Source organism: Copadichromis virginalis, linkage group LG12 (assembly GCF_057382275.1).
Source record: "Copadichromis virginalis isolate Kocher_CV1m ecotype Utaka linkage group LG12, C_Virginalis_male_GT1.1, whole genome shotgun sequence".
Classification (NCBI taxonomy): Eukaryota; Metazoa; Chordata; class Actinopteri; order Cichliformes; family Cichlidae; genus Copadichromis; species Copadichromis virginalis.
The window spans coordinates 39394246-39512155 of NC_140629.1; the positions used below are offsets into that span (position 1 = coordinate 39394246).

The following is a 117910-nucleotide window of genomic DNA, read 5'->3' on the forward strand; positions in this document are numbered from 1 at the left end:
CGCAGGCGGTATGCTGACACGGAAAACATAGATGTGAAAATAAACTGAACATGACAAAACAGAAATCACTGGGTCAACGACCCAGGAACCCTGACACTGATATTCTCTGGTATTATTTTGGCGCCCCAGCTGCCCGAATATTACTGGGGGTTTTTGGATTTTTTTTTTTTACGGTGTTGGCTGAAACTGCTCACATGGATTTGGGCAATCAAAAAACAACAAAAACAAACAAACATGAAACACGTAAAAATTCCACTATCTTGTTGTTTCTTAGGTTCCTTATTTAATGGCAGCAGGTCCACAGCTGAATGACGTAATGGAGACCGCAGCGCCTGGTAAGTAACCAGTATTTACTATGTGCACAAACTTATTCAGGGATGTTGTGTGAAGGAGAAATTAAAAACAAAACGCAATAAGTGGCAAATCTCACGAAGGCTTATTTTTATTTACAATTAAAAATAAAAACCACATCGAGTGTTTAAAGTGAGAGAATTTACTTTTTTAACATAAATATTACCTGGAAAAATATCCAACTACAGTCTTTAAACCTTCCCTTTCACTCTTGCTCACAAATCCCTCGACACTCTCCACCCACTCCACCCTTCTTCACCTGCCCTTCACTACCTGCTGTTTCAGACAGTCATAGATTTCTTCTTCTTCACTGTGATTTAATTGTTTGTTGGCAAGTTACATACAGTGATGCTCTATCAGTAACTAAAACCATGTATGATTATTAGGGATGGGCACCGGATACCGGTAGTCTGACATAAACGGTAGTAACCAGACCGAAAAGCAGCGCACATTTCGGTGATTTATTTCGTTGTTTTTTATTCCTGAGATGTGATACACTTTAGATTCTAGCCAATCATTTTACGTTTCCGAGGATAGTAGGCGGGGCCAGGTACGTACGTTCAGTTAGAGCAGAGCTACAGATTAAAAATGCCCAAGGCGAAGCGGTCAAAGTCTGGCTGTACTTCACAGCAAAAGATGCAAACTCAGCAGCAACAAGTGCTTTAAGCTGATACTGTGATACTGTTAAAGGAGGTAACACCTCGAATCCGATGAAACACCTGGCGACGCATAGCGTTTTTTTTAAAAGCCCAGAAATGCGCCGTATTTGATAGCTTGCTGCGAGACCTCACACCGAGCACATCTACTGTGCGTGGGTTGCCTGTTATCAGACCCGGAGTTAGCAACATCCCCCAAAAACACGAAGAGGAGAGTCTTGGCCCCTAGCCCTGCCAGTGTAGCAGAAATGATGAGGATGATGATGCAGCAGCAGCCGTTCTTCTCTGCGTGAGTAGCTAATTTACGTTGAGTAGGCTAACCACGTTATTACATTAATGCATGTAAGGTGAACTAGCAAACATCATCATAGCTACATGCGGCTGTCTTCTTGTTTGATGGCAGATACTCCCTTCACCCTGGCCAAAAAGGCTAAAATGACCAAAGAAAAAGTGGGAAACAGCTGAACATGAGAGGTTTAGGACAAAGTTTGTGTTTTTTCCATTGTTTAAGCACTGCTTCCAGCCAAGAGTGATACCATATATGCCCCATAGCTGCAGAAAAGGCTAACATTGTTATCTTTTTACAAAAAAACAGCTGAACATGGGAGGTGTGTGTTCTCCATTCTTTAAGCACCGTTTAAGCACCGGCACCGTTTCAAAAGTACCGATTTGGCACCGGTATTGGATAAAACCTAAACGATACCCATCCCTAATGATGTCAGCCAGATTTATGGCTGTAGTTATTCAGCTGATGATGAGTCACTGCATGTTTCTGTTTTTTGATCATTCTCAGAATGAAACTTCAAAAAATGCATTTTGGTTAAAGTTCAAGGCTCATTTCTCCAGATAGGATACAAGTCCCAGCATGAGACTTACATCCCAGAGTTTCAATAACTCTGATATTTACTGTCTGTGCTGGCAGTTTGTCCCATTAGTTGTTTGGAGGTTATTGAAACCCTGCTGTGCTTAACTCTTGTTACGACTCAATGAACAGATACAGCACAGACTGTGGATTAGGAGAGTTTCAGGTAAATGATCTGTGCCACAGAGCAAAGAAGGGAGAATTGGTGCAGGGCAGAAACTCAGTTTCTTTCATCTGTAAATGTACATCACTATATTATTTTGTGATATTTATGTTGTGGTATTTTATTTTGTGTCCTGATTTTTTTTTTGTCAGTGTCTGAACTTAGGGTGGTTCTCCTGTGGAATAACTGGCGTGAGAGGAGAATGGTGGAGAGCTTCATACTGGGAGTAACTGGGTTAAAAGCTGAAAGAGCAGACTGCTGTTTTCGAGTCAGAGAACAGCTGGGAGAGAATGAAATTCTTCTCATCAACAGCCCAGACATGATGTCTTCCAACATCTCTGAACAAAAACTAAGAGAACATGTAGAAACCTGTGTGAGGCTCTCTGATCCTGGACCTCATGTGTTCCTGCTGGTTCTGCAGCCTGAAGACTTCACTGAGAACCACAGAAAGAGACTTTGCAGAGTCCTCCAGCTGTTCAGCGATCAGTCATTTGAGCATTCACTAATTCTGATGTTAACACCCAAAGGAGAAGAGAAATTAGATTACATGGAAAGTTATGAGAACCATCCACCCTTAAAGGACATGATGGAAAAATGTGCAGGCAGGTTTCTGTGGCAGAAGAACCTCGAGCGCTCACAGCTGTTAACACGCATGTTTCAAATAGTCAAAGAGAACAATGGAGAGTATGTGAGCTGTGATCTATATGTGGATGCTTCACCGAATGTTCACTGGAGTCTAAAAAACACTGAAACACGAACTGTTGTGTCAGATCCTGGTAAGTGGGACGTGTGAAATAAATATAAACATTACTGCTGTCAGCGTTAATCTCACTAAAATGACGTTAACGCCATAACTGCATTAATGCGGCAAATCTCCGTTAGCGAGTTAACGCCCTGTGCGAGGGCTGCACAGTGTTAATGCGTTAGCACAGTTAGCTTGTTAACGCGTTAGCCGCGCAAATGTGGTTATGCCATTAACGTCATTTTAACAAGATTAACGCTGACAGCACTAATAAATAAACATCATTATGTTTGATTATTGGATGACATTAATTTATTGCTTGATTGATTTGTGTCTGTGTGTCATCTTAGGACGGAGCTCTAACACTGAAGGTAAAAGGAAACTTTTGCCCAGAGGTACGTGACTACTTCGAGAAACTTCAAGATTTATTTATTGTCATTTTGTTGCTAGATCATAACAAAAATTACAGTGGTGCTGTCAAAAATATATAAAATACAAAAATTATAAATAAATAAATGAAATTTTTATTAGAAAGATATAAAAAATGAAAGCAGAGGGAAGGGCAGGTTGATGGCTTTCACAGCTCTTGGGAGAAAGCTTTCCTCAGCTGGGTGGTGTTTATGTATCTGTACCCGGGAATTTGATGCAATCCACACACTCCACCCACCTCACACAGATCCAGTTGACGGGTGTTGGACCTCTAAAGCTTTTGTTTTTGTCAGCTCAGAGCAACGTTTTGCAGTATTTTGGTAATTTTTAAAATATGTTTGCTGCTATTGTGTTTTTATTAGTGCAGTCACAGTTTAGGAAAATCCCTTTTGACTGATGACAGAAAACTATGAATGTGAGAAGTGAAATGGAAAAAAGCAGAAGTGAAAAACATTTGGTTTCTCTGCTGTTAAATCCGTTATACAAAAGTACATCATAGTTTTATCAGGTTTCTGGGATGAGACTCACTGGATTTGAAATCTTTCTGAAGCCACCTGACAATTCTCCAAAAAATGTTTTCCCAATATCAATAAAACAATATTCACATTTTCTTACAGCCTCTGCTCTCAGGATTGTGCTGTTGGGAGAAAAAGAGGATTTGAAGAGGACACTGAGCAGCTTCATCACAGGAAAAGTTCAGAAACCTCCACGAGCTGATCACTGTGTGGCCATCTCTGGAGTGTGGGAGGGAAACAGTTTAACAGTCATTCAAACTCCAAACATCTTCAGTCTGTCTGAGGAGACGGTGAGAGAGGAGATGAAGACCTGTGTGAGTCTTTGTCCTCCTGGACCACATGTTCTGCTGCTGATAGTGGAGCCTTCAGTCACTGAGGAGAAGAAACGAAGGCTGAACTTCATCCTGGGTTTGTTTGGTGAAGATGCCTTTAAACACGCAATGCTCATCACTGCACAGGAGGGGGTGAAGGCAAACTTCACTGTAAATCAGCTGCTTAAGAAGTGTGAAGGAAAACACTATGGCATGTATAAAAATGACCTCAAACTCTTAATGAATAAGATTGAGGCTATCATGCATGAAAATAGAAGGAATTTCCTCAGATTAACTGAAAAGACCACAGAACCAAAGTCTGAACCGATCAAACCGTCTCTGAACCTGGTTCTGTTTGGGAGGAGAGGAGCAGGGAAGACGTCAGCAGCCAAGGCCATTTTAGGTCAGACTGAGCTTCATTCAGCCTCCAACTCATCAGAGTGTGTTAAACATCAGGGAGAGGTGTGTGGACGTTGGGTTTCCCTGGTGGAGCTGCCTGCCTTGTATGGAAAACCTCAGGAGGCAGTGATGGAGGAATCACTCAGGTGTATCTCCCTCTGTGATCCTGAGGGTGTCCATGCCTTCATCCTGGTCCTACCTGTGGCTCCCCTCACTGATGAAGACAAGGGAGAGTTAGAGACCATCCAGGACACATTCAGCTCTCGAGTCAATGACTTCACCATGATTCTGTTCACTGTGGACTCAGATCCTACAGATCCAGCTGCTGTTAACTTTCTAAAGTATAATGAAGACATCCAGGAGCTCTGTGAGAGCTGTGGAGGAAGATCTGTTGTTCTCAACATGAAGGACAAACAGCAGATCACTCAGATTTTTCATCATGTGGATCAAATGAGACACACCGTGGCCAGATCATACTGCTATACGACAGAGACATTTGCACATGCTCAAATAGAAAAAATCAGAGAGCAAGCGAAATGTATCAACATACAACAAGCTGAACTTCTGACACTGAAAAAAAACAACAACTGTAAGTATAAATGGAGAATCAAAGATTGACACTATACTCATTCATGTCAGCAGTAATAGATTAGAGCATGTAAAACCCATCCATTTTCTTCCGCTTATACGTGTCTGGGTCATGGAGGCAGCAGCCTAAGCAGAGAAACCCTCCCTCTCCCCGGCCACCTCTTCTAGCTTATTCAGGGGAGCACCAAGGCATTCCCAGGCAAGCTGAGAGATACAATCTCTCCAGCATGTCCTGCCCACAGGCCTCCTGCTGCAGGGAGATGCCCAGAACACCTCACCCAGGAGACATCCTTGTCAGATGCCCGAACCACCTCCAGTCAACTTTAGATGTGGAGTAGATGCTCTACTCTGATCCCCTCCTGAATAGCCAAACTCCTCACCTTATCACTAAAGGAGAGGCCAGCGAATCATTGGAGAAAGCTCATTTCCACCACTTCTATCCTCATTCTATTACATAACTAATTACAAAACTATGAATGAACACATAAGGACTTATGTAGTAAACAAAAATGTGTGAAATAACTCAAAACATGCTCGCACTGGAACGGTTCGCAGCCGAGTGTGAAGCAGCGGGAATGAGAATCAGCACCTCCAAATCTGAGGCCATGGTTCTCAGCCGGAAAAGGGTGGAGTGCCCACTCCGGGTCGGGGATGAGTTCCTGCCCCAAGTGGAGGAGTTCAAGTATCTCGGGGTCTTGTTCGCGAGTGATGGGAGAAGGGAGCCGGAGATCGACAGACGGATTGGGGCTGCAGCTGCAGTAATGCGGACACTGCACCGGTCCGTCGTGGTGAAGAGGGAGCTGAGTGTAAAAGCGAAGCTCTCAATTTACCGGTCGATCTACGTCCCTACCCTCACCTATGGCCACGAGCTGTGGGTAGTGACCGAAAGAACGAGATCGCGGATACAAGCGGCAGAAATGAGCTTCCTCCGAAGGGTGGCTGGCCTCTCCCTTAGAGATAGGGTGAGAAGTTCGGCCATCCGGGAGGGGCTCAGAGTAGAGCCGCTGCTGCTCCACATCGAAAGGAGCCAGCTGAGGTGGTTCGGGCATCTGACAAGGATGCCCCCTGGGCGCCTCCTGGGTGAGGTGTTCCAGGCATGTCCCACCGGGAGGAGGCCCCGGGGCAGACCCAGGACACGCTGGAGAGATTATATCTCTCGGCTGGCCTGGGAACGCCTTGGTATTCCCCCGGATAAGCTGGAGGAGGTGGCTGGGGAGAGGGAGGTCTGGGCCTCTTTGCTTAGGCTGCTGCCCCCGCGACCCGGCCTCGGATAAAGCGGATGAGCTGGATGCATGGATGTTTTATATGTTAGATCCTTACAAACACGCTTTGATTACTGCTTTGCACACTCTTGGCGTTCTCTCGATGAGCTTCATGAGGTCGTCACCTGAAATGGTTTCCAACAGTCTTTAAGGAGTTCACAGAGATGCTGAGCACTTGTTGGTCCTTTTGCCTTCACTCTGCGGTCCATCTCATCCCAAACCATCTCCACTGGCTTTAGGTCAGGTGACTGTGGAGGCCATCAGCACTCCATCTCTCTCCTTCTTAGTCAAACAGCCCAGACACAGCCTGGAGGTGTGTTTGGGGTCATTTTCCTGTTGAAAAACACATGATGGGATGGCATGTCGCAGCAGGATGCTGTGGTAGCCATGCTGGTTCAGTGTGCCTTCAGTTTTGAATAAATCCTCAACAGTGTCACCAGCAAAGCCCAAACAAATCTCTTCTGCTTGTTGCTTTTCCTTAGTCGTGGTTTCTTAGCAGCTATTTGACCATAAAGGCCTGATTCACACAGTCTGAACAGTTTATGAAGAGGAGGTCCTCCTTTCCTGGGGTGTCCTCATGTGAACCAGTTTCCTCATAGTGCTTAATGGTTTTTTCGACTGCACTTGGGGGACACATTCAAAGTTTTAGCAGATTTCCAGACTGACTCTCCTTCAGTTCTTAAAATAATGATGCACTATTGTTTCTTTTTACTTTGATCTTTGGGTCTTGCCATAACATGAATTCTAACAGTTGTCAAATAGAACTGTCAGCTGTGCACCAACCTCATTTTTCCACTACACAACTGACGGTCCCAACCACATTTAGGCAAGAAATCCCACAAATGAACCCTGACAGGCACACCTGTGAGGTGAAACCATTTCAGGTGACGACATCATGAAGCTCACTGAGAGAAGGCCGAGGGTTTGCAGTGCTGCCAACAAAGCAAAGAGAAGCTACCAGTGTGTGAATGTGTGTGTGAATGGGTGAATGACTGAATGTAGTGTAAAGCGCTTTGGGGTCCTTAGGCACTGAGTAAAGCGCTATACAAATGCAGGCCATTTACCATTTATTTACGATTTACTTTCAGGAATTTGAAATATAAAACATGTTTAGTGTTATGTATCATTTTTTTCTTTGCTACACAATTCCCAATCTCTTCCTTAATATATTTGATGTCTTTAGTATGTGTCTGTAATGTCCAAAGTAGTAAAAATAAAGATAAACATTAAAGAAGTGGGTGTACAAACTTTTGACTAGTGTAGGTGGAGCATTACAGAGACCACATGACATTCTTTCAAACTCAAATAACCCAATGGGGGCAGTAAATGCAGTCTTCTCCCTTTCGCTTGGGTTCATCTCGATCTACCAGTGGCCACTGGCTAGGTCAGAGAAGACAGAGAAGGGGACAAAACAAGAAAAGAGAGCTATAGAAAAAAGATACTGGTGGGAAATTATCAGATTGCTGATGATGTTGTTTCCAGAATGTCAATAAACCTAACTGGACTCTTCAGTAGGACTCAAAACAGACACATTTAAAGTTCACAAGGTTTATTAAATGAAGCCACACAGTAACTGGAGGTGAACTTAGCCATGTGAAATCCTGGGGCCATGGTCACTGAGAGAGAGGACAGGCGAGCTAGCTTTGAGGAGTCCACAGAAAAGAGATCCACTGAATTGATCCAGAGAGCTGGTTCAGAACTTGAAAGGAAGCCACTGGTCTGTTTTCCCCTGGTGAGTTGTGTCATAGGGTAAACATGAACACTTTCATGTGTGGGGAATTATTCTTAGAATGAAGACACAACTGCTTAAGACTGAATTTTTCATTTTGTGTTGGAACTGAAATCAACCAGTTGTGTGAATCATTTGGAAGTTTGTTGCTTCTGTAGCTGCAGATGACCATTCGATTCCACTGGTAAGGTCGGACTTTAAGGCTCTGAACTTTTTCAGAGCAACAATCAGGAAATAGCCTCAAAACCTTCACAAGGCTCCATCTGCCCATCTCTAACTTAATAACTCAAGTGGGATTAATAAGTAGCACTGGAAATGAAGCCGCTCTTTGGTCAGACAGAGAGTCCTGGAGGAAAACCACAGGAGAAACAAGGAGACGCCAGATTACCAGTCTAGAGAGCCAGATTGGCATAGAGTGATCATTGGAGTTGGTTGTTAAGTACTGGCAGAAGATGAAGACAATCAGGAACAGACGTGGCCGCCTCCTGGCAGATTTTAACCTGCTTAGCTCAGCTTAGACAGTAAGGAGAACCCAAAACAGCAAACAGCATGCTGGACCATGAAAATAAAGTCTTTGGATGTGGCAACCTGTTTGAAGTGGAGATTAAAAGGTGGAAAGATGCATGGCCTTAAAAATTCAGTAAAAGCTTGAAATGAATATAAAGACAGTGTACTAGGTGCTAACTGACTGGGAGACAAAAATGCAAAAACAGTGAAAGCAAGATTTTGAATTAGATGAATTTGAAAGTGTAATTGAAAAATGGGGACTAAATGTAACAGAATTCAATTATAAGATCATAAGATTTTCTTTGACATGGACAGACACAACGTTTATCTGTAGCAGATTTAGGTTGTAAAATAACAGCTTTTGTTTTCTTTTACATTCCTCGTGTCCCCTGAGATCCTCCTACATCTTTCTAGCCATTACTCAATAATGTTGTTTAATGTTTGATTTGTTGTTGTTTGTTCTTTTAATAATTACATTAAGAGCAACCTTAAGTGCGGATTGTGTAAACTGCTTGTGGATTCCTCCTTCTTTGTATTTTCGTGTGTTCCTTCTTTATTTTTCTGGTGCTGCTGGTGGAATTGAATAAAAAATTAGATGAAAGCAGCGTGGAGCTCCCATTAAGCCCTTGCACTGATTTTTAGATTCAACTTTAGACACAAAGACAAAAAGTAATGACATCTAAAATATATTGTGCTTTCAGCAACACATTATCTATTGGACTGTCCTGCCATTTAACTAATGTGTTGTTATTTCACAGGTAATGAAGAGAAGCAGAGCTCAGAGCCTCTCAGAATTGTCTTGCTAGGTAAGACTGGCAGTGGAAAGAGCTCTTCTGGAAACACCATTCTAGGACAAAAAAAGTTCAAAGCTGAGAATGACCCCAGATCTGTCACCAAACATTGTCAGAAAGCATACGGTGAAGTGGACGGTCGTCCTGTTGTTGTGGTCGACACTCCTGGACTGTTTGATAACAGTTTGTCACATGAAGAGATCAATGAGGAGATGCTGAAATGTGTCAGCCTTCTGGCTCCAGGACCACACGTCTTCCTGCTGGTGTTAAAGACTGAGAGAATCACACCAGAACAGAAGGAAGCATTAAAACTTATCAAGGAAGGCTTTGGGAAGAATTCAGAAAAATTCACCATCATTCTTTTCACAAGAGGAGATTCACTGGAACATGAGGGGAAGTCCATTCATGATTACATTGCAAAATCTGATGATTCCTTTAAGAAGCTGATTGATGATTGTGGGCAGAGATACCAGGTGTTTAATAACTTAGATGAACAAAACCAGAAACAAGTCACTGAGCTGATAACAAAGATCGATGACATGGTCAAAAGAAATGGTGGAAGTTGCTTCACCAATAAGATGCTGCAAGAAGCTGAAGCTGCAATCCAGAAAAAAACAGAGATGATTCTGAAAGAGAAGGAGGAAGAAATAAAAAGAGAGATGGAAGACCTTAAAAGACAACATGAGGAGGAAATGCAAGAAATGAAGAACAAAATGGAAGAACAGAAAACAGAAATTGAACAAGAAAGAAAACAAAGAGACAAAGAGCTTAAAAAAGTGAAGAAACAGCTTACCATAAGAAAGAGAGAACAAGAATCAAGAGATGAAGAAGACAGAGAGAAGAAAGAAGAGGAAGAATCACAGCGTAGGGATTGGGAACAAAGGTTTTTAGATTTAGAAGTAAAAATGAAAGAAGAACTGGAATCGAAACAAATCATTGACAGACAACTGGAGCAGAGCAAAGCAGAAATGAAAGAGAAACAGGAGGTATGGGAGAATGAACAAAAAGAGTGGTGGCAGAAAAGAGAGCAGGAAAATGAAGTGAGGCAACAGGAGGAGCAGAAAATGATGAGCAAATTGAAAGAATATGAGCAGGAAAAAGAAGTTCTTGAGATAGAAGTAAAAGAAAAGGATTTGATGTTAACAGAAAAAGGGGAGAAAGAGAAAAGGGAACTGGAGGAAAACTATGAGAAAAAACTGATGGAAATGAAGGAAACATTTGAAGAAAAAGCCAGAAAACAAGCAGAGGAATACAACGAATTCAGGGAGAAATGCATGAAAGAGTTAGAGGGTAAGGACTGGACAGCCGAAGATGAGCAATATGACATCTTAAAAGCACTAAAAGCTGAGAAAGAAGAACAAATGAAAAAACACAAAGAAGAGATATATAACCTAATGAGATGTTTCACCAAAAAGAGGGCAAACACAAAAAAAGTCCGCAAGCTACTGAAAAAGCATGAACAGGAAATGAAGCATGTGGACGATCCAGAGGAAAAGGAGGACCTCGAGGAAAAACACGACAAAGAAATAAATGAACTGATACAAGAACTTATAAACAAAAGCAATGATGATTGTCATATTTTTTAGTCTATTGTAAAAGCAAGGCCAGACTTACCTGTGTCCAACACTTCTGCTCACACTGAAAGTCAACAAACACTGGATAGATTTTCATGAAATTTGGCTGAAACATTTTGGGAATCAATCACACCTCCAGTACAGATTAATTTATAAGTTCATGTAAACATAAAAATACAGAAATTCAGGATGGCGAAATTGTGTATGGGATTTAATGATCGGCTCAGCTCTGCTCGAGCAGATAAAAACACAATGTAATTTCTTAATGTTTCTTAATTTCTCAAAGACGTATTGATGGCTATGTTTTTATGGTGTAACACATTCTCAGGGGTCTCAATAACTGTATTCTTCTTCATTGGTTCATTTGGTTTATATACACTACAGGTCAAAGGATTTAGAACACCCCAATTTTTCTTATTGAAAATTGTGCAGTTTAATATCTCATTGCACTCTGAAATGAAAGCACAGTACAAATAAGCAATTGGAGGTGTTACAGCAATTCCTGTAAATGTAGCACTTGTAGGTTGCTTTGCTTTTACTCTTCTGTCCAGTTCATCCCAAACCTGCTCGATGGGGTTTACGTCTGGAGACTGTGGAGGCCAAGCCGTGTTTACCATCTTATACTTTTTTCCTGAGGTAGTTCTGGCATAGCTTGGACTTATGTTTTTTGGTCATTATCTTGCTGTAGGATGAACCTCTGATCAACTAAGTGCATACCAGAGGGTTTTGCAGATGATCTGATATCCTCGTGTTGGTGTTGTTCCCTCATCAACATAATAAATGTTGTTCCAGGTTCAACATTGCAAGTGACCAATCACCTTCTCCTGACGTCATCCGCGACCTCGAACAAAAACAAACGCCTTAAAAAATCTACTTCACTTGCGAGAAGAGAAACCGCCTCTGCAAGGACAATATGTATAATGTTTACCGTTTATTAAAGAAAAGTATCCTGAAATGCAAAGAATTCAAGTTCCTGGATCGGCGGACAGAGGCGGTTTCTCTTCTTGCAAGTGAAGTAGATTTTTTTAAGGCGGTATTTTTCAAAGGGACAAAAGGAGGACTCACAACAATGTGATTGGTCACTTGCAATGTTGAACCTGGAACAACATTTATTATGATGATGTGGGAACGTTGTATAAAAAAATTCAACGAAATATTCAAGTACATCCCTCCACAGCTTCTGATGAATTCTTAAAAACAAGAAACTGTTTGTCAAAAACTAGTGATGGCTTGAAGCTGACGCTCCGGTGCGTGTGTCAAATAAATCGACACACTGCTTCAGAAGCTCTGTGTCGAAGCTTGATTCGTTTGGCCAGAGTCACGTGATCAGTGACGTCCGAAGCTTCATTTAGAGCCTAACTGCTTCGGTGTTTAATGGTTTATAAGGAAATGAATCATTCGTGGGATTTGTGGAGTGTTTTGATGGTGACAGCGAACCACTGATCATTCCACTGAGAGATTTGGAGCCAGCGAGGAATAGAGGAGGTTCTGTTGTGTGGGAGAATTTTGAGTTGATTTTGCTCAGTCGGGTGGGTTTTCCAGCTTTGTGTTCTTGTTGTTTGCTTTTGTTTTGTGCGTGTTTATTTTATCTTATAATGGGAAAAACTTAAAATGTCAAAAAAAATCTGCTTCCATAATATAAATATCATTAAATAACTTTAGAAAAACTTCCACTTGACTCTTTACATGTAATGTTGTAAAAATATATATTTTATTGTTTAATTAATCTGAAAATGTTAGTCTGCCAAATGTGCAGCAATGTAATCTATTTATTCTCTTTAGCTGATAGTTGGTGGGGCCCAGGTAGACTGTATACCTGCATCTCTACCCGTTTCTCTGCACTCCAGCCTCCTCTGTTCCATGTGAAGGGATTTTCCTTAAGGCAGGAGAAATTATCTCCACGAAAAGGAACAGGTTCGGCCATCGCACAGTGGAACAAATTCTCTTCTTAAATAAAAATGAAAAAGGGTTACTTTAAATGCATCATGTTTTTAATTTGCAAGTTCATAAGCATTTTCCATTTCACAATCAATTCTACCCCCAGGTCAAAAATATGTCTGGGAAAATTTCCCTAATATAATATTATTTATAAATACACCCGTCTAGCGATTAATTGCATAAGTGCATGGAGGCAGGACCTCACAGCAGAAGCATACTCCATAATGTGTTGTACATTATTATATGTATTTATTATATGTAACGTGGTATTTTTCAATTATTGTATTTACTAACATCAAGAAGTCACAAGCAAAGAAAGACCACACCATGGTGCATGTTTAAACAAGGAGAGTTTACTGGTCAAAATTATTTATTAAACAAATAAAACACATTTTTTAACCACCAAAAATACACGTTCAAAGCAACACAACGGCGGCCCAATATCAGACAGGATTCCACTCTGTGGGCAGTCATAATGGAGCAGTTGTTTTTATTTTGTGGATTCAAGCTGCTCTTCATATTTGTGGCCACCAGATGTCACCAGAGAGGACTGTGTTGAAAAGCTTCGAGTAATGAACCGTTTTTCTATACAAGCTTCAGAAAGCTTCATCTGCCCATCACTACCGTATGCTCTTCAACTTCCTCTGGAAAAACAGGACACATTACATCAGAGACAGTGTAATGATGAATGATTATGAACACGGTGGTCTCAATGCTTTTGTCATGATCCTGTGACCCAGCGCTTTGAGTATATTGTTATTATTTTCTTGTTCATTCTGATTTTGTATTAATTCTTTAGGTTGGGTTCTCGTGTCTTGTGATCCCTACCTGTGTCTTCCCTCTGCTCTGTTTGTGTTCCCGAGTTTGTGTTGTAGAACAGTCTGTGAGTTTCCTGTTGTATTTTGTAGGTTTGTGTCCCGTTATGCCTTCTGGCATCATTGATCACGTGACTCTATCCAGCCGAACCAAGCATCGAGACACTTCTGGAGCAGTGTGTTGTTTTTTTGGATACACGCGCCCGAACTGCAGCTTGAAACAGAGCGTGGAACTGAGCAGGTTGCGTTTTTTTTTCTTTAATTAATCGATTTATTTTACTTCTTCTATAAAATTACAGGAAAGACACGCTGACACTGCTCAGGTGAAAACAGCTTTAACCTGGTTAGGGTATGTAGTCGTGCGGAAATAAATAAACTATCCGCAAACTAAAGAAACATGTGAAAAGATAGTTTTACATTTTCAGACAGTTAAAATGGACAAAAATCTCAGTCTGGTTCAAGTCGATACTAAAGTGCTTTCACTTTCGCTTTTATAGTCGAATGCACTAAGAACGTACGATTGTAAAATGTTATTTACGTTTCTCACCGTTATACACACATTCATTAAATAACTTATTTCTTTCCTTTTATTTCCAAACTCCTTTTTTAGCAAAGTTTTTGTTTTGTTTTGTTTGTTAGTTTTTGCTGCAGGAAACAATGCATAAGTTGTAGTTTGACAGATCATTTAAAATGTTTGGGTTTTTTTGACATGTCATATTCTTTTACTGAGATGGCCTACAAAGAATCATGGCTATGATAATATTTTGATGTCTGCAACTCTTTGGGATTATATCTGACTGTTTAATAACTATTTCTAACTATTTCTTTATATTCAGCATAACAGACTCGCCTGTCTCATAACTGTGAGACACACTGAAATATGTTGTGATAATTATAGTTACATTTCCCCCACATATAAGCATGGTAATGTTTTCTCATTTAATCTACACAGACTTTGGTAGTGTTGAGGTTTGTCTGTAACAGTTTTTTTATTTTTATTTTGTAAAAACGTACATGTATATTAAGCATATGTATTTTTGCATAAGCAAAAAAAAAAAACCTATAAAAAACAAAACTAGTCACAGACTTTATTTCTTTGGACTGCTTTTAGCTTTGATGGCATACATTCATCATGGGATCAAATAGATGAGTTAATACAACGTCACAACATTCATTTTCATCCAGAGTTACATTAACTGTTCCTTAATATCTTGTAATAATGAGGGAGAGTATATTCATTTGACCTCATTTTTGGGGGCATAACGTTAATAAACCTAGACTTGATCAACTGATTCTTCTGCAGGTTTTATTAATGTGTTAGACAGTTCTTAGCCTAGTTTTAGTCATTTCAGCTTCTCCTTGCTCGATGCAGGCTAATACTTTGTTTCAGAAAGGTAAAATTAACATCTGTCCCACAGCCAGTTTTAAACTATCTTCTGACAAAGTTCTCTAAGACCCCCCCCCCACCTCCTGAGTTTTTCATTCCCACTGCCACCTACTGCTTGCTCATAGTGAGTCATATGATCACTGGGTTTTTCTCTATATTAATGAAGGCCTTTATGTTACAGTATAGTGCCTTGAGGCCGCTGCTGTGATAAGGCACTGTATAAATAAAACTGAATGGAACATTTTTCATTTAGTTTATTAACTCTAACTCACATCTAAAACGTATATCTGCTGTTCTTCTTCTTGTGCTGTAAAGTTGGTGTAAAGATGACAACGCTTTTTTAGAAATCCTTCAGATCTGAGACCTCGGGAACACCCAGAGAAGTAAGTGTTTACTTGCGGAGCTTTAACACTCATTCATTATATTCAACTATGGCTTTTAAAGCGCTAAATAGTTTTTTTCTTCCCACCAGCTGAACCACTCAATGATGTTTTCAGCAGAGTCCATTTCGGCAACTTATGAAGCTGGTAAGTGCAGTTCTGCATCCATTATAGCACATTTCCTCATGCATGAACACTTCCACTGAATTATGCAGCTGTAACCAATTCTTCAACTTTATACCTAAGTTATAGCTAAGATTAAATGAGATAACATTTCCATGCTTACTCCAGCCAGCTGGTGGTGACAGTGTACATTTAGCTGTTTGGTTATGGCTCAAAGTGCTAGAAGAAAAAAACACATACAGGGTGGAATTCGCAATTCACCTGAGCCTACTGCACCACACTCTAACAAATGCGACTAAGCTGGCAGTAGGAGGAATAATCAGCTGGTATCAAGAACCTGGCAGTATCATTAATCACATGTGTCCATTGCAGTGGATATTGATAGATTTTTGCAAAAATATAAAGGTGCTGGATTTGAGTAAAACTTAATTTCATCCAGCGTTCCTGTAGGTCACATAAAAATATACTGCTGTACAAAAGTCTTAAGCATCTACTAGTTTCTTTATATTTTGCTAAGAAAATTGGAAATAAGTGCAGCAATTTTTCAATTGTGCAATTATAGATTTTTATTTAAGTATGTAAGGCAGAAAGCAAGTTTGTATAAATCTAATGAGCCTGAAACTTCTGAAGCAGCTTTCTGTAATGTCTTTAAGTAATCTTCAGGAATATTTCTCCAGGCTTCCTGACAGACATTCAAAGCTCTTCTTTGGATTTTTCTTTCTTTTGTTCTGTTTTCTGTCAAGATGATCCCACACTGCTTCAGTAACGCTGAAAAATGAAGCCATTAATTGTCAGTTTTCCAGATGATATTGCATGATAGATCAAAATCTGATGGTATATTTATAATTTCAATAAATTCTGACAAGATCCCCAACACCACTGGATGAAATACAGCCTCAAATCATAATAGAGCCTCCACTGTGTTTTACAAATGGCTGAAGACTCCCTGCTGAACTTGTTTCCTGACCTCCTCTGCACATACTGATGATAATTTGATCCAAAATGTTGAATTTTGCAAGCCAGCAGTAGAGTGACAGCGTCTAGGTACCAGATTGAAATTCTCGGCACATCTGCAAGCCTTATAAATATATATCACCTTATAAAAAAGGGTTTGATTACCTTGTGATTTCAGTTTATAACTTAATTTTGGTGTGATTTTATTCTCAGGAAATTGCATGGTGTTAATTGATAAAGATTTTTAACTTTTACATTTTATTCATTCAGAGCTAATATAAATGTTTCGGGGGGGTTTTAAACATTTTACATACATGAATTAACAGAATTCGTACGGGTGCTTAAACTCCTTGAAAATGTTTGGATTTTAATATTGTCTTTTCAAGGTTTGAAAAGTGCTTGAATTTTAGATGTGGTTCTTCAAACTGCTTGAAGCTGTAACTGTATTTCATTCACCACAAATAACTATCTGATTGCAGCACATCAGATAGAAAAATAAAATGAGTCGCAAAGTCTGAAAGCAAAATTTCTCCTCCTGGGCTGCCTTGCACCACTGCATGGCAGCGCTAGTACAGCAGTTAGTTATGGCATGATAATGTGAGTTATTTCCCTCAAGTGAAAGTTATAAACATTAGCCCGATACATAACTAGCCAACTTAAGGTTTTCTGATTAAAGGGTAAAAGTGAAGTTGTCAGTAGTAAGTAAATAGAATACTGTTTATATTTATGTGCATTGCTGCAGCTTTTTCATTAACTTGGTGCTTTTATGACACCTTAGGGAGGAAATGATGGTAACGTAACGGACCGATCCATATGGGCACAAAGAATAGTCCCTTTTTTGTGCTACCAAAGTTCCCTGACTTTCATTCAAAACTGTTTATCGTGAGCACCTGCACATTAAACAACTTAAACATTATAATGGCTTCAAGCTCACATTGAGGCCTGTGGGGCTCTATCAGCCCCTGAGACTCTAATAGACAAATTTCATATATGAATATTTCATACTTTAAGGCTGCCTGTTTATTTAACAGAGATGAACAATAAATTATAATTGTACACAATAATATCACATGATACATTAAATAAATAGATATTAGGTAGATGCTTGTGCATTCTTAAAGTCTGTTCTCCATGTCTGTCTTACTGCACATGATGTTATTAGCACAAACATTTTAAAGGTCATAATTTAGGACTTCAACAATAATATAGACAGCAACAGTGGCAGTCCTAGCCTGTTTGGCGCCCTGATGACTTTGAACTTTTCTTGTCCATCTTCCATTGGTTTTAATTTTGCACTCCAGTATGAACACAAATCCCCCAACGAGGATCACCACAACACGATCTAACAGACCTACACCTTAGTTCACAGATTCACTTTGTCTAAGGTTTATTTCTGGGATTTCGCACAACCCAGGATTCCAATCATGAGTAGATAATGGGCTTGTATTTACAACATTATGAATGAAATGTGCTCCACTTGGAAGCAGCCGGCCCCCTTTCGACAGCTTGTGTGTGAGACTTTAAATCATCACACTGTAAATTATAAATTGTTATTGATCCTTTACCCCGAGTCCTAAAGTGTAGATTTATTTTCTTACTCTTCTTATATTTATTGTTTGTTTACTTGCACTGCTGTAACTCGTCGTCTCGTCTCTATATATACTGGACTGTATGTAGCAGAGATGACAATAAAGTTTACTTTGACTTCAGCAGCGAGCACGCACACTGAGGGCTCTCGCGCTCACTTTTCGCTTATAGAATTTCGAAAAAACATCGGTGCAGATTAAAAGTCTGTATTATAATGTCTGCTGTTTTCGTGTTTGTTGGTTTGTTTTTATTTTGTTTTATTTTGCGAGCTCCAGCCGACCAGAGAATTCCCGCCCTCTCCTCCCTGTGCAACTAGCAGCAGGCGCACCTCGCAAACGGAGGGCGCCCTTACTCCCAGCAAATGGGCGATAGAAAGCCGATCGGTGCCTGTGACATTCCCAATATGCGCTGGCTGATGTCGGGGCAGCATGGGTACGAGCAATTTTTTATTTTTTTTTTTGCTGATGCCCGTGTTGCCGCCCCCCACCCCGGGCAACGCCCCTATCAAAAACCGCTACTGGACAGCAAGTAAACATCTTACAGTTACTTTTATTGAGAATTAACTTTAAAGAAACAAAAATCAGTTTCCTATTTTTTGTGTCAAATAGGAAAGAAGCATCAATATCTGATGAGAAGTGGTGTTGTATTTTTTGTATTTTTTCAAGAGGAGATGAATATCTCTAACAAGTTGATTTTTTTTTCTCATTTGCTCATCTTAATGTTTAAGTGAAATGTGCTTTTTGAGTTTAAACACTATATGCACATAAGGCAACCTTTTCCTTTTGCAGTATTTTTGTGTGGTGTGTTTTTCTATGTTTTAACATTTTCACATTGTCTTACTGAGGTGATGCAAAGTGAAACATGCATATTTTTTTTTGGTATTGTGCTGGAAAAGCTTGAAAATGGACCTTGAAAGTATTTAAAAAGTGCTTGAATTTGACCCTGAAAAAGGTGTATGAACCTTAAGTTGTTTTAAAAATATTCCAGTGCCATACGGGAAAGGAAGTTGACCTCCCAAAGAATGCATAAGAGTGACATTTATGTATACTTACAGGTCAACCTCTGAAGCGCAGCAGCAGCTATGGAGTTCTGCCACCTGATAGTAAGTCAAACTAAACAAGATCAGAGTACTACTGTGCTTAATTAGGTTTGCATGTATAGTGTTCATTTGATTGTTCTTCTTTAGTTGTAAAAATTCATTATAAATGTTTTTTTATTGTCACTGCAGACTGCACAATAGAGTTTCTTTATTAACTCAGATTAATGAAGAAACATAACTTATCAACTTTGCGTACCATCTGCAGGATTTCTGATCAGGGTGTACCTGTTTTAATCTCTTTACAAATTAAATCCCAAATGCACAGAATGACAATAACATGTCCTTTATTTTGTTTGTTTTCTGGATCACCAACAACTACTCAAAGTATTTACAGTGATTCCAGTCATTGTTCAGGTATCAGGGTTTACATTGTCTTGTATGAAGCATTTTTATGCATTGATCATTTTTTATCAGATTTTCTTAAATGAAAAATCAATTAAAAAAACATAAACAAATGTTGCAACAAACTGCGAGATCAGATTTGTATGACACCATAATGGACATATAATGTGGATATAATTTAATGGAGTTTAATACTTTTAATAATAAGGTGACTCTTTACATATCTGAATTTTCTTCTCAGTGTCTGAGCTGAGGGTTGTTTTGCTGGGCAACAGCTGGTCTGAGAGGAGTTCAGTGGGAAATGTTCTCATCGGAGAGACAGTGTTCAATGCTGAGAAAGAATGGAATACCTGTCTGAGAGTCAGTGGACCTGTGGAAGACAAAAGCATAGCTCTCATCAATGCTCCTGATCTGCTGGATCCGAACATGTCTGATGACCAACTGACAGAGATTATAGACAAATGTAAGAGTCTCTCTGAACCGGGACCTCACGTCTTCTTGTTGGTTATACAGCCTGAAACCTTCACTGGGAAAAACCAGAAGAAGCTACAATCAGTCCTGGAAAACTTCAGCGATCTATCATTTGATCACTCATTGATAGTGATATCATCGCCTGGTGGTCAGAGCTCTGGTTCCACTGAAAACTATCTGCAGCATCTACCGGTAACAGATATGATCAAGAAATGTAAAGACAGCTTGTTTCGGCAGAACCTTGAACAACGTGAACTGGTAAAAGCTATGGGAAAAATTGTACAGCAGCGTGATGGAGATCACGTGAGCTGTAATGTTTCCACAGCCACTACATCTGGTTTGCCCAGTTACCGACCAAGCCTGACACAAGGAGAAACGGTCACTGTCAACCAGGATCCTGTAAAAGGTACTTTTTTCATTTAGTAGTATTCTTCATAAATTGCTTTTGTTGTATAACAATCATGCATTACAAATATTTTACCAACTCCCACCATGCATCTGAGAGGCAGCTGATTGGTTGTCATTAGTGGTGGTTAGCATTTTCTTTCTTCACCATTCGAACAGCCAGTATAAATGACTTCAGTAAACCTAAGAATGTCTTCCTTACAGGCTGGCAGTTTTTTGTAACAACAACAAATGGTGTAAGTCATAATAAAATGTGATTTAATAATCACACTATAGCTGCTCAGTGAGGTTCAATATAGAAAAAGCAAAGTTTTATTACAGCCACTCTAAAATGCTGCCCCAGAAAACATCCATTTAGCTGGCAGTCAGTTGTTAGTCACTTTATAGTTCATTTGAACCTTGAGGCCAGTTCCACTGTATTTTACAAAAACATGGAACTGAGCTAAAACGCTGGCATTGTCATATTAATGTTGTTTCCACAAACGATAGTGGTCTAATCAGACCATCTCTCACAAAGAAAAAAATTCACTTAACTAATCAAATGCTTTGCGTTCTGTTTGAGATACATAGCCTTTAGAAAGGACTCTTGATTTATGTCAAACTACCAGCATTGTCATAGTTGGAATTTTAGCAAGTGAAAACCAACTCTGAACTGTGACTTTGTTTTTTCTCTTTTTCATTTCAGCATCTTCCTTCAGGATTGTACTTTTGGGGAGAAATGAGGACAAAAAGGGAAAACTTTTTAATTTAATTCTAAAAACTCAAGATTCTTATTTGAAAAGATTCCAAACAACAAAACAATGTGTGGCCTCCTGTGGGGAGTGGAGAGGAAACTCTGTAACAGTCGTGAAAACTCCAGACATGCTCAGTCAAACTGAAGATGTAGTAAGAACACAGGTGGAGAGGTGCATCAGACTTTGCTCACCTGGACCAAATGTTCTTCTGCTGCTAGTGGATTCTGATTTCAATGAGAAGAAGAGAGAAAGACTGAACTTCATCCTGAGCTTGTTTGGTCATGATGCCTTTAAATACTCGATGGTCATCCTGACAGAAAAGAAGATCAGTAACAGTGTAAATAAGCTTGTTAAGGAATGTGGGGACAGAATGTGTGGAATAAATGACGCTACACGTAAAACGCTAATGGTTGAGATTGAGAAAATCATTCCTGGGCACAACAAGCCTTCTTTAAACCTGGTTCTGTTTGGGAGGAGAGGAGCAGGGAAGACGTCAGCAGCCAAGGCCATTTTAGGTCAGACTGAGCTTCATTCAGCCTCCAACTCATCAGAGTGTGTTAAACATCAGGGAGAGGTGTGTGGACGTTGGGTTTCCCTGGTGGAGCTGCCTGCCTTGTATGGAAAACCTCAGGAGGCAGTGATGGAGGAATCACTCAGGTGTATCTCCCTCTGTGATCCTGAGGGTGTCCATGCCTTCATCCTGGTCCTACCTGTGGCTCCCCTCACTGATGAAGACAAGGGAGAGTTAGAGACCATCCAGAACACATTCAGCTCTCGGGTCAATGGCTTCACCATGATTCTGTTCACTGTGGACTCAGATCCTACAGATCCAGCTGTTCTTAACTTTGTAAAGAAAAACCAGGACATCCAGGAGCTCTGTGAGAGCTGTGGAGGAAGATCTGTTGTTCTCAATGTCAAAGACAAAGGGCAGATATCAAAGCTGCTGGAAACAGTGGAAAAGATGACATCTGGCAACGATGAATCAAGCTATACACTCACCATGTTTACACGTGTCTATGTGGATAAAATCACCACACTCCAGGCAGAACTGAAAAACTTGAATCTACATGACATAGGCCTTTGTAAGTATTTTATATATATTTTCATAGGTTTTATAAAACTTATAAATATGCCAAGGTTGAAGATCCTGTCTACACACATAAAATCCAGACATTAGAACAGACATTATTCTTACTCAACCTCCAGTTCTCATTCATCATATTAATTAGACTTATACTTGGTTGTATTTTTGATTAAGAATAAATATTTTTTGATATTTACAAAAGTACATACAAACTACATTTAGCATTATAATTTTAAACATGAAAGACTGGATGTTAAGGCCTTATACCCTCTCTCAGATGTAATGAGAGGTGAGCCAGGGCATCTCCTGTCCCTTTGAATTGCACTGTTCTCGATACCTGCAGGCCAAATAGTTCAATGTTTGTTTCATCAGGCCAGAGAATTTTGGCCTTATTGCAAACTCCAGGCTGAGGTCTGGACTTTGGCAGGACTATTGCAACACTTTCATTTCATTTTCTTTTTCAGCCATTCTGTGGTAGATGTCTGGCTGTGCTTGGAATCATCGTCCTGTTGATGACTCAGTTTGGTCCAAGTTTTAGCTCTCAGACAGATCTCACATTTTGTATAAGGTGTTTGTGCTGATATGCTTGGTTTGGTTTTCTCCAAAAGGATTTTTGTGCATAATGTCCATACATCTCTGCTTTGGCCACATCTGTCCACACTAGATTGTTCCATAAATTTTTGGTTTGTTTAGATTAGAGATGGACTGATCCGATATTGCGTATCGGTATCGGTCCATCTCTAGTTTAGATGCATCTTTGAAAATCTCATACATACTACTTTGTTCTTGAAAACAGTCTTGAATAAGAGGTAGATCACATTATTCGGAAAGGGCCTAATAACACTTCACAGATTGATGAGCAGCAACAGTCTGAAATCAATGCTGATGTTTTTCCTCTTTGCTACTTGTCCTCTGAATTCTTCGGAAGCATAAAGGTGTATTTATGAGATCTTGGCACTGAAGTTGTTGTAAACATTTTCCTAATCTTGTGGTGGATTTTGGCTTTTATTTTTTGTGGGGGCTAATTCTCATTTGATTTGACGTCTCCCCCTTGAGGCTGATGACAGAAGAAATATATTGTCAAAATTACATAGCGGTTATTGTTTAGAGAGGTTATGACAATAGTGAGAGAGGTCTGTCTTAGACATGCACTGATAGACTGGCCAGGGACCGTCAGCTGATCGGAATCAGCAAAGCTCTATATCACCAGGTCCTTACATTAAAACCCACCATTATAATTGCAATCGGTGTGTTTCCCAATTCCTTACGTATTGATACTTGTGTAGGACAATTTGTTGTCACATTTAATGTAACTGGTAAGCATAGTTTTACATTTTTTATTAATTTTTAGGGCCCGGGCACTGACAGTGCAAAGGCCCTATTGTATCTGCTCCGTTTCTTCTTATTATTATTATTCAGGCAAAACAAGGGCCTTTTTGAGGGCTTTAACATGCTCAAAAACTCATGAAATTTTGCACACATGCCAGGTCTGGTGAAAAATTTTGTATTTTAATGGTTTTACATATGAGCACTAGGAAATGGCTCTAGAGCGCCACCTATGTGTTGTTAAATGCAGCCCTACAAACACATCGTTTGAGCTACATGTATGAAATCTGGCACACATGTGTACCATGCCGAGACAAACAAACAAAAAAAGTCTGTTGGCCCATTGACGCAAACCCAACAGGAAGTCCGCAATTTGGAAGTGAAGGTGACATTTTGGCTCTAATTTTGCCGTTTCCATGCCTCGAACTTTTTCGAACTCCTCCTTGGGATTTGGTCGTATAAGCTTCATCTTTGGTCAGTGTCAACTACACACCTGGACCATGTTAAATTGCGGAGCTTTTGAGTTTTCGTGATACGGTGAGGGGGTGACGCCATGGCGAATTTTGATGACTCGCCATGAAAATCTTGTTGCCTCTCATTCTATCATACATTGTCCGATCTGGACCAAAGAGCACACATATGATAAGGCTCCAGCCCTGAACATATTTCAACTGCCATATTTGTTATCGGGGACAGCGCCACTTAGTGGGAACAGGAAATGTCATGTTTTACACTTTGGGGTACAGTATTGTGATGGGTGACATCTGCAGCCTCAAATTTCTCCAGGAAAGCCTTAAGGAGTTGGTCTTGTGTTACAGTGAAAACTGTGAGTTTTCGCGAAAGGGTGTGACCCCAGCAGCATGGCGAACTTTGATGTCTTGCCATGAAGAAACAAATTAGTATAACTCAATGAAATCCAGTCTGTACCAGTACCAGACTTTACAGGCATGATGTCAGACCCGCCCTGAACAGATTGATGTGCCCATTGTCAGGAATACGCACAGCGCCACCTAGTGGCAACAGGAAATGTCATGGCTTTCACTTTGTTGTACTGATTTTCACAGGTTCATCGTGGCCACCTCAAAAGCGGTGAATATCACCATGAGTCCCTCTTGATGCTTCAGTGAGAAAATTGTGACTTTAAACTGAACGGCGCACCCTGGTGGTAACGCGGTTCACCATGAAAAATGAAGTGGCTTTTGAGGGTCTTGGAAAGTTTAAAAAGTCTTGAAATTTGGCCCACACCTCCAATGTGATGAAGGCTTTGTTGTTATGTGATCACTTTCCTTGAATAGTGCAAAATGGCTCCACAGCGCGTGTTTTATCTATGAGTCTGAAACCTCGTAAGCTTATGGAAGATATCAAGATGTACAAAAAAGTCTCTTGGAGCAATATCCCAAATCCAACAGGAAGTCAGCCATTTTAAAATTAATGTGTAATTTTGGCGACATTTTCCCCTCCTTTCAGGCCTCGTACTTTGACGAACTCCTCCAAGGGATTTCATCAGATTGGACCGATCTGCAGTTTGTGGAATCTAAAGACCTTTGTGATGTTAAATTGCGAAGCTTTTTACGTTCAGGAAAACGGGGTGGTCATGGCGGTACTTGGGGTTTCAATCACTCGCCAAAAAGCAGTAATCTGCTGTCACTCAAAAACACAATGTCCAATCTCTCCCAAAGGTCGCAGGTGTGATGAGACTCGACCTCGGAAATGTTTGTTATGCCATTTGTCAGTAATGGTTAGAGCGCCACCTAGTGGGACTACTATAATCATGGTTGAATGAGATGAAATGTTAGCTGGTGGTTAAATGCATGAATTCCATCAATGTGACATCAGATCGGACGTGCTGGTTTTAGGTGTTGGGCGTGGCTCGACACGCCGGGGTGCTCATAACGCTGCTTGCAGCTTTCATTTTTTTACTGTAATTGTGTGAAGGGATGGATGGTAATCTAAACAACAACCTTTTGAAATTATTTAACATGGTCTTTAATACCAAACATGACCTGTGAGCTAAAAGAATAAGCGATTGAGAAAAACAAAACTTGTTCCAAGGGCATACAGTGTACGCTTGGCTGACTGTTTTGACTTTGTTCTCATTCATCACTAAGTCATGTATCACAGTTTTTGTCTTTTAGTTGGGGTTTTTTGTAACGGATAACAATAATGTTCAGTCAGTGGCAGTATTTGATGTCCTGGTATTAAATGTTTTTGTACATCTAACTCAAAATTAGAAGGTACTGAAAGATTATTTCAGTTAGTTAGGATTACCTTTCAATAACTATGTACTCTTAACTTACAGTGGATGAAGAGAAGCAGAGCTCAGACCGTCTCAGGATTGTGCTGATCGGAAAGACTGGCAGTGGAAAGAGCTCCTCAGGAAACACCATCCTAGGAAGAAAAGAGTTCACAGCTGGCGCAAGCCAGACATCAATCACCAAACAGTGTCAGAAAGCAGAGGGTGATGTGGACGGTCGTCCTGTTGTCGTGCTCGACACTCCTGGACTCTTTGACTCGACTTTGTCACATGAAGAGGTCTGTGAGGAGATGACTAAGTGCATCAGTCTTCTGGCTCCAGGACCACATGTCTTCCTGTTGGTGTTGCAGATTGGCCGACTCACAGCAGAGGAGAAGGAGACTCTGAAACTGATCAAGAAAGTCTTTGGGAAAAATTCAGAGATGTTCACCATCATTCTTTTCACAGGAGGAGATACACTCGAACGTCATGAACAGTCTATTGAAGACTACATTAAAGATGCATGTGATGATTCCTTTAAAAGTCTGATCGCTGACTGTGAATCGAGATACCATGTGTTCACAAACTATGATAAAAAAAATCATACACAAGTCAGTGAGCTGATAAAAAAGATTGACACCATGCTTAACAAAAATGGAGGAAACTGCTTCACCAATGAGATGCTGCAAGAAGCTGAAGCAGCAATAAAGAAACAAATGGAGAAGCTGCTGAAAGAGAAGGAAGAAGAGATGAAGAGACAGAGGGAGGAACTCGAAAGAAAACACCAGGAAGAAATGAAATCAATGAAAAGACAAATGGAAGAGCAAAGAAAAGAAAATGAACAGAGAGATGAGCAACTCAGACAGTTACAGGAAAGCATTGACTTTCAGTCTGAAGAGAGAAAGAAAGAACAAGAAACTAGAAAGAAAGAGAGAGAAACAGAAGAACTTAAAAGACAAGGATGGGAACAAAAAATTCAAGAACTGGAGAAAAAACTACGATCAGAGTCAGAATCAAAGGAAATGATTAACAGGGAGCTTGAACAGTACAAAGAAAATATAAGAGAGCAGGATCAACTGAAAGAAAAACAAAACCAAGATGATGAACAGAAAGAGCAGAAACTCAGGAAGCTCCAAGAAGAATACAACCAAGTAAAAGAAAAATTTAAATGTGAAAAAGAAAAAGAGGATCAAATCAAAATAGAACAAGAAGAGAAACTAAAAGAGTTGGAGGAAAACTATAAGAAAGAAATTGAAAGCATGCAGGAAGACATGGAGAAGTTTAAAGAAGAGGCCAGACAAACAGCTGAAGAGTTCAACGAATTCAGAGAAAAAAATGAAGCTGTGATAGAAAAACTCATGGAGGAGGTGACGGATCTAAAGGAGCAACATCAGAAAGACCTGCTGGGAAAAATGGAGGAATATGAAAGATTAAAGGATCTGTCAGACTACAAAGAAAGTCTGAAGCAGGAAATAGATGTTCTTCAGGGTAAACATAAATCAGAAATGGCTGATTTAGTCCTGATGCTCCTGAGTCAAAAGCAGGAAAACAAGAAAAAAATTACAAGTATGCAGGAATCACACAGAAAAGAGGAAGAGAAGCTTAAAAAGGATCTTTCAAATGAGAAAAAGGAAGAAGAGAAGGAAGAAATTGGTAAACTAAAGAAGAAACAAAAAGAAAAAATGAAAGGATTCAGGAAACAGCTTTTGACCCAAAACAAAGACGACTGGGAGACAGAAAGGAGAAAGCTGTCCATCCAACATGAAAAAGAAATTTGTGATTTGAAGCAAACTCTTTTAACAAAGCAGCAACAAAATAAAAAGGAAAAATTGGGTAAACTAAAAGAAGAACACGAGCAAAAGCTGGAAAATTTCAAACAAAAGCTTCTGAAAGAAAATGAAAAAAATGAGAAAGAACAACTTGATGAGCTGCAGAAGAAACAGGAAAAAGAAATTAATGAACTAAAACAGAAACTCGGGACCCAAGATGACGACAGTACCAGGAAGGAACTGGAAGAAATGCAGAAAAAACACGAAACAGAAATTAATGCGCTGAAAGAAAAACTTCTGACTACAGACGAGAAACAGCCCTGCTTTGTCTCATGAGCAAAACTGCAGACATCAAGAGAGACATTCATGTCCTTTAATGATGCCAAGTATCACTATAACACATTATTGGGGACATTTTGGGAGTCTGTGGGGACTGAAGCACTTCTGGAACCAGCTTCAAGTGGACTAAAACTAAACTAAACTGGACTAACTAAGACAGATATAGCTACCTTAATTCTACCGTAAAACAATAAGACAAGCTACGCCCTCTCCCATGCTCCCAGGATGTGGGGTGAAGCCAGAACACCCTAGAATGTTACAGACCTCCATGAGACATTCTTTCAATATGCCACCAACTATATACTTCTACACACAAGTGATTACATGCAGTATTCTACCATATGCAAACTTATATCATTAAAAGATTATACTGACTACTAAGTACAATTTTCCATTGACAGTATTCTTTTATACTTTTGAGTTGTGGAATAGTTTCTGATTGTCATTTTACAGATGTACTGAACATCAGTTAATAGTCTTCTTGTCATGATCCTGGGTCTTCTGACCCAGCGTTTTAAGTTTATTTTGTTCATTAGGTTATCTAAGTTCATTTGGTTATTAGACTCCTTGTGTTTTCTTCCCCTGTATTTAAGTTTCCCCTCACCCTTTATGTTTCATGCTGCGTGTCTTATGTTATCAAGTTTGTATTATCATGTCTGTCTCATGTTTCCTTTTTTATTTTGAAGGAGTCGTGTGTTCTTTGTTCATTGTATTTAGTTTCACTTCCCTTGTCCTGTCATTAGGCTCATGTCAGTCAGCTGTTCCTCCATGTGTTCCCACTTCCCCTAATCACCTGCTGTGTATTTAAGTCCTCTGTTTTCAGTGTGTGATTGTCAGGTCGTCTGTTGTCTATGCCATGCTTCTAAGTTGCTTGTCTAGGTTTGTCTTATTGTTTGTTTAGATTTCCCAGTTTATGTTTGTGTTCATTTTGCTTCAGTTTGCCTTGCCCTTTGTTTGTACCGTTTCTACCAGCCATATTAAACGGCTCGCCTTTTGTTAACATTTCAAGTTTTGTTCCCTGTTCCTTGGAGTCTGCGTTTTGGGTCCTTTTTTCAATTCATACAGTCTGCCCTCGCCAGACTGTGACACTACTCCCCTGGTTAGGGTGTTTTTCCTTTTCACCAAACTGTAAATTTTTATGTTGTATCATTTTTATTAATGCTTGTTTTATATGAATTCTTTTGATATTTTAGAATTAAAGAGGATTTGAAGTTATGATTCGCATGGAGATTTAACATTAATTACATTTTATTATAAGATAAGATAAGATAACCTTTATTAGTCCCACACGTGGGAAATTTGTTTTGTCACAGCAGGAAGTGGACAGTGCAAAAGTTATGAGGCAAAAATTAGAATACAATAAGAATAAATACAGTACACAGCTGTACAGAATAGAATAAAATAATATACTATATACAGTAGAATAAAATAGAATAAAAATATACAATAAGATAAAAATAGAATACGAATGCTATATACAACTGAGTAAAAATACAACGATGCCAGAAAAGATTATTGCACTTAGTGTTATTGCACATGTGTGGATGTGTGTGCTTGATCAGTTAAAGTCTTTATTATGGAGTCTGACAGCAGTGGGGAGGAAAGACCTGCGAAATCTCTCCGTCCCACACCGTGGGTGCCGCAGTCTCCCACTGAAGGAGCTGCTCAGTGCTGTCACAGTCTGCTGCATGGGGTGGGAGACGTTGTCCAACAGGGATGACAGCTTAGCCGCCGTTCTCCTGTCACTCACCACCTCCACTGGGTCCAGAGGGCATCCTAGAACAGAGCTGGCCCTTCGGATCACCCTGTTCAGTCTCTTCCTGTCCCCAGCAGAGATGCTGCCGCCCCAGCAGACCACGCCATAAAAGATAACAGAAGCCACCACAGAGTCATAGAAGGTCTTCAGGAGTGGGCCCTCCACCCCAAACGACCTGAGTCTCCGCAGCAGGTACAGCCTGCTCTGCCCTTTCCTGTAGAGGGCGTCTGAGTTATGAGTCCAGTCCAGTCTGTTGTTCAGATGAACACCAAGGTACCTGTAGCTGTCCACAGCCTCAATGTCCATACCCTGGATGTTCAGTGGTTGCAGTGGAGAATGCTTGTGCCTGCGGAAGTCTACCACCAGTTCCTTGGTTTTACTGGCGTTGATCTGGAGGTAGTTCAGCTGGCACCAGTCCACAAAGTCTTGGGTCAGTCCTCTGTACTCCTTGTCGTCCCCATCAGTGATGAGGCCGACTTTTGCAGAGTCATCAGAGAACTTCTGCAGGAAGCACTGGGTGGAATTGTGGGAGAAGTCTGCAGTGTAGATGGTGAAGAGGAACGGAGCCAGAACCGTTCCCTGTGGGGCCCCCGTACTGCAGACGACCCTGTCCGACACACAGCCCTGAGTCCTCACATACTGTGGTCGGTCGGTGAGGTAGTCCAGGATCCAGGTAGTGAGGTGATGGTCCACTCCAGAGTTCTCCAGCTTGTCCTTTAGAACCGAGGGAAGAATAGTGTTGAAGGCACTGGAGAAATTAAAGAACATGATTCTCACAGTGCTTCCAGCGGTCTCCAGGTGAGCGAGGGAACGATGTAGGAGGTGAATGACGGCATCATCCGCGCCAATGCCAGGCTGGTAGGCAAACTGAAGTGGGTCCAGTGATGAGCTTATTAGGCGCCGAAGCTGAGCCAGGACCAACCGCTCCAGGGTCTTCATCAGGTGGGATGTCAGAGCCACCGGCCTGTAGCTGTTGAGGTCCTTGGGGCGTGAAGTCTTTGGCACTGGTACAACACAGGAGGTTTTCCAGAGCTGTGGGACTCTTCCCAACCTCAGGCTCAGGTTGAAGAGGTGCTCCATCACCCCACACAGTTGGTCCGCGCAGGACCTGACGACCCTCGAGCTGATGCCATCTGGGCCCGCTGCCTTCTTGCCATTAATCCTCATTATCCTGTTTGTACGGTTTTCACCTGCTCTGTTGAATGATCCAGAAAAATGTAGTTTTGGCTTTTTTCTGCATTGATAAATACTGACTGAATACTGTCTTTCATTTGTGTTTACACAATAAAAACAAAGAAAATGCAAACTGAGGATATGTTTTTCAGAGTGAAAGTAATGAAATGAAAATAAAGGACAGAAAATATTCAAAAACTATTTAGCAGAGAAAATAGATTGTGGATGATCGTGATCAGCTGAAGAAACACTTTGGGAAGCGTCGTGGGCAGATGTTGTTGCTTTCAGGATTTTACTGCTAGCACACACTAATACCATATAGTAAACAACACAACTACACCCAAACAGGTCTAAATAAAACAGCTAACTGAGGCTTAACAGTGTTGGAATATAACTGGAATAAACCCCCAAATGACAATGTTCATTATTAGAATCAGGTCTATGAAACAGAAACAAATGGAGTATAGTTTACACTAGGATGTGCCAGCGGGTCAGAGAATATCCATCAGTGTGCAACCATCAAAGGCCCTTATTACAGAAACCGTAGACTAATGAGTCAGTTATGTTACAGTGTGACCAGCTGATGCTGTTAAAATGATCACGATATGTAGGAATGTGACTCAGACATGAAGCTCACATACTGTATGCTCTCTGACTCTCCCACCATCAGAGCCATAAATCCTTTTTTAGACGTACTTGTTGGGATCTACTTGCAAAGTTACGCTGTGTGTGATCATGAGCTCAGCTCCAACACAGGCAGTGGAAAAGATTAAAACAGCTGCATTTAGTAGTCATATTGTTGACATATTAATCTCAATATTACCGATTGTAGGATTACTACTGATATATCACACCTACAGAAACAGCCAGATTAAAAATGGTGTGTCAGTCTTTTGGCTCGCAGGCTGCAGAAACTTGTTTCTACTGGAAACTTGGTGGTTTTTGTCTGTTTTTCAGACGTGTATGATTTGACTCACTGTAAGAAAACCTTTGCTAAACGTTTCTGTTTACATGAAGATGCCATTCCAGACCTCAGAAGATGAGGCACATAATAATTCATTTATAAGTGTAATACAGGTAAATAAACTGGTATTTGTGTGTTTGTACGAACTAAGCATTAAGAAGACTTTTACACTGCAAATCTGTTGGTTTCTCTGTGAGTGACATTTAAACTTGGAGCCTTGTGGGCACTGTTCATAGACTGTATATAAAGGATGGACACAGCCACCGTGAACAATGGGTTTCTGAACTCAGAGGCGTTTTAGAACGCATGGCTGCTGCCATGTTGGATTTTTGGATGAGTCAGTGAAGTGCCAAGCTATCAGCAACAGCCGGCAAGCTTAGACCTCATTAGAGCAAAAGATAAAAATAAAATCACAAAATTTCACTCGCCAAAATTAAAGCGCAGACTTTTTAATGACATTTTAATGTTGTAATGAATGAAATCCTGAAACCAAACTAAAGAGAATAAAACTTGAAAGGTGACAAGTTATCAACATTTTATTGTTCATATAATTCTGAATATATAATATCTGACTGTTTCACTGACAGAAAGCTTCAGTATGTACCTCGGTACATTTCTGTGTAGAGTCCCATAAAGAACAAGAAGAAGAAGGGAGAGAGAGCCGCTGTGAGGAGAAGAAGCTCAAGCTGAATGATATTCATGATGAATGAACTGTAAACTGGTTTAACCGATGGACTCAACACCCTCACTTCCTGTTTTCTCTTCTTTCACTTTTATCAGACATGTTGTGTTTTGTCTTTAATAAGATGACCTTTGAACACAGAATACTGACAGCAGGAAGAATTATCAACATGATGATATTTAGTCATTTTTCAGCAACTCTGGATTACTGGGTTTGTTGTATAAAAGACCAGAAACACGTCGTAACTTTGGACATCCAATGCACACATAATTACAAACTATTTCAACACACGTTAAACTATTTTACAAATGCATAACCCAACACTAATCCAATTCAGGGTTGCTGGAGGCTATCCCACGTGTTACACCTATGGTCACTTTAGTAAAACACATGAAGAAAGAAGCAGTGATGAATCTTCATGCACAATAAAGTCCAACACACACGGTTAGTGTAATAATTTACATGCAAGGATGTAAATTGTTTGTAGGGTGGATGCTTGTCTGTTTTGAAGAGACTGATCACTGTCCATTAGTCAGGTTTCATGCTTATTGTGTATTTCTTTCATGGACAGCCAGGCCGACCACATAAAGGGAAAAGACCACCTGCAGTCTCTGGGCAGGTATAAAGCAGTGAGATGTGTGGGTCACACTGTGAGAAGTGGAGAACAAGGCAAAATGTAGGTCTTTGAAATTGATGCGATTGGTGTATCTACGAGGAGGCTGAGGGGTACCAAGGCTGCTGCCAGTATTTTTATATTTACACTTTTCAGCCAAGTAAACAGCTGTTGATATGCTGTATCTACGACCTTCTTCTTCTTCTTTCCCTTTAAAGCTCGCCACAGCAGGTCATCCTCCTCTCTCTCCTCCTCTGTCACACCAACACTCTGTTCTTCTTCACTACATCCATGAATCTTCTCTGTGGTCTTCCTCTTTTCCTCCTGGCAGCTCTGCCTTCCCATCCTTTCCCAGTCTATCCTCTATCCCTCCTCTGCACACGTGCAGCTTTGTCTCCAAACTGCTGAACCTGAGCTGTCCCTGTGATGCAGTCCTCTCTAATCCTGTCCATCCTGATCATTCCCAGTAAAAATCCTCCCGTCCTCTGCCATCTCCAGCTCAGCCTCCTGTCTTTTTGCATCACAGCAGCTCTCACAGGAGACCATTCTCAAAATCATCTTGTAAATTTTTCCAATTAAATTTATCAAGAGGTGTAAGACCTTTAGGGTGCTCTGCTTCACACATCTTCACTTGTATTCCTTTCTTCTCCAGTAGCTCCCAACATGTACTCTGAGTGATACAGGTCCTTTTGTGGGCCTCAGCTCCACAGTTATGTCTTCTCTTTGGAGGAAGCTGGGATCCTCAGTTCAGGATTATGCAACCTAAATGATTCTGTTAATGTTACACCTCCTGTGCTGAGAGAGTCCAAAAATCCACTTTGTTCAGTCACGTGTTTGTCGGATCTTCCTGCCAGTTTCGTGTTTCATTGTATAGCGATGTTTGTGTTTCAAGTATGTTTGTGTTCTTGCTTTCAGGTCCTTTCAGTGAACATTTCAAAGCAGTCAATAATACAGACACATCTATGATGGGCACTGACACAAGTCTTCAGTGGTGCTCCTGGAGCTGAGATCTTAAACAAAAAACAATCAGGGATGAAGAAGATTCATTTCAGTCTCACAAGCAGTTTTTTTTAAAGGAATCAGGTTTGTTCCAGTTTGCAGAAAAGACACCAAACATGTTAAAACTACTTGTAATGATGTGGGCACTCCTATCACTGCCTCGACTTCATCTTCATCCTTTTCAAATGCAGATTCATCAAATGTTCCTGATCTAACGGTTTCTTTAAGCTCGCGGTTCTCCTCACTTCACTGCATCTCTTTTGTAAACTTTCACTCGTGTCTTTTTTGTTTTGCTCATCATCAACACCTGGAAGTGTCACAGATGATTTAAATCTGAGAGCCGCTGCATCCTGCTACATCTTTTCCTCCATCCTCTTTTCCTGCAGCGTGCTGTGCTGCTCACACCTCCGCACGTCTTCCTCCCTCTTCCTCTTGTTGGTGGCTGGTGTGCTTGAGGAGATGGGAGGAACTCAGACAGAGGACACATCAGGTGTGTCACCTAAAAAAAACGCTTTCTGTTCAGTAAATGCTAAAGTATGAACACGTGTGACAGTTTTCCTGAACATCTGTTCTTCATCAGAGAGAAATCATCTGATGGAGAGTTTTTACACGGACAGAGTAAGCGCACATCTGAGCGCGCAGTGACGCACTTCTCTTTTTTCTCCTGCGGGTGGGCGTGTCCTCTGACGTCACATGAACCTGAACCGTAGAAACTTCAATCCTGCAGCTCTGAACCTGCGTGACAGCGTCTTCATCCAGGTAACATTTATCACGGACAGCACAGAGAAGCAGGCTCAGACCCGCCGTCAGACTTTAACTGTGAGAAACTTTCTGTGACCTCGAGGTGAATTTTCGGTTCAGGTAATAAACGCGGAACATTTGGACCGGAAGTAAACGATATAGTTCATGTCGTATTTTGTATTTTTGTCTGTAAATCTGTGTGAAAGTAAGATTGAACCGGTGACTTAATTAAAAAACGGGATAAAATACAGAAAAACTGCTCACCTCATGATTACATCATATCTCTGTGACAGTAACGCAGCCGAGGTGCGATGGGAAAACGCGGAAATGGAAGACGCGGAAATGGAGCGCCATAACACAAGAACACTTGCTTTCACTTCTCTGCTCGCTCTTTGTCGTTTAAACCTGGTTAAAGTTAAAGCTGAGGAGTGCAGTGCTGTTGTGAAAGGTTTGATCAGGAATCAGGAAAAGTAAAGTCTGTCACTGTGTCCTGATACAGGCCTGTTCTGTGGGCTGTGTTCTTTGGATCAGAGGCTGTAGAACCAGCTTGGACCGTGTTTGGTGGTCCTGATATGATTCATGGACCTTAATCTGCTCTCTCTGTATAATCTGCTGTATAATCTCTCTGAAATGATGCGACTCAAGGATTAAACTGAGATAAATATCTCTGTTAACTAGGCCTCCGACACCATTTTAGGTATTAGAGTAGGAGGAGCCAAGGCTTTTTTTTTTTCTTGAACTTTATTAACATGTATACTTAAACATTATTGTCCATTTTTACCTGCGATAATCAATTTATTATTTATTTTTTCTATATAACTAAGTTCTGTTTTACTTTTGTCTGTTAATATATTTTTCAAATGTGACTACTGAATAAAATAAACAGACTGATGAAGCTCTGACTGTAAACAGCTGCTTTTGGCTCAGTGGGGTCACCACAGGGTCGCTCCACCTGTTTGGCTTGGCAGATCGTGGGGTTGTCCGATGCCTCCCCACAGGAATCACATCAGGCAGGGCTCACACACAGGTTAGAAATAAAGTTTCAGAGAAAAAATAAAAAAATAAATGTTCATATAAAAGAGTACTGTGAGAAGCAGTCCTGTATAATTATAACCTGTATGCACACTTGGCCACCTTTACATGATATAAAAGTACAAGTGAAAACAACCTGCTTTAAAACACATCATGAAGCGATATGCATAATTACACAACAATAAGCTCACACTACTCTCACAGAACAACAGTTATAAACTGGTGCTTCAGGGTCTGTCCTTAACAATGATGCTGTGTTTGTGTGAAGGCTGCTTGTGTGCAGCAGCATCTATATTTGAAGCACCATCTGCTGTGATTTCTACAACCTGGTGTTCAGATTCACTTTTACAGCTCAGATGTAAATAGACTTTATACCTTGTGAATAAATTACTTCAAGTTTTCACTCCATATGATACAGAGGTGGAAGTCACCTGCAGCTCGACTGCTTTCTGAAGATACAACATGAGGTGTTGTGTTTGTGAGTTCGACGCATTAACAAATTAACATTTTGAACTTTTCTCTCCTCAGGTTCTTAAACCCGACAGTTTGTCTCCAGATGAGTTAATAAATATCTGCTCATCTCGTCTGTTTCCAGCAGAGCGGCAAAATGGCAACTGCAGAAACAGGTGAGTGAGTGAGTGAGTGATGCAGACCCATCCAGAGTCAGCCTGGATGATGTAATGTTTCTCACTGTGCGTATATTCACCGCATCAGTGTCTGATGTTGTGTTCGTTACCTCTAATCACATGTGTAGGCCTTGTTTCTCAGTAGGAAAGTGTTCTTTTACTCTATAATAAATACATCTGGCTTTCTCCAGCTCTCAGCTTCAGTGGCGTGTATTTCAAAATGAAGGAACTGCATATTTGATTTGGCATCGATTTTTGCATCAGATGAAACCTACCTGTGTAACCAGACTTTGGAGCAACAGGGGCAGTGTACTAGCTTGTGCACTGCACAAGGTTGGGATTGTGTTGCCTCCTTGTTGGAACTGGGACCTTTTGTAAGGTGTGCATGCTAAACCTACAGTATAGAAATGAACAGTGCATCAGCTAACCTTGAGCTGTGTCCTCTTCTTTTTATTTATCCAGCATTCCTTTGATACTTGCTTTGTAAAAACAAAGTTAAATTTTTTTTCCATAGTGTAGGGTTAGAATGATTGCCTAACACATGAAAGGTCTCCAGTTTGTATTATTATAGGATCTTTACCTTACACTATAGAGCGTCTTGAGGTGACTGTTGTTGTGATTTGGTGCTATTTAAATTGAATTAAATTGAAAAGTCTGAAAATGCCAAATAAACGCTTTATTTTTGAAAGCGTGCCTCTGGGGCAACAATTTTATTGTCAATGTCAATATTGTAGTTAAGTGAACACGAAACTCCAAGTCCCCAGAACTCTGGATCTTAATAAAGTTAACAACAGTCACAAGTGTTGTAGTTGGGAAGAACTATGACCCCAGTGCAGACTGACAGGCAGACTTGAAGCTTAAAACAACCTTTCATTAAAGGTGTAAAAAATTCATGGAACACAAGGGACTAAGATCATGGCAGCAGGCAAACAGTTTGATGTGACCAAGGGTTAAGGAGAGATAAGGGCTATAAACACACTAAGAGTAATTAGGGAGGTTGGACAAGCCAAGTGAGCACAACTAAAACTCAAAGGAGAACAAGACTGAGGGAAATAAAACTGGACACTAAACACATGAAGCAGGAAGTACCAAAATAAAACAGGAAATAAATATTGAAGCAAGGACTCAGCATATGAACTTGACAGAAGGAAAACCATGAAGACGGAGGGCACAGAAAGGAAACACTAGGAAGTCTATCAAACCAAGGTCATCAGTAACTAAAGATTAAAGACACCAATACTAGGCCATAGAACACCAATATTAAAGGAGCATGCTACAATAATAATAATAATAATAATAATAAAAGTCAAGAACACAGGGAAGCATGATTTACCATTTTATGAAATTAACCATTTTAGGAAAATAAAATGCCCGAGGGCCCGCATCTGGTAGCCGGGCCTTAGTCCAGGGGCTCGGCCGGGCACAGCCTGAAAAAGGGACTTGGGCCCATTCTCCTGTAGGCTCACCACCTGCAGGGGGCGCCATAGTGGTTGGGTACAATGTGTGTCGGGCAGCAGCCAGGAGTGGAGGAACTGGCAGACCGATCCCCGGCTACCACAACATGGAACGTCACCTCCCTGGTGGGAAAGGAGCCTGAGTTACTGCGTGAGGTTGAGAGGTATTGTCTAAATATAGTCGGGCTCACCTCAACACACGGCTTGGGCTCTGGAACCAGTCTCCTGGAGAGGGGTTGGACTTTTTCTCAGTCTGGAGTTGGCACTGGTGAGAGGCGGCGGGCTGTGGTGGGTATTCTAGTATCCCCTCGGCTTGCTGCCTGTGCATTGGGGTTGTTCCCAGTGGATGAGAGGGTTTGTTCCCTGCGCCTTCGGGTCAGGGAATGTGTCCTGACTGTCGTCTGTGCTTATGCGATGGTTCAGAGTTGCTTAGGCAGAGTGCTTGAGGGTGCTCCATGTGGGGACTCTGTTGTCTTACTGGGAGACTTTAACGCTCATGTGGGCAACAACAGTGAAACCCGGAGGGCCCTGATTGGGAGGAACGGCTTCCCGGATCAGAACCCGAGTGTTTTTTTGTTGTTGGAATTCTGTGCAAATCACATTTTGTCCATATTTAACACCATGTACGAACATAAGGGTGTCAATAAGCACGTGGCACCAGGATACCCTAGGTCACAGGTTGATGAACGATTTTGTAATTGTATCACCAGACCTGTGACCATATATTCTGTACACTCGGGTAAAGAGATGGGCTGAGCTGTCAACTGATCACCACCTGGTGGTGAGTCGGATCAGGTGGCGGGGGAAGATGCTGGACAGAACTGGCGGACCCTCACTATACATTTATTGTGAGGGTTGTGGTTCCCATCTTTTAGAAGGGGAACAGATGGTGTGTTCCAACTATAGGGGGAATCACACTCCTCAGCATCCCCGGGAACCTAGGGATCAATAAAGTATTCTGAAAGTCTATGCCAGGTCGCTTTAAAGGAGAATTTGTCTGTTAGTTGAACCTTGGATACAGGAGGAACAATGCAGTTTTTGTCCTGATGGTGGAACACTGGATTAGCTCTTTACCCTCTCGAGAATACTCGAGGGTGCATGGGAGTTTTCCCAACCAGTCTAAATGTGTTTTGTGGACCCGGAGAAGGCATTTGACCATGTCCCTCGGAGTGTCCTGTGTGAGGTTTTTCAGGAGTATGGGGTGTCTGGCCCATTGCTACGGGCCACTCGATCCTTATACACTCAACAAAAATATAAACGCAACACCTTTGTTACTGCTCCCATTCCCCATGGGATGAACGTAGAGACCTAAAATTCATTCCAGATACACAATATAACCATCCCTCCCAAACAGTGGTCACAAATCAGTCCAAATGTGTGGTAGTGGGCACATCTGCTATATTGAGATAATCCATCCCACCTCACAGGTGTGCCACATCAGGATGCTGATCTGACATCATGAGTAGTGCACAGGTGTACCTCAGACTAGATCAAAATCTGATGGTATATTTATAATTTCAATAAATTCTGACAAGATCCCCAACACCACTGGATGAAATACAGCCTCAAATCATAATAGAGCCTCCACTGTGTTTTACAAATGGCTGAAGACTCCCTGCTGAACTTGTTTCCTGACCTCCTCTGCACATACTGATGATAATTTGATCCAAAATGTTGAATTTTGCAAGCCAGCAGTAGAGTGACAGCGTCTAGGTACCAGATTGAAATTCTGCGCATCTGCAAGCCTTATAAATATATATCACCTTATAAAAAAGGGTTTGATTAGCTTGTGATTTCAGTTTATAACTTAGTTTTGGTGTGATTTTATTCTCAGGAAATTGCATGGTGTTAATTGATAAAGATTTTTAACTTTTACATTTTATTCATTCAGAGCTAATATAAATTTTTTGGGGGGGTTTAAACATTTTACATACATGAATTAACAGAGTTCGTACAGGTGCTTAAACTCCTTGAAAATGCTTGGATTTTAATATTGTCTTTTCAAGGTTTGAAAAGTGCTTGAATTTTAGATGTGGTTCTTCAAACTGCTTGAAGCTGTAACTGTATTTCATTCACCACAAATAACTATCTGATTGCAGCACATCAGATAGAAAAATAAAATGAGTCGCAAAGTCTGAAAGCAAAATTTCTCCTCCTGGGCTGCCTTGCACCACTGCATGGCAGCGCTAGTACAGCAGTTAGTTATGGCATGATAATGTGAGTTATTTCCCTCAAGTGAAAGTTATAAACATTAGCCCGATACATAACTAGCCAACTTAAGGTTTTCTGATTAAAGGGTAAAAGTGAAGTTGTCAGTAGTAAGTAAATAGAATGCTGTTTATATTTATGTGCATTGCTGCAGCTTTTTCATTAACTTGGTGCTTTTATGACACCTTAGGGAGGAAATGATGGTAACGTAACGGACCGATCCATATGGGCACAAAGAATAGTCCCTTTTTTGTGCTACCAAAGGTCCCTGACTTTCATTCAAAACTGTTTATCGTGAGCACCTGCACATTAAACAACTTAAACATTATAATGGCTTCAAGCTGACATTGAGGCCTGTGGGGCTCTATCAGCCCCTGAGACTCTAATAGACAAATTTCATATATGAATATTTCATACTTTAAGGCTGCCTGTTTATTTAACAGAGATGAACAATAAATTATAATTGTACACAATAATATCACAGATGATAGATTAAATAAATAGATATTAGGTAGATGCTTGTGCATTCTTAAAGTCTGTTCTCCATGTCTGTCTTACTGCACCGATGTTATTAGCACAAACATTTTAAAGGTCATAATTTAGGACTTCAACAATAATATAGACAGCAACAGTGGCCGTCCTAGCCTGTTTGGCGCCCTGATGGCTTTGAACTTTTCTTGTCCATCTTCCATTGGTTTTAATTTTGCTCTCCAGTATGAACACAAATCCCTCAACACGAGGGTCACCACAACATAACCTAACACACCTACACCTTAGTTCACAGATTCACTTTGTCTAAGGTTTATTTCTGGGATTTCACACAACCCAGGATTCAAATCATGAATACATGATGGGCTTGGATTTAAAACATTATGAATGAAATGTGCTCTATTTGGAAGCAGCTGGCCCCTCCCCTTTCGACGGGTTGTGTGTGAGACTTTAAATCATCACACTGTAAATTATAAATTGTTATTGATCCTTTACCCCGAGTCCTAAAGTGTAGATTTATTTTCTTACTCTTCTTATATTTATTGTTTGTTTACTTGCACTGCTGTAACTGGGGCCTCGTCGTCTCGTCTCTATATACTGGACTGTCTGTAGCAGAGATGACAATAAAGTTTACTTTGACTTCAGCAGCGAGCACGTGCACCGAGGGCTCTCGCGCTCACTTTTCCTGTATAGAATTTTGAAAAAACATCGGTGCAACTTAAAAGTCTGTATCATGATGTCTGGTGTTTTCGTGTTGTTGGTTTGTTTTTATTTTGTTTTATTTTGCGAGCTCCAGCCAGCCAGAGACTCCCCCGCTGCCCCGCCCTCTCCTCCCTGTACAACTAGCAGCAGGCGCACCTCACAAACGGAGGCCGCCCTTACTCCCAGCAAATAGCAAATGGCCGATAGAAAACTGATCGGTGCCTGTAACATTCCCAATATGCGCTGGCTGATGTGGGGCAGCATGAGTACGAGCAATTTTTTATTTATTTTTTTGCCGATGCCCGTGTTGCCGCCCCCCACCCCGGGCAACGCCCGTATCAAAAACCGCTACTGGACAGCAAGTAAACATCTTACAGTTACTTTTATTGAGAATTAACTTTAAAGAAACAAAAATCAGTTTCCTATTTTTTGTGTCAAATAGGAAAGAAGCATCAATATCTGATGAGAAGATTTATTAATTTGGCCTTACTGTTACTTTGTGCTATTTGATGCAGTTTTCTTGTTTTGTGGTGTTGTATTTTTTCAAGAGGAGATGAATATCTCTAACAAGTTGATTTTTTTCACATTTGCTCATCTTAATGTTTAAGTGAAATGTGCTTTTTGAGTTTAAACACTATATGCATATAAGGCAACCTTTTCCTTTTGCAGTATTTTTGTGTGGTGTGTTTTTCTATGTTTTAACATTTTCACATTGTCTTACTGAGGTGATGCAAAGTGAAACATGCATATATATATATTTTTTTGGTATTGTGCTGGAAAAGCTTGAAAATGGACCTTGAAAGTCTGATCATTTCCTGATAACATTTACATTTACAATAATTGATTACACAGCGGTGGAGAGTAGACTTTATCAAAGTAGATGTCTTTCTGAAAGCGCTGTAACTAAGTTTAAGAATATAATCCACCCACTGTTATCATCTTCAATGCCCTGTACCAACACAGAGCACAGCAGCTATCTGAACGCTACCCCAACAGAAGTCGATCATCTTGTTAATAATTTCACCTCCTCACTACGTACGACTCTGGATACTGTAGCTCCTGTGAAAACTAAGGTCTCTAATCAGAAGTACCTGACTCCGTGGTATAATTCTCAAACACGTACCCTAAAGCAGATGACTCGTAATCTGGAGAGGAAATGGCGTGTCACAAATTTAGAGGATCATCATTTAGCCTGGAGAAATAGTTTGCTGCTTTATAAGAAAGCCCTCCGCAAAGCCAGAACATCTTACTATTCATCACTGATTGAAGAAAATAAGAACAACCCCAGGTTTTTCTTCAGCACTGTAGCCAGGCTGACAAACAGTCAGAGCTCTGTTGAGCCAACCATCCCTTAACGTTAACTAGTAATGACTTCATGAACTTCTTCACAAATAACATTTTAATCATTAGAGAAAAAATTACCAATAATCATCCCACAGATGTAATATTATCTACAGCTACTCTTAGTACCATTGATGTTAAGTTAGACTCTTTTTCTCCAATTGATCTTTCTGAGTTAACTTCAATAATTACTTCCTCCAAACCATCAACGTGTCTTTTAGACCCCATTCCTACAAAACTGCTCAAAGAAGTCCATCCATCCATCTTCAACCGCTTATCCGAGGCCGGGTCACGGGGGCAGCAGCCTAAGCAAAGAGGCCCAGACCTCCCTCTCCCCAGCCACCTCCTCCAGCTTATCCGGGGGAATACCAAGGCGTTCCCAGGCCAGCCGAGAGATATAAAGAAGTCCTGCCATTAATTAATGCTTCGATCTTAAATATGATCAACCTATCTCTAATGATCAGCTATGTACCACAGGCCTTCAAGCTGGCTGTAGTTAAACCTTTACTCAAAAAGCATCTCTAGACCCAGCAGTCTTAGCTAATTATAGGCCAATCTCCAACCTTCCTTTCATATCAAACATCCTTGAAAGAGTAGTTGTCAAACAGCTAACAGATCATCTGCAGAGGTTTATTTGAAGAGTTTCAGTCAGGTTTCAGAGCTCATCACAGCACAGAAACAGCTTTAGTGAAGGTTACAAATGATCTTCTTATGGCCTCTGACAGTGGACTCATCTCTGTGCTTGTCCTGCTAGACCTCAGTGCAGCGTTCGATACTGTCGACCATAATATCCTATTAGAGCGATTAGAACATGCTGTAGGTATTACAGGTACTGTGCTGCAGTGGTTTGTATCATATCTATCTAATAGACTCCAGTTTGTGCATGTAAATGGAGAGTCCTCTTCACACACTGAGGTTAATTATGGAGTTCCACAGGGTTCAGTGCTAGGACCAATTCTGTTTACATTATACATGCTTCCCTTAGGCAGCATCATTAGAAGACATAGCATAAATTTTCACTGCTATGCAGATGACACCCAGCTCTATCTGTCCATGAAGCCAAATAACACACACCAATGAGTTAAACTGCAGGAATGTCTTAAAGACATAAAGACCTGGATGGCCGCTAACTTTCTGCTTCTTAATTCAGATCAAACTGAGGTTATTGTACTCGGCCCTGAAAAGCTTAGAAATATGGTATCTAAGCAGATTCCTACTCTGGATGGCATTACCTTGGCCTCCAGTAACACTGTGAGGAACCTTGGAGTCATTTTTGACCAGGACATGTCGTTCAATGCACATATTAAACAAATATGTAAGACTGCTTTCTTCCATTTGCGCAACATCTCTAAAGTTAGAAATATCCTGTCTCAGAGTGACGCTGAAAAACTAGTTCATGCATTTATTACTTCCAGGCTGGACGACTGTAATTCATTATTATCAGGATGTCCAAAAAACTCACTGAAAAGCCTTCAGCTGATCCAAAATGCTGCAGCAAGAGTCCTGACAGGGACTAGAAACAGAGAGCAGATTTCTCCTGTTTTGGCTTCCCTTCATTGGCTTCCTGTTAAGTCCAGAGTTGAATTCAAAATCCTGCTCCTCACATACAAGGTCTTAAATAATCAGGCCCCATCTTATCTTAATGACCTTGTAGTACCATATCACCCTATTAGAGCACTTCGCTCTCGCTCTGCAGGCCTACTTGTTGTTCCTAGAGTATTTAAAAGTAGAATGGGAGGCAGAGCCTTCAGTTTTCAGGCCCCTCTTCTGTGGAACCAGCTTCCAGTTTGGATTCAGGAGATAGACACTATCTCTACTTTCAAGATTAGGCTTCAAACGTTCCTTTTTGCTAAAGCATATAGTTAGGGCTGGACCAGGTGACCCTGAATCCTCCCTTAGTTATGCTGCAATAGATGTAGGCTGCCGGGGGATTCCCATGATGCATTGAGTTTTTCCTTTCCAGTCACCTTTCTCACTCACTATGTATTAATAGACCTCTCTGCATTGAATCATATCTGTTATTAACCTCTGTCTCTCTTCCACAGCATGTCTTTATCCTGTCTTCCTTCTCTCACCCCAACCGGTCGCAGCAGATGGCCCCGCCCCTCCCTGAGCCTGGTTCTGCTGGAGGTTTCTTCCTGTTAAAAGGGAGTTTTTCCTTCCCACTGTCGCCAAAGTGCTGCTCATAGGGGGTCATATGATTGTTGGGTTTTTCTCTGTATCTATGAAGCGCCTTGAGGCGACTTTTGTTGTGATTTGGCGCTATATAAATAAAATTGAATTGAATTGAATTGAATTGAAGTTGTTTTAAAAATATTCCAGTGCCATATGGGAAAGGAAGTTGACCTCCAAAAGAATGCATAAGAGTGACATTTATGTATACTTACAGGTCAACCTCTGAAGCGCAGCAGCAGCTATGAATTTCTGCCACCTGATAGTAAGTCAAACTAAACAAGATCAGAGTACTACTGTGCTTAATTAGGTTTGCATGTACAGTGTTCATTTGATTGTTCTTCTTTAGTTGTAAAAATTCATTACAAATGTTTTTTATTGTCACTGCAGACTGCACAATAGAATTTCTTTATTAACTCAGATTAATGAAGAAACATAACTTATCAACTTTGTGTACCATCTGCAGGATTTCTGATCAGGGTGTACCTGTTTTAATCTCTTTACAAATTAAATCCCAAATGCACATAATGACAATAACATGTCCTTTATTTTGTTTGTTTTCTGGATCACCAACAACTACTCAAAGTATTTACAGTGATTCCAGTCATTGTTCAGGTATCAGGGTTTACATTGTCTTGTATGAAGCATTTTTATGCATTGATCATTTTTTATCAGATTTTCTTAAATGAAAAATCAATTAAAAAAACATAAACAAATGTTGCAACAAACTGTGAGATCAGATTTGTATGACACCATAATGGACATATAATGTGGATATAATTTAATGGAGTTTAATACTTTTAATAATAAGGTGACTCTTTACATATATGAATTTTCTTCTCAGTGTCTGAGCTGAGGGTTGTTTTGCTGGGCAACAGCTGGTCTGAGAGGAGTTCAGTGGGAAATGTTCTCATCGGAGAGACCGTGTTCAATGCTGAGAAAGAATGGAATACCTGTCTGAGAGTCACTGGACCTTTGGAAGAAAAAACCATAGCTCTCATCAATGCTCCTGATCTGCTGGATCCGAACATGTCTGATGACCAACTGACAGAGATTATAGACAAATGTAAGAGTCTCTCTGAACCGGGACCTCATGTGTTCTTGTTGGTTATACAGCCTGAAACCTTCACTGGGGAAAACCAGAAGAAGCTACAATCAGTCCTTGAAAACTTCAGCGATCTATCATTTGATCACTCATTGATAGTGATATCATCGCCTGGTGGTCAGAGCTCTGGTTCCACTGAAAACTATCTGCAGCATCCACCGGTAACAGATATGATCAAGAAATGTAAAGACAGCTTGTTTCGGCAGAACCTTGAACAAAAACAACTGGTAAAAGCTATGGGAAAAATTGTACAGCAGAGTGATGGAGATCACGTGAGCTGTAATGTTTCCACAGCCACTACATCTGGTTTGCCCAGTTACCAACCAAGCCTGAAACAAGGAGAAATGGTCACTGTCAACCAGGATCCTGTAAAAGGTACTTTTTTCATTCAATCATGCATTACAAATATTTTACCAACTCCCACCATGTTTGCATCTGAGAGGCAGCTGATTGGTTGTCATTAGTGGTGTTAGCATTGTCTTAGAATGGCTACAATTGTCCAGCATTTTCTTTCTTCACCGTTCGAACAGCCAGTATAAATGACTTCAGTAAACCTAAGAATGTCTTCCTTACAGGCTGACAGTTTTTTGTTACAACAACAAATGGTGTAAGTCATAATAAAATGTGATTTAATAATCACACTATAGCTGCTCAGTGAGGTTCAATATAGAAAAAGCAAAGTTTTATTACAGCCACTCTAAAATGCTGCCCCAGAAAACATCCATCTAGCTGGCAGTCAGTTGTTAGTCACTTTATAGTTCATTTGAACCTTGAGGCCTGTTCCACTGTATTTTACAAAAACATGGAAATGAGCTAAAACGCTGGCATTGTCATATTAATGTTGTTTCAACAAAGAATAGTGGTCTAATCAGACCATCTCTCACAAAGAAAAAAATGCACTGCAAATGCTTTGCGTTCTGTTTGAGATACATAGCCTTTAGAAAGGACTCTTAATTTATGTCAAACTACCAGCATTGTCATAGTTGGAATTTACCAAGTCAAAATCAACTCTGAACTGTGACTTTGTTTTTTCTCTTTTTCATTTCAGCATCTTCCTTCAGGATTGTACTTTTGGGGAGAAATGAGGACAAAAAGGGAAAACTGTTTAATTTGATTCTAAAAACTCAAGATTCTAATTTGCAAAGATTCCAAAAAACAAAACAATGTGTGGCCTCCTGTGGGGAGTGGAGAGGAAACTCTGTAACAGTCGTGAAAACTCCAGACATGCTCAGTCAAACTAAAGATGTAGTAAGAAAACAGGTGGAGAGGTGCATCAGACTTTGCTCACCTGGACCAAATGTTCTGCTGCTGCTAGTGGATTCTGATTTCAATGAGAAGAAGAGAGAAAGACTGAACTTCATCCTGAGCTTGTTTGGTCATGACGCCTTTAAATACTCGATGGTCATCCTGACAGAAAAGAAGATCAGTAACCCACTTGTAAATAAGCTTGTTAAAGAATGTGGGGACAGAATGTGTGGAATAAATGACACTACACGTGAAACGCTAATGGTTGAGATTGAAAAAATCATTCCTGGGCACAACAAGCCTTCTTTAAACCTGGTTCTGTGTGGGAGTGAGAAGATGTCAGCAGCCAAGGCCATTTTAGGTCAGACTGAGCTTCATTCAGTCTCCAACTCATCAGAGTGTGTTAAACATCAGGGAGAGGTGTGTGGACGTTGGGTTTCCCTGGTGGAGCTGCCTGCCTTGTATGGAAAACCTCAGGAGGCAGTGATGGAGGAATCACTCAGGTGTATCTCCCTCTGTGATCCTGAGGGTGTCCATGCCTTCATCCTGGTCCTACCTGTGGCTCCCCTCACTGATGAAGACAAGAGAGAGTTAGAGACCATCCAGGACACATTCAGCTCTCGAGTCAATGACTTCACCATGATTCTGTTCACTGTCAAGTCAGATCCTACAGATCCAGCTGTTGGTAACTTCATAAAGGGAAACAAGAACATCCAGGAGCTCTGTGAGAGCTGTGGAGGAAGATCAGTTGTTCTCAACATCAAAGACAAAGGGCAGATATCAAAGCTGCTGGAAACAGTGGAAAAGATGACATCTGGCAACGATGAATCAAGCTATACACTCACCATGTTTACACGTGTCTATGTGGATAAAATCACCACGCTCCAGGCAGAACTGAAAAACTTGAATCTACATGACATAGGCCTTTGTAAGTATTTTTTTTAATATATTTGCATGGGTTTTTATAAAACTTATAAATATGCCTGTCAGGGTTCCTGGTTGACCCAGTGCTTTCAGTTTTGTCCATGTTCAGTCTATTTTGCCACTTCCATGTTCTCACTTCCTGCTTTTCCTGTGTCAGCTCGTCTCGTGTCATTAGCCAGATTATGTTCAGCTGTGTACTCACCGGTCTCTCATCATCAGTCTGTGTATTTAAGCCCTCTGTTTCTACTTGTTCACTGTCGTGTCGTCTCTCCGTATGTGCGTGTGTGTGGTCGGTCGGTCGGTCGGTCAGCCAGCCAGCCATCCAGCCATCCAGTCTTTCAGCCAGTCAGTCCTTCGTTCCTGCCCTGTTCATCCACGATTCATAATAAACCATCTTCAGTTCTTCACTATCCACAAGTCCTGCGTTTGGGTCACTTCCTCGCCTCCTCACACGACACTCCTGACAATGCCAAGGTTGAAGATCCTGTGTACACACATAAAATCCAGACATTAGAACAGACATTATTCTTACTCAACCTCCAGTTCTCATTCATCATATTAATTAGACTTATACTTGGTTGTATTTTTGATTAAGAATAAATATTTTTTGATATTTACAAAAGTACAAACAAACTATATTTAGCATTATAATTTTAAACATGAAAGACTGGATGTTAAGGCCTTATACCCTCTCTCAGATGTAATGAGAGGTGAGCCAGGGCATCTCCTGTCCCTTTGAATTGCACTGTTCTCGATACCTGCAGGCCAAATAGTTCAATGTTTGTTTCATCAGGCCAGAGAATTTTGGCCTTTTTGCAAACTCCAGGCTGAGGTCTGGACTTTGGCAGGACTATTGCAACACTTTCATTTCGTTTCCTTTTTCAGCCATTCTGTGGTAGATGTCTGGCTGTGCTTGGAATCATCGTCCTGTTGATTACACCCAAAGTTTTAATCTTATGTAAAATATATAGAAGTGCATTACTGTATATGTTAACTGTTAAGTCTAATATACCCTAGTAAGCTGTTTAATTATTCTTGAAAAATAATTTATTACTGTGCTTTTTTTTTCACACTGCATCAAATTAAAGTTGATTACGTCGATTAAGCATCATGAGGTGGGGGGTGGTTCCCTATTTTTTTTTGCTGGGAGTTTGCAACCCTATTAGTTAGGTTGCTTACTCTTTAAAATACCAGAATAGGGAGGATGGAGCAGGTTTAAGTTTATTAGATTGATCAGTTTTGTTGAACTATGAAATATTTTGGGTGCAGTGTGTTTTTTACATACAGCTTTAACAGTATAGCTTCAGTGTTGTTGTTTATTTAAACTTGAGTATGAACTTTTACAAAATGCAGCAATATATTAAAAAAAAACAGTTTTATTGATTACAAAATACACTATATCGGATTCGTATCTGCAGATATACAAATTTATGATATCGGTATCGGACATAAAAAAGTGGTATCGTGCCATCTCTAGTTTAGATGCATCTCTGAAAATCTGATACATACTACTGTGTTCTTGAAAACAGTCTTGAATATGAGGTAGTTCACATTATTCGGAAAGGGCCTAATAACACTTCACAGATTGATGAGCAGCAACAGTCTGAAATCAATGCTGATGTTTTTCCTCCTTGATATTGTGTTGACACACATGAATGCTCCAGACCAGCAAACTGCCAAAGCTGCTGCTTTTATAGGGGTGCTCTTACCCTTCATTCTAATTTGTGTTGTACAGTTGTTTCATTTTTAACCTTAATTTATATTTTATTCCTTCCTAGTTAAATTTACTCTTTTTAATTTTTCATGTTTATTTCCTATCTTATTCATAGCCTTTTCCTTTTTTGTTCTCTTTAGGTCACGAGCAGTTGTCCAAGCATTTCACTACATATCGTACTGTGTATGACTGTGTACGTGACAAATAAAATTTGAATTTGAATTTGAATTTGAATGATCAAGTCAAGCAAGCACATTTGATTATCAGCAAACTGGCTGCTACTTGTCCTCTGAATTCTTCGGGAAGCATAAAGGTGTATTTATGAGATCTTGGCACTGAAGTTGTTGTAAACATTTTCCTAATCTTGTGGATTTTGGCTTTTATTTTTTGTGGGGGCTAATTCTCATTTGATTAGACGTCTCCCTCTTGAGGCTGATGACAGAAGAAATATATTGTCAAAATTACATAGCGGTTATTGTTTAGAGAGGTTATGACAATAGTGAGAGAGGTCTGTCTTAGACATGCACTGATAGACTGGCCAGGAACCGTCAGCTGATCGGAATCAGCAAAGCTCTATATCACCAGGTCCTTACATTAAAACCCACCATTATAATTGTAATCGGTGTGTTTCCCAATTCCTTACGTATTGATACTTGTGTAGGACAGTTTGTTGTCACATTTAATGTAACTGGTAAGCATAGTTTTACATTTTTTATTAATTTTTTTTATTGTAATTGTGTGAAGGGATGGATGGTAATCTAAACCACAACCTTTTGAAATTATATTACATGGTCTTTAATACCAAACATGACCTGTGAGCTAAAAGAATAAGCGATTGAGAAAAACAAAACTTGTTCCAAGGGCATACAGTGTATGCTTGGCTGACTGTTTTGACTTTGTTCTCATTCATCACTAAGTCATGTATCACAGTTTTTGTTTTTTAGTGGGGGGGGGGGGGGTTGTAACGGAGAACAATAATGTTCAGTCAGTTGCAGTATTTGATGTCCTGGTATTAAATGTTTTTGTACATCTAACTCAAATTAAAAGGTACTGAAAGATTATTTCACTGAGTTAGGATTACCTTTCAATAACTATGTATTCTTAACTTACAGTGGATGAAGAGAAGCAGAGCTCAGACCGTCTCAGGATTGTATTGATTGGAAAGACTGGCAGTGGAAAGAGCTCATCAGGAAACACCATTCTAGGAAGAAAAGAGTTCAAAGCTGGCGCAAGCCAGACATCAATCACCAAAAAGTGTAAGAAAGCAGAGGGTGACGTGGACGGTCGTCCTGTTGTCGTGCTCGACACTCCTGGACTCTTTGACTCGACTTTGTCACTGGAAGAGGTCAGTGAGGAGATGAGTAAATGCATCAGTCTTCTGGCTCCAGGACCACATGTCTTCCTGTTGGTGCTGCAGATTGGCCGATTAACGCCAGAGGAGAAGGAGACTCTGAAACTGATCAACAAAGTCTTTGGGAAAAATTCAGAGACGTTCACCATCATTCTTTTCACAGGAGGAGATACACTCGAACATTATGAACAGTCTATTGAAGATTACATTAAAGATGCATGTGATGATTCCTTTAAAAGTCTGATCGCTGACTGTGAAGGGAGATACCATGTGTTCAATAACCGTGAGAAACAAAGCTGCACACAAGTCAATGAGCTGATAAAAAAGATTGACACCATGCTTAACAAAAATGGAGGAAAATGCTTCACCAATGAGATGCTGCAAGAAGCTGAAGCAGCAATAAAGAAACAAATGGAGAAGCTGCTGAAAGAGAAGGAAGAAGAGATGAAGAGACAGAGGGAGGAACTCGAAAGAAAACACCAGGAAGAAATGAAATCAATGAAAAGACAAATGGAAGAGCAAAGAAAAGAAAATGAACAGAGAGATGAGCAACTCAGACAGTTACGGGAAAGCATTGACTTTCAGTCTGAAGAGAGAAAGAAAGAACAAGAAACTAGAAAGAAAGAGAGAGAAACAGAAGAACTTAAAAGACAAGGATGGGAACAAAAAATTCAAGAACTGGAGAAAAAACTACGATCAGAGTCAGAATCAAAGGAAATGATTAACAGCGAGCTTGAACAGTACAAAGAAAATATAAGAGAGCAGGATCAACTGAAAGAAAAACAAAAGCAAGATGATGAACAGAAAGAGCAGAAACTCAGGAAGCTCCAAGAAGAATACAACCAAGTAAAAGAAAAATATAAACGTGAAAAAGAAAAAGAGGATGAAATCAAAATAGAACAAGAAGAGAAACTAAAAGAGTTGGAGGAAAACTATAAGAAAGAAATTGAAAGCATGCAGGAAGACATGGAGAAGTTTAAAGAAGAGGCCAGAAGATCAGCTGAAGAGTTGAATGAATTCAGAGAAAAAAAGGAAGCTGTGATAGAAAAACTCATGGAGGAGGTGACGGATCTAAAGGAGCAACATCAGAAAGACCTGCTGGGAAAAACGGAGGAATATGAAAGATTAAAGGATCTGTCAGACCACAAAGAAAGTCTGAAGCAGGAAATAGATGTTCTTCAGGGTAAACATAAATCAGAAATGGCTGATTTAGTCCTGATGCTCCTGAGTCAAAAGCAGGAAAACAAGAAAAAAATCAAAAGCATGCAGGAATCACACAGAAAAGAGGAAGAGAAGCTTAATAAAGATCTTTCAAATGAGAAAAAGGAAGAAGAGAAGGAAGCAATTGGTAAACTAAAGAAGAAACAAAAAGAAAAAATGAAAGAATTGAGGAAACAGCTTTTGACCCAAAACAAAGACGACTGGGAGACAGAAAGGGAAGAGCTGTCCATCCAACATGAAAAAGAAATTTGTGATTTGAAGCAAACTCTTTTAACAAAGCAGCAACAAAATAAAAAGGAAAAATTGGGTAAACTAAAAGAAGAACACGAGCAAAAGCTGGAAAAATTCAAACAAAAGCTTCTGAAAGAAAATGGAAAAAAATGAGAAAGAACAACTTGATGAGCTGCAGAAGAAACAGGAAAAAGAAATTAATGAACTAAAACAGAAACTCGGGACCCAAGATGACGACAGTACCAGGAAGGAACTGGAAGGAATGCAGAAAAAACATGAAACAGAAATTAATGAGCTGAAAGAAAAACTTCTGACTACAGACAAGAAACAGCCCTGCTTTGTCTCATGAGCAAAACTGCAGACATCAAGAGAGACATTCATGTCCTTTAATGATGCCAAGTATCACTATAACACATTATTGGGGACATTTTGGGAGTCTGTGGGGACTGAAGCACTTCTGGAACCAGCTTCAAGTGGATGTTAAAGGGACTTTGGTGAAACCAAATGAACTTAAGGACTTAAAGGCTCTTACATTCTGTCGGTCCCTCTCGCTCTTTCTCACTCACATTCACTTGCACACAGTGTAAATGCAAAAATAAGATCATATAGCAATAATCAATATCTAGGATCATTCCAGCTTTTGACCAGCAGCATGCAAAACAGAGTTCAGGAGAAGGGACATATTTATCTACACTTATGATATAAACTCGCAGCATTTTCTTCAGCATTACCTACCACAAGACCAAAGCTGGTTCAGCTCACTGAAGTAACATAAAGAGAATCAATATGTATAAGCATGGAACAAAAGAGAGAGACTCATTATCAGGCCTCAGCCTGACTGGATGGGGTCACCATTCCAAACAAGTACACTCATTATAGAAGTCCTCATTTAACAGCTGTTTCTGATGGAACGACTTCTACAGTGTTGACTCTCCTCATCCACTGGAGCACAAACTGGGTGCAACACAGAGTGAACACCGTCCCCGCAGATACAGGAAGCAGAAGAACATCACATCAGGAGTAACTGGGTTGGCTGTTGGCTTCATGAGAGCTTCAAAGAACTTACATTTGGTCATGTGAGAGTTCCTGATGACCAGGTCTTACTCATGGGGCCAAGGGGTTCAGTGTGTTGTGGTCTGGGCAGCAGTGAGAGGTGGAGTCTGATTCCCGGCTGCTTCAAATGGATTTAGGGACATCGAACCTCACCTTTCTGACGGACCTTATTCTCTGACATTACCCTTGGTGAGGTGGGTGGGTATACTTTTATACGTTGTACTTTGAGTTGTGGAATAGTTTCTGATTGTCATTTTACAGATGTACTGAACATCAGTTAATAGTCTTCTTCCCTGGTTAGGGTGTTTTTCCTTTTCACCAAACTGTAAATTTTTATGTTGCATCATTTTTATTAATGCTTGTTTTATATGAATTATTTTGATACTTTAGAATTAAAGATGATTTGAAGTTATGATTCGCATGGAGATTTAACATTAATTACATTTCTGCATTGATAAATACTGACTGAATACTGTGTTCCGTTTGTGTTTACACAATAAAAACAAAGAAAATGCAAACTGAGGATATGTTTTTCAGAATGAAAGTAATGAAATGAAAATAAAGGACAGAAAATATTCAAAAACTATTTAGCAGAGAAAATAGATTGTGGATGATCGTGATCAGCTGAAGAAACACTTTGGGAAGCGTCGCGGGCAGATGTTGTTGCTTTCAGGATTTTACTGCTAGCACACACTAATACCATATAGTAAACAACACAACTACACCCAAACAGGTCTAAATAAAACAGCTAACTGAGGCTTAACAGTGTTGGAATATAACTGGAATAAACCCCAAATGACAATGTTCATTATTAGAATCAGGTCTATGAAACAGAAACAAATGGAGTATAGTTTACACTAGGATGTGCCAGAGGGTCAGAGAATATCCATCAGTGTGCAACCATCAAAGGCCCTTATTACAGAAACCGTAGACTAATGAGTCAGTTATGTTACAGTGTGACCAGCTGATGCTGTTAAAATGATCACGATATGTAGGAATGTGACTCAGACATGAAGCTCACATACTGTATGCTCTCTGACTCTCCCACCATCAGAGCCATAAATCCTTTTTTAGACGTACTTGTTGGGATCTACTTGCAAACAGTTACGCTGTGTGTGATCATGAGCTCAGCTCCAACACAGGCAGTGGAAAAGATTAAAACAGCTGCATTTAGTAGTCATATTGTTGACATATTAATCTCAATATTATCGATTGTAGGATTACTACTGATATATCACACCTACCGAAACAGCCAGATTAAAAATGGTGTGTCAGTCTTTTGGCTCGCAGGCTGCAGAAACTTGTTTCTACTGGAAACTTGGTGGTTTTTGTCTGTTTTTCAGACGTGTATGATTTGACTCACTGTAAGAAAACCTTTGCTAAATGTTTCTGTTTACATGAAGATGCCATTCCAGACCTCAGAAGATGAGGCACATAATAATTCATTTATAAGTGTAATACAGGTAAATAAACTGGTATTTGTGTGTTTGTACGAACTCAGCACTAAGAAGACTTTTACACTGCAAATCTGTTGGTTTCTCTGTGAGTGACATTTAAACTTGGAGCCTTGTGGGCACTGTTCATAGACTGTATATAAAGGATGGACACAGCCACCGTGAACAATGGGTTTCTGAACTCAGAGGCGTTTTAGAACGCATGGCTGCTGCCATGTTGGATTTTTGGATGAGTCAGTGAAGTGCCAAGCTATCAGCAACAGCCGGCAAGCTTAGACCTCATTAGAGCAAAAGATAAAAATAAAATCACAAAATTTCACTCGCCAAAATTAAAGCGCAGACTTTTTAATGACATTTTAATGTTGTAATGAATGAAATCCTGAAACCAAACTAAAGAGAATAAAACTTGAAAGGTGACAAGTTATCAACATTTTATTGTTCATATAATTCTGAATATATAATATCTGACTGTTTCACTGACAGAAAGCTTCAGTATGTACCTCGGTACATTTCTGTGTAGAGTCCCATAAAGAACAAGAAGAAGAAGGGAGAGAGAGCCGCTGTGAGGAGAAGAAGCTCGAGCTGAATGATATTCATGATGAATGAACTGTAAACTGGTTTAACCGATGGACTCAACACCCTCACTTCCTGTTTTCTCTTCTTTCACTTTTATCAGACATGTTGTGTTTTGTCTTTAATAAGATGACCTTTGAACACAGAATACTGACAGCAGGAAGAATTATCAACATGATGATATTTAGTCATTTTTCAGCAACTCTGGATTACTGGGTTTGTTGTATAAAAGACCAGAAACACGTCGTAACTTTGGACATCCAATGCACACATAATTACAAACTATTTCAACACACGTTAAACTATTTTACAAATGCATAACCCAACACTAATCCAATTCAGGGTTGCTGGAGGCTATCCCACGTGTTACACCTATGGTCACTTTAGTAAAACACATGAAGAAAGAAGCAGTGATGAATCTTCATGCACAATAAAGTCCAACACACACGGTTAGTGTAATAATTTACATGCAAGGATGTAAATTGTTTGTAGGGTGGATGCTTGTCTGTTTTGAAGAGACTGATCACTGTCCATTAGTCAGGTTTCATGCTTATTGTGTATTTCTTTCATGGACAGCCAGGCCGACCACATAAAGGGAAAAGACCACCTGCAGTCTCTGGGCAGGTATGAAGCAGTGAGATGTGTGGGTCACACTGTGAGAAGTGGAGAACAAGGCAAAATGTAGGTCTTTGAAATTGATGCGATTGGTGTATCTACCAGGAGGCTGAGGGGTACCAAGGCTGCTGCCAGTATTTTTATATTTACACTTTTCAGCCAAGTAAACAGCTGTTGATATGCTGTATCTACGACCTTCTTCTTCTTCTTTCCCTTTAAAGCTCGCCACAGCAGATCATCTTCCTCTCTCTCCTCCTCTGTCACACCAACACTCTGTTCTTCTTCACTACATCCATGAATCTTCTCTGAGGTCTTCCTCTTTTCCTCCTGGCAGCTCTGCCTTCACATCCTTTCCCAGTCTATCCTCTATCCCTCCTCTGCACACGTGCAGCTTTGTCTCCAAACTGCTGAACCTGAGCTGTCCCTGTGATGCAGTCCTCTCTAATCCTGTCCATCCTGATCATTCCCAGTAAAAATCCTCCCGTCCTCTGCCACCTCCAGCTCAGCCTCCTGTCTTTTTGCATCACAGCAGCTCTCACAGGAGACCATTCTCAAAATCATCTTGTAAATTTTTCCAATTAAATTTATCAAGAGGTGTAAGACCTTTAGGGTGCTCTGCTTCACACATCTTCACTTGTATTCCTTTCTTCTCCAGTAGCTCCCAACATGTACTCTGAGTGATACAGGTCCTTTTGTGGGCCTCAGCTCCACAGTTATGTCTTCTCTTTGGAGGAAGCTGGGATCCTCAGTTCAGGATTATGCAACCTAAATGATTCTGTTAACGTTACACCTCCTGTGCTGAGAGAGTCCAAAAATCCACTTTGTTCAGTCACGTGTTTGTCGGATCTTCCTGCCAGTTTCGTGTTTCATTGTATAGCGATGTTTGTGTTTCAAGTATGTTTGTGTTCTTGCTTTCAGGTCCTTTCAGTGAACATTTCAAAGCAGTCAATAATACAGACACATCTATGATGGGCACTGACACAAGTCTTCAGTGGTGCTCCTGGAGCTGAGATCTTAAACAAAAAACAATCAGGGATGAAGAAGATTCATTTCAGTCTCACAAGCAGTTTTTTTTAAAGGAATCAGGTTTGTTCCAGTTTGCAGAAAAGACACCAAACATGTTAAAACTACTTGTAATGATGTGGGCACTCCTATCACTGCCTCGACTTCATCTTCATCCTTTTCAAATGCAGATTCATCAAATGTTCCTGATCTAACGGTTTCTTTAAGCTCACGGTTCTCCTCACTTCACTGCATCTCTTTTGTAAACTTTCACTCGTGTCTTTTTTGTTTTGCTCATCATCAACACCTGGAAGTGTCACAGATGATTTAAATCTGAGAGCCGCTGCATCCTGCTACATCTTTTCCTCCATCCTCTTTTCCTGCAGCGTGCTGTGCTGCTCACACCTCCGCACGTCTTCCTCCCTCTTCCTCTTGTTGGTGGCTGTTGTGCTTGAGGAGATGGGAGGAGCTCAGACAGAGGACACATCAGGTGTGTCACCTAAAAAAAAAAAACGCTTTCTGTTCAGTAAATGCTGAAGTATGAACACGTGTGACAGATTTCCTGAACATCTGTTCTCCATCAGAGAGAAATCATCTGATGGAGAGTTTTTACACGGACAGAGTAAGCACACATCTGAGCGCGCAGTGACGCACTTCTCTTTTTTCTCCTGCGGGTGGGCGTGTCCTCTGACGTCACATGAACCTGAACCGTAGAAACTTCAATCCTGCAGCTCTGAACCTGCGTGACAGCGGCTTCATCCAGGTAACATTTATCACAGACAGCACAGAGAAGCAGGCTCAGACCCGCCGTCAGACTTTAACTGTGAGAAACTTTCTGTGACCTCGAGGTGAATTTTCGGTTCAGGTAATAAACGCGGAACATTTGGACCGGAAGTAAACGATATAGTTCATGTCGTATTTTGTATTTTTGTCTGTAAATCTGTGTGAAAGTAAGATTGAACCGGTGACTTAATTAAAAAACGGGATAAAATACAGAAAAACTGCTCACCTCATGATTACATCATATCTCTGTGACAGTAACGCAGCCGAGGTGCGATGTGAAGACCCGGAAATGGAAGACGCGGAAATGGAGCGCCATAACACAAGAACACTTGCTTTCACTTCTCTGCTCGCTCTTCGTCGTTTAAACCTGGTTAAAGTTAAAGCTGAGGAGTGCAGTGCTGTTGTGAAAGGTTTGATCAGGAATCAGGAAAAGTAAAGTCTGTCACTGTGTCCTGATACAGGCCTGTTCTGTGGGCTGTGTTCTTTGGATCAGAGGCTGTAGAACCAGCTTGGACCGTGTTTGGTGGTCCTGATATGATTCATGGACCTTAATCTGCTCTCTCTGTATAATCTGCTGTATAATCTCTCTGAAATGATGCGACTCAAGGATTAAACTGAGATAAATATCTCTGTTAACTAGGCCTCCGACACCATTTTAGGTATTAGAGTAGGAGGAGCCAAGGCTTTTTTTTTCTTGAACTTTATTAACATGTATACTTAAACATTATTGTCCATTTTTACCTGCGATAATCAATTTATTATTTATTTTTTCTATATAACTAAGTTCTGTTTTACTTTTGTCTGTTAATATATTTTTCAAATGTGATTACTGAATAAAATAAACAGACTGATGAAGCTCTGACTGTAAACAGCTGCTTTTGGCTCAGTGGGGTCACCACAGGGTCGCTCCACGTGTTTGACTTGGCAGATCGTGGGGTTGTCTGATGCCTCCCCACAGGAATCACATCAGGCAGGGCTCACACACAGGTTAGAAATAAAGTTTCAGAGAAAAAATAAAAAAATAAACGTTCATATAAAAGAGTACTGTGAGAAGCAGTCCTGTATAATTATAACCTGTAAGCACACTTGGCCACCTTTACATGATATAAAAGTACAAGTGAAAACAACCTGCTTTAAAACACATCATGAAGCGATATGCATAATTACACAACAATAAGCTCACACTACTCTCACAGAACAACAGTTATAAACTGGTGCTTCAGGGTCTGTCCTTAACAATGATGCTGTGTTTGTGTGAAGGCTGCTTGTGTGCAGCAGCATCTATATTTGAAGCACCATCTGCTGTGATTTCTACAACCTGGTGTTCAGATTCACTTTTACAGCTCAGATGTAAATAGACTTTATACCTTGTGAATAAATTACTTCAAGTTTTCACTCCATATGATACAGAGGTGGAAGTCACCTGCAGCTCGACTGGTTTCTGAAGATACAACATGAGGTGTTGTGTTTGTGAGTTCGACGCATTAACAAATTAACATTTTGAACTTTTCTCTCCTCAGGTTCTTAAACCCGACAGTTTGTATCCAGATGAGTTAATAAATATCTGCTCATCTCGTCTGTTTCCAGCAGAGCGGCAAAATGGCAACTGCAGAAACAGGTGAGTGAGTGAGTGAGTGATGCAGACCCATCCAGAGTCAGCCTGGATGATGTAATGTTTCTCACTGTGCGTATATTCACCGCATCAGTGTCTGATGTTGTGTTCGTTACCTCTAATCACATGTGTAGGCCTTGTTTCTCAGTAGGAAAGTGTTCTGTTACTCTATAATAAATACATCTGGCTTTCTCCAGCTCTCAGCTTCAGTGGCGTGTATTTCAAAATGAAGGAACTGCATATTTGATTTGGCATCGATTTTTGCATCAGATGAAACCTACCTGTGTAACCAGAGTTTGGAGCAACAGGGGCAGCGTACTAGCTTGTGCACTGCACAAGGTTGGGATTGTGTTGCCTCCTTGTTGGAACTGGGACCTTTTGTAAGGTGTGCATGCTAAACCTACAGTATAGAAATGAACAGTGCATCAGCTAACCTTGAGCTGTGTCCTCTTCTTTTTATTTATCCAGCATTCCTTTGATACTTGCTTTGTAAAAACAAAGTTAAATTATTTTTCCATAGTGTAGGGTTAGAATGATTGCCTAACACATGAAAGGTCTCCAGTTTGTATTATTATAGGATCTTTACCTTACACTATAGAGCGTCTTGAGGTGACTGTTGTTGTGATTTGGTGCTATTTAAATTGAATTAAATTGAAAAGTCTGAAAATGCCAAATAAACGCTTTATTTTTGAAAGCGTGCCTCTGGGGCAACAATTTTATTGTCAATGTCAATATTGTAGTTAAGTGAACACGAAACTCCAAGTCCCCAGAACTCTGGATCTTAATAAAGTTAACAACAGTCACAAGTGTTGTAGTTGGGAAGAACTATGACCCCAGTGCAGACTGACAGGCAGACTTGAAGCTTAAAACAACCTTTCATTAAAGGTGTAAAAAATTCATGGAACACAAGGGACTAAGATCATGGCAGCAGGCAAACAGTTTGATGTGACCAAGGGTTAAGGAGAGATAAGGGCTATAAACACACTAAGAGTAATTAGGGAGGTTGGACAAGCCAAGTGAGCACAACTAAAACTCAAAGGAGAACAAGACTGAGGGAAATAAAACTGGACACTGAACACATGAAGCAGGAATTACCAAAATAAAACAGGAAATAAATATTGAAGCAAGGACTCAGCATATGAACTTGACAGAAGGAAAACCATGAAGACGGAGGGCACAGAAAGGAAACACTAGGAAGTCTATCAAACCAAGGTCATCAGTAACTAAAGATTAAAGACACCAATACTAGGCCATAGAACACCAATATTAAAGGAGCATGCTATAATAATAATAAGTAAGTAAGTAAGTAAGTAAAATTTTATTTATATAGCACATTTCTAGATAGAGATCACAAAGTGCTTTACAAGATATAACAGATTAAAAAGACAAAATACAAACAAAGTTAGCAAAAAGCAGTTTTAAAAAGATGTGTTTTTAGCTGTTTTTTAAAAGTAATCAACGAATCAGCGGATCGTAAGTCCTGAGGAAGGGAATTCCACAGTCTGGCGGCCACAGTAGCAAAAGCTCTATCACCCCTAGTTTTCAGTCTCGTATACTGAATGACAAGTAGGCCCTGACTACTCGACCTCAGAGACCTACTAGGGGCATAGGGCTGTAAAAGTTCAATAATATATGGTGGTGCTTGTTGTTGAAGAGCCTTAAAAGTTAAAACCAAAATCTTAAAATGGACTCTAAATTCGACAGGAAGCCAATGTAACTGCATAAGCAACGGTGTTATATGTGAATATTTAGAAGCTTTCGTCAAAAGTCTTGCTGCAGCATTCTGAACGATCTGCAGACGCTCCAAGGAACCTTTGTTTAGACAAGTAAACAGGGAATTGCAATAGTCCAGTCGTGAAGAGATAAAAGCATGAATAACAATCTCCAGTTCGGTATAGGATATTATAGAGCTCAATTTAGAAATATTTCTTAAATGATAAAAGCAAGACCGAACAAGAGATTTAACAAGACTATCTAACGTAAGAGCAGGATCAAGGATAATCCCTAAGTTCCTGACAGATGGTTTTACAAACGTTGAAAGAGGACCAAGAGCATTTATTATACTGGGTATATGTCTATCTGGGGCACATAAGAGGACTTCGGTTTTATTTTCATTTAGTTGGAGGAAGTTTTCAGCCATCCAGCCTTTAATGGTTTCCAAGCACACATTTAGAAGCTGCAGCTTCGAGGCCTCTTCCGGTTTAAAAGATATATAGAGTTGGATATCGTCTGCATAACAATGGTAACAAATATCCTCAAAAGGGCTCAAAATGTGCTGGAGAGGGAGTAAATAAACTAGAAACAGTAATGGCCCTAGCACAGAGCCTTGTGGCACACCAAAAGACAGGGACGCAGAAGATGATCTATACTTAGAAACTGCCACAGAAGAATATCGTTCAGAGAGATACGAGGAGAACCATTTCAATGCAGTCCCAGAGACACCAACCCAGTGTTTCAGCCTGTTAAGTAAAATATAGTGGTCAACAGTATCAAAGGCCGACGTAAGATCCAACATTAAGAGAACAGAACATTTACCTGCATCGCTTTGTAACAAAATGTCATTAGAAACTCTAAGAAGTGCTGTTTCAGTGGAATGAACTTTACGAAAGCCAGATTGAAATTTGTCGAAAATACTATATTTATCTAAAACTGCTGTAAGCTGCTTAGCCACGATCTTCTCTAGAATCTTAGCAATTAACGGAATTTTTGAGATCGGTCTATAATTGCTAGTGAGAGATGGGTCCAGCATCGGCTTTTTTTAACAAGGGATGTATAACAGCAGTTTTAAAATAGGCAGGGACTATGCCCGAGGCCAAGGAGGTATTAATTATAGTAAGAATACAGGGACCAGTAGAGTAAAAGACATTTTTGAATAATGATGCAGGTAAAAAATCAAGAGAGCAAGAGGATAATTTTGTTGCACTAACTATTTTTCCCAGCTCTGGTAGTGAAACGGGTGAAAAACCTTCTAAAACAACAGGCCGAGCTGGCGTGGGAACTGACAGCGCAGACGCTGAAAAAGACAAGTTTTTCCTTATGTTGCTAATTTTTTCTAAAAAGAAAGCAAGAAAAGTTTCACAATCTTCAACAGAAGAAATAATAGCAGCAGGTGGAGCAGGAGTAATAATATTAGTAATAGTATCAAATAAAACTTTAGGATTACCTCTGCTCTTTGCAACCAACTGAGAAAAGTAAGCAGCCCTCGCAACTCTAATAGCATTGTCAAAGGAGGCTAAAAGATCCTTTAAATAAAGGAGATGAACATTTAAGTGGGTTTTCCTCCATAACCGCTCAGCTTTACGACAATTACGTTTTATAAGACGAATGTTGTCATTTAACCAGGGTACAGACTTGGAAACAGGCACAGGTCTCATTTTAATCGGACAGATTTCATCTAAGATCGAAAGACAATGATAATTGAATAGATCTATAGAAAAATCAACATCGTTTTGTGGGGATAATGTTAAATTAAAAGCATCAGAGAACTTCTGTGCTGTGGAGGAGTTTAAAGTGTGGGAAATAACTGTCCGATGAACAGGAGACATAGGCTCATAGAAAGACATATTAAAAAAGACACAATAATGGTCAGAAATAAAAATGTTCTTAGAACAAATATAATCAATATTCAGACCCAAAGAAAAAACAAGGTCCAGTGTATGGCCTTTGTTATGTGTGGGGCCAGATACATGTTGGATAAAATGAAAAGAGTCCATGATGCTGGTAAAACCCCTAGCAAAGAGGTCAGACTCATCATCAACATGTATATTAAAATCTCCCACAAGAAGCAATTTAGACAACCTCATAGTAGAGGACAGAAAATCACTAAACTCGGCTAAAAACGAGCTGTTTGGGCCAGGAGGGCGATAAACCAACGCACAGTAAAAAGGATCCTTCTTTCCGATTTTGATGAGCACATTTCAATAGTCAAAGTCAAGAACACAGGGAAGCATGATTTACCATTTTAAGAAATTAACCATTTTAGGAAAATAAAATGCCCGAGGGCCCGCATCTGGTAGCCGGGCCTTAGTCCAGGGGCTCGGCCGGGCACAGCCTGAAAAAGGGACTTGGGCCCATTCTCCTGTAGGCTCAACACCTGCAGGGGGCGCCATAGTGGTTGGGTGCAATGTGTGTCAGGCAGAAGCCAGGAGTGGAGGAACTGGCAGACCGATCCCGGCTACCATGACTAGCAATTGGGACATGGAATGTCACCTCCCTGGTGGGAAAGGAGCCTGAGTTAGTGCGTGAGGTTTAGAGGTATTGTCTAAATATAGTCGGGCTCACCTCAACACACGGCTTGGACTCTGGAACCAGTCTCCTGGAGAGGGGTTGGACTTTTTCTCAGTCTGGAGTTGGCCCTGGTGAGAGGCGGCGGGCTGTGGTGGGTATTCTAGTATCCCCTCGGCTTGCTGCCTGTGCATTGGGGTTGTTCCCAGTGGATGAGAGGGTTTGTTCCCTGCGCCTTCGGGTCAGGGAATGTGTCCGGACTGTCGTCTGCGCTTATGCGACGCTTCAGAGTTGCTTGGGCAGAGTGCTTGAGGGTGCTCCATGTGGGGACTCTGTTGTCTTACTGGGAGACTTTAACGCTCACGTGGGCAACAACAGTGAAACCTGGAGGGCCCTGATTGGGAGGAACGGCTTCCCGGATCAGAACCTGAGTGTTTTTTTGTTGTTGGAATTCTGTGCAAATCACATTTTGTCCATATTTAACACCATGTACGAACATAAGGGTGTCAATAAGCACGTGGCACCAGGATGCCCTAGGTCACAGGTCGATGAACGATTTTGTAATTGTATCACCAGACCTGTGACCATATATTCTGTACACTCGGGTAAAGAGAGGGGCTGAGCTGTCAACTGATCACCACCTGGTGGTGAGTCGGATCAGGTGGCGGGGGAAGATGCTGGACAGAACTGGCGGACCCTCACTATACATTTATTGTGAGGGTGGTGGTTCCCATCTTTTAGAAGGGGAACAGATGGTGTGTTCCAACTATAGGGGGAATCACACTCCTCAGCATCCCCGGGAACCTAGGGACCAATAAAGTATTCTTAAAGTCTATGCCAGGGTGCTTTAAAGGAGAATTTGTCTGTTAGTTGAACCTTGGATACAGGAGGAACAATGTAGTTTTTGTCCTGGTGGTGGAACACTGGATTAGCTCTTTACCCTCTCGAGAATACTCGAGGGTGCATGGGAGTTTTCCCAACCAGTCTAAATGTGTTTTGTGGATCCGGAGAAGGCATTTGACCGTGTCCCTCGGAGTGTCCTGTGTGAGGTTTTTCAGGAGTATGGGGTGTCTGGCCCATTTCTACGGGCCACTCGATCCTTATACAACCATTGCAAGAGCTTGGTCCACATAGCCAGCAATAAGTCAGACTCATTTTCGGTGGGTGATGGACTCCGCCAGGGCTGCCCTTTGTCACCGATTCTGTTCATAATTCTTATGGACAGAATTGCTAGGGGTAGCCACATCATCTGCAGATGAGAGATTATATCTCTCGGCTGGCCTGGGAACGCCTTGGTGTTCCCCCAGATAAGCTGGAGGAGGTGGCTGGGGAGAGGGAGGTCTGGGCTTCTCTGCTTAGGCTGCTGCCCCCGCAACCCAGCCCCGGATAAAGCGGAAGAAGATGGATGGATGGACAAAAATAACATTGTCAAATCCACAAGAACTATGATTCCACAAAAACTCAAAACTCTGGATCAACAACCGAGGGACCCTGATACAGTAACAAGTTGGGAAAGTTTAAATGTGTTCATTCATATTGCTTTGACAATTAGAATGTTTTTTTTAGCTGGAGAAAGCCTAAATGTTTGAGACCGATGTAAGCGATTTACAGAGCACTGCTAACATCTACTACTGAGAAAGAAAAAAAGCCACCACATATGAGTCAAGGCATCAAACACAGGATCAAATACTGACACAAAGAAAAGCTTCACTAGAAAGAGGTCTCATGTGACGATGGTAGTTATTTATGAACCAGTGTGTCTGTGTGTGTGACATCATCATTGTTTTGTTTTATTACAGGAAACCTTCAACCCCTCAGACACAGCAGCAGCAATCCCACCATAAAACCGTCCAGTGAGTTAAGCTGCAGTTATGGTGTTTACGGTTATTTTACCATTCAGGATGCAAAGTTCAGACTCTCACATTGACTTCTTTCTATCCGTGCCCCCTGCTCTGTTAGATCCGTAGAATTTTCCAAACTTTCTCCATCATCTGATCTTCATCTGTCCAAATCATGTTCCTCACACAGTCCTGTATCTGCCTGGCTGACCCCCACAATCAGGTGTCAGTGTAGCTTCAGCCTTTAGTCTTTGTGATCCAGCTTTTTCCATTTGAACCTTTTTCTGAATCTGTTGCTGCATTGTTGCAGCTTTTTCCTGTCACGTTCCAACATAATCAGTGGACTCTACGTAGTCTCATAAATTTTAGAGTTACCATGTAACTGGAACTCATGACATCGATAATGCCTGACACATTCTGTAGAAAATTCACTTTGTCTTTAGCCTCTGCACTAGCACACAACCCACTCAGAGAAACACCTCATGAAACATCAGCTTCATTAAACAGGAATCATAGCATTACGAAAGGAAAGGAGGAACACCTGACTCAGGCCATGCATTAGTTTAGATGTAGACTGAAGTTAAGTGTCCCCATCCTCACAGGAGAAAGCATAAAAACCTCTGTTTTTCTCACTGCATGTCAACAATTTAATTTCTGTGAATGCCTGATGTGTAGATCTAATTTAGTTTTTATCTTTTCAGTGTCTGAGCTGAGGGTTGTTCTGCTGGGGAACAGCTGGTCTTTGAGGAGAGACGTGGGGAACTTCATACTGGGAGAGACTGAGTTCAGCACCGAGGAGCCGGACTGCTGTGAGACAAGTAGACCACTGAAGGAGAAGAACCTAGTTCTCATCAACACTCCAGATCTGCTGCTTCCAAACATCTCTCAGGACAAATTGAAGGAACATGTAGAAACGTGTGTGAGGCTCTCTGCTCCTGGACCTCATGTGTTCCTGCTGCTTCTACAGCCTGAAGACTTCACTGAGGAGCAAAAACAGAGGCTCTGCAGAGTCCTTCAACTCTTCAGTGATCGATCATTTGACCATTCACTAATTTTCATGTCAACATCCAGAGAAGAGAGTTCATTTGAAAACTGTGTGACTCATCCACCGCTAAAAGAAATGATCAGAATGTGCAGCTACAGATACCTGTGGCAGAAGAGCTTTGAACGTTCAGAGCTGTTAACACGTTTGGTTCAAACAGCAAAGGAGATAAATGAAGATCGTTTGAGCTGTGATGTATTTGAGGATGAGGATGGCGGATTATTCATGAGACCAAAGTGTGTTTTAAACCTGGTTCTGTGTGGGAGGAGAGGAGCAGGGAAGACGTCAGCAGCCAAGGCCATTTTAGGTCAGACTGAGCTTCATTCAGTCTCCAACTCATCAGAGTGTGTTAAACATCAGGGAGAGGTGTGTGGACGTTGGGTTTCCCTGGTGGAGCTGCCTGCCTTGTATGGAAAACCTCAGGAGGCAGTGATGGAGGAATCACTCAGGTGTATCTCCCTCTGTGATCCTGAGGGTGTCCATGCCTTCATCCTGGTCCTACCTGTAGATTCCCTCACTGATGAAGACAAGGGAGAGTTAGAGACCATCCAGGACACATTCAGCTCTCGAGTCAATAACTTCACCATGATTCTGTTCACTGTGGACTCAGATCCTACAGATCCAGCTGTTGGTAACTTTGTAAAAGAAAACAAGGACATCCAGGAGCTCTGTGAGAGATTTGGAGGAAGATCAGTTGTTCTCAACATCAAAGACAAACAGCAGATCCCACAGCTGTTAGATACTGTGGAAAAGATGACAGTTAAAGAGTTCGGGTGCTTCTCCAAGGACACAGTCATCAAGGGTCTGACTGAGATGGTGAGGAAGCTTCCAGCTGAACAGAGGAGTGAGGTGGAAGGTGCTGATGGAAAACAGAGCAGAGCGAGAGAACGTAAAATCAGTGAGATGAGTGACGACACAAAGGAAGTCCCACAGATAGACGTGGAGAGAGTTTTGAAAGAGAAGGATGAAGAGATGAAGAGGAGAGACGAGGACCTCAAGAAAAAAGAGAAAGAGTTAAAAGGTCTGCGCATGAAAATCAGTGAGCAGACAGGACAGATTGAAGAGGAGAGAAAACTGAGAGCAAAGCAGCTGAAGGATAAAGACGAATCCATCAACAAGGAGCGCAAAGAGAGAAAGAGAGAACGAGAGGAGGAGACGAGGAGACAGAAAAAACAAGAAGAAGTGAGAGTTCAGTCAGAAAGAGAACAAAAGGAAGCAGCTGAGAGGAAGCTGGAGCAGCACAGGAGAGAGATGAAGAAAGAGCGAGAGGCCTGGGAAAAAGAAAGAAAGGAGATCTGGGAGCGATTTCATCAGGAGCAAAAACAGAACCTGGAGGAGGTGAAAGCAAACCACAGAAAGCTGCAGGAAGAGTATCAGTGGAAGAGGAGGAAGTGGACATATTCATTAATTGCTACCTTATTGTCATTAATAATCTATTTATTATATTATATCTTTACCACAAACACTACAGAGAGCGCAAAGGCAGAGAAGGGTCTGTGAGCTTGTAGCGTTTGCTAAGATGTAAACTACCCTGATGGAGTTTGTTCAAGCTACTTTAAATAAGAGTGTAATTACTCATTTACACTTCAAATGGAATCATGAACTATAATAAAAAAAGTCACATCCTGCTGCCACTCAACGAAACAACAAACATCAAGCTGTAATTACAAAAAGTGAACGTCTCACTTTTTACAGGAATGTGCAGAACAAACAAAAGTCTTGGTTTGTGTTCAATGTCATCAGCAGGACACCTGCCAGGGTTCATGTGGGTGTCTTACTGTATGACTGCTTAGTTACACAGGTTACTCCTAAAACAGCCCACAGTAAATGTGAACAGCTATTAATATACAGCAGTAATGAGAGGTTTCAGGAGGTGTATCTGTGTAGACTGTCCCTGTTTCACTGTGGTCAAACTCGTGTCTGACAATAACAGCAGAGTCATCTTATGTTCAGTTGCATAAATGCCATGAGCTGCCATGTGATTGGCTGATGAGAAACTTGCATTGATGAGAAGTGGAACAGGTGTACCTAAAGAAGTGGCCAGTGAGTTTGTGTCATTGTGTAGGTTGGAGGACTTTTTGAATGTGATCGCTTTACTGTGCTGTTAACCTGAGCAGTCACTAGATGGCGCTGTTGCATTGTTTTTGCCTGCTAGAGTTTTGGCTTTCCAAACTAACACTATCAAACAATTTTATGTTAAATTACTCAACAGATGTTTACTTCATCCCAATCACAAGCCATATGAACAGCAAACAGTTAATTTTTTCCCTTTACCTTTGTTAGATCACATTTATGAATTAATGTGCTCGTTTTTTGTTTTGTTTTTTTGTTTGTTTTTTTTAATAAAATGTTATAATAAAAAAAATAAATCCGTTATAATCAAGTGGAGTGAGTGGAAAGACACAACACATTTACACGTGAAGCAACATGTTTCACAACTAAATGGGATCAGCTGCTCATCAATGGTGACATTAGGCCCAGGGTTGTAAAACAGGGGAGGTGGTGCACACACTTATCCCACACTGTCCTGATGGCAGCTAGCTTGTCTCTCTGCCGTCGAGCTGGTCTGTCGTCTCGGTTATCAAAACGGATAATCCTGGAAATTTTGTGGAAGTTTTCCAGAGACACTGATGCACGGAAAGGTTCGTGCCGGTTTCTGCATCCCACAGGGATTCTGTGGATTCCCCTTTGGACCTGAAAACTCCTGCAAGGATAAGAACCCCAAAGTAGGCCTTTGGGGTTCTTAGATGAATTTGGTCCATCTCCTTCGACCTCTCTCCAAAAACACACCTTCCTTCTAGATTACTGCAATCCAGAATAATTCTCTGGATGGAATCTGGGATGAAAAGCTCAAATGAAGACTTGATGTCCTGCACATGAGTAACTTCAGCCGTGTTGGCCCTGGCTTATCACAGTAACAGCTCTGCAGGGTGGCTCATTTCTTGGGCAAGAAGACCATTCAATGTCACCAGTTATTGACATCCATATTTCTTCACTTGCTGTCTGGTGGGCTTGTTCTGGTCCTGGAGCTGGCTGCAGATGGGGTACTCGTCTTCGTTTTGTTACTAAATGGTGCTCAACCTCATCCTCTTCTTCAAAGTCACTGTCAGACTCTGAATTTTCAGAAATGTGAAATATTCTGAAACCTCTTTGTCAACATCATCATCAGAAGCTCCTCTCTCTTCCAAAATCAATTGGATGGCAAAGTCTTATTTATAGTATTATGCCCCTAATTTGCAGGTGGGACAGGGTATGAGAAAATAAAATTTGGATTCCTCAAGAAAGAGGGTAAAATGTGCGGGAATGTCAGAGCACACGGTGCTGATAGTTGAATTTTCAACAATGCTGCAACTTTGTGCGCGAGCAGGAGGGGAAGAAAACACTATCAGCAGCACCAGAAAGGAGGAAGACAGAGTGTGGGAACACAGGACCTGCACTCTCAACACTTTTATTAGACCTGGGTCCAGTGGACCCGAGCACCTTGTATGTAATGTAAATGTGTGGGGGGAGGTACAGTATGAGGTCATTGAAAATTAGTTCGGATTTATGTTCTTCACAGAAAATGAGCCAAAGCCAATGAATTTCAGGTTGAAAAAATAATTAATTGTTTAATTTTTCTTTAGAAAAAAACTGAAAACGGGTCTCACAGACCCGAACACCATACAAGGGTTAAAAAGTATTAAAGTAAAGCAGTTTCTGTTCTTTCATCTCAGAAAACAAGAAGCCACTCAGCTGTTTGGACCCATGCTTTACATTACTGCCATCTTGTGGTTGCAGTTGGCTATTGTTGCTGGAAGGTCCACGTACTGTTGAACTCATTAGAAACTGTAGTGTGCCTCTATCTCACAGCTGTGTTTGCCATGTGCGAGTAAAAGAGATGGACATCAGAGGGACGGCTCAGGCTGGGTGATTTGGAGATAAAGTTAAGAGCCTTGGCTGAGATTGTACACGTTCAGAGAAGGTACAGTGGATATATTGGACAAAGAATGATGGCTATGGAGCTGACAGGCAGGAGGAAAAGAGGAACATTTTGGATGACGTTGTTGAATGTAGTAAAGAAAGACATGCAGTAGAGTTGGTGTGACAGATACTGGGGTGACATGGAGACAGATGATCTGCTGTGGCTACACCTACAACCTGAATAACAGAAAAGTTGAGATGTTTTTATTTTAACAAAATGAAAAATAAAAGACTTTCAAATAACAGCAGAACATAAATAACATGACAAATGTTTAAACTGAGAAATTTTACAATTTCACGCCCAAAATGAGTTCATATCAAATGTGATGCTTGCTACAAGTCTCTGAATAGTTGCTAAACGGGCATGTTTACCACGGTGTAGCTCCTCCTTTTTTTTTCAAAACAGTTTGAAGACATCTGGGTATCGAGGTTACAAGTATCTGGAGATTTGTCTTGATGCATCCTCAATCATCCAGGAAAATAAATCTCCAAAGGTTGATTCTGTTCATCTGGACGTAGCCTTTTGTGGGAGAAACGTTTCGTCATCATCCAAGTGACTTCTTCAGTCTCAGCTGACTGCAGGTTTCCCCAGTCTTATAAACACAACATTAGTTTACGCTGTACTGTCAACCTTTGGAGATATCTGGAGTTTTGTTGTTGGGATTTGGCCCCATTCATGCCTGATATAGGTATCAAGCTGCTGAAGAGTTTAACATGTCTTTAGCATGTTTTCCATTTAATGATGCACCAAATGTTCTCTATAGGTGAAACATCTGGACTCCAGGCAGGCCAATTCAGCTCCTGCACTCTTCTCCAACTGTTGTAATAGCTGTAGTTTCACCTCTGATCTGAGAAGCTTCTTCAGTTCTAAGATCAATACATGGAGATTTTAGGCCCTAAGAGGGTCGTTGACCCACTATTGAGCATGTGCCTCATCACATGAGCCAAGGTGTAAAAACGGGCGTGAGTCACTATCAGCAGAGGTTTCAGGTGAAACCATTGAGAGACCTTGCCTCATCCTGTCATGTGACTTATTGAGATTGACTGACAAGAGATGTGAGTGGGCGTTAAGGCGTCTGGGAAGGGATCTCAAAACTGGGTTATAGATGGCAGACAGTTGGTGTCATAAGCCCCGCCCTCTGCTCAAACCATCTGTCCAAAATGTGAACATTGGCATCCTCGAAAGAGTGACCTGTTTGTAAGTCAACACTGATCTAGGAATCACTGAAGTACAAAAAAGGCTCCTAACTGAAGAGACGAACCAGTGTTTTGTCTCCACATCACAGACAAGATTAAACTCGTCTGTGATGTTTCAACACTTTGTTACGAGCAGCCTGTCACAAAAACACAGAACATGTTTGAATCTATGAAAAATGCCAATGAAAACATTTTGACAGGAATAAAAACGTATTTTGAACCATTAAGGTGACTCCCGAAGAGCTTTCAGGGGAAAACGTGAAATATAGACTTGCGCAGCACTCTGCACACCTCCTCTTTCATTCCACACTTCTCTCACAGCAACAAGTTCAGCTCACGAGTCAGATCCAACAAACCGTTAGAAACAGTGCGTCCATGATCGATCGGCAGACTGATCAGGAGAAGTAGTGATTGATCGCATGCATCACAGATAAAACTGACATGAGGTGAGTGTCTGTGTTTCGTAATTATTTTGGTGACACTTCACAGACGAAGCTGGATCCAGTTTTCTGTTCACTTTAAACAAAAACTGAGCGTCAGCTTTAAAGAACTACACACTGAGTTTTATTACGGATGAAATTCAGATCATTTGAGGAGGAATTAGAAGCAGCTCATCAGCTGATTCTGTATTTATTGATTTATTTATTAAGCAAAGACAGTCAGTGGATTTTCATTCAGACTGGTTTCAGCTGGAAAATGTCACCAAATATTTAAGTTGAAATTTTTCATAGTTTTATTTCAGACTGATGACGTAACGGCGATTCCTCTGTTACAGATTCTGTGGTCACAACAAAGCAGAGCAGCAGAGGACAGCAAAGTGTGTTTGAGTCCAGCTTCATGAGCATTTAATGTGCTGGTCATAAAAAGTTCCAGTGTTATAAAGTTACTGCTGTTGTGTTGTGCTGCTTCCTCACTTGTCTGAGGTGGTCAGTTGCTGCATTCACAGGATGCAGCGTTTTAGCAACATCTGAATTTCAAACACAGTCTCTGATCTCTGGCTGAAGTTTCTTCCTCCCACCTGAGCCCACCACAGTGTGAAGGTCATATCAGGTCAGGTCTAGATTGTTGCTCTTTAAAGTTCAAACTATAAAGGTAAAATAATTATAACAGACACCTGCTCGTTCTTCTGTAGTTCACAAAAGTCTCTTTTTTCTTCCTTCCAGCTGAATGTGTCTGATGATTTCAGCAGTGATATTATGGCCAGTGCAGCAGCTGGTGAGTCTTTATTACTCCTCTCTCAGTGGGCACACATCACACAGATGTTCAGGCCTTCAAACCCAATCTGAGGCTCTACTGGAAAAGACAAAGCAGAGTCAGGTCGGATTATAGCAGTTTATTTTTCATATAACATTATAACACAACATGTCACATCACCTGTAATTTTAATGACCTAAAATTACCCACCAGCACTTCCATCAGAATGAAGGAGTAAGAATTTAAATTGTTACAGGCCTGAAGAAACAAGTCACACTGTAGGTTTTCATCAAGTAATCGGGTATTAAGAGTATTTTAGAAGAAATGAGACACAAAGCACAGTGTAGGTCATTTTAAATAGTTGGTTACAGTACACATCAAACTGAGATAAGAGCCGTTTTTTCTTTGTTATTACCTGGAAAAATGAAGCCTGTGAAACATCATCGGCTGAATGATGCGCACGTTTGCAAAGTACATTTCTCACTGCTGTGCACAAAAATACATCAGCTTCAGAAAAACCTGTGAAACAAGTTTTGACTCAAGTGAAATTCTTGTCCATTAAGTCATTGTGATATCAAATCCCAAAGAGGAGGGCTCATCTGAGGACTACACCAAGCGTCCACCCCTAGAAGCTGTGGTCAGACTGTGCAGAGACAGATACTCGTGCAAGATGAAACTTGATCACGCAGAGAAGTTAAAGCACTCGTGTCAGATTGTAAAGGAGAACAATGGAGAACATGTGAGCTGTGACAGATTTGAGACTGAGGATCCTGCTTTAACCAAGACGTCCGAACAATTCAAAGTTTCTGATGAAAGTCGTCTTCAACCCTTTAAATTGAACATGAACACGTGTATTAGGTCTTTTTGAATAAGTGAACTGAGCTGAATCTGCTGCAGTCATGCAGACGGCCCTCGTTTTACTTCATTGAAACACTTTATAAAAATCTGAATAATTCAGGTTTAATAAAGAGAACCAAAGGAATACATTTCTCACTTGTTGTAGAAGAGACGGTTATCATTATTACATCATTACAAAAATGACGGAACCAGTGAAAGTGGAACTGATGTGCTTTGTTGTTTTGCAGGAAAGTATCAGAACTGTTTTTCATTTTGTTTTAAAGATCCTGCAACAAAAGTCAAAATTTGTGGAGAGAAACAGTTTTGTCTTCTTTGCCCTGAAAGTTTCTCCTGTTTTTCAGAAACCTGAATGAAAACAATTTGTTGTTGTAGTGTTACTAAAGTAGTACTTTTACAAAATCTGTCAGCTGCAGATTTTTCTTTTTATAAGTTTTATATTCAGATGAATTATCTGACATCATTATATTTCTGATGAATCTTGTGTTTTTTCAAAGACTTCAGAGAAATTCAAATTAAGCAAACAGCTGATTGACCCGTTTCACATGTCATCAGCTCATACAGCTCCTCTCTGTGGGGCTGATTACTGCTAATTAAAACGATTGAATGAACTGGTTGATGACACTATTCTGTCAATTCTGACTGAAAGCGTGTCAGTATGAGTATAAACACATGAGGAAAAGACGTTTTAGAGTCTGTGCCTAATATCACTTGTTTGAAATAGACCTCAAAATGAGTTTTGTCCATATTCTGCATGAATCAAAGAAAGTTTGAAAGTTTCCCTTTAATTTTTGCTCGATGACACAATGACAGCGCAGTCAATGCATCTCACCATGAAACTGTTTTGTATAGTTTCAGTCATTATGCAAATGTCCTGGTTATAAGACCTGACCTGCAGTCAGCTGAGACTGAAGATGAGTGACGAAGTTTTTTTCCTTCAAAAAATGTCCAGATGAACAGAATCAACTTTTGGGGAAAATTTTTTTTATTATTTGTTTGTCATAAAAATGTAAGAATTACAATAAACTCTGTGAAGATGCAGTATTTATATACTGTGGGCCAGTGGATGAAGTGATGTAAGGAAGCACATCATGATTAAAAGCACTGTGGAGTAATCTAATCGTAGCTCTGGCTTTGCAGCCGTTACAGAGGAACCACATTTATCTTCCACTTACTGTATTTTAAAATAAAGTCAGAGGTTTCCTGATGATTCTTCTGTCCATCTCTTTGTGGACACTAACGTAGGCGTGTGGATTCAGTGATCAGAACTGTGTGATTTTATGGTAATGACAGGAATGTTTTAGTGTCTCACACAAAGTTTGCTTTAGGCCTACCAAAATCGTCTCAGGCCTGCAGTAACTGTAGCAGGATTAGTAACAGCATGAATAACTGTAGCAGCATTAGTAACAGCATTATTAACTGTATCAGTAACTGTATCAGTAACTGTATCAGTAACTGTATCAGTAACTGTATCAGTAACTGTATCCCATGCTCTGGCAAAGTTTTCCACTCCTTGAGGCACCTGCAGGGAGAAAACATCACAGGAAGTGAGCAGACATCCTGATGAACAGAAGACTGCCATGATTCAAAACTCCATTCAGACCTAGTTTCTTATCAGATAGAGAAATAAAATGAGTGTAAAAGCAAAATTCCTCCGCCTGGGCTGCCGTGCACCTCAGCATATCTGCTTCAACGTGTGACCCCGCCCCTCCCCGGACAGTCGAGGATGAGTGCACTAACATGCCTGCAGGCTGATGTTTTAATGAGTGTTTGATGGAAAATGACAATAGCAGAGTTTGTGCTCTCTCGTCCAGTCAGTGCCGTTCTTCACGCCTGTCTCATCAGCACAAACACTTTAAAGGGGACAATCTAGGCCTTCAGCAATAATACAGATGGCAATGTATTTAAAAATCTGACCTTTAAGATCTTAACTTAAAAAAACCAAACAAACATCTGTCACATAGGAAAGAAGCATCAATATCTGATGAGCAGACGTATTAACTTGGCCTTAATGTGTTTTATTTGGTGGTGTTTGGTGCAGTTTTCTTGTTTTGTGGGGTTTTTCAACAGGAGATGGGGAACTCTAACATGTTGTTTTGTTCACGTTTGTACATCTTAATTTTGAAGTGAAATGTGCTTTATACACTACATGCATATAAGGCACCCTTTTCCTTTGTGTGATGCATTTTTCTCTGTTTTTGCAAAAAGGGAACAAAGGTGTTTAACTCAAACTTGGATGATCCGACTTGTTCTTACTGAGGTGATGTGAAACATGCATTCTTTTTTTGGTAATGTGCTGGAAAAGCTTGAAAGCTTGAGCTTTTTTTTTTACATGCATATCTGATTAAATGAGGTTTTTGTAATGAGTTTTTGATCCAATTTTCAAAACACTTTAAATGTGACCTGTTCATTTAAAAACTCCTCTTTAACAGGAAGAAACCTCCAACAGAACCAGGCTGAGGGAGGGGCGGGGCCATCTGCCACCACGAGGGGAGTGAAAGGGCAGGAGACACAACATCCACATGAAGATCTCCTGTTTACATTCACAGTGCTGAATAATTTTTAAAGCTAAAGTTTAGTCAGTAGGAGATAGATGATGTCTTTACATTATGTTTCTGCAAATCATTCTCTGTTAATCTGAATCCAGTCAAAACCTGCTGAAATGGGATTCATCAGTAGAATTCAAATAAAGGGTCAAACAGGAAATGAGCTTCCAGCAGCACAGATCTTGTTCTTTGCAAACAGATTCTGTATTTTCTGTCTACATGGTTCCACCCACCTGCTGCGACACAGACACACCATATCGTCGCTCTGTGGCAAAGTGCTCACAGTTACTCCTGATGCTGTGGTACGTTATCTCTCTGCCCACCCAGCTCCTGGCCTCTGTAACAATGACGTCAGCTGGGCGGGGATTATGGGTGGAGTCCAGGCTGTTGTTGATTTGCCACTGGTCATTTCCCACCACAGCCCTCAGATTCTCCTCCCTCACAACCCCCCTCTGAGTTATGACAGTGATGCTGTTGAAACCTGCAAACACATGAAGGATAAACTGGGATCAGAAGTAAAGGCTTCATGAGTTCATCCTTTAGAGTGAGCTATGAATCAGTTTCATGTGTGATGTCATTTAAGCTTCTGCTTCCAGACTGGGAGGAGTTAAGCTGTGGGGGGTGTTGTGACAGGTGTGTGCGGGACTTACTGGGCACGACCAAGTGAACCACAGAGCCATCACCAACATACACAGCCCAGTGCCGATAGCTGCCACGGAAGATCTCTATCAAGTTCCCGCGCCGTGGCCTCCGACCATTCTGTGATTTACAGACAGAGAAAATGTTTGAAGCTGACTGTGCTCAGTAACTGCAGCACATTGATGAGAGACTTCCAATTAAACAAATCAATCAATCAAAGCACAGCCATAGACACCAGAAGCAAACGGTTTTCTTACCATGTCAGTGGGTACTTCGTCCACAGACCTCGAGCTGCTTTGATGTTCAGAACCTGCAGGAAAAGATCATTTTATAAACCAAATCCATCCACAGACAGTATCAACCTAATAACACACACGGTGTTAACACGATCAATCTCCTCTGAGTATTTACAGTCAGTGATGATGTTTGGGGTTACTGCCCTCACATGTGGGTGAAATCACTGAGACATAATATGTCAGCACTGACTTGGCTGAAGGTTAATCGAGCATCCTTAAAAATGATGATGATAATAAAACAGTCTTCTTATATGTGGCATCTTTCTTCAGAGCTTTAATGTTCACCTTCTGTTAAAACTGAATCAAACAGGTGTTTCTGGTATTTAGCTTTATCACTGATATGTGGACATCAAAGATCAGTGTTAGCAGAATATGTTAACTCAAAATTAAACATTTTGAATTTGTGGTGCACTTTAGATGCAGTATAAAAAATGGATGTAGCCACTGATGTCACTCGTTGGCTCTTGTTTTGAAGCCTGGAGTGATTTTACTGTATGATCTGTGTGTTTCATAACCAGGTATGAAGAACATGGATCTGACTGTGAACCTGACTTTTGGGTGATGGCTTGTAGTCAAACAACAGCTACCTGGTTTTTTATCCATTACAATCCTCCAAAATTATTATAATTTACAAAAACCTCATAAACCCATCACAAATGTGTTTATTGAAGTCAACATCAAAGGAGCTGAGGCCTTTTTCTCCTACACTTTAATGCAACTGTAAGTCTTAACACAATGTGATGTGTCACGATATTTCTACAGTTGCTTCACTTTTTAGACAGAAAGCTAAAACCAGCCTTTCATATGGCTGTTATAAATATTTAACATCCTTTATTAAAAAACATAATTACACCCTCATAGATGAAGAAGACATTGGCATCTCTTATTTTGAAAATCTGCTTCATGTTTTAGCTATCTGCCATTTGACTGGACAGTTTGACTCTGTTTGTAATCAGACTGACCAATAAGAATCAGTCATGGGTCAGAGCTCCTCCCCTCTGCACCCAGCAGAGTTTCAGGGTTAAAGTGTGAAGGACTCACGAGATGCTGATGTTGATGCTGTGCTTCCCATCACCAACTGAACTTTAGCAACGTGAACTACAGATGAGAGGAGCTGCTGGGCTTTCTGGAAGAATTAAAATTCAGTTACACAAACACAAACTTTATTAATGACTCTGTTTACAGCAGGATTTTATGACCAATGAAGCTGAATTTACATTTCAGGAAAGGTTAAACTGTGAATGTCCTCAGACTTATATAAGAAACCTCTGCAATGTTAAATTAGGTGAGTCAGTAAATTATGTGACGTGAACAGTGACATAAGACACCAGGGTGCAGAGGAGGCTACCCCCCCCCCCCCCCCCCCCCCCCCTGTCCCCTTCCGGCTGCCTCTGCCTCAATTTTCTCCCACAACTTAGACATTCACATTACTCACACTCTCATTACACATAAATATAGGATCTTGGGGGTGGGCACGCTACACGGAGTCCAAGTTACCATCAGGGTGTACACCTCACCCCTGGCATTGTTGCCCACCTCTCAATTTTAAATGCACGTAGACATTGAGGGCTAGCAGGAGGGACTATGCGCTTACCTGCTGCTCTCTGGCAGGTAGCTCCATGCCCTCCTGGGTTTTAATTGCACCTTAGAACACACATGCATCAACACTACAATGAGCGGGTGGAGGGAGGTTTGGAGTCTTCTCTCACCCCCATTCTCTGCGGCCTGCTGGAGCGGGAGGGCTAGGAGGAGTTGGCCGTCCGACTGCGGTCTGGAGTGTGGGGCCTCCCTGCTGCTACGGAGTCGGGGCGGTCTGCCTCTCCCCACCGCAGGGAAAAGGGTAACACCACCTGGGTCTGGGTGCAGTTCCCCCCTCCAGGGGCAAGGGTACCTAGACCCGGTTCGTAGAGTACGCTTGGGGAGTGTGATCGTGTGTACAACGTCTCTTTATGTCTGTCTCCACGTTGGTTGAGTGTGGAGTAAGTGCACATGAGAGCATGAGGGTGGGAATGGATGTTTGTGTCTGTGTGTGCCTGTATGTCTGTGTCTATATGTCAGGTTGGGTATCAGACGTCACCTCTCTGGGGACACCTCAGGCCCTCCAAGGTTTCAAATCAAATCAAATCAAATCACTTTTATTGTCACATCACATGTGCAGGTACATTGGTACAGCACATGTGAGTGAAATTCTTGTGTGCGAGCTTCACAAGCAACAGAGTTGTGCAAATACAATAATGTAAACAAGCAAAATACAAGAATGGCTACATCTGAAACTAATAAATATATGTACAATATATAATAGTATATGCATTTCTGGATGTGTATACTAAATATTTTCCTGTGTGTGTGTGTGTGTGTGTGTGTGTGTACACATATTTTACAAATTAAATAGAGTAAACAATAATAAATATATAAAAATATACAGAGTTGAGACATGTGCAAAACAGTGGCATTACTGTACAGTATGTAGTGCATAATGTTGAAGTTCCAGTAGTGAAGCTGAGGTGTCTATGACGTGTTCAGCAGTCTGATGGCCTGGTGGAAGAAGCTGTCTCTCAGTCTGCTGGTACGGGACCGGATGCTGCAGAACCTCCTTCCTGATGGAAGCAGTCTGAACAGTTTATGGCTTGGATTTGGAGGTTTGGAGGTTTGGAGGCCTATCTCCACCCACCACCACTTCCCCTGCCAGTGGCGGACTCCCTCAGGTGTCGGTGCGTTGGTGGTTCTTTGTGTCTGGGGGTGGGCGTCCAGGTACACACCGGCTCACTCCTTGGCGGCCGCTTGTCGGGGCCTGGAGCCTGGGGCTCGCTCGGGCCACTTCGGAGGTGGGGTGCCCCCGGCCTCTCGGCCTGGGGCTCGGTCACTCAGGCACAGCTGGCTGCCGGCGGAGCTCACGGGCGCGTCACTGCAACTCCCCCTGGCTTCTGCTCCGCGGCTGCTGAGTGAACCCTCATCTGGGACTCTCCTCAGCTCTTTCTGGGACAGTGGCGCGGCTGCCCCTCTGTTGGTCTTCCTTGGTCTCTTGTGTTCTGGGGGCCTCTGGATGTCTGGAGTTTTGATCTCCTCCACACCTGCTTCACACCCTGGAGGACGGGGCTGTGGCCCCCCCACACTCCCTAGCAGATCGTTACATGGAGAAACCTTTGGAATACAAGCACGCTGATCCACACAGGTATGCACACGGGTGTTCACTGCTCGTAGACCCAAATTACACCTTTCTTGGCTGCTACTTCGAAGCACATCTGTCCTGCGTGCTGCACAACAACATTGAATATTTAGTATTTACTGCTGTTTACACTTAGCTAGATTAATGCGATGGTGTTGTGTTTAGTATGTTGCTTTGTTTTTTGTTTTTTTTGTCTTTTTTTGCTTGTTTTCTATTCTTCTCTCAACAGGTGATCCAGGAGATTTTTATTTTTTTTCTCCCCCCCTTTCTCACTGTCCCTCTCCCCTTCTGCTTTTCCTTTCCTTCCTCTTTCTTTCTCCCTTTCCTATCCCTCACTCATGTCTGTCCCGTCTGTAACATCTGAAAATAAAATATAATAAATAATAAAAACAAAGATCGACCAAATGGACCAATACGGCAATGCCACGATGATCCATTTGGCAAAGTAAATCCATTGGGTATCCTTGTTGGTCTTCAGACAACAATTCTGATGGCTAAAGAACCAAATGGGACAGGCAAAAAAACCCAAAACAAACAAACAAACAAAAAAAAAACAGTGACATAAGATAAGAAATGACATCTTTACAGTGCTTTTTACTTTAAACACCAATGAAGGTAAAGATCAAAGCTGACGGGTTAAAATAAACCAGAATAAATTATTTAAATAAAACTAAACTCAACTTTAGAGAAATATCCTTAGTTTGGTTATATACAGTGTATAAACCGAGAAGACCTGCATGTCTTTACTGTCTCGGGTTACTTTCAGTTTTGTGTGACCCAGCGTGAACTGTGTCTGTTTCCTCTGTGGTTATGAAACGTGTCTTAAAAACACGCAGCTCAGGGGCGCTGTTAGACACTATGGTGTGAAGACGTGTTTCCGCAAAGCAGTGACAAGAATATTGCTTTAAGACGCATCCGCACTTTCTATATCAGCCCTGTGGGCTCTAAATAACCCTTTTTGCCGCTGGGCGCCCGCTTGTTTATTTATTTTCACTTTTTCACTCTCTGAGGTCGGGAAACCTACTTCTGACAACTTCTGGGAAAGGCCGCAGGAGTTTCCTTCCTGGTTGGTTGTGTTGACCGTAGCGGCTGCGTCCGGACAATCAAGTTCTCTCACTAAAAGTCCCACCATTTGCCCTTTATTCTTTTTTTGCATAATGGCAGATAAGAGGGAGCAACGTCGAAAACGGGGTCAGGCCGGCGCGGGGGGTTCACAGAGCCCCGAGCTGGGTTGCGAATCTCAACGTGACGCGGCTATCACGGAGAGCAGCTATGAGCAGGGTGCGGGCGCACCGCTCGGTGAAGTCACATTTACCAGAGCATTGGAGGTTCTGAAACGGGACATCTGCGACAAGCTTGAATGCAAGATTGATACAGTTACCCATACACTGCGGTCAGAAATATTATCTGTGAAGGCTGAGTTTAAAGCTGCTATAACCACCCTACAGGCCACCGTTAATGCTCAAGGGACCACCATTAAAGATTTGGAGCTTTCAGCTACAACCTGCAGTGACGACCTGACTTCTCTACAATCTGCTGTAAGTGTCCTAACGGAGGAGGTCAGACAACTGCAAGCTAAATGTGAGGATCTAGAAGGAAGATCAAGGTGCAATAATATTCGCCTTATTGGCATCCCCGAGGGTTTGGAGACTTCTAACCCTAGGGAGTTTATTTCCCATTTCCTGCAAGATCTTCTGAAACTGAATGAAGCACCTCTGTTGGATTGGGTTCACAGGTCCCTTGGACCAAAGCCCAGAGAGGGAGCGCCTCCTCGCCCACTCCTCATTAGAGTCCACTACTTCCATGTCAAGGAACAGCTGCTACGTCTTGCAGGGACAAACTCTCCTCTACTTCACCAGGGCAGAAGGATCTCCATCTTTCCAGACTTCACACCAGCAGTGGCTAAAAAACGTTCACAGTTTACTGGTGTCAAGCGCCTTCTGCACTCTTGTCCTGGGATCAAGTTCGGCCTGTTCTATCCTGTGGAACTGAGGGTGACACTTCCAGATGGAGTTGTACGTAAGTTTACTGATCCACGGACTTTGCCAATAAGATCCTGGGGGGCCCTGCCTCTCAGGGCACATAAGTGTCTTAGCCCATTGGGCTGATATGTCCATCTTGGTTAATTTCTGTGAAATATTTTATTCTATTTTTTTTTCTCTTTCTTCACTGTTTTTTATTTTTCACTGTATCTTATTGTATTTTTTTAAGTAAAATACTTATGCCTCTTGTTCTAATATATTTTCATACAATCCTTGATTTGTCTCTGCCTTGTATTGCAAGGAGCTTGAACTCAACTGGGACTTCGAATGGTTGGGAGGAAGTGCTCAGGGGTGTATTTGGTGGGGGGTGCGCGCATCTTGTTAGGGAAGATGCTTCAGCATTTAGGGGGATGTTTGGGTGTTCTTTGTTTTTTATGTTGTACTGTTCTGTACACTGACTTTGTTTTTTCTGTGTTTTTCATCGGTCAGCTTTGGTTTTTTTCAATCTATGTTCTAACATGGTATCGCAATTAAATAATAATAATCAACAAGCAGGTCACTCGTTTAAGTTCTGTAGCTGGAATTGTAAAGGTCTGAACCAAACTATTAAAAGGAGCAAGGTCCTCCATCATTTGCAATTTTTGGGCGCCCAGGTTGTGTTTTTACAAGAAACACACCTAAAAATTTCAGATCATTTTAGACTTCGTAAGGGGTGGGTGGGCCAACTCTATCACTCTACATTTAAATCCAAAGTTCGTGGTGCTGGTATTTTAATACACAAATCAGTGCCAATTGTTTCTTCTAATGTTATAGCGGACCAGAATGGTAGATTCATTATTGTGAGTGGTAGCATTTTGAACACTAAATTCATTTTTGCCAATGTCTATGCTCCCAATTGGGACGATCCAAATTTTTTTAGCACTTTTTTCACTAAAATTCCTGACTTGTCTTCCCATTATTTGGTTCATGGTGGCGATTTTAATTGTTGGCTCGGGCCGCTGGATCGATCCTCAAATAAGCCTGGTAGGCAATCCAACTCTTCCAAAATTATTAATATGTTCCTTGAAGAATTTTCTGTTATTGATGCCTGGCGTTTTCTCAACCCCACACGTAGAGAGTACACCTTTTTCTCCCCTGTTCATCATACATACACTTGTATTGATTACTTTCTACTGGACAGTCGACTTACTTCACAGATTCGCTCTTGCTCTCATAGTGCTATTGTCATTTCAGATCATGCTCCGTTGACTCTAGATTTGGCTGTGGCCAAAGTTCTCCACCAGCTCCATGGCGTTTGAATACACGCTTGCTGTCAGACGATAAGTTCATTACATTTGTGAAGTCCAAGATAGACTTATTTATAGAGACAAACATTACACCTGGAATATCACCCTCCATTTTGTGGGAAACGTTTAAGGCTTTTATCAGGGGACATATTATATCTTATGCTGGTTTTGAGGCAAATCAAAGGAAAGCAAAGTTGTCCAAGCTCATAATACGCATATCGCAATTAGATGAGTTGTATGCTGTCTGCCCGGCACCAGAGGTCTATAATGACAGGCTGTCTTTGCAGACTGAGTTTGATCACCTGTCCTCTGCTCGGGCTGAAGAGATGTTGTTGAAGTGTCAGTACTCCCAGTATGAGTATGGGGAAAAGGCGAGTAAACTGCTCTCCCATCAGCTTCGTAGTGCAGCAGCTGCACATTCCATTCCTCGGATTCAGACATCAAGCGGTGTTTCTACGGATCCTAAAATAATTAATGACCAATTTCGAGACTTTTATTCATCTCTCTATGCGTCTGAGTGTGCATTTAGCACTGAGGCTTTGGACTCCTTTTTCAATCATCTTAAGCTCCCATCAATTGATCAGACACACAGCCTTCAGCTGGAGGGACCAGTAACTGTAGAAGAGATCCTGCAAGCTATCAGCAAATTGCAGTGTTCTAAGTGTCCCGGACAGGACGGGTTTCCTGTTGAGTTCTATCGTAAATTTATGCCTAAACTGGCCCCGCTCATGATAAATATGTATAAGCATTCACTGGAAGTTGGATCCCTCCCACCCTCTCTACTGCAGGCACCTATATCCTTGATCTTAAAAAAGGATAAGGATCCATTACAATGTGGCTCATACCGTCCCATTTCTTTGTTAAATGTGGACTATAAAATCCTTGCTAAACTTTTAGCGATGCGTGTGGAAGCAGTCTTGCCATCTGTAATTAACCCGGATCAAACAGGCTTTATTAAAGGGAGATATGCCTTCTCTAACCTTAGATGTTTGTTTAATGTTCTTTACAATCCCCCAGACTCCAACAGCCCTGAGTTTGGGATCAGTTTAGATGCTGAGAAGGCTTTTGACAGGGTCGAGTGGGGATACCTTTTTTATGTTTTGGATAAATTCGGCTTTGGTAAAATAATCATCTCCTGGTTGAAACTTCTTTATACTTACGCGCTTGCCGCTGTCAAAACAAATGGCACATGTTCTGACTTTTTTCCTCTGTTTAGGGGGACCAGGCAGGGCTGTCCCATGTCGCCGTTGCTCTTTGCAATTGCAATTGAGCCCCTGGCCATATCGCTGAGATCAAACCCAGGTATCACCGGGGTTACTAGAAATGGTATAGAACAAAAGGGTCTCCTTATACGCAGATGAACCAGCATCCTCATTTCCTTTGGCGCTCTCAATACTTGAACAGTTTAGCCTTATTTCTGGCTATAAGCTGAATCTCGCTAAGAGTGAACTGTTCCCCCTGAATGCTGTTGCACAGAAATATCAGTGCACAGCACTGCCTTTTCGAGTTGTATCGGACAACTTTACATATTTAGGGGTTAAAATTAAAAGTCAATTTCATGCTCTTTTCAAGCTTAATTTCGACCCACTTGTGGAGAAAGTTAGGCAGGATTTGGACAGATGGTCTCTATTCCATCTGTCTGTAGCAGGGCGCATAAATACAATTAAAATGAATATCCTCCCAAGATTTTCTTTTCTTTTTCAGTGTGTCCCTGTATTTATCCCAATTTCCTTTTTTGTTAAATTAGACAAGATTCTCTCTGGGTTCATTTGGAACAAAAAAAACCCTAGAATACGCAAGACATATCTTCAAAGACCGAAAAAGATGGGATGGCTTTACCAAACCTTATGTTCTATTATTGGGCATGTAATATTTGTATTCTCAGGTACTGGCTACAGGGGGAAGGCATGAATAATGCCCCAGCCTGGCTGAGCTTGGAGATTTCTTCTTGTGCCTCATCCTCTTTACCAGTCCTGATTTATGCCCAAAAGCAGCCTCTGAGTGCAGGTTCCTATAATAACTCTATTGTCAAAGTTACCTTGAAAATATGGTATCAATTTCGTCGTTATTTTAAGTTGACCTTTTTTTCCCTTCAGTCACCCATTTTGAAAAATCCCTCTTTTCAGCCTTCGTTAGTTGATGGTGCTTTTTATTTGTGGGCCTCCTTGGGTATCAGGTCTTTTTCTGATCTGTATATTCAGAATACATTTGCCTCCTTTGAACAGCTCTCATTGAAATTTGGCCTTCCAAAAAGTCACTTTTTTCGCTACTTACAAATCCGGAGTTTTGTTAAGGAGAAATCCTCTCAGTTCCCATCTAGACCTCCATATCATGACTTTGATAACCTTCTATCGCCTCCCCCTTCATCACAGGGCCTGATCTCTTGTCTGTATGGGAGAATATGTTCCTTTGGTAACTCCTCAACCTCGGCTATTAAAATGGCATGGGAGCAGGATTTGGGGTGTGTGATTCAGGATGACTTTTGGGATAAAATTCTTTACCAGGTCCATGGCTCCTCATTATGTGCCAAACACGGGCTGATTCAATGTAAGATTTTGCACCGTGTACACTGGACTAAAGCCAGACTAGCTCAAATATACCCCAACCTTAGCCCTGACTGCGACCGTTGTCATCAAACACCTGCCTCTCTAATACATATGTTTTGGTCATGTGCATCCCTCAAACAATACTGGATTAATATTTTTCTGACTTTATCAAAGATCATCCAGCTAACCCTCCAACCTGTGCCCTTAACTGCTTTGTTTGGGGTTCTTCCTGATACAGTTGTCTTGCCGACGCCCCAAGCGGATCTGGTAGCATTTCTCACCTTATTGGCAAGACGCAGAATATTGTTATGTTGGAAGTCCCCTTCTCCCCCATCCTGGGAAATCTGGATCAGAGACGCTTTGCATTTTAGCAAACTCGAAAAGATTAAATTCACCCGGCGTGGATTTATGGCCTAGTGATGGGATTTCCGGCTCTTTTTAGAGATCCGGCTCTTTTTAGAGATCCGGCTCTTTCGGTTCGGCTCACTAAAAAGAGCCGGCTCTTTCGGCTCCGAACTCTTCAGGTTGTTTTGTTGCTTTAATTAATTTATTATTAACAATAATATAAAATTGTGCACAAAAGGAATTACTAACGTAAAAAAAAGTGGTTTTATTTATATATGTTTATATATAAATATAAAACACATTTCTAGCATGAACTGAACTTCCAAAGCAGAGCCACTAGATCACTTAAATTACACAATTGAAAGCATGTGTGTATCGTTTGTGTATTTATACACAGGCACTCATATATATTCAAATAATTTAAAAAAAAGTTCATTTACCTGTTACTACCACACACCAAATCCGGTCGTTGGTACTTGCTGGCTTGTGTAGCCACAAGATAACAAAAGCTCAACACTGCGCCCAGCATCCTGGAGCACTTCTGTTGTCTTTTGTACGTGTTTTGAGTTTTTATGTGCTTCTGAGTTTTTACGTGTTTTGGAGTTTGTACGTGCTTCAGAGTTTGTACGTGCTTCAGAGTTTGTATGTGTTTTGGAGTTTTTACGTGCTTTGTCTGTAGGGGCCACCATAAATATCCATCCATCCATCCATTTTCATCCGCTTTATCCGAGACCGGGTCGCGGGGGCAGCAGCCTAAGCAAAGAGGCCCAGACCTCCCTCTCCCCAGCCACCTCCTCCAGCTTATCCGGGGGAATACCAAGGCGTTCCCAGGCCAGCCGAGAGATATAATCTCTCCAGCGTGTCCTGGGTCTGCCCCGGGGCCTCCTCCCGGTGGGACATGCCTCGAACACCTCACCCAGGAGGCGCCCAGGGGGCATCCTTGTCAGATGCCCGAACCACCTCAGCTGACTCCTTTCGATGTGGAGCAGCAGCGGCTCTACTCTGAGCCCCTCCCGGATGGCCGAACTTCTCACCCTATCTGTAAGGGAGAGGCCAGCCACCCTTCGGAGGAAGCTCATTTCTGCCGCTTGTATCCGCGATCTCGTTCTTTCGGTCACTACCCACAGCTCGTGGCCATAGGTGAGGGTAGGGACGTAGATCGACCGGTAAATTGAGAGCTTCGCTTTTACACTCAGCTCCCTCTTCACCACGATGGACCGGTGCAGCGTCCGCATTACTGCAGCTGCAGCCCCAATCCGTCTGTCGATCTCCGGCTCCCTTCTCCCATCACTCGCGAACAAGACCCCGAGATACTTGAACTCCTCCACTTGGGGCAGGAACTCATCCCCGACCCGGAGTGGGCACTCCACCCTTTTCCGGCTGAGAACCATGGCCTCAGATTTGGAGGTGCTGATCCTCATTCCCGCTGCTTCACACTCGGCTGCGAACCGCTCCAGTGCGAGCTGGAGGCCCTCACCCGATGAAGCCAACAGAACCACATCATCCGCAAAAATCAGAGATGAGATTCTGAGGCCACCAAAGCGAAAGCCCTCCGCCCCTTGGCTGCGCCTAGAAATCCTGTCCATAAAAATTATGAACAGAACCGGAGACAAAGGGCAGCCCTGGCGGAGCCCATCACCCACCGGGAACGAGTCCGACTTATTGCCGGCAATGCGAACCAAGCTCTTGCAACGGTTGTATAGGGATCGAATGGCCCGTAGCAATGGGCCAGACACCCCATACTCCCGCAGCACCTCCCACAGGACACCCCGAGGGACACGGTCGAATGCCTTCTCCAAGTCCACAAAACACATGTAGACTGGTTGGGCAAACTCCCATGCACCCTCAAGTATCCTCGAGAGGATAAAGAGCTGGTCCAGTGTTCCGCGACCAGGACGAAAACCGCATTGTTCCTCCTGTATCCGAGGTTTGACTAGCGGACGAACTCTCCTTTCCAGCACCCTGGCATAGACTTTCCCAGGGAGGCTGAGGAGTGTGATCCCCCTGTAGTTGGAACACACCCTCCGGTCCCCCTTCTTAAAGATGGGGACCACCACCCCGGTCTGCCAGTCCACAGGTACTGCCCCTGATCTCCACGCAACATTGCAAAGGCGTGTCAACCAGGACAGCCCTACAACGTCCAGAGCCTTCAGGAACTCGGGGCGGACCTCATCAACACCAGGGGCTCTGCCACCAAGGAGTTGTTTAACTGCCTCAGTGACCTCGCCCCCGGAAATTGGCGGGTCATTCCCCTCATCCCCAGACTCTGCTTCCTCCTCGGAAGACGTGTCAGTGGGATTAAGGAGGTCCTCGAAGTATTCCTTCCACCGCCTGACAATTTTCTCAGTCGACGTCAACAGCGCTCCGCCAGCACTATACACAGTGCAGGTAGAGCACCGCTTTCCCCTCCTGAGACGCCTGACGGTTTGCCAGAATCTCTTCGAGGCAGTCCGAAAGTCTTTTTCCATGGCCTCTCCGAACTCCTCCCACACCCGAGTTTTTGCTTCAGCCACTGCCCGAGCCGCATTCCGCTTGGCCTGTCGATACCTGTCGGCTGCCTCCGGAGTCCCACAGGCTAACCAAGCCTGATAGGACTCCTTCTTCAGCCTGGTGGCTCCCTTCACCTCTGGTGTCCACCATTTGGTTCGGGGATTACCACCACGGCAGGCACCAACCACCCTGCGGCCGCAGCTCAATGCAGCAGCTTCGGCAATGGAGACGCTGAACATGGTCCATTCGGACTCGATGTCCCCAGTCTCCCTCGGAATGCTGTCGAAGCTCTGCCGGAGGTGTGCGTTGAAGATCTCGCGGACTGGGGCCTCTGCTAGACGTTCCCAGCACACCCTCACTACGCGTTTAGGTGCACCAGGTCTGTCCAGTGTCCTCCCCCGCCACCTGATCCAACTCACCACCAGGTGGTGATCAGTTGACAGCTCAGCCCCTCTCTTTACCCGAGTGTCCAGAACATATGGTCGCAGGTCTGGTGATACGATTACAAAATCGATCATCGACCTACGGCCTAGAGCATCCTGGCGCCACGTGCACTTATGGACACTCTTATGTTCGAACAGGGTGTTCGTTATGGCCAAACTGTGATTAGCACAGAAGTCCAATAACAAAGCACCGCTCGGGTTCAGATCAGGGAGGCCGTTCCTCCCAATCACGCCCCTCCAGGTCTCGCTGTCGTTACCCACGTGAGCATTGAAGTCTCCCAGCAGGACAACAGAGTCTCCAGGTGGAGCACCTTCCAGCACCCCCCCCCCCAGGGACTCTAAGAAGGCTGGGTACTCTGAACTGCCACTCGGCGCATAAGCACAGATGACAGTCAGGACCCGTTCCCCGACCCTAAGGCGCAGGGAACAAACCCTCTCGTCCACCGGGAAAAACCCCAACGAACCGGCAGCAAGCCGAGGGGATATTAGAATACCCACCCCAGCCCGCCGCCTCTCACCAGGGGCAACTCCAGACTGAGACAGAGTCCAGCCCCTCTCCAGGAGACTGGTTCCAGAGCCCAAGCCATGCGTAGAGGTGAGCCCGACTATATCTAGCCGGTACCTCTCAACCTCACGCACTAACTCAGGCTCCTTCCCCACCAGAGAGGTGACATTCCATGTCCCTATTGCCAGTCTTGGCAGCCGGGGGTCAGTCCGCCAGGGCCTCCGCTCCTGGCCGCCACCCGACACACAATGCACCCGACCCCTATGGCGCCTCCTGCGGGTGGTGGGCCTGCGGGAGGATGGGCCCATGTCTCCTCTTCGGGCTGTGCCCGGCCGGGCCCCATGGACTAAGGCCCGGCCACCAGACGCTCGCCCTCGGGCACCCTCCCCGGGCCTGGCTCCAGGGCGAGGCCCCGGTAACCCTATCCCGGGCAGGGTAAACTGTTCCCTCGATGTCTTTTTCATAGGGTCTTCTGAATCGCTCTTTGTCTGGTCCCTCACCCAGGACCAATTTGCCATGGGAGACCCTACCAATACCAATATACTTTTATTTATTCACTCCACAAAAAATGTAATAAATAAATCATATAATACAAAAATCAACTATTCACATTTCAACTTTTAACTATTTAAATTTTCCACTTTTTCCTTTTACAAATTTAAAGTGAAACAACACAAAACACTGCAAACCACAACACAATTAAATTAAAATATGAAAACAAAAAGAACATGCATATTCTCTGTCATATGGACCTGCATGAATAAACTTTCTGAATCCTTTATCATGTGCAACCGAAAATAGTTGTGGATGATTACTATACCGTTCTAATGTGACGTTGTTGTCCCTGGCTCTCTTTCTCTCTCTCTCCCTCTGGCTCTGGTCCTGCGCTACTGAGTGTAACTACCGCCCCTCCCCCCTCTGCCCAGCATAAAGCACAAGACTCACGTGCAGAGTGAAGCGGAAAAAAAGTGCGTGAGAGAGGTTGAGAGAAAGAAAAGAGAAAAAAAAAAAAAACAACCACGTGACAGCTCGCGATAAGGAGCCGGCTCGCGTCGTTCACTTCAAAGAGTCGGCTCTAAGAGCCATTTCGTTCGCGAACGACCCATCACTACTATGGCCAAATTTTTTAAGATCTGGCAACCCTTTTTTGACCATGTTCAGACTTTGCGGTCCCGCAACGTTCCCAATTAGCCAGCTCAGACTTTATTCTATTCTATTTTATCTTATGTTTAAGTATATGGACTCTGTTGTGCCTGCGCTTTATGATGGCATTTACTTACCTACTTTATACATATTTCTTTTCTCTTACAGATTTGACTTATCTCTACAACTAAGCTGACCACTCATTATGTTTGTGTTTGGTTTTTTTTGTATTTTTGGTTTCTGTGTTTTGTTTTTTCTGTTTCTGTGTGGGGGTGTGGGCTCTGAAACTCTCCACATCTCTCTTGTTCACTCAGGAACTGTTATCTTGTACTCCAGGGTTTACTATTCGTATTATTAGATTGGACCCTTTCCTTTTTCTTTTTGTACACACACAGGTACTCCTATAATTATGAGGTGGGAGTGTATGTTTCATATTGTTTTATGTTCTTCAAAAAGAAAACGGCATATTGTTCAATTTGTCTTTTGTAAAAATTTAATAAAAATATCTGAGGAAAAAAAAAAGTTATTCTATTCTATTCCTTTAAGAAGCTGATCTCTGACTGTTGAGGAATATCCCATGTGTTCAATAACTCTGACACACCAAATCAAAACCAAGTCAGTGAGCTGATAACAAAGACTGACACCAGGCACGTGCAGAGGGGGGGGCTAGAGGGGCTTGAGCACCCGCCCCTTTCCTGATGGGTGCCCAAAGTGCCCTTTTGATAAGGCAACTTTTTAAGAAAAAATTATTAATTTTTTTTTATGTGTGTGTGCGTGCGGAGTCTTGTCTGTGCCCCTCAACAATAATATTTAACTATTAATCACAGTTTTGCTAAATAAAAGGATCTTCTTGCATCAGTCACATGATCACATTTAACCAATGGTCGCCCTTGACGGCAGAACGCGCTAGTTACGAGCCGGGAACGAGCTCACAAAGAGCACGCGCATTTTTAGCGGTCCGGAGCTGTAGGAGAAACACAAGTTAACTCAGAGACACAGACTGATGCGACAAAACCAGTAAGTAGGTGTACAGCGCACACTGTAGTGTGTAGCACACAGGAGTATTAGCTTATTACGTACACGTTGGTAAGTTGTCTTGTTGCAACTGACGAACTGAAACAAACGAGCGTGCTGTGTGTGCAACAGCGCGACAAACATTACCTGTCCTTTTATTAACTGCACAGGTAGTGCTGGTCACAGCTGCTGGCTACCTGTGTAAGGCTGTCATGGGTCTGTAGCTCTGTCACCGTTTTAGTGAACATATTTAGTTTTAAAGTAAGTTTCCGGGCTTTTCCTGCCTTTCTGGAGGGATTATATTTCACTAAAAACGATCTAATATGCATGTCCACATAATTATGCATTATTATAATATTTAAAAAAACACACTCTGTATTTTAAAGAACATACATTAAGAAGCAGATTATATTAGATTTATATTTTAAATAAGACAAAAGTTGGATTTTACAGCAGTAAAATGATTGTATCTCTACAGTTTAAACATGTAAGAAGCTTTGCCCCTGCACAGAGTGGATAGTGAAACAAATGGAATCATCATAAATACATTATTTCATATTTATTACTTCCCCCTCCTCATTGCTTTATTATTGTAGCTCTAGTAATAAATAAATATGTAAGGATTCTGGATCAGCACCATGATGCCCATAGTATATACAGTATTCTGAAGAAGGTCTAAAATGTCACTGTGTGTGCATGTGTGTGTTTTATTTAGCTGGATTTAAAAAAATATTACTCATGATATAACATTGTCCAGACATGCCTGGTAAGGACATGAGGAGGAAACAGCAGGAGCTGTGTGAGGCTACTAAAGGCAGTGCTATAACATTTTTCTGTCATCATTTTATTATAGATTAAGTGCTGGAGTTGTTAGGTGTGGATAATTAGATTATAGTTTATTGCAATACCAAGTTGTGCCTTGTTCTCAGATAGACAGCAAGTGGAGAGTGATATATGAAATGATGGGATGGAAGGAAGAAGAGAAGCAAAGAGTGATTCACAGGCAGAGCCTAAGCGCTGTCACCAATCTTTGCATTTTGTTATTATCTCATGACACTTGTTTAATCAGCTACCATCTCTCCTATGGACTTTTTAATGTCTACAGTCTCAGATCTACACAGCCCTGCCCTTCCCATATTAGATTCTTGATGAATGTGTGTTGTTGTTATTCAGCCTGGTTCAATGTGCCCCTTTTTAACTTTGAGCACCCGCCCCTTTAAACCTCTCTGCACGGCCCTGATATGAGGAGAAAATCCAGTCTATGAAGAAAAGAATGGAAGAACAGAAAGCAGAAATTGATCATGAAAGAAAGCTAAGAGACAAACAGCTTAAAAAAAATCAGGACAACATTCGCATTCAGTCTGAAGAGAGGAAGAAAGAACAAAAACTTAGAGAAGAAGAAGACAGGAGGAAGAGAGAAGATGAAGGACTTCAAAGACGAGAATGGGAACAAAAAATACAAGAACTGGAGGAAAAACTAAAATCAGAGTCAGAATCAAAGGAAACAATTGACAAAGAGTGTGAAGATTACAGAGAAAAAATAAGAGAGCAACAAGAGACTTGGGAGAAGGAAAGAAAAGAATTGGAGGAAAAACGAAAACAAGAAGATGAAGAGAAAACAGAAACTCAGGGAGCTCAAAGAAAAATATGATCAAGAAAAAGAAAAATTGGAACGTGAGAGAGAGGAAACAGAGGAAAGAATAAAAAGAGAACAGATAGCCATCTCTGATAATTTATCTGCAATAGCTAAACAGTGCAGAGATAATAATCTTGCTAAAAACACAGGAATTGCTGAAAGATCATCAGTATTTAATTCAATTCAATTTATTTGTATAGCACTCTTCACAGGATAAAAACCACAAAGTGCTTCACAGTAATATAAAACAGAGATACATAAAATACATCAAAAATCAAACATACAGCACGAATCTAATTAAAAGTCAATCTAAATAAATGAGTCTTAAACTGCTTTTTAAAAGAATAAATACAATCAAGGCAACGAAATGATGGAGGGAGAGCATTCCACAACCTGGGGGCCACCGCTCTAAAAGATCTATCACCTCTGGTCTTAAAATGTGTTTGTGGGACTACCAGTGTGGGGTTCTAAAAGATCAAAAATCTAGGCAGGGGCATCACAATTCAAAGCTTTAAAAGTCAGTACCAAGATTTTAAAATGACTTCTAAAATGTAATGGAAGCCAGTGTAATGAACGTAACACTGGTGTAATGTGCTCTCTTTTTTGTGTCTTAGTTAAAAGCCTTGCAGCAGCATTCTGGACTGACTGGAGACGCTCAATATTCCTTTTGCTCAAACAAAGAAAAAGACTTACAATAGTCTAAGCAGGATGAAATAAAAGCATGAATAACCATTTCTAACTCAGATTTAGACAGCAAAGTTCGCAGTTTGGAGATGTTTCTTAGCTGAAAAAGGCAGTTCCTAATTAGCTGGCGAGAGTGTTGTTCTAGGGACATGGCAGAATCAGATCACACCAAGGTACCTGAGGCTCAGGTGAACAGATGAGGCAAGAGAACCAAGATGCTGTTTGATTAGAGATATCTGGCTGTCTGGGGCAATAATTAATGTTTCTGACTTCTCAGAGTTCAACTGTAAGTAGTTGTCACCAAGCCACTCTTCAATGGAAGAGGACAGTTTATGGACTTCCATCGACTTAAAAGAGCAATAGAGCTGAATATCATCAGCACAGAAGTGATAAGACACCTCAGGGAACTGCCTAATTATAAGTCCTAGAGGTAACATGTAGAGGAGCAAAAGAATAGGACCCAGAACTGAACCCTGCGGTACCCCACACGTCAGATCTTTAGAATGTGACATAAACCGATTGGCAAAAAAACACAAAAAGATCTGTTGGAGAGGTGTGACTGAAACCACTTCAAAGCCAGACCGGACACACCGACTATGTCCCGGAGCCTGTTAATCAGGATGGTCAGTGGTGGCAAAGGCAGATGTCAAGTCCAACAAAACCATGACCGAGGATGCTCCGGAGTCAGCTGACATCATAATGTCACTAGAGACTTTAAGTAATGCGGTTTCTGTTGAGTGACACTTAAGGAAATTTATGACAAATTACAGACTGAAATTTGTCATAAATTTCATGTTTTTCTAAAAAAGCAGTAAGTTGATCTGCAACTACTTTTTCCAGAATTTTCGACAATAATTGGAGCTTATAATTTTTAAGCTAAGTTGGATCCAAACTGCTCTTTTTTAATATCGGCTCAACAACAGCAGCTTACAGAACCTAGGGACGACCCCTGTTAAAAGAGAGGCATTGCATATCTCTACAATAGAGGGGCCAATGGCAGAGAGAGCATTTTTAAACAGCTCAGCAGGGAGAATGTCATTTGCACAAGTGGTAATTTTTATTTTATCCAGCAGGAGTCAAAGGTCATGTATGCTCATTGGGTTAAACACTGACAGTAAATGAGGGGGAGGTGGCCCAGAGACACAAATAGATGGTATTGAAGAATCAATGCGCATATTGACATTATCAACTTTATCCACAAAGAAATTCAGAAAGTCATCACTCTCAGATATAGAGGTCACAGGTACTCGGTGGACCACGGGGGAAACAATAGAGTTTATGGAGTCAAACAGTACCTTGGAATTTCTCTTGCTTGATGATATTAACTGAGAAAAATATTCTGATCTGGCTGTTTTTATGGTTTCATGTAAGGAAACCCAAAGTTCCCTAAGGTGGAGCCTGTGAACTTCGAGTTTGGTTGATTTCCAAAGGCGTTCGACTTTCCTACAGATTCTTTTGACCTTCCTTACGTCATCATTTATCCATGGATGAGCTCTATTTGAGGCAGCAATCACAGATTTCATAGGTGCCACCGAATTTAAAATCTCCAAACAGTGATTGTTAAAACACTGTGTAGCAACATCAGCATCAGTGCAGCCACTGATCACATGAGGGTCCAACAAATTAGAAAACTTCGAAGCAACATCCTGATTTATGAACTGCTTATGGAACATGAGATTAGAAGGTGGTGTGTACAGAGTGAAGCTAAGATTAAAAGTAACACAGGAATGGTCACTCACTTGTACATCCTTAATACAGACATTAATTATGTCTAAGCCAAGAGAAAACACAAGGTCCAAGGTGTGGCCTTTAACATGGGTGGTTCCAGAGACATGCTGAATAAAATTAAAGGAGTCTGTAATGGATAAAAAGTCAGAGGCCATGCTACAGCTAAGATCATCCACGTGGAGGTTGAAATCCCCAATCATTAAGATCTTCCCCAGTTTAATAATGGAAGATAAAAAGTCCGTAAAATGTTGAATAAAAACACCAGCGGGGCTGGGAGGGCGGTAAATTAAAACACAATAAAATATATCTGATGAAACAACCTTAAGAAGTTGTGACTCAAAGGAAGGGAAAAACTCAGAGTCTATAGCCCTGCAAGCGAAATTGTCTCGGTGAACAGTGAACAGACCACCACCACGACGGTCCAAACGCGGAGTCTCGATGAAGCGACAGCCGACCGGGCAGAGCTCATTAAGGTGGATAAATTCATTCTCCTGCTGCCAAGATTTCGTGAGAAACATGAAGTCCAGACTATTACTGCTAAAAAAGTCATTCAGTACAAATGATTTGTTGGCTATGGAACGAGCGTTCAGGAGAGCGATCTGAAGCAGAGGTGACAGGCTGACGTCATTAACAGCTGATTGACGGGGAATTGACAGCAGACACCTGGAATGAGGACGTAGTCTCCCGGTACCCCTAGCTGTGGAACTGTGGTCTTGTAGTTGCACTAAACTGTCCTGTGAATGTTAAAAATAAGTAATTTGGATGAGAAGTAGTTTAATGTGACTTTATAGAGTAGACTAGTATTAGTGGTAGGGCCTGTGAATACGAATGGGTCATTAATAATAGACATGAAATTACTTGGGGCTGACTTGTGGACTGAATATAATTGTTTGGGCTCTTGATTTTGACATGTCTGTTGTAGAACCATATGACAGATAATCACAAACACAGTATGTACTATTTTGCCCACTCATACAAAAAAGGATAACAATTCAAGGAAATAAAATATTACAACCTGCAATGGAAATGTAGTTTAAAGCTTTTAAAAGAGCCAAAGGAGCCGTGATACGTAAAACCAAAAAGCTAACCAGTGTGCTTCATCAGTCATTCCTCCAGAAACCATTTTGCAAACATCTAAGACATTTTATTGTTATTGGATGATACATTTATCTTCTTCTATTTGCTTGAGCTTTTTCATTTGGTCTTCATATTTTTTCTGTAGATCTTCAACTTCTTTCTTTAAGTTATTTTCTTTCTCAGTTCCGAGTGTCCTTAAGCGCTCGTACAGCTCTTGTTTGTCTTGAATTTGTTTCTCATGTTCTTTCCTTAGAGTCTTAATAACCCTGATATGTTTTTCCATTAGAGCTGCTATGTCCTTGATGTGTTTATCTTGAACATCATTAAACTCTTTTACTTTTTCTCTGTAGGTGTTCTTCAAATCCTCCACCATTGCCTCTGATTGTCGTTCTTCTTCTTCTCTCCTGATTTTATCTTCTCTTCTTTGGCTTTCAAATTTTTCTTTGTCTTGCTCATATTCCTTTTGGAGGTTTTGGTGCCTTTGTCGCATCTTCTGATATCTCTGTTCAGCTTCCTGGTAGCGTTGATCCCACCACTGTTTTTGTTTCGCCTCCCATGCTTCCCTTTGTTTCCTAATCTCGTTTCTTCTCTGCTCCAGTTCTCTTCCTACATTTTCTTCTGCTTCAGATTGAAGATTTTTCTCCAAAGATTCCAGTTTTTGTTCCCACTGCTGTTGATGAATTTCTTCCTGGTGTCTCCTCCTCCTCTCTTCTTCTTCACTTCTTTCCTTCTCTCTCTTCCTCTCCTCATGGATATTGTTGATGTATTCTTCTTTTTCTTTGACTTGTTTTTCTCTCAATTTTCGTTCCTGGGCAATTTCTGTTTCTTGTTCTTCAATTATTTTTTTCATCGATTGCATTTTCTCCTCATATGTTCTTTCAAGTTCCTCTCTCAGTCTCTTCATCTCTTCTTCCTTCTCCTTTTGGATTTTCTTCTTTATTGCTGCTTCATCCTCTTGCAGCATCTCATTGGTGAAGTAGTTGCCTCCATTGTTCTTCACCATGGTGTCAATCTTTGTTATCAGCTCACTAACTTGTGTGCGGTTTTGTTTATCATAGTTATTGAACACATGGTATCTTCCTCCACAGTCAGAGATCAGCTTCTTACAGGAGTCATCACATTTCTGATCAATGTACTCCTCTATGGACAGTTCATCATTTTGCAGTGAATCTCCTCTTGTAAAAAGAACAATTGTGAACTTTCCACAACTTTTTCCAAAGGCTTCCTTTATAAGTTTTAATGTCTCCTTCTCTTCATCTGTGAATCTTCCAACCTGTAACACCAGCAGGAAGACATGTGGTCCTGGAGCCAGAAGACTGACACATTTCATCATCTCCTCCTGAACTTCTTCTTTTGATGAAGTTGAATCAAACAGACCAGGAGTGTCGACCACAACAACAGGACGACCGTCCACATCACTCTGTTCTTTTTGACAGTACCTGGTGACTGATGTTTGTCTTGATTCAGCTTTAAACGTTTTTCTTCCTAAAATGGTGTTTCCTGAGGAGCTCTTTCCACTGCCGGTCTTCCCTACCAGCACAATCCTAAAAGGTTCTGGGCTCTCCTGCTGAACATCACCTGCAACATCAAATGAGCTCAAGTTACTTCAGAGATTTTCCAATATATACATTAAAAGTTAGGAAACCCATAACATGTCAAAATACTTACAACTGGATGCAGTGTCATTTTTCAGCATCTGGAGCTCTGCTTGTTGCTTGGTGATACATTCTGTTTGCCTATAAATTTTATCTATTTGAGCATATGCAAATGTTTCTATTGTATAGCTGCCTGGTTTATCCTTATTGGTTCTAACATGGTCCACAATCTGCAACAATTCTGGGATCTGCTGTTTGTCCTTGATGTTGAGAACAACAGATCTTCCTCCACAGCTCTCAAAGAGCTTCTGGATGTCCTTGCCTTCCTTTACAAAGTTACCAACAGTTGGATCTGTAGGATGTGAGTCCACAGTGAACAGAATCATGGTGAAGTCATTGACTCGAGAGCTGAATGTGTCCTGGATGGTCTCTAACTCTCCCTTGTCTTCATCAGTGAGGGGAGCCACAGGTAGGACCAGGATGAAGGCATGGACACCCTCAGGATCACAGAGGGAGATACACCTGAGTGATTCCTCCATCACTGCCTCCTGAGGTTTTCCATACAAGGCAGGCAGCTCCACCAGGGAAACCCAACGTCCACACACCTCTCCCTGATGTTTAACACACTCTGATGAGTTGGAGGCTGAATGAAGCTCAGTCTGACCTAAAATGGCCTTGGCTGCTGACGTCTTCTCTGCTCCTCTCCTCCCACACAGAACCAAGTTTAAAGATGGTTTGATGCTGTGATCATATTGATTTGTCATTTCCTGAATCTTCGCCATTAATGATCCATAGTTTTCTTCAGACATGTTGTAGTGCCTTCCTCCACATTCTCTGAGGACTTCATTCACAGAGAAACTCGTTTCATTCTCACGTGTGATGACGACCATCGAGTGTTTAAAGGCACTGTGACCAAACAGGCTCAGGATGAACTTCAGAGTTTTTCTGTTCTCCTCAGTGAAATCAAAAGGTTTCACCAACAGCAGCAGAACGTTTGGTCCAGGATGACAGAGATTCACACTCTTCTTCACTTCTCTTCTCATGTCCTCCTCAGACAGACTGAACATGTCTGGCGTTTTGACTACTGTCAGTAGTTTTCCTCTCCACTCTCCACAGGAGGCCACACAGTGCGTGATGGGTGATTGTTTCTGGCAGTGAAATCCTTGGTGCTCAATGATCAAGTTACCAAGTTTTGTCTTCTTATCCTCACTTTTTCCCAGCAGCACAATCCTGAACGCAGACACTGTGATACAACAACAACACAACAATAACACAAATTAATCTAAAATCACAACATTTGGCTTGTATGAGGAGATCTCTTCAGTCCTCCGTATGCTCAGAGAATCTTTAGTCTATTCATCAGTTGACTTGGTCAAATGTGATGTGATTGTCCAAGTCACACTTAAAAATACAAATCCAGTTACCAATGCCGTCAGCAATTATGTTTGTGAATGTGTTAAATATTTAAGCTATTTGCACAACAGCATGTTTAAAGTCAAAGTTAACTTAAACAAAATTGTGGTGTTACATTCTGAGATTACAAAGTTTAGCTGAATAATTTCTTTATTTTTAGAATTGTCAAGTTTAAACAACAGCTGACCAACGTGCTGCACAAGTTATAAAAATATATACTACACATAACAATTCAAACAGTTGGATGGACGAGCTAAGAAACAGAATGAGCTCTGAGATCATTTTATTTACTGTTGGTCAAAGGTGTTTTTGGTGACACTCAAGGAGTGATTAGTTTTAATTTATTGGGTAGTCCTGTGAAAATGAGACATTGCTATGTAACTTATTGATGCATAGATGTTGTATATTCTGTGTATTTCATCCTTGTCAGAAGAGTTTCTCCTCTTACCTGCAGCTTTAAAAGCGTCAGTGATTGGAGTCTCTGAGTCCTTTTGTTTTTGGTATTGTTGATCTCCTGCTGAAGTTATTGCTGTGTCCTCAAAAGCTTCATAGCTGACATGCTCTCCATAGTTGTCCTTTGTAATTTCCCCCAAATGTGTTAACAGCTCTGGAAGTTCAACGTTGCTCCTCTTCAAGTATCTGCATTTACATTTTTTGATTATTTCATTTAATGCTGGACTTTTCATGAAATCTTCCGAAGAACCTGAGCTCTCCTCTCTGGGTGCTGAGGTCAGTATCAGTGAATGATCAAATGATCGATCATTGTAACCTTGAAGGACTCTGCAGAGTCTCAGTTTGTGTTTTTCTGTAAAGTTTTCAGGCTGTACAAGCAGCAGGAACACATGAGGTCCAGGATCAGAGTGTTTTGCAAAGTATTTTATAAACTCTGTCAGATCATGGTGGGAGGTGTCGAGAGGAGGCAGGTAGGGGGTGTTGATGACAGAAATTTTTTTGCCCTCCAGTGTAGCACTAATTCTCACACACCCTTTAGTTTTACTGGTGAACACAGTATCTCCCAGTAAGAGATTTCCCACTTCATTTTTCTCAGTCCAGCTGCTCCCCAGCAAAACAACCCTCAGCTCAGACACTGCGGGAAACACAGAATAGAAAAGCAAAATTCATTGTGTTTCAGTGCTGTTTAAATCCAGAGTTACTTTATTGCTAAAATACTACACCAACAAAATATTATAAACCCAGATATTCCAACAGCAGGTTGACACAGCTCAGTCTGACTCACTGTTTAGTGGAGGGAAATCGAAGGTGCTTCTGCATTTCTGGGGTGACCGATCACCTGTAATGGTAAAGAGACAGAAATACATACAACTAATTTACTGACTGTCATGTAATCTGTAGATATGTAAGCTAGGTATACTGGTTTATTAGACATATCTAGCTGTAATTCATGACATTAATTCAACTATAACATTTTAACCTTCCTGCCTTCTTGGGACCTTTTTGTGCCACTGCTATGTGTTAAATGGCTGCCATTTCCACTGTGTTCAGTGGAATATAACCAAACTTGCCACAGGATAGTTTTTACCTGTCAATGTTAATATTCCAGTGTGAATTCCTTAAATCAGCCTAAAATGGCTGAGCAGCAGAAATCCCCACACCCATCACCCTGGGGACCATTTTCTGCCCATTGACTTCCATTATAAACGCTATTTTTCAACCCCAAATTATCATCATATGATTTTATTTTTTCTTCTTTTCTTGGATGTCAATGAAGACTCAGGGCCTTGAAGTTTTAATTTTTAAATTGCAAAAAAATGCAAAAAAAATAATGGCAGGTCAAGATGTATGTTGGTGCCAATCTTTGGTCCATCTAAAGGCCTACTTATAATGACAATCACATATTACTTCAACTGGTTTTTTGTGGAAATATTTAGTTTCGTTTTTTGGTTTTTGGGGCTTATAACACAGGGCGCTCATGTAATAACACTGGGATTTGAAGGGTTAAAACAACGAAAATATAATTAAAACTTTACATGAATATTTCAGGGAGAAGTAGTTTTACAAGGTTGGCTAATTTAAAGTGGAATAAAATATGGATATATGGTCTTTTTATGGCGTGGCTGAGAATGGTCCCTAGGGTGATGGGTGTGAGTTTTTTAAAGGATGGCAGGAGGAAACAGGAGTTCATATTTAATTAACCTAAATGATGATGTTTACACAGTTACCTGTTAAAATATGTTCAAGAACAACTTTAAAGCAGCCACGGTCAAATTTGTTGACCTTACCTCTGTGGTTTCATGTGTATCTCAGTCTAAGACAGGTTGTGTGGTTGAGTTTATGGTGTAGAGTAAAGCTGCTGTGCAAGTCATGCTTCTCTATCTGCTTTATCTTCTCACTAATGCTGAATATATTTTATGTAGTTGTCGCCAGATTACATAAACTCACATTATGCAACTGCCCTGCAATAAATCCTCTTTCATAAAAGGATGTACTTTTCCGTTTAAGTTCCAACTCAGGTGTTTTTATTATTTTGTCTGACCCATTTATGCCAGTGAAGATAGACAAAAATATTTCTTACTACAAGATTAGAACCAGGGGCGATTCTAGGATCAGAGCTTTGGGGGTGCTAAGCACCCAGAGAGCTGCCCAGTCAGGCAAGATAAACATTACACATCACGATGAGACGTCTTCCCCGTCTCTGTCAGTCCCTGCATCTCTAAATGTCTCCAGTTGTCCCGAGTTCTCTCTGACTGTCTCCTTGGTGCATTTAAACCTGTTCCTCCCTGTCCTCATCGTCTGTTGTCTTCGTCTCCGCTATCAGTCATCATAATTTTACCCTCTCTGTGCAAGTCTGCAAATTTCTTTATTAAATCATAAGATTCTTAAATTCATCAAGTCTCTCTGTGCCTGGGTCCTCGTCACAGAACATGACATCACTGCTTTGTACATTTTAACACAATTTAATCCCACATTTGTGAAAGAAAAGCAAAACACTTTTTTGAAAAGTCTGTAACAAAACCATCAAATCTGATAAAGGTTATTTAAATGCTGCAAAAGAAGAATGGATTGGAATAAAAAAAATACATATCACTGCACTCTGTCCTCTCACACCTGGACAACAACAACACCTACGCCAGAATGCTGTTTATAGACTTCAGTTCAGCATTCAATACAATCCACCCCTCACAACTCATCAGGAAACGGACAGACCTGGACATCAGTTCCCTCATCTGCAAATGGTTACTGGACTTCCTGACCAACCGCCCTCAACATGTCATAACCACTGGATAACCACTGTTCATCTACAATCACCTGCTGATGGTTCCAACACCATCATTACATTTGGGGCGACCGTGGCTCAGGGGGTTGGGAATCGCATCTGTAACCGGAAGGTCGCCGGTTCGATCCCCGGGCTCTCTGTCCTGGTCGTTGTGTCCTTGGGCAAGACACTTTACCCTACTTGCCTACTGGTGTTGGCCAGAGGGGCCGATGGCGCGATATGGCAGCCTCGCTTCTGTCAGTCTGCCCCAGGGCAGCTGTGGCTACACCAGTGTGTGAATGTGAGAGTGAATGAATAGTGGTATTGTAAAGCGCTTTGGGTGCCTTGAAAAGCGCTATATAAATCCAATCCATTATTTGCAGATGACACCACGGTGATTGGCCTCATCAGTGACAACGATGAGGCCGCCTACAGGGAGGAGGTGGATCGTCTGGCTGAGTGGTGCGACAGAAACAACCTGCTGCTTAACACCGAGAAGACCAAGGAGCTCATCGTGGACTACAGGAGGAATGCTGACCCACATCCACCCATCCACATTAAGGGGACGGCTGTGGAGCGTGTGAGCAGCTTCAAGTTCCTGGGAGTCCACATCTCCGAGGATCTCACCTGGACGACCAACTGCTCCAAGCTGGTCAAGAAGGCTCACCAGCGCCTCTTCTTCTTGAGGACTCTGAGGAAGAACCACCTGTCCTCAGACATCCTGGTGAACTTCTATCGCTGCACCATCGAGAGCATCCTGACCAACTGTATAACAGTCTGGTACGGGAACTGCTCTGCCTCGGACCGGAAGGCGTTGCAGAGGGTCGTGAAAACTGCCCAGCGCATCGCCGGAGCACCACTTCCTGCCATAAAAGACATCTACAGGAAGCGGTGCCTGAAAAGGGCTGGGAAAATCATCAGAGACCCCAGTCACCCATCACATGGACTCTTCACCCTCCTGCCCTCTGGGAGGCGCTACAGGAGCCTCCGGACTAAGACCACCAGGTACCGGAACAGCTTCTTCCCCACAGCTGTCAGACTCCTGAACTCTGCCTCCTGACATCTGACCCACGTTAACTCATGGACTGAACATACACACACCCACAATGGACAACTGTACCCTCAAACACAATAATAACATGGACTGAACTACCACTCACAACCACCAGCACTTTATATACCTCTGTAGAAACTATCTACACCCTCACTTATCTTAACTGCACTACTGTATAGCTCTGTGTAAATAATCATTCTGTACATTCGATAATCTTTAATCCTACAACTGTTTACAACTTGCATAGTTCCCATTTCTGTATAGCTGTATATCTCAGATTCTGTAAAGTTATTTATTTCATATTCTGTATAGTTTTTCATATTTATATCCTGTTCATATCCTGTTCATAGCTTGTACTCACTACAGCCTGTACATACTTATAGTTATAGAATATTCACAACATACTTCATACCGTGTACATTATAACATACCATAATAGACCCCATTTCTGTAATATACTCACATATCTATATTATTGCTAATATATATTGTAATATATCTATATCATGGCTAAAGCACCTCTGGATGGATGCAAACTGCATTTCGTTGCCCTGTACCTGTGACATGTTCAATGACAATAAAGTTAAATTCTATTCTAATTCAATTCTATTCTGTTCTTAATTACTGGGGAGAATAATGAATGATGCTCATAGTGAGTAACAAGTAAACTGAGTGCATTTTTTGGACAGAGATTCACTTTGAATGTGTGTGTATAATATAATACAGATACATAAAAAACACTCCCAAAACAGAATAAATTATTGCAAATAAATTATTACAAAATATTAACAAAAAACTATAAAAATGGAGGCAACTTTGCCTGTGGTAGAACATATACAATGTATGAAAAAATCTTTACTGCAGATACTAATTTTACTAATTTAATAATAATAATTTTGTGTTGTAAGATTTATGAGTTTCATGCTTTCATAGTGGTCCTTGGGAGAGCTTGACATTTTCTCAGGTGGTCCACACTGTAAAAAGTGTGAGAAACACTGATAAGTGTCTGTGTGCTTTTGGAAAACATTTAAAGCTGCAGTACAGAATCTTTGAAACAAGCTTAAAGCATTTTTAGAATATAAACAGAGCATCTGCTTCTCTTTACAGCTCCTCACTCCACCAGGGCTGTTTGGCTCTTTCTGACAGTGAGCAAATGTGATGTACGTACTGCGGCAGTCATACAGACAACTGCACGGTCCAAAAGTTGGCCGACCTATTGCTGGCTGAGGTTTCAGTAGAGTTGTGGCTGAACCACATAAAAATATATCATTAATTTTAATCTCCCCGATCAATGATAATGTTATGTTGGAATGTTGTTAAAGAGGGTCAAAAAGGTTTCAAACCAGTTTTCTTTGCAGATTCTGTACAGCAGCTTTAATATAGGGAGGACACAACTTCCAGATTGTGAGTAAAATCAGGTTTTTTTTCTTTGTCAGTTTAACAGTTTCTGCCTGTCACTGCTCCCTGTCTGTTTGCTTACCTGGTTCTTCCTGACCTTGTACTTTCTCCTCACGTTCCCCTCTTTCCTCTCTCCCTCTTTGGACTGACAATTACACACAAATAGATTGTATTCAATTAGATGAAAAATTACATTAATATGAAAAAAATACTATTAAGATCACTAATGAAAAAGTCCTCTCTCAGTGTGCTTTCAACCAAAAGGCAAAAAAACAAACCACATGAACATCTAATAAAAGATATAAACATTGAAACACTGATCCAACATTATTCTTGATTGACGGATCATTTGATCTTACACTTTTACCTGAATGTTGCTCCTGTTTTTGAAAAAACGTCCTTATATCCATTATGAACCTGGCTGTCTCTCTGTACACAAACAAACACACACACACACAACAGGAGTTATAAGGTTAATGGGCATCCAGTCAGTTAGCTAGTTAGTATCCATTTCAAACAGGACAGTGGCAACAACAGCAGGCTGCGGACAATTTTAAGTTTTAGATTTTAAATAGGCTGTATACATTTCAATGGGAGCAACAGGACGGTCAAATGTGGCTGATTTTACTACAGAGCAGGACGGATTGTAGGGCAGCAAACATTGCCGGAAAACAAGTTTTCAGCACTGCAGGTTACCTGGTGTAATGTTTTTCAGCTAAAAAGAAACATGGTCTGACTCCTACCAACTATATAAAGAGTAACTGAAGGTTAAATGCAGCTAATATGTCCTCTTTTAAGCCAGGCACTTACACCTCAGCTCCGCTGCGTCTCAGCCACCATCGCTCTGGCAGAAAGGGCGCTAGAGCCAGAGTGGGGGAGAGGCGAGCTGGAACAAACCATTTTGGGAGGGGCGGTGGGGGGGCATCTATACTTTTGTTGTTAAAATGTTACATCTCAACCAAGTACTGTATGCTTTTTATATTTTTAGTAGTGTGTCACACAAACAGCAAATATTGTCAAAAAAGTAAGAAATCTTTGGGGGTGCTTTGATTCATTTTGGGCTAAAATATGGGCTAAAAACACCCCTGGTACAAAATTTAAAAAAGGCAGGTGTATTGGCTGCATTTTTAGATAAATAGTTGTATATGTTTACAAAATGTGTGCATACGTTTTCAAAATGTCTAATTTATATTTGCATTTCAAGTTATAAAAATAATTTACCCAACATGTCTGTGGTTTTTTACAGCAAAAAAAAAAGTTTTTTGTGTGGTTTCAGATCAGTAATATTAATAGAGTATGCCAATGAAAAAGCAACTAAATTCAGACACATGAGGTTGAGCTGAAAAGAATGATACCGAACAAGGCTAGGGGGGAAAAATAGTAAAGTAAGAAATCTTTGGGGGTGCATTGATTCATTTTGGGGGCGCTGAAGCACCCCCAAAAATGGGCTAAAATCGCCCCTGATTAGAACTATAACTTTTTACGTTTTGCAAAAGTGCAAAAGTAATATTAATTTGTAAATAACTGGAAATTAATAAACTGAGATTACAGAAAAAACACATTATTTCATTACCGTACTTGACCTCAAAGTGATCAGAGGTCCCTACAACAATACAGATTTAAACAAGTGTTAAGGTACGGCTGTGTGGCAGGCAGGATGTTGGACCCAAATACAAAACACTTGATGGAGGAGTAAACCTAACAAGGTTGCTTTATTGCAGTAACACAATTTCAACAAAAACACAAACTTGCAAAAAACTAATCAACACTAGAAACTATGAACTAATAACAAAAACTCTGTGAAACCTGGAAATTCGAGGGGCACCGAAGTAGACACACAGCATGGTGTGTTTAGTTTGACAGAAATGAAGGAAAAATTTTTGTTTTGTGTTCATTTCTTTCTTTTTATGAGATGTTTTAAATTTGTTGAGTATCTGAGGCTGAGACCACAGGACTGTAAAACATGATTGTTGGGCTTCATTTCTGTACTGAACAGTCATTTTACGATTAGCTAGTAAATAACAATTAGCTGATGTTGTTCATGAGACTAAAATCATCTCACTGTGGTAATGTAAATATAATATGGGCAATATTAAAGTTATTGTCAGATTAGTATGATATATCACAGCAGTGAGCTTGAACTTTGGGTCAAAGATTCAAGTTGCATTTTTTTAAATTTCCTATCACCTTAAATCTTCACTCAAAGACGAGTATCTGTGACAGTGTGTATACAGATGTATTATATATAAGAGACAAATATTGTTCATTTAATATGTTGGCATTATTACATTTGGCTCAATGCTTACATATATGTGTAAAGAGAAAATGTAGGAGCTGTGATAACTGTTTCTGATAGAATGAAGAGTAGACTGATATATGAAATATTCCTTTATTGGGTGAGAAAATTAGACCATGTCATAACTGCTTTAAGTCATACAGAATAGATATCAGAGCCTTAAACAGGCTGACGTCTGCTAAATGGGTCAAACTGGGCAGAAAGTCTACAAACACATAACATCCTTATAGAATATGATGTAACACTATAGATCAACTTAGCTCAGAATATATAAAGCATATAAACAGTTACAGCAATATGATGCAACAAACACAGCAGTGCTACTGATCCAAAATACTCAAAGCTTCATAGAACTGAAACCAACATTTATTTTAGCTCCATTCTGCTGCTGATACATACTTTAGGTTTCTGAACATTAAACTTGTTGCTGCCTTTCATAGTGTGTAACTTGAAGGCCCTGAGTACTTTCTCCCACACTGGAAACACTGGGATGATCACATTATTTGAACATTACCTAATAAGACTGATTCAGCACAGACAGTTATGTTAAACTTTCCTAGCAGTCCTTCACAAACAGGGAACAGTCTGTCTATTCTCTCCATCTGTCAGCTGCTGCTGGCTCTTCCTCCTCCTCTTCCTCACACACTGTTGAGTTTGTCCTGGTGGATCATCAGGGGTGCAAAGCCTCACAGATGATGTGCAGCAGTGGGTCCCTCAGTCTGTCCTCACTCTGGACACTTGCAGTTGTCACACATGGAAATCAAATGTGTGATAAGCTGCAGGATTCAAACACAAGTGTAACTTATAAACACATGTTCATACTTTTATTCCACAATCAGAGAGAAAGAAACAGAGATAGAGTGCAGGACAGACAGACAGGTGACAGTCTCAGGTGTACACACTGCTACAAACAGGAGGATTTAGTGTTTGTGTTATTACGAGTGCTGAACAAGAAGAGTCCCAGATGGTGCAGTGGACACATGTGTGGCTCCTGTGATTAAAGCATCTTTCTTTCAGCTTAACGAGTGAACCGTCAGCTCGTTCAAACACACGTTAAAGTCCGTTTGGCTCGACACCACCGAACAGAGGCAGCAATATAACATAGCTAACATTAACAGTGCAGTGGATCCTGCTTGTGCCGCGATATTCAGGACTGCAAACCGAGCAGCATCACTGACTTTCAGCTTGTTGTGTTTGTGGATATATGACTGACTTTAATTATCCACAAAATCATCACATTCTCTGTAAGATTAAGGTCAACTATTGAACGGCGTATATTTTAAAGTAAAGGCTTTAAAACAAAGTTAGTACAAACATCACTAATGTCACGTAACTCCGCCGTCATGTGGCCAACAGGAATGTTTTAATGTTCTTTGTTATGTAACAATTGCACATAAATAGGTGACATAATATTCATTACTTACTTTTAAAAGTTTACTCTTCGGGCGCTCCACTTCAGCCGTTTTTTTTTTCTAAAAAAATATCCACACCCACCGCCACGCTATGAATTGTGGGATAGGTTGAGTTTTGAAGGCTATACCGGACCCAGCCTTCAAATCTGGGGAAATGAAGGACGCATTTGGAGGACTCTTCGAATTGGGACACCCTTCACCGCATCGCTGTGATGTAATCGGTGTACAAATGCGCACTCCAAAGCACGCGGCCCCTGAATTGGGTCAATGTTAAATGGCATGAGCATAAGGGGAGCATAAAGAACACTGAAACACTGGAAAGAAAATACCAAAAACTCAGAAAACTAAAAATAGATAAACACAAAACAAAAACATGGAGTCACCAGACTCTAGACCATGACAACCAGGTTGAAATCTTTTAAACAAACTGCTGTGACAGTTGATGGGAAGCATTTTGTTTCAAGTCTGTTCACTAAGCTGAAACATGTAAAACAGTTAACAAGAAGAAGGACAAACAATCACACCTTCGGAATTCTCCTGATATCTGTCAGTTTTGTTTTGAGTATTAGGAAATTACTGAAAGTTTTTTAATTTGTATGTTCTATTGCCTCAAGGTATGAGACATTAGCAGGAAAGATGCAGCTGCTAGTTTGATGTTGCTGTTTGTCATGTGAACTCACTGACATTTGCTTCACTGTCCACTGATGAGGCTAATAATAAAATGTCAGGAGAATATTAATTGACTGCTTTACATTTGAAAAGAAATCCTCTAAACAATATTGGCAGTGAGAGGAAACAATATTTGATTAATCTGTTTTTGTGCAGCATGAACAAGTAGCTGATTTCCATGGAGCAGAATGCCAGGGATATTTTGAGGAAGAGAGTTTTTGAGAGCAGAAGGCTGCTTTAAAACAAGCTAACCGATCTTAAAATCTTTTTAGTGCCCAACAGTTTGACACAGACCATGCACCGCTATGACTCTGGATACTGTAGCTCCTGTTAAAAATAACAACTTAAATCAGAAGTACCTGACTCCGTGGTATAATTCTCAAACACGGAGCTTAAAGCAGATGACTCGTAAGCTGGAGAGGAAATGGTGTCTCACAAATTTAGAGGATCATCATTTAGCCTGGAGAAATAGTTTGCTGCTTTATAAGAAAGCCCTCCGCAAAGCCAGAACATCTTACTATTCGTCACTGATTGAAGAAAATAAGAACAACCCCAGGTTTCTCTTCAGCTCTGTAGCCAGGCTGACAAAAAGTCAGAGCTCTTTTGAGCCAACCATCCCTTTAACGTTAACTAGTAATGACTTCATGAACTTCTTCACAAATAAAATTTTTATCATTAGAGAAAAAATTACCAATAATCATCCCACAGATGTAATATTATCTACAGCTACTCTTAGTACCATTGATGTTAAGTTAGACTCTTTTTCTCTAATTGATCTTTCTGAGTAAACTTCAATAATTACTTCCTCCAAACCATCAACGTGTCTTTTAGACCCCATTCCTACAAAACTGCTCAAAGAAGTCCTGCCATTAATTAATTCTTCGATCTTAAATATGATCAACCTATCTCTAATAATCGGCTATGTACCACAGGCTGGCTGTAGTTAAACCTTTACTCAAAAAGCCATCTCTAGACCCAGCAGTCTTAGCTAATTATAGGCCAATCTCCAACCTTCCTTTCATATCAAAAACCCTTGAAAGAGTAGTTGTCAAACAGCTAACAGATCATCTGCAGAGGAATGGTTTATTTGAAGAGTTTCAGTCAGGTTTCAGAGCTCAGCACAGCACAGAAACAGCTTTAGTGAAGGTTACAAATGATCTTCTTATGGCCTCTGACAGTGGACTCATCTCTGTGCTTGTCCTGCTAGACCTCAGTGCAGCGTTCGATACTGTCGACCATAATATCCTATTAGAGCGATTAGAACATGCTGTAGGTATTACAGGTACTGCACTGCAGTGGTTTGTATCATATCTATCTAATAGACTCCAGTTTGTGCATGTAAATGGAGAGTCCTCTTCACACACTGAGGTTAATTATGGAGTTCCACAGGGTTCAGTGCTAGGACCAATTCTGTTTACATTATACATGCTTCCCTTAGGCAGCATCATTAGAAGACATAGCATACATTTTCACTGCTATGCAGATGACACCCAGCTCTATCTGTCCATGAAGCCAGATAACACACACCAATGAGTTAAACTGCAGGAATGTCTTAAAGACATAAAGACCTGGATGGCCGCTAACTTTCTGCTTCTTAATTCAGATCAAACTGAGGTTATTGTCTCTCACTCTCCAAGATTGTGTTTAACAGTCTGGTCAAATTGTCTGCTGCTCTCTCTATCTCTCGCAAAGTACTCCCTCTGTCTTTTCAATAAAGTCTCTTCACTTATCTGTGTAGGTTTTCAGTCATCCAGAGACTGGAAACTTACACAGATATATTGCATATAGACATATTAAGTTCCCAATTCCATAGGTCCCTCAACCTATTCATGTAATCCCAAGATCCATTGGGGTTACTTGCGTAGAAGCATTCCAACCAGTGCTTGCTGCTTTTAAAGTGCTTCTAAATAAAGTTGGCTTGGCTTTATGGACCTTACTATGTACACTGGTGTAAAGTCATGTTGGAACAGGAAGGGGCCATCCCCAAACTGTTCCTACAAAGGTTGGAACATAAAATGGTCCAAAATATTGTGGTATTCTGAAGCACTAAGACTTCCTTTGACAATAACAACACAAACACTGGGTGTTTGGTGGATGTTATCTACAAAACTCTTAACAGGGACAGTGGAACATGGTAGCTCCATTAAGGGGCTGAAGCCAACTTGGCATGGCTGTAGCTCAGGTGGCAGAGCAGGTCAATCCCAGGCTGTGGCTCCAGTCTGCATGTCAAATAACCTTGGGCAAGATACTAACCCCATGTTGCTCTCTGAGGCATGTGAATGTGTATGAATGTTAGCTAGAGCGCTTAGAACAGGGGTGCCCAATCCCGGTCCTCGAGAGCTACCGTCCTGCAGCTTTTAGATGCATCCTTGTTCCCACACACCTGAATCAAATGAATGGCTTGTTATCAGGCCTTTGCCAAACATGATGGCATGCTGAAGAGATCAAACCATTTGATTCAGCTGTGTTGGAGTAGGGATGCATCTAAAAGCTGCAGGATAGTAGCTCTCGAGGACCGGGATTGGGCACCCCTGGCTTAGAAGAAGTGCTTGTGTGATCGGGTGAATGAATTAGTTGTATAGAGTGCTCTGACAGAGTAGAAAAGTGCTATATGAGAATCAGTCCATTTTTTTTTTACCATTTAACTCCTGACGCCACAATCCCCATCCTCCAAACTTTACACTTGGCACAATACAGTCAAATAAGTACTGTTCTAATGGCAACCACAAAACCCAGACTCATCCATTGGATTGCCAGATGGAGACATGTCCATCCAGACATGTCCTGGCATGTCGCCAGTACACTGGCAGCATGCTTTTAACCACTGCATCCAAGACTTTGCATTATACTTGGTGATATAAGACTTGGATGCAGCTACTCGGCCATGTAAACCCATTCTATGAAGCCCACTACGTGCTGTTCTTGGTCTAATCTGAAAGTCTGAGGTCTATAGTGATTGATTCCGCAGAAACTTAGCAACCTTTGTGAAATATGTGGATCAGCATCCACTGAGCCTAATCTGTGGTTTTACATGATTTAGCTCTTCGTGGCTAAGGTACTGTCATTCCAAATCACTTCCACTTTTTTATAATAACATTAACAGCTGACTGTGGAATATTTAGTGAGGAAATTTCACAACTGGGCTTGTTACACTGTACCACGCTGGAATTCACTGATCTCCTGAAATCGACCCATTTTAGAAATGTTTGTAGAACAGTCTTTTATAGATTTTATACATCTGTGGCCGTGGAAGTAATTGGAACACTTCAATTCAATTATTTATATTTGTCAGCGAATACTTTTAACAATACAATGTATATATATCCTCAGCTTTCTCCCCTCCTCAAATGTAAGTTATGTTCCCTCAGTACCAGTATTCAGTTTAAAAAACCAAAGAGGGTTCTCACTGAGACTGAAAGTAGGGCTTCATCAGAGAAAATGACATTATGTATTGAAGTAATTATATTTCAGTAAATCACAGGAACAACTCAGAAAAGATCTAAACTTTGTGAAAGCCAATATTTATGTCATTCTCAAAACCTTCGCCACGAATTTACATTCAGTTCATGTTGTTTAGTCTTGATTACTTTGTGTTTAAAACTTTGATTAATTGCTGAATTCTTCAGGGACAGGATTTAAGAAGCTAACCATATAACAATATAAAATGAAAAGAAAACTTTACATAGATTTACATGGAATTTTAAATGCAAAACATTTTTTGCTTTTCCTACGAATTTTTGTTTTATGTCCCACCTTTGTTTTAGTTCTGTTTTAGTTCACTATTAAATCATTAACAAACACTAACCTGTGTTAAAAATAATTCATATTTGTGTATTTGTAGTTCTGAAAGACACTTCTACATTAAGCTGCACTTAATATCAGTTCAACTGATTATCATAACTTCATGTATAAATTCTCTTCCCTCGCTCTCCTCCACAGACAGATGTGCACAGATGTTCAACCACACACAGATCTCCATCAGACAGTGGACCAGCATCACTGACTGAGACAGCATCAAGAGTATTTTAAAGTGCTTTATTCCTTCACGCATTCACTTAAGCCAAGCTGTTTTCATTCCCCATTTTTAATCTGTGGTGGGTTAAGAAATATTATTAGCATTTAACATTTCAAAATTTGACACATTTATATTCTTATCTGATAATGATAAAATACTCTGCCTAGCAGGTAATCTACAGTACAGCTTGTTCTTCGTTTTTATGTGCTGCATTGGAGTCCCTTCCTGTCAGTCTTGCTGTGATACTAATAAATGAATCAATGAGCGTTTTTTTAAAATAAATAAATCAATGTACTTTAGTCACAGTGTGGATGAGATATGAGGATGATCAGCGTGTGACTGGTGAACAGTGCACAGTGAGTAGTTGAAAGTTGCTAAAGCAGCAGTAAATTACATCGATGCTACTTTTTTGTGGAAAAACTTTGTGTGTATAGTGATGTTTCGATAGTGTAATCGCAAAGAAAAAAAAACAAAAGAGAAAAAGCGTTGGAGAAGCGGATGTCTTGCCGATGGGCAAGCAGGGGCGGATCTAGAAGGGTGGCCTGGGGTGGCAAGTGCCACCCTAGTTTTGCATATGACAGTGTTGTTTATTAAAATAAGATAGCATTAACACTTTGAGCGTAGTTACAGTTAACAGTGAATATAAATGCTAAAACTGACTGTATTGCATAATGTTCCCCCCTCCACCATTAACAAATAGTTCAACCCATAGCACAAACCGGCTTTTTTTTTTTCAGTAGCAACCGATGCTTATGATTGTGCTAGAGCACATTTTCAACAACACTCTAGGATTTTCAGATTTCACACAGGTGGTTGGTTGCTACACTCTGAAAATAGAAGGAAGGTGAGTGTTATTAACCCTCTGGGGTCCATAGACATGCTGCACCTCCAAATCACATGACTGATTTAAGCTGACACAGCAACAAGCTGCAGCCACGCTGACTCTCTATTTCAGCCCAGGGCTATGGCTCTCTACATCCTCTTGCAGACCGTTACATGTGGAAACCATTTGAATACAAGCGCGCTGATCCACACAGGTGTGCACACGGGTGTTCACTGTTCATAGATTTAAATTACACCTTTCTTGGCTGCTACTTCAAAGCACATTGTGCGCTGTCTGTCCTGCGTGCTGCACAACAACATTGAATATTTAGTATTTACTGCTGTTTACACTTAGCTAGATTAATGCGATGGTGTGATGTTTAGTATGTTGCTTTGGTTTTTTTTGCTTGTTTTCTCGTCTTCTTCTCTCAACAGGTGATCCAGGAGATCCCCCCCCCCCCCCTTTCTCACTGTCCCTCTCCCCTTCTGTTTTTCTTTTCCTTCCTCTTTCTCTCTCCCTTTCCTATCCCTCACTCATGTCTGTCCCGTCTGTAACATCTGAAAATAAAATAAAATAAATAATAAAAACAAAGGTCGATCAAATGGACCAATACGGCAATGCCACGATGATCCATTTGGCAAAGTAAATCCATTGGGTATCCTTGTTGGTCTTCAGACAACAATTCTGACGGCTAAAGAACCAAATGGGACAGGAAGAGAGAGAGAAAAAAAAAAGGAATTTATCAACGCAGTATCTAAACACTTCTCACTGTAGTGGTTAAAATCTCATTCTAATAAGAGTTAAAAGCGCATTTGGTTATTAGGTTTATAGTGTTATTGAATTATGGTGAACGGTTGGTAGAATTTTTTTTAACATTATCTGCCAATTACATCTGCCACCCTTCTCCAAATCTGTGCCACTACCTGCCCCCCCCCCCTCAACACAAATTTTCTATGCACGCCACTGACAGTAACGGACAGTAAACGTTTCAGTGGAACTGACTGACAGTCTGACAGCTGTTTCTGTGCAGGGTCAGAAATATGGAGATGACAGATTTTGTTCTGATGATAAAGCTGCAGTTTAATAGCCGTTTCCGTCCTTGATGACCACTGAATGTTAACTACAAAAACAACAGCGAGCTTTTGTTACACAACTCTTCTTCCTGCTTCTTCCTAAACACAGAAGTCTAAAATGGCGGACCAGCGTCGACAAAACGATATCGATATGATATAATCAATAAAACACTGCCGGAGTCTGAACGAGTCACCAGTATTGTTTCACTATCCAATGATACAGTTCTATTGTTTAAAAAGCGGCTTCTGTGTTTATACCTTCACTAATGGCGGATGTCATCGCGGCGACAGTAAGGAACTATAATGCAAGTTGTTTGGATATATTTCTGCACATGAGACAGTTGCTATTTAGGAAAGCGTTTCGAACTTTTGTAGGCTGCTTATTAACGCAAGTGAATCGAATCCAGCACTCACCTGAAGATCAAGCTTTAATCGTCTCTCTCTGTTTCCTTCGAGTTCACTCTGCAGCTGAAGAAATCCTGCTGGGTCATCAGCCGCATCGAAAGTGAAAGTTTCAGATGGATCCTTTTTTTTTTTTTTTTTTTTTTTAATCCTTTGGTATTTTCCAGTATTAAAGCGATTATCAATTTCTAAATCGATAGGGTTAGATTGATAGATACATTCCTACTCCAGTGATATTAAAACATATCTTTCATTGCCTTGATCACTGTGCACCTTTCTGCCCATTTTACACATAAAACATGAAAACGGACTTTTTAGAAAGTGCAATAGGGAGACATGAAGGTATTCTGAGATTATACATCATCCCTAATTCTTTCAAGTTTGAAGTTTATTTATTTAAATAGCACTTTTAAAAACAACAGTTGTTGATCAAAGTGCTGCACAATAAAACAGTCAAAGCAGAAGACATACCAAATAAAATAGAATATAGATTAAGAGAAAATAAAATCATGGAAAGAACAATAGAAACAGAGTCCTCTTGATTTAAAGGCAGAAAGTAAAAGTGGGTCTTTAGATGGGTTTTGAAACTCTCCAGTGTTGGAGATGTCCTGATATGCAAGGGCAAAATCTGTGCTTGGATTCTTGTCCTCTCCTCTCTCCCTTAGATCCTACTTGGTCCAGTGTTGCCTGCCTCTCACTCCAGCTAATTAGAGCCTAGTGTTTAGTTTCGCAGTTCATTGTTAAGTAAACCTTAGTATCCTTGCTTTCATATTGTCAATAGAGTCAATAGTTTAAAAAAATGGAGTGCATTAAGAGAGTTGCATAATGCAAAAAATGTAAATGTCTGGGTTCCCTTTCAGCCTCTTTCACAGCATTCTGATAAAAACACCAGCAATCATTTAAGATTTGAAGTGACACGCTTCAGCTTGTCCTTCTTCCATCTTTGTTCTGCTCTCTTACAGTCCCATCTAACTTCACGAGTTCTATCAGTGAACCAGGGCTCACAGCTA

The 117910-nt window shown here is 41.1% G+C and overlaps 5 protein-coding genes across 5 annotated transcripts; 3 read left to right on the forward strand and 2 right to left on the reverse strand.

The window, feature by feature from the left end:
- Nucleotides 1–286: 286 nt before the first annotated feature.
- Nucleotides 287–11628, forward strand: LOC146697649 (uncharacterized). Its single transcript, XM_085476476.1, has 5 exons — nt 287–335; nt 2185–2808; nt 3125–3169; nt 3821–5017; nt 9273–11628. Exons 1-5 carry the CDS (start codon nt 287–289, stop codon nt 10889–10891), a joined length of 3534 nt encoding a protein of 1177 aa, XP_085332602.1. The 3' UTR covers nt 10892–11628.
- A 6899-nt stretch (nt 11629–18527) lies between these two features.
- Nucleotides 18528–29067, forward strand: LOC146697650 (uncharacterized). Its single transcript, XM_085474250.1, has 4 exons — nt 18528–18591; nt 19746–20381; nt 21066–22196; nt 25824–29067. The coding sequence occupies exons 1-4, from the start codon at nt 18528–18530 to the stop codon at nt 27860–27862; spliced, it is 3870 nt and encodes a 1289-aa protein (XP_085330376.1). The 3' UTR covers nt 27863–29067.
- Nucleotides 29068–34735: 5668 nt separating this feature from the next.
- LOC146697651 (uncharacterized) lies at nt 34736–70372 on the forward strand. Its single transcript, XM_085474251.1, has 10 exons — nt 34736–36451; nt 45035–45082; nt 45662–46297; nt 46971–48095; nt 50918–52757; nt 57692–57795; nt 58037–58128; nt 59649–59706; nt 65724–65777; nt 66464–70372. The coding sequence occupies exons 1-10, from the start codon at nt 36433–36435 to the stop codon at nt 68302–68304; spliced, it is 5817 nt and encodes a 1938-aa protein (XP_085330377.1). The 5' UTR covers nt 34736–36432; the 3' UTR covers nt 68305–70372.
- Nucleotides 70373–74857: 4485 nt separating this feature from the next.
- Nucleotides 74858–77496, reverse strand: LOC146697652 (phospholipase A and acyltransferase 3-like). The gene is made up of 4 exons (XM_085476511.1): nt 77453–77496; nt 77207–77315; nt 76790–77037; nt 74858–75532 (listed from the first exon to the last, which is right to left on the reverse strand). Exons 1-4 carry the CDS (start codon nt 77453–77455, stop codon nt 75341–75343), a joined length of 552 nt encoding a protein of 183 aa, XP_085332637.1. The 5' UTR covers nt 77456–77496; the 3' UTR covers nt 74858–75340.
- Nucleotides 77497–96873: 19377 nt separating this feature from the next.
- Nucleotides 96874–101622, reverse strand: LOC146697653 (GTPase IMAP family member 8-like). The gene is made up of 3 exons (XM_085476513.1): nt 100993–101622; nt 99205–100374; nt 96874–99114 (listed from the first exon to the last, which is right to left on the reverse strand). The coding sequence occupies exons 1-3, from the start codon at nt 101228–101230 to the stop codon at nt 97610–97612; spliced, it is 2913 nt and encodes a 970-aa protein (XP_085332639.1). The 5' UTR covers nt 101231–101622; the 3' UTR covers nt 96874–97609.
- Nucleotides 101623–117910: the final 16288 nt, after the last annotated feature.

What these genes read in the sequence shown, in the direction of transcription:
- LOC146697649 (XM_085476476.1), top strand. Translation starts at nt 287, where the DNA reads ATGGCAGCAGGTCCACAGCTGAATGACGTAATGGAGACCGCAGCGCCT. An exon ending in AATGGAGACCGCAGCGCCTG is followed by an intron (nt 336 to 2,184) that starts GTAAGTAACCAG and finishes TTTTTTTGTCAG; the next exon opens with TGTCTGAACTTAGGGTGGTT. An exon ending in AACTGTTGTGTCAGATCCTG is followed by an intron (nt 2,809 to 3,124) that starts GTAAGTGGGACG and finishes GTGTCATCTTAG; the next exon opens with GACGGAGCTCTAACACTGAA.
- LOC146697650 (XM_085474250.1), top strand. Translation starts at nt 18,528, where the DNA reads ATGCCCGTGTTGCCGCCCCCCACCCCGGGCAACGCCCCTATCAAAAAC. An exon ending in AAACCGCTACTGGACAGCAA is followed by an intron (nt 18,592 to 19,745) that starts GTAAACATCTTA and finishes TTTTCTTCTCAG; the next exon opens with TGTCTGAGCTGAGGGTTGTT. An exon ending in TCTACATGACATAGGCCTTT is followed by an intron (nt 22,197 to 25,823) that starts GTAAGTATTTTA and finishes CTTAACTTACAG; the next exon opens with TGGATGAAGAGAAGCAGAGC.
- LOC146697651 (XM_085474251.1), top strand. An exon ending in TGAATTTCTGCCACCTGATA is followed by an intron (nt 45,083 to 45,661) that starts GTAAGTCAAACT and finishes TTTTCTTCTCAG; the next exon opens with TGTCTGAGCTGAGGGTTGTT. An exon ending in CCCGCCGTCAGACTTTAACT is followed by an intron (nt 58,129 to 59,648) that starts GTGAGAAACTTT and finishes ATGAGTTAATAA; the next exon opens with ATATCTGCTCATCTCGTCTG.
- LOC146697652 (XM_085476511.1), bottom strand. An exon ending in GGTTCACTTGGTCGTGCCCA is followed by an intron (nt 77,038 to 77,206) that starts GTAAGTCCCGCA and finishes ATGTGTTTGCAG; the next exon opens with GTTTCAACAGCATCACTGTC. An exon ending in GTGTGTCTGTGTCGCAGCAG is followed by an intron (nt 75,533 to 76,789) that starts GTGGGTGGAACC and finishes TTCTCCCTGCAG; the next exon opens with GTGCCTCAAGGAGTGGAAAA.
- LOC146697653 (XM_085476513.1), bottom strand. Translation starts at nt 101,230, where the DNA reads ATGAAAAGTCCAGCATTAAATGAAATAATCAAAAAATGTAAATGCAGA. An exon ending in TGACGCTTTTAAAGCTGCAG is followed by an intron (nt 100,375 to 100,992) that starts GTAAGAGGAGAA and finishes GTTGTATCACAG; the next exon opens with TGTCTGCGTTCAGGATTGTG. An exon ending in AAATGACACTGCATCCAGTT is followed by an intron (nt 99,115 to 99,204) that starts GTAAGTATTTTG and finishes TTGATGTTGCAG; the next exon opens with GTGATGTTCAGCAGGAGAGC.